The sequence below is a fragment of the Xiphophorus hellerii genome, chromosome 5 (genome assembly GCF_003331165.1).
Source record: "Xiphophorus hellerii strain 12219 chromosome 5, Xiphophorus_hellerii-4.1, whole genome shotgun sequence".
Taxonomy (NCBI): domain Eukaryota; kingdom Metazoa; phylum Chordata; class Actinopteri; order Cyprinodontiformes; family Poeciliidae; genus Xiphophorus; species Xiphophorus hellerii.
Window position 1 is genome coordinate 16464041 of NC_045676.1, and position 122605 is coordinate 16586645.

A 122605-nucleotide genomic window follows, 5' to 3' on the forward strand; every position below is an offset into this window, starting at 1 on the left:
CCAAAAAATGCAATGAATTTGTTTTGAGTGAAATGTCAAAGCACATTTTTTATCTCTAGTGCAAAGAATCTTTAGAGCCCAGTGTTAATTTTCCCAGTCAACATGCTTAACATGCCATTTATTTGCATGAAATTAATTAGTTGCAAAACATATGCCAGTAGTTCACACATGCACAGCATGGTGGTGGCTGGATTGTGTTGCGGGATGCTTTCTTTCAGCATGGAAGGAAATTGATCAGAGTAATATGGATGGAGATAAAAACAGGACAATCCTGGAAGAAACCCTATTAGTGGCTGCAACAGAATGGAGACTGAGATGAAGGTTCATCTTAAATCAGCACAACAGAAAAAAAAAAGATAATAATCATAATCCCACACCACTTGATTTACCATCATCCCCCCTAGATTTATCACCAGGATTTGACACTCATTTAAAAATCTCAAAACATGGCCACGCAACCACTCTGTATTATGTACTGTATATACAAATATTTTTTCTATTTGTACTTTTGATATATACTGTACATGCATATTTACTGGAATTTAAATAGACAAATACAATTGGAATGACTTAATGGAAATGAATACTTCCCAGTGGGAAAGGGTGGGCAATATTTTTTCAAAAGGCAACAGGAGGTTTCGGTGATGGCCAGTCCATTGGCTGAATGCAATTTATTAAATAATGTTATTTAAAATTAATTGCAAATTCAGACTTATCTCGATTTATTCAGTGAACTTTTGCACATCATAAAACAATAGAATGTTTTTCATTATTTGCTAAACCTTAAAACACACCTGATGTAGTAACTGTTTTTGAAGTAACAGACTTACAGAATAGAGCAAATCTTTATTGTTGTCGTTGTCTTACCAGAAGTTGGTCACATAATCAATCTTGCATCAACACTGCAAGATTGACTGTCAGAAATAAGTTGGATAATAAAAAACAGTATCTAAAAAAATTGTCATAATTTTAGATTGGTTGTAGATCACTTTTAAAAAGCTGTTCTGAGGCTAAGAACTATATATAAAGCAAACATAAATATAAATATAACAAAACATCACCCAAAAAACAGTTTAGTCTTTATTTAGAGATTAATAGTTCACAAAAAATAAAACATTTTGATATTCTCCCCATGAAGGTATTTCTCTATCGGCTTTGCAGATTTTTGTATATTTAGAAACATTTACCTTTGATAGATTTGTAAATTTTGATTTTTGTCCATTGTTCTTTACAAAATGTATTTTTAAACTTCGCCACAGATTCTCAGTTGCATTTAGCATTTGGTCTTTGACAGGGACTTTCTAACAGATAAATGCTTTGAACTAAACCATTTGATTCTATTTGTTTAAAGGTTTTACTCAGTTGGGGGTGTACGTCCTCTCCAGTCTTAGATATTTCGCAGTCTCTTAGAGGTTTTCTTCCAGGATCATCACCTTTTTAATTCTGTCCATTATCATATTAACTTTTACTTTCTTCACTCTCCCTGCTGAAGAAAAGCACCCCCCAACATCATCCTACCATCATTATGTTTTGTAGTGTTCTGGTTTTTAGGGTGATGGATAGTGTTAGGCTTATGCCACACGCAGTTTGCATGAAGACCAAAATGTCAAATTGTGCTTTCATTTGACCACAGCTCCTTCTTTAACATGCTTTCTATAACCTTATTTCATATTACACTTCTTATGGCTTTCTGTCAACAATGAACTTTTCCTTGCCGCGCCACCATAAAGGTCAGAATTGTGGAATAGTTATCATGGCAACAGCTTCTCCTGCCTAAGCTGTCGGTCTCTGCAGGTACTTCGTAGTAGTCATGGCCCTCTTCAGTGCTTCTCCTAGAACAGCTTTGGAGTTTAGGAGGATACCCATGTCTGTGTAGATTTGTAGTCTCCGTTTTCACAAAATGGCTTGAACAGAGCTCTATCATATGTTTAAACCTTATGATGCTGTTTTATAATCTAACCACTCTTTAAACATCTCCACAACTTAATCCCTGACCTGTCTACCGTGTTCCTTAGTCTTGATGAGGCTGTTTATTCACTAATTTTGAACTTGGTTGCACTGGATTTTATTTAGGGATATCAGAGTAAAGGGGGATGAACACAAATGCATGCCACAAGTTTTGTATTTGAATTTTAAAAAGAGGTTTGAAAACCATGTATCCTTTTCCTTCCACTTAATAGTTTTACACTAACTTGGTCTGTCTTGTAAAATCTCAATTAAATATTTTAAAGTTTGTGGTTGTAATGTGACAAAATGTGAAAAACTTAAAGGGCTTCCCACATGTGTTTTTGGAACATTTACAACATTGAACTTACCTTCACATTCCTGTTGTAAACTCTAAAATTGCTAATCTAAGAAATCTTGGAAGAATTTACAGTACCTATGTATTAATTTAGGAAAAACAGCTTAAATATGGTTGAGGATGATAATTAAATGTGCTGTTAATTTACAGAACTATTGTGAGGTCTGGGGTCTTGTTATGTAGTATTGCCACCACGCCAAGTCACTTGCATCCTTCTACCCTCTGAATCGCTACCTCTCCACCCTGTCAAACCAAGAAACTGAACATTACCTCTGGGGCCCGAGGACTTACAGAATCCCAGTTTCAGAGCGAGGAGTGGGAGGTGAGGGAAGGATTAGAGAGGAGCTGTCTCTGATGTTATTTAATCTCAGAGGCCGGGGAGCGAGCCAGCCGGAGCACTCCTGATGCACATCATCAGCCTCTGATGACCAGCCAGGAAGATTGGGTGCCTCAGATGCTACATCGCAGCCAAACGCCCCCACTGCAGAGCACCGTCTTCCTGTCCGGCTCTAACCAGTCGGCAGCTCAATTTGGCTGATGGCAAGCGTGCTCAGTCAGGGGAGAAGTCGGTCCCGGATGATTTCCTCCTTCTCTGCTCGCCTCTCCTCGAGGCTGACACCCCTCCCCACCTCAGCCATCGTCCAAATGTGCTTCTGTCCTCCCTTTCCCTCCCACTGCTGCCCCCCACCTCCTCCCTCAGCATTATTACACCCCCTCCTTTCCCCTGATACTCAAACACCCTGCCATCACTCAGTTGCTCACGTTATCTCAGGAGCCTGTCTTGCTTCACCCTCCCACCTTACCAGCCACCCTCCTCTCTTTTGCTTCCTGGCATCCCTCCATCCCACCCATCCTCATCCCCCCCCAAGAGCATTCCAGCGTGACAAACCACACGGGATTTCACAAGTCCTTTAAAGTCTGCTGCCTCTGGGAACCGCTCGTCTTCATGCAACATTTTAGTATTCGAGGGAATACGTGACTGGGGAGGTAACCAAAGCTGTTACATTTCTACTGTCTCCTTCAGATTGTTATTGTTGGGGATACGTTCCAGCCGCATAGAAAGCCGCCATCGGAGGATCTTTGATGATTGTTCTTCTCATCTATTAAATTTGTCTTTATTTCCATCTTGTGTATCAAATATTTTCCGTCCAAATAAATATTTTTTCTTTACTGAAGCTCATTTTTTTTTATTTTAACACATAAAAGCATCACAACAACAATATACAAATTCTTAGTAATCTTTAAAACCAAAAACACATTTACACATGCAACAATAGGGTTTCAGACAATGAGTAACTTATTGAATAACTTTGTTTTTTGGAATGTTTTAATGCCGCTTTGCAGTAGACTGGACTGCTGTTTTACTCCACTGAAGAAAAGTCCAGACTATACTTTAGCTTCAGAGCAAAATCTGTCTACCATTCCGCATTTAATTCCAGATTTTCCACCGTAGTTTACAGTACTTCATTGGGATTTCTTCCAGCTTTCATATTAACCTTCAGTGACCCCAAACAAAACGGTACCAAAAAGATATAACAACTGGTGTAGTTTTGTGAGAAATAAAAGGTTGAATTATCTAGGGGAATATGACCTTCTGTCAGCATTTAAGTATCAGGTGCTGATACTAACAATTAGAAGTGCAGCTCACTAATGCAGAACAATGTGCCCTGTTCTGGAGTGTGTCCACACAAGTCAGTCCCCATGCCTGCTGCCGCCTTCACACTGGTATAAGTGGTTTTAACATTACACACACAAAAAAACTGCTGGGTTATTTCTTAACTCAATTGTTGAAACAAAAGTTGAATGGTTTTAGAAAATCAGAAATCAGGACCCAAGTTTCATAGGCTGGCAAAGAGATTAGATATGAGCATATAAGGAGTGTATCAAAAAAAAAATTAAATAATTGTCTTAAAACCTTCAGGTGTATCATTTCTAGAACATTATAATTTGCCAAAGAAAGTGCCAGAGTGATCAGACCTTTTGGCACTGATTGTATAGTAACGCAGTGCTGTTGCTCCCCCGAATGCTGCTGGGCACTCCTGGTCAGAAGGCTACTACGCTTTTGATTTGCTTACAAGTAAGACAAATTTGGTTGTTTGGAAAGATTTCAGTTAATGAAAAATTAAACTGAACTGGAAATTAAAAGGTCATCACTCATCAGTATTGTTGTAGTGACATGGATCCTAACAATGTCTTTCTTTTCATTTTTATTTTGTGTAAATACATGTAAACAGCGAGGCAATATTATTGTTAAACTAAGGTTTACATACCATGACAACCTGATAGCTGTGATTATACTGTTGATGTCAATGCTTTGTGTTAATGATTAACACTGGAGATAAAACTTGATAACTAAATGCAATGCTAGCCCTTTAGCTGCTAAGACTGCACTTTGGCCAATCAGTTGGTCAAAAAGTAAAATTAAATAGGTAAACTACTTTTATTATTTATCTTGATTTAACATATTTATTTCATATATGATACTCTACCGTTCAGTTTTATTTTTGAGTTTTAAGCAATTATGTACTGAGGAAAAAAGTGTCCCATATAGATTTGGTTTTTTACTTGGCACACATTTAGCCTGTTCGTTGCTAAGTAGTTAGCTCAAGCTAATGCTAGCTATGTTCAACACACCCACTTTGACCAAAGACCTTGTCATAAAATCGAATGGAGAGGTCCTTTTTATACTGTTTATATAAAGTTATCCAACAGTAGTTGCACCCCTGGTGGATTAAGCAAGTCTTAAAATAACACAAAAAGTTTTTTTTTTCTTTTGCTTTTCTGAATATATTTCTTCTGGCTGGAAGCAAAACTAACATTTTGAAATGGCCCAGCCAATCCCCTGATTCGAATCTCATCAAAAACCTGTGGAGGGAGCTAAAGATTAGGGTTATCGTAAGGAGACCTTTTCAAACACTTGGCGCTCGTCACCAATGATATCACTGGAAATGTGCAAAAAGCTGGTCAGCAATTACAAGAGTGAGCTGATTGCTGTAATGCTGATATTTTTTCCCAATAGTTATTGGTATGAAAAAATGTTGACATTCCTTTAAATGTAAATAACAATTGCCAAATATTTTTTTCCACAAGATTGATACTCCTCATCTGATCATTTTTAATGAAGGATGTACTGTATATCCAGGTTAAAATTGATCATTTCAACCCTCTCTTTGTTATCGTTGAAACATTTGTCATTTTAACCAATCTTTTCAGTTAAAAACCTACTCCAGAGTCAAGACACTGGAGACACCCTATTTTGTTAAATCAACCAAAGTTTAGATCACTCTGTGTTTAACCCAAGACTGTTAGCAAAATAACCTGAATTTAGTGTTGTTTTTTAACCCAGCAGTTTTTAGAGTGTAAACAGAGTTAAAAGACAATCCTAGAATATGACTCAGTTTGGGGAATAAATGTTACTGAAATGCGAATATGAGGAATGATCAATAGGCTCAGTTATTGCTCCAGAGTGACAGGTGTTTGTTTGATAATTGATTCTTGTGGCCTCTTCGTTTTGTCAGATTCAGTGTGTTTGTATGATTGTCTGTTTGAGTTCTTTACACAGGGCTGGCTGTAAAACCTACAGCCACGACACTGAAAACACATTCATAGACACCAAAAATATACATAATGATACTGTCAAAAGGTACAATAATTACACAGGAAAAAAGGAAATTACAGAGTTAAAACAACACCATTATGTTTTTGTTTATCTTTGTGTCTGTCCACTTTTTCTCCTTGCGTCCTCTTCAAAAATGTTTGGGCCGCGCTACGTGCTGTGTGTCCATGAAATTCTCCTGGCAGACAGTCAAGAGTCCTGCCTGTCTTCCTGCTGCTGGATGGAGGTCCACTTCTCATTTTTCTAAAAGAACCACCGAAAAGCTTCCCCGTTGTTTACCGGCGTCCTCTGTGAGAGACAAAATGTGAAAAAGGAGGTTTTAATTTGTGGGCTCTGAGGTCAAGTGAAGGTCAAAAGCAGGAAGCCTTCAGAAATTTCAAACGCAATTGAAAGCAGAGGGGTTTTTTTTTGTTTTTTTTTATTAATTCAACAATTAGAAACAGTCTGAGTAAAGTAAAAACCCTAAAGGCACTTGAAGCCCGACCACCAAGTGTTCCATCAGAGAGCCAGCCAAGGTGATTACATGCACGTCCCACCCACACCCAAATAATCATTACGCTGGATGAAACATTCGATACAAATTCCCATGGAGCAACAATGAGGCATTTAATTACTGTGAGCTGGAGCCGCAGTGAGGGGGAACAGAGCATCATTTCAATTTGAGCCCGCACCAGCAGTTGCCCCACCTCCTTCTCTCTAAAAACCTCCATGCCGCGTGTCCTGAAACTCATTTAGAAGTCAGAGACGTGAAATACCAGAGTCTCCTACCAATCCCCGTGACCAATTAGCATATTTTTTTGTATGTGTGAGAGTGTGTGAGGGAAGAGGGTTAACAGAGGGGAAATGGTGCATAATCACAACTAAAATCATTTTAGCTTTAGGAAGGGGCAATTTGACATTTTAATACCAAGTGTCATTGGTGGCTCCTTAAAGGCTGATGACGGCTGTAGCATTATCCTTGAGTTCACAGGCTGTTGACCAAGCATACTTGCTAACCTCGTTTGTTTTCTGCTTGGTATTTAGGGTTTGATGAGACTGCTCTTTAGTGTAATCAATGCAGTTTGAGCTGTACTGCATGTGTGACTGCAAATTAAAAGGTATTCAAAGTTCTTAAATTACTATTACACAAAAAAAATTAAAAGTTGTGATGTTGGAAAATTTGGTTTACGTGAATCTTATATGTTTTATTTCTGATTATCAAAGGTCAGCTTCTAAAATACACCTCTGAGATAATGTTTGTTAAAATGGATCAAAGAAAGTGTTTTATTTGTGACCTAAACTTATAAGTTTGCATAGAGCAAACTTGCGAGTTTTAGATTAATTTTAGATTAATTTTGAGCGGTGCCAGTCATTGTACAAAACAACTAAATTAGACACAACTTTATTAATTAATATTCAGTCATTTTCCCCACTAAAATAAATGTACCCAAATTACAATCTGCATTTTTCTTAAATCTTATGGAGTGAGAGGCTACTGCAACAGAAGGTTACTTATTTCTGTGATTGGCACTGCAACCATGCAACTAAATCCTAAAATTAATTAACCTGAGCAACAGCAAAAATAATGTCTGCACACATCTTCTCTGATCATGATACCTCAGACAAATCATCCTGGGTAACACATCCCACTACTTGTGAAAGAGTTAAGACTGGATCACTGCGGCTGTGTCAGTTGCTTTAAAAAGCAGTTCTTCCAAGACACAACTTACAACTGTCTGTTCAAATGGACAACAAAAGCTCATCACATATTTCGGGTGCATACATTCTGTAAAAACCATTTACCGTATATTCACAACATATTAACCAATTATTATTATCCTTCCAAGTGAGTAACAGAGGAGCCCAGAGCAGCAGGGGCCCATCGTCACCAATTTAAATCCATGAGGGAAATGAAACACCATCTTATTTGAAGCAGTCAAGATGTTCTCACACATCTAATGTCGACCTTTTTTACTAACCTAATAGCAATGAGCTGATTATTGCTGCATGTCACTGTGACTCTATTCATTTACATCTGTCACTTTCTATGCAGTTTAATAAATTACTATGTGAATTTTGCTTGTTTTTTACAGAGGCAGAATAACAGAAAGGATGTCTCAGTGACATGAATAAAAGGAACTGTCTAGACATTTTTTGAAATCTTCTAAAGTATGAAGAAAGAAAAAATATTTTATGGATAGATTTTCTTCCGTAGAGAGATGTGGCTGCATTGTTACTCTAGTTTAATATATGCTGTAGTGGCTTTAACAGTTTAGTAAGGAGGCAACAAGATCTTGTGACACAAGATGTCGAGATATTGAAACAATATTTCTCGGCAAAAAAAGTTCCGTCTCCAGAACCGCTCTGAATTTGCTGGCAATGAGTGATTTTATGTATTTAAGGGAGTTCAAGCTATTATTAAGATGCTACTGTATTGTATGTCTGTTAGGTTATATAAAAACAAGTTATTTGAGCTCGACTGTGTACTGACTCTTGTACTGAAGAAGGAAAGGAAGTAGTTGAGTTCTTGCTCTGTAGTGTTGAAGGACCAATCTAAGACTGCTCTTTTGACAACACCGGCTAGCTAACAACAGTCAGTTACACTGAAGAAACTTTGATCACTTTTTAAGCATTTGAGGGGCAGCATTTTCAGTAGTCTGTTGAAAAAATGTGGTTTCCCAAGGAAACATTGCTATGTCTTCATTATTTATCTTTTTCATCTATATTTCACCGCATGTTGCATAACGTTATAATGTAGGATTACTGTTATATTTCAGATCAGCCTTCAACACCACCAACCTAAACATCCTCCACCCGAAGCTAATCCAGTTCACAGTGACTGTCAGTAGATCATCAGCTTCCTAACTGACCAGCAGCAACAGGTGAAAAGCATCTTATCCCAAACAAGAGCCAATAACACTGGCACACCCCAGCAGTTTTCTCTAGCTTTTCCTGTTCTCTATTTACATAAATTACTCAGGATGTAACTCTTAAAATTTGCAGATGACACCACTGCTACTGGTCCTCTCCAGGACAGTGATGGTTCACTGGTGCTGTCAGAACCACCCAGAGCTAAACCCACTAAAGACCATAAAGATGACAGTGGACTTCCTCCCCTCACCATTCTCAACACTACTACTATTGATCATTTCCACTTCATAGCAACCACCCTTTCTTGGGACTTGAGCCCTCAAACTTAGACTCTCTATGCTATGTGTGTAGACAACTCAAGATGTACAACCTTCCCCAAGAGCCAATGGTCATCATCTACACTACCATTGTTCAGTCTGTCCTGTGTTTACCTTCACTGTGTGGCTCATCCACAAAACAGGACAAATCCAAACTACAACAAACATTAGGTCTGTGGAGATGATCATAAGGGCTCACATTCCCTCCATCCAGGACTAAGGGTCTAGGGACAGGAAAAGGGCAGCTAACATCTTTGCAGACCCCACACATCCTGGACACGAAGTAATATTTTACTTCAGGTTTATGTTACAGTGCACTATTTGCTAAAACACCAGCCACCACAGAGACTGTTTCTGTAAACAGTAAAAACATTACAAATATTAAAACTTAAATATCTTAGAATATGAAAGATATTTAGTGCAAAACAGAAAAATAAACTAAAATAAACACTGACATATTGAGAAAGTTCTGAACAATTTGTTCCAGACAATCATAACAGTGAACATACAATGAGTGGTAAGCTGTTAACAACGCTGAAGTTAGCTTCACTTTAGAGTTAAATTTTGGATTGATAACAATGTCTTTACATTTTATGTAGAATGGTAGACAATACAAATAATTTGGAAGTTTTAAAAGTACTGTGTCTGGCTAACTGTTAGCTGTACGGTGGCCCTGAGGTGCAAATCACTTCAGCAAATTGAAAGCACAATTACAAATTACGAAAGCACTACAACATTAACGAAAGCACTACAACATTAACAAAACGGAAAGGGTATGTCCCAGTTGGAGACCTGAGAGATCGCTGATTGGACGACAGTGCTTTTGAACCGGAAGTTATCGCTTGTGCGGGTCGGCCCGTTGTTGCGATACGTTATAGCGTCCGCCATATTGAAAGTGGTTTATCTACCAGCAAGTTAATACAAGTAAATGGACCGAACTTCATAAAGTGCCATTCTGCAAAGTATTTCAAGTTAATGAATGCCACGGACACAATCTCTCACACATTATTATATATAGGAATGAAAACAAAAAACAAAAACAAAGGACGTTTCAAACTTTTTGATGTGATTTAATTGTTTTGGGGCACAATAATTACATTTGATACAGCTGATTCTGATAAATCGTTTTTATTGATGAACACACACATACCTTTACAGTGATGTATTCATGAACATATTAATACAGTTCCATAATTCAATGTGCATTTGCTATTTCAAGATATGAATTAAAAAACCTTATGTAAAGGCAGTGGGTCCACTTTGTACAGTAAAACCGTTAAAACTAGTCCACGCAGTACGTTTTCTCCACTGCCACTGTCAAGATGGCGGTGATGTGATAGGACTCTGCGAATACGTATTCATGCCTATTGTTCAATCAGTGATTTCTTAGGTCTCCAAATGGGACATACCCTTTCCGTTTCGTTAATGTTGAAGTTCTTTTGTAATTTGTAATTGTGCTTTCAATTTGCTGAAATTGTTTGCACCTCTGGGCCACCGAATATAGCTGCTAGCAATGCTAAAGTTACCGGTTTAGATTCCTATTGGATATAAAGTAAAGGGCTATTTCTCAGTTTTTTATAGTGCCTCAAGAGTACATTTATCATCTTTAGTTATAAGACCAAAGAAAAAATCTAAACTATATAATTCTACACTCATGGGTTCAGTAAAATAGAACTTGTAGACCTAATTAGTAAAATTAATGAGAAAAGGGGGATTTTTTTTTTTTTCAAAAAATATTGTTAAAATCTTGTTTTATCCTCATGGACCCTATATTGTGTATTATATTATATCATGAGCTGGATGTATTGTTATACCCGTAGGACTAAATGTTATTTTCTTGTAATTAACTTATGCAAACTTGAGTTTAAGTAATTTGTTTTCTGTTTAATAACTGCAAAATGATCACATCTGAATCAAAAACTAACTTACATTTTTAGCCGATTTCATATACTATAAAGAACAGAACATAACACAGTCTTTTGTATGGTAAAAAATAACTAAGACAAGTTTAGCCTGTTGAGTATCTTAACAACTTTCCATGACCTCTTTAGACTTTAATAAATCAGTACGGCTCTACCAGAACACCAGACAGCCAATATGCAAGCTGAATGGTCTGTCTCCCTGCCTGCCTGGACATATAGGATATTTTATCTTGCACTGGTAAAACAATGAGAAATGTGTAAATAGGAAATTATTAGGTTAATATAAAAACTTCTCAGCTGACACATTTCTCAAAATTAAAACTAGATAGGCTCTGTAATTTGTAAAATTTTTAGTCCATCTGTATTGTAATTTTTCCTATCAAGGTTACTCTGAAGAGAGCAAACCTGACTAATGTGGAGGATGCACATCTGCACCTTCCATGGTGGATCTGCAGGGGCACTTTAAAGGCTTAAACCCATTTCTGTCAGCATTGTAATGCCTGGGGAGCTGAAGCAAAGCAGAGAGTGAGGCGAGCCGAGAATGTTTATCTTGATCCATATTCTCACATTGATCAATCCCTGGTGGAAGTGCGGCTCACCAGAGACAATAATGACCCTGATCCGGGCACTCGGCATGTCTCTGTTTTGTTAAGTTCCCCGCGTTATCGATCCAGTGGGGCTCTTGAGTGCTGCTTGGATTCACTCCCAGGCCATCTCTCCTCAGCACACGGCAGTGACCAGGCACAAAGAAGGCTCAATTAGCACCGGCTCTGCGTTGTCTGCTCCCCCACCTTCAAAATCACTCCATCAGCTGGTAGAAAGGGAGGACGGAAGAGGGGAGGGGGTGGAAAGACGGGATAGGAAAGCTAGAGAAAAAGAGAGAAATTGAACGCTTGAGGAGAAGGGAAGCGCTGACCGTGTTACCTGGGACACGGGAGCAATGCCAAGGTTTTACCTCAAATCAAGACTCTGAAGCAGCGGCTGCGCCTTATGTTAATGACGGTGCCTCTGCAGGAAAGCATACAAAACAACCCGGCTGCAACGACACACAAAGGAACATAAGAGACAATTTCCTGCACAGGCTGTAAATGCACACAAGAAAAAGTGGCAAACTGACTCCAGGAGACGGAAGAATTTCACTAGACCTCGAATTAACCCCACCACATCACCACAGTAGGCAGGGTATCCTAAAGTGTCTGCCGGTGGCTCTGGGTGATAACAGCACAGTAAAACTGACATGTGGTGGAATAATTCTCCGCTGATTCTGGTGAGGCAGTGTGAGGTCTCTGGGCTGCCAAGACGCCCTGTGATCCTAACCGAACCTGGCAGGTGCCGTTAATGTTGCAGACATGTTGTCAGCTGATTTGGGCAAGGTGGTGGAGAGACATTATTGGCTCGTACGGGAGAATGAATCATAAGCAAAGTCAAAAACCACTAAAATGGTGCTCATATCTGCTGGGGACTTAAGCCTTCAAACGCAATCTTAAGGATCCAACCTGTGAGTCAGGTCCAAACTGTTTTCTATCCACACAAACAATAAAAATGCATGAAATGTCCTCAACCTCCCAGCCCACCAAAGCCCCGCTCCTCTTATCCCCTGCAGCCTTGGCGTCACTCTGCGCCGGGGCCAGAGATAAACCACTCAAGACGATGAGGATGATAATGGCAGACGCCGCAGCGCCTCAAAATTCAATCAGCGCCTGGACGTCAATGCGGATGAGTGTAAAAGTGAAATATGTTCGCCAGCGTGTGTTAAAAGATGCCACACAGGGCTCAGAGAAACAACAGCGAGAGATGTGGAGGGCCATGAGGGAAAAAGAAAAGAAAAGGAGAGAGCGAAAGAGAGGGGGAGCGAGAGAAAAATGAATATAATGTGTTTCAACTGCTCTGCTTCCCAGCACAATCCCACTGGCATTTTGAGCAGCGCTACTTTAACCACAGACTGTGAATAAATTACCCTTTTGAACTCAGGGTGATTGCAAATGTGCCCCGGTTTCTCTTGAGACATGTCTGGCACTAACCCTCAGCCAGCCTTGTCACAAAGGCCCCTTCACTGCCTCTCCTCCCGCCTTCCCTCCCTCCCTTCTACAGTACTTACAGGGCATACACACAGGCAGGCATAACATCATGAAACTTTTAATTTCCTGTAATTGCTGATGAATTTTCTATTTCTTTCCCAGCTATAAAAGGTGCATTTCCACAGCGAGAAGCTTTTCCAGGATTCAGGGTAAAATTCTGGGACCATTTTACCCTTTTGTTTTGAGAGCAGGGACCAGAGCCAAATCAGACTGCCAGGGTACAAATAGGGACAGGTAGAGAGGTAGCACATTTTTCTTAAAAGAAATTTTCACTGCACCTCGTAGTTGTACCTAACACCCTGAAATTGCCCTGTGTGTCTTTAAGAAGCTCCTGCTCTTCCCAACAATCCTCTCTCAGAACAATGCTTCTCCATGTTGTAGATTGATGTTTACAACCGTTCACAGGAATGTTGTAGTTTGAATAATAAACTCAACACTTCCTCCTGAGGTTTGCTCATTTCTGCAGCCACTAGTCTGGTGGAGCTATGTGGGGGAGGGGTGATATGTGAGGTAGGTGCTTGGCTCAGGACTGAATCTCCAAGGAGGAGCATTGTGGAAATAGGCTGCGCTTTTCTTTGTCTGTAAAAAAAACAAACAAATCCAAACATCATTTTCTTGATACTTGATGTTGCATATTAGCCACCAAAAAACTTTTTTATTTGTATTAATTAGAATGGTAGCCATGGGAGACTCAAGGGTTTGTCAATCAAATCACTGGTTAAAGCAATGATTTGTGTCTGATGGGAAATGACATTATAACATACTATAAAGCTCAAAAAAGTCAATTTTGCATAATTTATTTTCTCTCCCCAACACCCAGTGGGTACACATTTCAACAACATTTGGAGAGGCAGCATTTAGCTTTTTAGCCATAACTATTATGAAAAAAAAAAAATAATAAAAATAATAATAATAATAAATGAATTGGTCTGATTTTAATTGAAAGTAGAAGTCATTTATGTGGTTGGCCGACAGTTGGATCATAAAGTGGAAATGCCCATAACTGATGAACAGGGTAAAATAAAAGGTTACAAGAAGTTCCAATATAATTCTCTTTTTTCCATTTAGCTTTTTGTTTCAAGGTGCTATGCTATATAAAGGAGTTATAAAGTTATAGTTTCAAACGGTTATCATTTCTCTCATTACCTGTCCTATGGTTTAAAGACATTTTAGGAATTTTATGCTTATATTCAAAGCCAGGATAAATCCAGACCCCTGGAACTGAGCCCCTTACCTCCCCTAAATGTTCTCCCAGGCACTGTAATGGACTAAATATAATTGTGCAGGGCCTTGGCAACATGATTTAGGTCATTTACATGCTTCAAGATTACAAAGGGAGGAAAAAGATGGAAACATACAGAAAAAGGAGTACATACAAAGAGACAATGGGAACAATCAATAAAGAATCAACATTCTCAAAATTATACCAACAAACAAACTGTTGTTGTTGCCAGCTGACTGCTTACGTCCAGTCAGAGGGCAGAAAAAAAGACACTTACAAATATTTGTAATACTGAGTGCAGAAAGTACAGGAGCTAGATTAAGCTAGAAGTGGCTCATGTGTGAAGCGGTTGCCTGCAGGCTGGTTACTGGAACAGGTAGTCTAACGAAATTACCATCCAACAGCAGTTTGTTACTCTGGTGTGACTCTAGAAACATTTAGAAAGGCAAGAATCTAGAGAATTCTGCGCAATAAATTCATTGGTATAGTTGTAGTAATCAATATATCATTTAAGCAGCAGCAGAAGTAAGTTTAATTTTTTTTTTTTGAAATTGAAGCAGTTTTTGTGAAAAATGTTTGCATAAATACCAAGACAGTACAATATTTTTACTCTCAAGATTTCTTGCAAATGTTTACACTGTAATAATTTGTCAACACTCTAAATAAAAGTGGAAGATAATATAGAGATTTGGGAGCTGCAGAAGGGAGGAAAGGAATTTCAGTGAGTAACATTAAGCAGGTTGAATAGGAGCCAGCGGGAGTGAGCCAATGTGTTCCCAAATGCTCATTATAACTCATGGCCCATACATTACTGTGACAATGTCCATTATTTATTAGACTCCACACTGGGAAAGAGCCCAGTTTTTATGACCACAGTCGCCTGACAGGCTGCAACCAAAATAAAAATAATCACCACTGTCACACACACGCAGATTGTTCGACACTTCTTAGTCATTGGCACTGAAAGTTCAGTCTGCAATCATTCCAGAGTGGTCAAATGACACCATGCTTTTATTGATTTCAACTTGTTTTTACAGCAGAAAACTGGGAAGAGACAAGAATTAATTTGTTTCATCAGTCAGTCGGGGAGGACTATGATAGCAAGCCAATCATTCACGACCGACCTCCAGCGCTGATCGAGCGGTAGTGGTGCTGCTGGGAGGGGTTCTGGGGTGCAGTCACCCTTAACTGATGTGTTTTACATATCCTGTCACTTTATTCTGCAAAAATATTGGGGCGTTGCCGAGCTCAAATGTGGACGGTATCGCAATCCATCACCTGGAGAGCTCACCGGTGCTGGTGGGAGGGGGTTGAAATCTCATCTGGAGCCTTGTCACTGGTATCCCAGCCACCCGAGGGCCATTTATGAGAGGCTCTTCTCCAAGGCCGCCATCGCGGTGGGACTCATCTAGGCGTTCACGTGACGGTGGCCAAAATGCAGCATCACACCAAAGCACTGACAGACTCTGCTTTGGTAGTAAATTCAGGCCTTTGACAAACAGTTCAAAGGAAGCTACTCAGTAAGGGAAGCAGTTTCAATTATCCAAAAAGTTGCTAAAAATCACTGAATGACCTCCACAAAAACAATTGTACATTTGTAAGTTGATTGTATTAACATGGAAATATTTTTTTCAGTTTGTTACCTGCAAAAGTGATTCAAAGAGACAATTTTTTTTATCAGTTAAATAATGTTTACTTGTTTTTCATTAATAAAACTTGAAGATTTTTTAACAGAGCATTTTCAATTTGTTTTTGCTGTACAATCTACGTTAGCAACAACCTGACAAGTTTTTAGGGTGTAATAGCTTAGCTTGGAAGTCACCTAATCTACAACAATTCTAAATGACAGTGCACTATCAAAAATCTAAACTAAAAACTGTATTGTATTAGATAAGCATGGGATGATAAGACAATTTTTATGATACACCTTGAGAAAAAATAACACACCTTCATGACATTTAGTAAGAATCTGACAGAGCATCCAACTTGATAAATGGCATGATAGACAATATTTGTCTGACAATAATATAGTGGAGGTGGATACAATTAAGCTTTTAAGGTTGCCCTAGTGCCAGAAAAATATTGAATTTGGTTCCTTTATGTGTTCATAAATAGAAAATGATTTCATTTATATGATATAATATTTAAGGAATCTGTTTGAGTGTAGAATTACCACATGTCTGTTTTCTTGCTAAAGCCCCCTTTCTGTCTGTCTGTTTTTTTTCTTCCAACAAGAGGTCAAATCTATCTTGTTTTACAGTGACTAAACAGTCACAAAACCAAATTCAAGTTTGTTATTTAAAGCTATGCTTTTTATTATCTCTCAGCATGTTAGGGTTTAAACGAGAGAGGATCAAATGCAGCTCAAGCACAACAAATTCTGTGAAATGGCCTTTTAGTGTAGAATCAATACGGACATATGTGAAGCAAATGCTAAGTGTAGCATCATCGTTGGACAGCAGTGCTTTAGTAACAAGCACTGTGAGCAAACTGTCAACACTAAAGAGTAAAGCGTTAACTACTATGATTTGTAGCTGCAAGTTTTAAAGATATACACCCCTACATATCTGAGGCTCCAGCTAATCATTCACACTTATTTATTGCATAACATTGTGTAATTTCTTCTGTTCCAGATGAAAAAAATCTATTATTACTGGTATAGTAATGTTTTTATTTCATTCGTCATTTATTTGTTATTCTGATTCTCAAACACAGACCAAAACAGAAATGTATAATCGACACTCACCAAAGTTAGTAGTAGTTTTCAAGTGCTAGGTATGCTCCTCTCATTGTAGAGCAAAACAAGGTGAACAGCCCACTATGAGGTCTAAATTAGTCAGGGTATCATCTCTGGTTACCAGCCTGCAGCCCCATGCTCAGGCATGCTTCTCTTAGGCTACGAGCAACAGCTGCAGGAGCGGCAACACCACACTACTCTGTCCTCTACATTGCAGTCCTACTTGGATGAAATACAGTGAAAAATGTTTAAACCTCCCATTATTTCAGCATGTTTTGGTTCCAAGGAGCCAGACTATCTTGTAATCTTCTAAGGTGGTCATAATACAAAACTTTCAAAGCTTTCTTATCTTTGATTGCTTATGAAAAATCAACCAAAGTCCAAATAAAAACAATCTATTTGGACTTTGGTTGATTTTTCACAATTGCTTTTCTCCAATCTGACCATCACAGCATCTTTGCAATTAGTACTTGAAGAGAAAGTGGCCAAGTGCAAAGTGGGCTGTAATAATCTAACTACCATAGATTAAAAGTATCTGAAAGTCAGGACCTTAAAAATATTCATGCAGAAACCAGCAATATTAACTATTTACAGTTTGCCATGTTTTCATCTAAGAGCTTTTCAGGATACTTTTTGTTGGAACTAAGATGCTATTTTATGTCTGCCGTCTGTGGTCTTCTGAGTTTTTCATAGATTAAATGCAGAGAGGGAAGAAATTATACCTCTGTGACAAGTAATGTTTATAATAAGGAACTGCCTAAAGATAGGTTCTTTGCTAAGTCGTCTGTTGCGCAGACACAACACAGGTTTGTTCCATTTTCCTCTTTGGTCCGTCAGCATTAGGTGGCTCAATTCCACTGAAAAAGCTCCAGAACTGCTGAGAAACATTTCAAAGCAGCCCGACTCCTTGGAAACAAACATTGTCTTTATTCACATCCCATTCACATCTGTGCATCCCAAGTGAACACAGTCAATGTGTAGATGTCCGCTGATAAGAGATCCATAAGTGTCCTTATTACGCCTCGGTACCATGATGTGGCTACAATGCAACACCTAGCCTTGAACAAGCCATCCTTTCAAGCAAATCTAGCTAAGTGTACTGCGGATGTTTGTGAGTAATGAGGAATTTGGGTGATTTTTGCTGACTAGGCATTTATGGATGGTGGGAGGAATGGCTTATGATGGTGTGCTTAAGAGCTATGGCTGGGGGAGGAGGGGTGGTCACAGGGGGGAGATTAGGCTGAGGGGCAATGAAGGAAAACCCAAATCCATCTCCATCTCAGAACCATCCTAAAGCAGATTACTTACTTCAGCGGCAGAGGAAGAGAGAGAGAGGGGGCAGCAGATAAACGAGGAGGCAGTGAACGAGAGAGCAATTAGCCTAGATGCAATTTCGGCACAGTCCCCTGACTTGATATTTGACCTTTAGTAAGAGTCTCGCCAAATATCGCCCGCGAAGCGCCGACAGACCATATGGCAAAGTGCTGCTGGAGGCTGAGATCAGTGTGACTCGCAGCCTCTGTACGGTAATGGGAGGGAATGTAATTACAGCGCACTATTCCTGTAGGACGTATATTTCGCTAGCCCGCAATAGGAGTGGCTTTGCATTAAGTGGGCAATGAAATGGAATGGACCCGGTATTTCTGAGCCTGAACTGAAAAATGACTCTTTACGAGCCAGATAGAGAGAGAATACTTTGTTAAAAAAAATCCTGAAATCCAAGCTAAGAAAGAAAGCAGCTGAACCACAATAAGTAATGTCACAGCAGAAATGTGTCAGTTGCTGGCAATGGCAGAACCCCCGCTGAGTCAGATACACCACAGTTAGGAGAACAGGTTTAAAGCCAGAGATAAGAGAGGACAAAATGCATGCAGACACCAACCAGCATAACTCAAAAAAGCCCTAAAACTTAGACATCAACAGGATAATTAACAAATGAGGATGTAAATAGATCCTTTACAAAAGATATACATGACCTTTAAGAGTTTTGTTAGAGTTTTGTATTGGTGAAGATTGGTGAAAATAATATGGCATACATGTGTTCTTATTACTACATTCAAATTGTATGCAGTTTCTGTTATAATTATCTATGAATATGAATATTAATATGCAGTTGTAGAGAATATGCTCTGCAATTCCATTATTTACCTTAAAAATAAATAGATAATTTGGTTATATCTGGTGTTTGGCTATTACATTTATTGTGTAGCTTAACATAACATTATTGATGAACTTTCCTCAGTTGAATATCACACTCCCCTCAAAATCTTTTGACATCCCCAGGAAAAAGGTATAAAAAGCCCCAAAAATGAAATTATCTTCTACTTCACTAGAATAATCCCACACAAAAAAATTAAACAGTCAATTTCGCTACATTTATTCAGCGAGGACAACAATCTATTGAGAGGATTTTTACTAAATCAGCAGTTCAGTAGTTAACATTTATTCGTTGATTGACAAATGTAACTGGAGGATTTTTGTCATTTACACTTCACAGAACTTTTTAATTAGAAATCCATGACTTTCTGTTTTTCTGGTGTCTGTATATTATAGGCCCATTTTTCATAGTACTTTTCAAAGTGGAAAAGATAAGAGAACATGATATTCAAGTCACATCTATGTACATTTACCTGTATAAATTGTGATATTGCTACGAAAAAAAATTACCACTTAGCTAAACAAGCCCACGATAATAATAATAAAAAACGATTATTTCCACAAGAACTGTGATTTAAACTGGGAAACTGAACTGGAAAAAAGGATAAAAAACACATTTTCAGACATTTTTAGACATCTTTTTCATAATTAGCAACAACTGTTGAGAGTCTTGTATTAATCATTTAGTACTAGTGCAAAATAGGTAAAGAATACATGCATTTCAAATATTACAATTTTTAATATTTTTCTATTCATCTGACATATTTCAGTTGTTTTTTTATTCCTTAAGAGTCAGTCAGTAACAAAAGAACAGATGGGATGTGTGTGCCTTTCAGTTTTCAAACCAAGATCCCCATCTCTCTCTGGTGACAACAAAGTAGAAAAAGCAACTCAACTACTCTGCTAACTTTCTTCTTATGCTAAACCTTCTGTGCAAATATAAAACACATATGAGAGGCAGTGTATGTAAACACCAAACTTCACACACACACGCCCACGCACGCCCATTTACACAATATTTGCCCAGTAACAAAGCCTGAGTCCTTTCTGCTCTACTTATATTCACAAAGAAGTCCCATATAACACTGCAAAATGCTTAGTAACTGTGGTATATTATTATGTGTGAATGTAACTTTTAAACTGTACTGGAAAACGTTACCTTACCTTAAACAGTATTTTTAAAGGCCTTTAATAATTCTCAACCATCAGAAGTTGTTTAGTAATACTATGTTTCTTATGATGCACAAACAAAAATATTTTACAAATGGTTTATTGAAATACCAAATTAGAATGAGGTTTTTAGAATATTTAAAAATGGGATTTTGTTTTCTTCCTGATCTTAATTTTTACCAGAAAAAATTTGCATCCATCAATCTGGGCTGCACAAGCAGCTGCTCCCTGCTACCAAGTGACCATCATTTCTGTTGAAACTGTTGTTGTGCTGAAGATTTTTTTTCCGCCAGCCAAGCTTGAAGATAGAATCACAAGTCTAGAGACCAATGCAGGTTCCTTGAGAAGTGATACAATAAGCTCCAAACCCTCCTAAGGTACTGAACATAATCTGTTAAGGTGTTTTTTTGATACTCTGAAACATCTACTGAAAACATTTTGTTCTCCCCTCCTTTCTTTCTCTCCCAAACTATCCCCTATAAACTATTGTTAGATCTTAAAACAATTGCTCTAACTTGTGAGAGAGCACTATATATACAGTACAGACCAAAGGTTTGGACACACCTTCTAATTCAATGGGTTTTCTTTATTTTCATGACTATTTATAAGGCAAGAAATCCCACTTATTAACCTGACAGGGCGCACCTATGAAGTGAAAACTATTTCAGGTGACTACCTCTTGAAGCTCATCAAGAAAATGCAGAGTGTGTGCAAAGCAGTAATCACAGCAAAAGGTTGCTACTTTGAAGAATCTAGAATATAAGGGATATTTTCAGTTGTTTTACACTTTTTTGTTTAGTGCATATTTCCACATGTGTTATTCATAGTTTTGATGCCTTCAGTGTGAATCTACAATGTCAATAGTCATGAAAATAAAGGAAACTCATTGAATTAAAAGGTGTGTCCAAACTTTTGGTCTGTATATATATATATATATATATATATATATATATATATATATATATATATATATATATATATATATATAATGAAATTACATATTTAACCACTGGTTGGCAGCAGAGCAAATGTAGGGGTCAGAGTGTCTCTTTTTTCCCTTTTGCATCATTGCATATAAATATAATGTACGACAAAATAGACTGGATAAGCCACACATACATACCCAACACACTTTACAATAAATAAAATGCATCTTAAGTTTTTCAACATAAAAGTGAGTTTTTCTACTATGCAAAAAATCTGCAGAGAAGCGTAAAAATGGATAAAAATATGTAGATCTGATTAAGGCTGCAGCTGGTTAAAAGACTTTCACTTTGAGAAGGAAAGGAGAAAAAAAATGTGTTTGATTTTTGTAGGTTTTCTACAGGAACATTTACAGGTGAAAGGTCGCTCTGTGGCAGTTTTTGGGGGGGAAAGATTTGGGGATTTGGAGTCAATTTCCAACATTACGTAGAAATATCCTTCATGTAGGTAACATCCAACCTCGGTTGTTTAAAAGATATTTGTGCTACAAATATTAAAAAAAAAATTGTAGCATTATTCCAGATAATTTAATTAGTTACCTAAAATTCAGACCCATATGAATGTAGGCTGGAAGAAATCAAAGCATCACCTGTAAATTAAAGTATTTTTGTAAATAAAATAGAGTGTGGAGGTCTTTCCAGGACAGAAGATTAGGGCAGCGTGAGCAGGAAGGAAGAAAGGTGTTTTAGGACAGGCGTAAGGGAGGAGCAGTTTGGCTACCTGAGGGATCCGGTCTGGAAATCCCCAATCTCCCAGCCAAGTCGCAGCTCTTTGAACAGCGAAAGTCGTCAGCCAGCACAACGACAAACCATGTGGGTGTAACGAAGCGAGGGCTAAGCGAGGCAACATGCTGCCAGTTCTCTGAAATGTTAAATTGAAATGCAAAGTAGGAGCGGGTCGTCTTGTTTAGAGCAGATTTCTTAGCATCTGTGTGGGAGTCCTAAAACTTGGAGGGTCCACACGCAAATCTCTGCATATTTAGAGTAAATCAACATAATATTTAGGTTAGGATTGGAAGATACACACAGCTGAAGCAGAGTTTAATTTTGCTCAGGTAAATGAGAGTTAAAGCAATCTGTTCTTGAAATACGGTGAATAACAAAAGCTCCATTTCAGGAAATTAAATTTTAAAACACACAAAATATTAGCTTTCACTAAGTATCACTCTTCTCAGTAAGGCTTCTGCAGCACAATAGTTATAGCAGAATTATTACCATCATTATTATTATACATTATTATCTTGTCATTATTATTGACAAGAAGTCACTGTTAATAAAAAATGTGTGTCTAACTAACAAGAAGTAATCAAAGTTTAAGAATTAGTTGGTATTAAGTTAAAGGACCAATATCAACATGATTGGTTTTACATCATTCTTATGTCTTTTCGTGTTGCCTTTCGCTTAGTTTTACGTAGTGCTGCTTATCCTAAATGCCCTTGACTTAGGTTTTGTTTGACTAGTGGTTTATTATGAAAGCTTACATTTATAATACCAAGGTTGGGGTAAAAAAATTCGACTGTATTGGTTTTTATGCAGCTTTACCTTCATATGAAATATTTCTTCTGGCACTAGTGCCCTTTATTGACAGTCACCAGACAGGAAATGGGCAAAGAAAGAAGGGCTGAAAACATGCAGCCAGTGTCAGGACTCAAACCCAACTTTAGCCGCTGCTTTTCCAGTACACCTCTATCAAACCGTAAATCTGACTGGAAATTCATCACAGTTTATAAGGAACACAACGACTTGTCACAGCTTGCGTTTTAACTCCATACACACCCTGTTCCCTGACCTAATGGATTATTTTATGATTCTATTTTTTATTTTTTTGAGTCTTTGTCATTTTAAAGCAATATGTTGATCAACATCCTTTTCTGGCAGACAGCTTTAGACAAACCTTCAGGACCAGCCCACTGGGTTCACCTGATAGCATTTCCTCTGTGCGGGTTACTCTTTCCCTGGTGAAAACTTCCTGGTATGCCTCAGTAAAAACACATGCAGCGCCCATGTAAAGTGTCCTGGGAAAAACCACGCACACATAATGACCTGCAATTTTTTTCTTGTCAGAACCACAAACGTCAATGTGCTTCATTGGGATTTCATGGAGCACACCAAGACAAAGTAGTGTTGTTACGTGGAAGTGAAATTGTACAGTTTTCATTTTTTAAAAATAAAAATCCCTAAAATTTGTATGGATTTTTTGATCCTTGGCTAGTTTAACATTTAATCTTAAAAAGTTAAACACACTGATGGATTTCCCCTTACAGCACACACAAATCAACAGACTTAAAACTTTAGGGAAGTGCTTGGAAGCCAGGACCAACTCTATTTTTCAATATCAAAGTTTTTAATTTTCTGCTTTACTCAGTTTTGGGTTTTCAGTGAAAGGAGGTTTTGCTGATGTATGCTAAGTTTGAACTGTTTTGTCAGTTTTAAACCTTGGTTTACATTGAATTACAAAGTGGTGATAATGTTGAATAAATAAGTAATTGTAGAATCCTAAAATAGTTACTTATTGAGAAATAAGTAAGAAAGCCAGCTGATATAAACTGTAAAGCATAATATTTTAACTCAAACAGTTTCTGATGAAGCTAAAACACAAAGCAAAACCTGGATCAACAATTTAATACAGAGCTAGTCCAAGGCGACTCCAACACTGCCAAGTCATTGCTACTCAACAATAATCAGACAGGGAAACTGGTCACAGTTTGAAAAGACACAGGCTGCCCTCTGAACTGATTGAAATTACTTCTCTTTCCTTTACAGAACACCTCAGACAGTGCATTTAAGGAATGTCAACAAACTGCGGACGGCACAGTGGTCGAACAGCTGAACGAGGGGAGAATCTCCCACCGCTGTAGTCAAGAGGGAAAAAAATTAATCCACCTGATTGTGGCATTATAAATCCTATCCGTTGCCTGCGGACCACAGGGTGACTTCACACCTCTATGACACACTTGAACCTCAGGGCATCTTAGAGAAAAAAAAAAGAAGGAATATCTTTCTGGGCATGGTGTCAGATGCTCATCATGAAATATTCATAACCTGAGACCAGAGCCACAAAAGACGAGGTGGCAGCCTGCGAGGATTTGACTTGCAGAAATGGAGGTGCTTAAACCGCATTGACCAGCTTCTCTCATCACAACTTGTCAGTCACAAATTCACCTCATCCACGTCACTATTTCCAGACTGAATACCACGGAGCCACCTGTCATTTGCTCTCTTTTAATTTAAACACACAAACCTTTCACTTTGCTTCACACTAAGGCAGCTGATTAAAACAAACTAGAAAAGAAAGAATAATACAGTTTGATTTTATATGAGAGCTCCAGTTTAACTACGAAAATTCAATAATGTGTTAAAAAAAAATCATCCCTATTTTTTGAACACATGTATTGTATACAGGGAGGGTACAGAGGTACTAAGAGTATGCTGACCAGAATAAATGTTACAGACAGAAAAAGAATATTTAGAAGAAACATATAGCGCAATTAAACACAACCCGGAAGAACGTGGTTCTGGACTAGTGCTTCATTGTGTATTTGTGTCTGTTCTATCTCCTTAAAACCCAACCGAGGGATTAATACAAAGTCAACACTTTGATAGAGTAGGCTTGGTCTCTTTAGAAACTGTTTAATCAATTGCCATAATAAGCTAAACTTGACTGCATTGTTTCATAGCTAGAATTGAATTTGAATATGTATTTTTGACTTATGTCTATATGAATGGATAAAAGAGACTGCATATTTCTAAAATAAAATGAGACTCTGTTTTGTAAAGTGCCTTGAGACAACATTTATTGTGAATTGGTGCTATATAAATACACTGAGTGACATTTAATGGCAGTTTTTAGTACACTGCGATTCTCCTATGCACCAGCACACACAGTAAATAGTGGTTGTTGCAGTCTATTTTGAATAGGTCACATTAGTAAACAAACTTTTTTCCCCTTCCCTGGTCATTTTAAGCTTTTGGATATTTCCTCCTTCTAACTGGAGAAAACGTGAGTCTGTTTTTAACCAAAATAGCTTCCGGAGAAAAGGTGCAGCACACGACTATGAGATTGTGAACAATAGTCAGCAGACTTCTATCAATGACAGCTTTAAGACAATGTTAAATTTTGTAGCAATACAAAGCTTGCATTTTACACGAAATATTAAAAGTCAGAAGCCTAATGTCTTTATTGATTTTGTTATTTGCAGCATGTTAATAAAAGTCCCCAATAAACATAAAAAGGAATAAAGCAGGAATATTATTGTCTAATAAAACACATTTTTTGACCTTTGTTGGAAGTAAAGGAATATTTTTCATTGTGGCATAAATGCAACCCGAAGTGTTTTGCTCTACACGGTCATCATCTCCTGATTTCCTACATGTGATATAATTACATACAATTACAAACATAAAGATTGCAGTTTTGCAGCAAGGTTGCTGATAAATCAAATATCTAAATGAATGTAGTCTGTGCAGGCAACGATCTGTAGCTCTAATTTGATGACTGTATGTTTAAGACATCAGAAAGAAATAATATGAATAATATATTTGCACTCTGGTCTTTATCTACACAAACAATGTACACCTTTTGTGCCCTCAAAATTGTCTAAAACCTACGAGTTTAATTCTCATGAATTAAACAGATTTGATTCACAAGGTTTGAGTCTGAAACAGAAGTGCCAGGTATGTAGCATTATCTCTTCTCTGATACCGTTTGCAAACATTTATGGAAAACAGCAATTGTTTTGTGAGTATTTATGTTGCGTTATAGCTATCACCACAAGCGTCCAACTCTCAAAGACCAGAGCTCTTTGCGTAAAGTGCTAGTGGTTTTGCAATAAGTTGGCAGCTGTCTCACATAAGCCATAACTATGTCTTCCCGTGACTGTCCCTGATGTTGTTGCAAAAGATCTCTGCAACCTGCAAATAACAGATCAAAAGTCTGTAAAATGCTGTTGATGTCATTCTATATAGTTTAAATGATGATTTAAATGTTTTGATTGTAGTTACCATTTCTAATAATAAGAATTATAATCCCACCATGTTATGCTAAATATCAAGAGATTCATTAAGAAAAGCTAATAAATGAATTCTGAGAGCCATTCTGTTTGTGACCCTTTAAGGCGCACCATGGAAATTAATTATTTTGACTTCATGATGTTGTAGTATATATCATCGTCTGGCTACACCTACCTGATCATCCCCTGTCTACCCTAAAACTCTTTAGGATCTTGCAGTCATAGATGCTGACAAACAGAACATCTGAAAAGCCTATACTATAGATAGCGTCTAGTTAGTCCCTTTTAGATCACTGTAGAAACACAATGAAAGGCAGAATAGGGATGCAGAGCAAGTACAAAAATACACTGTCCATTTCAGCATCACACAAGCAAGGCGTATTATTTACACAGATTCATATAAAAAATATGCATTCTTTTATGCTTCCTTCCTTCCTTCAACAAAATATTGCAACCTAGAATAAATTTTCAAAACCCTGTACCGTTCTCACTAGGTGTCTTGGAATGAATGGGAATCCTGCCGGAAGCTTTTGGTTATCTCTGCTTTGTGGCCAGTGCGATACGGATCCACTTCCAATGGTACGACGGACAAAAGTTAAATGAGCAGTAAATACAAACTCGATAAGATTCAATTCACCACAACAATAATTAAGTCTGATTCAGTGAGTTTTGATTTAATAGAATATAATAGGATGTGATACAATCAGTTCGGATAAAGCAAGAGAATAGTGCTTTGTGACTTACAGAGCATAATTAGTAGAAACAGAACATTTTCTCAAGAAAACCTTGTACTATAATACCTTTACATAAATCACGTTGCTCTCATTAATCGGACACTTTGCTGTCTCAAAAACAGAAACTGAGGGAACAAAATACACTGGTCAGCATTGTTTTTATACCAGCTGCTGTAAAATTGTTTCTTCGGGAACATTTGTGAAATGCTCTGCACTAGACTGATGAGGTTCAAATGTACTAAGTGAACTTTGAATTCAAGATGAAGAAACATGTCAAAGAAAACACGTTGCACTGCTTTGGGAAAGCATTTAGCCTTTTTGATTTCTATGAAGGTAATGTTAAATAAAATATATATGACGATGATTTAAGCAAATTTGTCCTACAAAAAGAATACACACCACCATATTTGTTACAAAGAACAACAAAGTCAATGTTTGGAAGGAGCCATCATAAACTCTAATCTCAGAACAGTAGAAAATCTGTGGGCAGAGGTGAAAAAGGTGCGCAAGCAAGGGAGACTACTAAACTAACTCACCTACAGCAGTTGGGAGGAATGAACTAAAAGACCAAACTATTGTAAGAAGCGTGTGGAAGAATCCATCCATCCATCCATCCATCCATCCATCCATCCATCCATCCATCCATCCATCCATCCATAAATCCATCCATCCATCCATCCATCTATCCATCCATCCATTCATCCATCTAAATCCAAGGATGATTTAGAGAGAGACCAATGAACCTTACAGTCATGTATTTATACTATAGAAGAAATCCAAAATAGAAAAGCAAACATGAGAAGTTAAAGAAAAATTATAAAACAAAAAAAGATCGAACAGATACCATTCTCATTATTCTGGCATTTAGTAAGTATAAACAAATTTGATAAATCTAACTGACCCAAATAGCAAAGTTTTGTCTGATTTCCTGTGAGACTGAGAAAAAATATTTTCTGTCTCTGTCTTTTAAAAAAGTGGATACATTTTAAAAACGTATTCACGTTTTTAAAACGTGGATACAAATTTCTGTTTTTTACTACATATGTACCTAGCTACAATGTCCAAAATATGTGAATGAATGCATGACTCGGATTTAAAGGTATTTACTAGTAAGATTGATACATAGAATTTTGCATCATTTCATCTCCTGATTTTCAATGGATATTGAATAAAGTTGATGTTTATTCAGTAAACTGATGTTAGCTTCACACTCACACTTCCCAGTTACAGTATATCCATAGCTTACTGTAGTCAAAACATTAAACAACTGCAGAAATAAAATACAAAAATAATTCAGAGCCACACTGGCCCAATATCGTGGTGAAATAGTCTGTGCATCTTTACTGAAGACTTTCCTCTCAGACTTTCTTTTTTTTTTTTTACAGTCTCTCAATAATGACGAGATACATTTTAACTTCGCAGCCCGAGTTAACATCAATAATTTATTCTTCTCCATTTAAAATTTAAAGCGCAGCACATTAACGTCTTGCCACACCTGCTCCTTCACGCTGTCCACCCTCCACTGGGCTTTTTTTCACCGCTGTTCCCGTCTCTCTCTTAGCTTCTCCTTACGCTATAATGAAGACAATGACAAGTCCTCCTTCTCTCCACTGAACCACGGATGTTAAATGAAACGATGGCAGAGAAGGCGACAGACCACATAATGTAAGGCCATCGTCCAGACGCCTCCAATTACGCTTTGGCCTTAATTGGTGGCCGTGGCAAGGATGAGGAATTCTTCATTGGTGTGCATTTGCGCCTTTCAAAGCACAGCATTGGCCCAGAGAGGACAGCGAGTCAGTACAAATGAAAGCTGACAGAAAATCCACATGGTACAATCGGTCTAGGAGAAAAAGGGCATGACAGTGACTAAAGGGGACCTGGGCTCTGAAATAACTGGGGGTAGTTTGCAGGGCAAGATCTGTATAATTAAGCGGTCTGCGTTGTTGTTCAGATGGCAAATTCCCTTTGTCTTGACAGGAGTGGACCGTTGCCCTTTAGACTGCGATGCTTGGCAGTGTTCACTTTATTTTTTTTTCCACACTCCTCCAGACCTCTGTGACCAAGTTAATTTTCAAATTTTAAGCTTGAATAAATCCAGTAAGTTAGAGATCCATGGATCTTAAGGCCACATGTCCTTCAGAGTTTTTCCTTCACATTTTTTTTATTTATTCTTCACCCCCTCTCTTTAGCCCACAGAGATTGACTTGGAGCAGCCGGTGTTATCTCCAGAGAGGCAAAGGTTGGTGGGGGGAGTGGGGGTGAAGGCCACAGATTTGTCCTTATCTATTCTGAGCACACCTAAAACAAATTAGACCTGGCGGCCGCTGCTTATTTGGCTCCCCCACTCTCATTAAGGGGCTGAAATCCAGGCTATTTTCCTCGAGGTCCTGCCTCTCTACCATTTTGGGGTCTTGTCTTTTATCGCTACAGCAAAGGTTTCCAGACAGACATGCCGCCTTTTCATCTCAACCATTTCATGTAGTCAAACCAACCCTGCACAAATACCGAGACTGGGAGAGTGAGCATCCCTCCCTATGCTGAGATACTGTTTTCCTACACATCACTTGATGCTGACCTTTGACATTTGTTAATTGAAAGAGCAATCTGTTCAGTCTCATCCTGGTCTCCCTTCAGCCTTATGCTGCAAGCAAATCGAAGCCTCTTTAGATGTAGCTGCATGTTTTTTACTCTGTCTTTGGAACAAGAGCAAATGTCTTCAAATTCATTATTATATCGTATTGCATAGTACCATATTGTATTTAGGTGTGGGCGATATGACAGGACTGAACTCTAAAAATGTTGAAACATTGATTATCTGCAAAATCAGAAAAATTTTGAAGGCCCAGGTAATGCAGACAATGTTGCGTAATTTGATAAATTAGGAATATCATGTTCTTTTTTACATATTTTGTGAAATTTATTGTTTTCTTAGTTGGTCTTTTCTTTGAAGGTAATCTTAGCGATGCCATGTCTGCAAATGTTGTTAAACATTTTTCTTTGTAAAATAAAGTTTAACAAATTAATAAGTAAATACATATAATTACTAATAATTTTTGTTTTTAACCTAATGAATCAACAATCATTTCCATCTCTACTTTTTTTTTTTACTGGAAGGTGGAACAAAAGAAAGACTGTATTAGCCAGTGCAGATGCATGTCATACTCAAACCATACATCACCAGTCAATAAGAGCTACAACCGAGTGCTTAGTTCACACAATTAACTGCAATTGAAAGAATATGTGCGTCAAGGCAAATTATTAGGAAGTCATATAGAAATAGAGAATGGATGCTAATGTTAGCTTATAGTTTTTATACTCCTGAGCATTTTATTCTTTATTCCTTAGCTTCAAATAAATACCTTAGAAAAGTATTTAATACCTTACCTTAGATTAAAGGCATTAAATACCCTTAATGTTGGAAGCATTCTCTTTGTCTGACTGATGTTGGTTACATTAAAATATTAATCTATTTTCAGATAAATAAAAATACAATTAAAAAATAATCCATGAATGTCCTTTGGCTCAAATATCCAGATATATGCTTTTCTTTAAAAGAACTTCAGATTTGGAACATCTTGTCCCCAGAAGGGTTCAGATGTCTGTTGCTCAGGGGCTTTATGACAGCAAATGTAACACCAAAAAAAGTCTCCAAAATATTATTGATCATGCTGAGTATATAATAACTGATAAAAAAATGAACCAAGGGACATGTTTTACTCTACTACTGGTTTGTCACGGAAAATCATCCATTAATATTATGAAGTATAGAACTTACTGTTATGTTATGAATGACAAAATAGTTTGCTTTTTAAGATGATGTTGTAGTTAATGTTACCTGGCGTTGAAAAGCTTTGGTCACTCAGAATTAAATACTGTATATCATAATGTTAATAAAAAATGGCACTCAGAACCATAATTCTGTATCATTGGAAGCATTTTTCAACCATCATCATCATCATCATCATCATCATCATCAGTGCTATAGTAACTGTGACAGTGGTTCTGGTTTTCTGACATATTAACCTGTTTATACCTGCTACACAGATGATGCTGAGGAAGGCACACAAACAGATATTTACTAAGACAAACATATCCCACTACCTTTACCTTCCTCATCCATATGCAAACAATACAAAGATTTACAAAATAAGATTTTAAGAAGTAATGATCCATCCAACTTTGCACATGCCGACCAATTATAAACAAAAACAAATGAGTCATTTTTAAAGTTTTTTTTTTTTCCAAAATGTTTGCGATGAGTTATCTTGACTGTGTCAAAAAAGGAGAACGGTTAAGGTCATATTTTTAATTAAGGTATAATGTAACATTAATTGAATTCATAAATGAATAAAGGTGAAATGTTTATGCTTTCTCTAAAACATTGTACATTTTCTGACAGCTCTGTGTGAGCCGGTTATGGATTATGTTAGCACATGGCCGTATTCTGCAATGATCAGAAAATCCTGGGTTACAAAACCTACAAAATGCTGGTTTAGAAAAAGATAATCGGACTCACAGAATGTTAGTGTGGTTTGTATTTTCCTTCCATTACACTTTCCAAAATGCAAAGACCTATTTTTACTCTACCAAGTTATAGCTATTTGTTAGCTTCTTAGACAAATTAAAAGTTAGTTTGTCGTAAATAGTTTAAGCAGCAAACAAAGAGAAAGTCTCCTCCTGCTCTCACATGAGTATAGCATTTGAATGTTAATGCGGGACCTTTGAGCCATCTGAGCTCGAGCTATGCAAAGGTAACTGCTCGGGAAATGTTAGGTTAGATGAGATTCATCTGCCAGACTAATCCATCCTGGAGCCTGAGAGCAGCAGCAGAAGCGGGAGTAGCAGCAGCGAGACAGAGCAGGATCTGCTGCAGAACGGCATGGCGGTGACACGGGGCAATTCTCCAGGGCCTTGCATTAGCGCGCTAAATTAAAGGGGGTATTAGATTAAATTGGCTCTCCGATTTCAGGGGTGTGAGTAAAATTCTGATTTGCATTTTCCACCGCTGCTTAAGATATAATTAGTTCAGGGTGATTCCCATGTGGAAAACATTGACAGGCAAATCTAACTGGTTGCCGGTAGCTTATCGTCTCTTGCGAGGCAAAAAGGTACGCTCAGCTCATGCTTGTGTGTTACTCTGTGCTTGTGTACCTCTTTGCCTGTGTAAGTGGATAGTGCTCATAGAGTGAGCACTATCTATGCTCACTCTATGTCAGTGAGCATACATAGTGTTTTTCTTTTTTTGTTTTTACAAATAAAACTGAAAAGTGATGCACATATTTGTATTTGCATTACTTGATCTAAATCATGGAACTGTAGCTGTGGCTGTGTTCTTAGGGTTGTTGTCCTGCTGGAAGGTGAACCACCGCCCTAGTTTCGATTTGCATAAAGGGTTTTCATTCAGATTTGCCCTGTGCTGAGTGTCTTCTCTCTTACCATCGACTCGTCCCGATCCCTTTTACAGAAAAGCATCCACACAGCATCATGCTGCCACCACTACAGGGTTTGTCGCCTAGTTGGTTTGGTGTGTTCAGGGTGATGTGAAGTGTTAGTTTTCAAGGTAGTGAGCCATGTTGTGGTAATTTTGCAGTTGTATCATACTATTTATTTTTCAGACCACTGATTGAACAGAGCTTTGAGAGATATTTGAAGCTTGGGAAATTGTTTTATAATCTAAATCTGCTTCAAACTTCTCCCCCAACCTGTCCGATGTACTCATTTGTCTTCATTATGGTGTTTGTTCCCTAATATTCCTTAACAAACCTCCAAGGTATTTACAGCCAAATTTATACTGAGAAACAATATAATTCCACACAAGTAGACTGTCTTTACTAGCTAAGCAACTTCTGATGGCAATTATTTATAGTGGGTTTTGTTTAGGAGTAGCAGAGTACAGAGGGCTCAGTACAAATGTATGTCACACATATTCTATTGGTCTGTGTTGGTCCATCACATACAACCCAGTAAAAGACTGAACACTTTTGCATGGCATTGTATTTGCATTAATGTAAGGTTCATGTAAAAAAAAAATAAAACATATCTCTCAAAACTAACTCAGGAGCTTCCCTCCTCCTTCACAACTTTTGACTCAAAAGCATTTCCGTAGCCAAAGCCTCACCTGTAATTACAAACGCAGAGCCAAAAATAACAATTACTGCCGGAAAAGTCCATCCTATGAATTACTGAAGAAGGTGAAGAAGCTTTTAAAAGCAAGTGCAGGTTTGCTTAGAGGCTGCACACCCTTGCTAATTCCACCCTTCTTTGCAAATAGATGTTTTCCAGAAGCGAGTCTCCCCTCGGATAATAAACATGAATTCAGCTTCCTGCGCACCTGTTTGGGGGCACCTGTTCGAACATGAAACTGACACATTTGGAGCATCAGCATCCAGTCCACACTAAACCAAGGGCAGCATTGTTTTTCCACACTGTCCAAAAGCTACATCAATTAAACTCAGTTTACCTCATAGTGTATTAGAGGCATTCAAAACCTGGACACTTGTGAGTTCATGCAAAAGATGCAAGGTTCTTTTAGGTTTTCACCTTTAGACTTATTTGAAAAAGGGAGACCCTGCTTATTGTCCTAACAATGTCTCTTGCATTAAAAGTCATTAAATTTAATTCAAACATACATATTTCTAAAAATTAGTTTCAAAAGTCAACTTCTTCCCAAATAACCGCTAGCTGTACTAACAAACTGTGACACTTTTGTTTTCAGTGAGAAATATTTTTGGCCAAAATGAGAGCAACGACATCAGTAGCCAGAAAACATGATATAAGCTGAAAGGCATATATGGTGTGTTTAGAATACTTAATATCAAAAAATCAAGAGCAATATATTCAGATTAACTAAAAATAAAATATGTGAACCATCTGGAATCAATGTACAATAGTTTGGTCTCTGTTTGACCAGTCCAGCAATTCAAATTATTTTTTTTTTCTTGCCTAAATCATTTTTGGCAAAAACAAATACTTACACCATTATTTTAGGAAGAAGATAATATTGTGCTTTTCACCTTTTTCTCTAAGATGTTCCTAAAGCCAATACAGCATCAAAAATACTCTCGTTTTTGTTTTTTCATGAATCCAATTGGGTTTTTCCAAATCTCAAACTGTATTTTAAATAATCTCTGTTCAGAGTAAAATAATCTAGACAAGGTTGAACTAGTATAAACTTATAATGTTGACCATGAGATGGTCAAAAGCTGTACAGACTTCTTGAAAACTCTAATATATCCCTTTGTTTGTGAATTAGATATCAACTTTACACCACCGTGGACACCCAGTACTCCTGATTGGAAATCAAATTAAGTTCTGGAATACCTATTTGACATATGCTGGACAGAAAGTCATCAAACCCATATCAAAGACTGTCAGTAACTGAGGTTTTGTTTTTAAATTGATTAACATCTATTTTAGTAACTGGCCAATTTGTTGTCAGTGAGGAGGTGAATAATCTGCCTTGTTTCAATATTTTTTTGTTTTAGCCCAGCCCCTAAACATAAGAAACAACTACAACTTGTTTGTTCAATTTGAAAAATATAGTAGTTTTGTTATTCAACAGAAGACAGATAGTTAGATTCTAAAAAGGAAAAAAGTTTTTTTTTTAGCATCATCCTGTCAAAATGAGTCATGATTGGCCATTTGGTAAATTATATGTTCCACAGTCAGTAGCCATGCATAAAAATAAAGTTGAATCTCTGAGTATCAAGTCCTCTAGTCTGTTTTTTTTCTTTTGTATTTTATTTTTTATCAAACCAATTCCAGTGCTAAACTGGTGCTGGGGCTCACTCACTTAGCGCCAGTTCTTTCTGCTTCCGCCTCTGCAAGTTCTGGCTGACACCAATAAAATGGAGGTTTCACAGCACAGACTCTTATCTGGATCAGAGGAAAGAACAGGAGTTTGATGTAGGCTTAATGAAACCAACAACCAACCAACATTTTGTTCTTTGGCTCATTGTAAACAAATAACTGTAAAAACACAGAGTTTCAACATTATAATATGAGCTCACTGTCTTACATTTCCTTTGTTCTAACATTAAAGTTACATTTCACATAGTTACAGCCACTGTTTTCTGCTAAATTCTTTCACACAACTTTTAAGTCAGTTTAGAAGAAAAAAAATAGTAATCTTTTAATATCGTCAGATCAGGTTGCAAACACCTCCTGTACTCTAATGTGGTTTCCAGCACGCCTGGTGCCGATCAGAGATCACATGGGTGGGATTCTGAGATAATATGATTTGTACAGGAAAACTGTCAGAATACACATTATAAGCTGAAGAATGAAACATTTGCTGGATGAGATCTTTATAGTGATGTACTAATATAACACCAAACTGGTTAATAGCAACAGAAAACCAAACTTTTTCCCCTGTTTGTAGAACCTGTTATTCACTAATGTTTGTAACACTGATCTAATGGAAGTGAATATGATCAGAATCTCAATTTGGCTGCAATTTTAACTAATTTTCATTTGATCACTGGAAAGGAGTCAAAGCAGTAATTTGATATTACATTAGTCTATATTATCTTACAAAACCACGGTAAAGAGGTGGTGGCGAAAGTGAGCAAAGATTTTGACAAACTGATGTCTTAAGTTCAGTTTTAACAAATGAATCCATAAACGCCATTTTTCCAAAAGTAGATTAGGTAACACTTTATGATTAACCCAGTTTTCCTCTCTGTGTAATCACTTAATTAATGAGCAAATTATCCGAGCCTCAGGTTGCATCTGTTAGAAACACATTCATCCAGGCCCCTGTAGGCATACGTGTGAGTCTGAGGGCAAAGAGAAGCATATTTACAGCTGAAGATTCATATTTGGCCTTTGCACTTGATGCCCAAATGTCAACTAGAAAATAAATCAGCTTGAATGAACCTGTTTGCCTTCATAGCTCTCTTGATATGCATCTGTCCCAGACTGATCCACACACACAGTCTGCATACTGTGTACCCACACTTCAATCAGTTCATTCATAATGTGTGGAAGGGGATCAGTTTATGGGATTAACCCCCCCCCCCCCCCCCCCCCCCCTCCCACCTCCCACACACACACACACACACACACACACACACACATACAACACTTTGGGGCCAGGGAAGGGGGGTGTTTTGAAAAACGCCATCAGCAGCTCCACCATCACTCTCACCATCTCTTGGTGGTCAGTGGCTGAGGCTTTGTGGGATATTGATTCTCCCCATCCAGAGACGGCTTCCATAATTGGTTAAAATGACCGGGTGCGGAGAGAGATGGCTCTCTGCTGAAAACCATTTCCCAGCCCTGCTTGGAGCAGAGCCAAACTCGGGGTTGTTCGGATGCGTTCCAGCCCCAGCCTGACTGGCAGCAATTAGGGGTGTCTGAGCCAAGCTCAGCTTGCGCTCCACACAAACACCCCTAATTACTGCCAATTAGGCTAGGCGGGTAGGCAGATTTGAGAAAGCAGGGGGATGTTCAGGCATGGGTGGGCATGGAAACAATTTTCAAGGGCTTAGAACGTGACTGGATGAAAAGGTTAATGCTTTGGAGTGCGAGGGGGATAATAACAAAAGAAGGGGAAGCAGAGCCTCCGTTCTCACCTCCAGCGACGAGCCAGGCTTCTTCTTCAACTCCTCGCATTTCCTAAATTTGCAGATCTGGTGGCCTGTTTTGCGGTTCCGACAACTGCTGCAAACACCACAGTTGATTAGCCGCCTGCAGGGTGCACACACCCCACACCTTTTCCTTTTCTTCTTCGCTGGGTTTCCACTGGATGCTGAGGAATTATTCTGTGGGCAGTCTGCCAGATTGGCAATTTGAAACGCACTGTCTGTAACGGCTGCTGAGGCTGCGGGGGAGTGAAGGGCTGTCATGACGATGACCCCGGGAGGTAATGAGATGCCCCCTAAAGCCGGAATAGCGGAAAAAGTTCCAACGCGTTCTGGGAGATTCATTATCTCTGCTTCAGCAGCGCCGCATTTCAGCTTGTTCATGCATTCTCCTGCTAAAGGTCTGCAGTGTTCGGGGGATAAGGTAGAGAGGAAATTATTATTTGCCATTTGCAGCGTCTCTGGCGGCACGCCAGGCTTCCCCGGCCTCTGGGAGTCATTTCTATGCATGCTGGTCCTATTAGGGTTTATTGCCGCTGATTTCCTTCCCCAGAGCATGGCGTTATCACAGTTCCAAGGGGACATACCAATTCTGGCGCTGGGAAAAATGGGCGTCGTGATTCGGGCAATTTTTGCAGTCTGCGGAAACGCACCGTTCGTTTTGTAAAAGTTCGCAAAAGACCTGTACCTTTCCATTTCTGCGTTATAATCCAAGAGCTGACTTAATCCACCATCCTGGAGATTATCCTTCTGCAGGAGCGACACGTCTGCATTTTGTCCGTTTTCAATGCAAAGCGCATTGTTTATGTTAGACATGGCTGGGGAGTGCTTGTCAGTGTTCAGGGGGAGAGTGTGAAGGTGGACGGGCCTTTGTCGAGCTGAAGCTGGTTAGGAACAATGAGTAACCATCCTGGTGTGTCTTCTTCAGCACTGGAAAGCAGAAAACGGAGAAGAAATAACAGTTACATGTACAGAAAAATGGTAAATAGTTTTATGCAAATTCAGCTTTCACTTTTCAACTTCAAGTTTCTCTAAAGGTAGCAACTGAACATGTGAAGCATTCTGTGACATGTTTTCAGGCTCTGAGGCTATTAAAAAGCAGTCCAAATGGACCTGCATCTGGTGACAGTGACATGATGAATGTGACAGGCCAGCCTAGAATTATTGTAATGCTGAAAAATATTTGCACATTTCAGAAAAAAAGGAACACTTTCAACACTTTTAGAACTTGAGAACAAATGAATTAAACATTAGGACATTAATATCAATACGCCAATATAGTTTTGTATGTGATACTGCATTTTGAAACATCAGAAGGGACCCTCATTCATACTATAAAACAACAACAGCCACAATCTTAAAATGATTACTTGGATTTCTCTAACACATCAAATTATTTTCTACAGGACTCAAGGTACAGCTAAAGTGCAGTGAATATATCGATTGTATCTGCAGCAACGGCAATAGGAGAGGCGGCCCTGTCCGTGTAAACAAGACCCTCACTGGTGTCTCTTAAGAGCACCTGGCATTCATTCATGGCCACTATTACAGTGACAGCCCTCAGTGATAGCCAGCGGTGGATTTACAACCAGATCATGGACCAGACCAACCACAGTGTCAGCTGCCTGAGGATAGGCCTCCTGAATGTGTGTGGAGGGTGGGAGTGGGGGGGAGGGCATTTCCTTTCTCTGCTTTTCCAACCAATCTGTCTGGATTTGGTTTCCACAGATAAAAGCCCATTAGACACATCTCTCCCTACTTCCATTACCGTTTTCTGGGCTTTCTCTTTTAATTGCAGGTCCGTCACTAGAACCGTCAAGCATTTCATATCCTATCCGTAGTTTTCACAAAGAGCAAAGTATAAATGTGTACACACAAAGCTGAGATCGATTCTCACTGGAGTCGCCCCAAGAAATCGTCTGGTGACCGTAATCGGATGATTTTATACTTGAGATCATAACAATGATACTCTTCAGAGCAGTGTTGTTACTGAGGTAAGAAGTTTTAGCTATTTTCAGTCTCAAAACAGTGTTTAAAATGAAGTTTTATCCTTTAGAACAGAACAGTTCTAAAACATTGGCAGCCTTTTTGAAGATCTCCCAGTCTGCACTTTACACAGCAGAAAATACACGTTTACTGTAAGTGTGAGTTCTGCTAATAACACTACGATAAGACACGAGGGGAAGTTTAAAGATTTGGCCCTATTGTCATTTTGTCTTTGCTTTGAAATAATTATGAAATCAGGTTTCACCACAGAGCTGTGCGACATGATCATTGCCCTCTCTCACATACACAGTGTGACATCACCTCTTATTCCAATAAATACGTTTTTCATGGCAGAAAAAATCATTAAGACTTCTTTATACATATTTGGACAATTTAATAAACCTTCTGACAGTGCATAACTAAGTTCTATAAAGCTCTCCTCTGACTTTTTATTTTGGTCCACATTTACTTTTCAGCACATTATGAGCACGTTTAAAACCATTATCATCACTGTGAGGTACATGACATTCTGTTTTACGCAGCTTCCAAGTCTCATGATGTTTTTAAGCTGCATGTCTGACATAAGGGCTTGGACTACTGATAAATTTGATGGCTAGCAATGTCTCCAACATAATTAAGATAACACTGTACCTAGGGTAATGAAAATTCTTGGTTCTTTTGCTTATTTTGCTAAATCTTCAATCAGGAATCTTGGGGTTTACTTTGATGAAAGTTCACATTAAACTTTCAGGAATCTCTGGTTCATCCATATTTTTGCTGTGGAAAAGTTTAATTTTACTCTGTCATGGTCTATAGTGGAAACTGTTATTCATTTGGCATTTTCCTTTGACAAAAACTTAATATTCATCCTTGGACCATCAATAGATTTTTCAAAGCACCACTGCCAAATTTCTAACCAAGTCACATTAGTTTTAACATGTCACTCCATTTCTAACCAGGCACACTGTCTCTCCATTCTCTTTAGAGTATATCAGGAGATCTTGGCTATCACTTTTGGACCTCTAAATAGATAAGCATTGACATACAGTACAGACCAAAAGTTTGTACACACTTTCTCATTGAATTCAATGAGAATTGTACACACTTTCTCATTGAATTCAATGAGAAAGTGTGTCCAAACTTTTGGTCTGTACTGTATATCTCAGACATTTTAAATCCAAACGTTCCAAGCATTACTCTGAACTCTTATAACCAGGACTTGCTGGTTCTGCTGGAACAAGGATGAAAACTAAAGGCAACAGACATTTTTAAAATTGCTTTTCTTCAATCAGTAGTACTGATTGATACCATTCTTTTTTCTAGCATAGTGTGATGTTTGCCTCATAATGCACTATGTCAATGAGATTTACTTTTACATTAAAGCACATGTTCTTTAAAACTTCTTTCATTACATTCAAACCATGCACAACACTAAATGATGATGGTTGATAAACTATGAGGACTAAAAATTGTGGGACTTCTCAGTTTTTAATAAATTACTATGGGGAAATTTAAATTTTCATCGTTTGATCTACTAATCAACAATCAGAGCCAATGAAGGAAAAATTCAGAACTTAGCATTTTTGGAGAAATAATTATTTCTTTTTTTTTTTTCAAACTTTTATTGTACAATGTTTAACCAATCTGGACAGTAAAAAACACTTATGCTCTGGGTGTGGTTGTTTATAGTTCTTATTGTATTAACAGGTCAGAACTTTAAAGTCATTGATGGAAACTGGCCAAAACATATCTGATAGGTGCAGCTCTAACACTCATTAGAACTGCATTATTAAAATGCATCTTCCCCAAATCTGTTCAAAGAGAGCAAATATCTTCACTGTTAGCTAAAAAAATTACAGCCCCATAGACATCACGTTGCCACAACAGCAACAATTTCTTTCCTAAGAAATGTTGAAGTTACTGCACACAAAATGTGACACCAGGGTGCTGTGAACAATCTCTTCCAGATTTTCAAGTTCAGTGTCGACCAGCAGCCACCCGTAAACAAAACCTTGCTGGCTTAATGATCAGCACCTCCTCAGGGTCATTATTACTTAATCAATTCACCCCTGGAGCGAAATACGCAGCCCAGAGGCAATCAAGTCACGGACATTGATTTTTTCCGCCTGTAAACAAAGTTTCCAGAGACAGAAGTGTTCAATACTTGGAGCTGGAGGGAGACAGGCAAAAAGAAGGAGAGGGAAAAAAGGGGGAGGAGAAGGAAGAGAGACAGGAAAGAGTGGAGAAAATCAGACAGGATGCAGATAGGTAGATATTCAGATCAAAGGTCAAATCCTCCAAAAAGATAAAAAAATAAAGGTGAGTGGTGCAACAGTGTAAAAAGGTGAAAAATCCATAGAGATGAGTGCAACAGGAGCAGAAACAGGGTAATAAAATGCGTCTAGGTGCCAAAAGCCAAAGGAAACAGAGAAAAAGATAAACACACACACACACAGAGAGAGAGAGAGAAAGAGAGAGAGAGCATCACCTACCGGGTTCCCGTTGAGACAAGGCTCCCAAGATGCTACCAGCCCGCCACCGTGTTACCGCACATCACTGCGAGGCGATATGTGGAGGGAGGCAGGGGGGATTTAATGCAAAGATGCGAGAAAAGACGCACAGACAAGCCGCCCGAGGGGAGCAGAGCCACCGCGTCTCTCTGTGTCTCTGTCAGTGTGTGCGTTCAGATCGCTCAAAACAAAAGAAGCATTTTTTTCGCTTGTCCTGCCAAACTAGGAAGAGAGGTTGAAAAGTGCATCTATAAGCCAAAACGAGAGTGGGTAAAAAAAAGAAATCTAGATCGCAGCGCTGGATATACATATAGGTGCTTCCTCTCCTCTTGTATTGTGCGTCTGCCTGCTCTCTGCTCGGTCCGTGTCTCCTGTCGCTGTGTGTGGCTGATTGGTGCTGAGGTGAGGAAGCAGGGATGTGGACACCTACTGATCATTGGCTGGAAATTACTATAGAAACACTGGGGAGGAGGGAGGACTGGAGAGGGAGGGATGTGGCTCGGAGGGGCGCACCGAGAGAGAGGAGTATCCGCGCCGCGCTTTGACACAAACATTTCTAACATATTTGTTTCATGGCGGGACCCTTAACGAGGAGGAGGAAGCGGGGTGTCATTTTTGCCAAACGCGCCCTTTAATAAGGTTTGGTGTGTGTGTGGGGAGGGGAAACTTGTCAAATTAATTTAAATGGCGCTGAGCTGTGATTAAGATAAAATGCCTCCGTCGGGTTGTTGCCCCCTCCCTCCTTCCTATCTCAGTCCAGCGACAGCTATAATTACTGGGTCCTCCGGGATCCGGCGCGTTATAAATCCCGCCTGCCGGCCACCCATGCCTTCAGATCAGCTCCAGTTGACAACCCGGGCTCCTCCTGAAACATTAATTCCTAGAATCCCCCCCGTTTAAGAGTTTGCGCTTTCCTTCATTTTGATGCTTATTAGCTTTGCTTTAAATCAAGACTCCTATCAAACCTCCACGATGGATTTTTCTCACTCAGCACTTATTCTGAGTTTTCGTGGATAATTTAGCAATAAGAGAGAAGCTGACACTGATGTCAGTTGTAGGATTTGCTTGTTTGGGCTGTTAAATATTCACACACTGAAAATGATCTTGTCCTAATTGTCGGTATGAATTTTAGACTGTTTTAACCTGTCCGCATTTGAGCACAACTGTAAAGCAACTTATGCTTATCCATGCTCAGAGCCTGCTGTATCATGTGCTATATTCTCATAGTCTTATTGCTACAACACAATGGCTTGCACAATACTCATATCCATCCAAGTCATTACCAGCTGCGTATCCAGACACTGTAAAATTTGCTCATTCTTCTTTGCAAAATAGGTTAAGCTCAGTCTGAGTGGAGGAAAAGCATTTGAAAAAGGTCAAATAAGAAGGATGCATTCTTAACACCATCAGAGTGAAATAAGAACATGAATGAACAGTCTCCAATTATTATGGCAGTCTCATTTTAAAGCTAGGAGGCAAAATAAAATATGGGACTGTGAAAAGGTTTGCAGCCTAATAATTTGTGTCATTCTGTTGCATAATTTCTGAGCAGATATTTCATAGCAAAACTACTAATTTTTTATATTTTTTTATATTCAAAATTACAGCTCAGTCATGCATCACTTTTGGCCAAAGTTACAATGAGAGGGGATGGAAGAAAGAGACATATATAGCTCTTTAACTGCAGGTTGCAGACCCTATAGCTTTGGCATATTCAGCACTTCTCCTCCACCAAATATGGCCAGTGAAGTTGATACTGTGAAGTGAAGTGAAGTATGGCCAAGCTCAGTTTGTGTCTCAACTGACCACAGCACTTCATCTCTCTCTTAAAACCTCTAAATCATTTACTTGTTCACTTAAAAAACACAAGATGAGTTTATATGTGTCAGTTCTATTGAAAAAGTTTGAACATTTAAATCTTTGACAATATGGGCTATTGTTTTATCAGTGATGCACTTAATAAATGTGAACCCAACCACCTTCAGACTGTTGTCACCTTCATCTTAATGATCTTACCCCACATTGCTCAGACTGAGGGTGAAAAATCATCATCAGCTCTCACTTTCTCACAAAGCTTCATGCTGATGTTCCAGCCTGTTCCGAGCTTGCTCAAGGACAGTTCTTTAGAAAATATGTTGTGTTTTGTATATAAGTTACCCAAAAGCAATGAGAGATTTAAAGGTCTTATTATACACAAAGTAATAGAGAGAGAAGGAATAATGTCACTTTGATGTTCCACAGGTTGAGGCTAGGATGTCTGATCTGGAAGAAAGTAAAACAGAAGACCTCAGTAGGGACTTGAAGTAGAATAGCAGGGGGAGTTTTGCCAGGATCTTGGTTCTCTGCCTTCCCAAGTTCAGACTGAGCAGTGGAAAATAGTGATGCTGATGATATAAAGGTAGAAGCAAGTTTGTAGGTAGCAGCTTTGTTTGTCACACGATGAGAATGGCACAGATCCAGCTAAGCATATCCAATAATTAGAAGAGCATCTGCTTTCATATAGGTGAACAGATTCAGTGAGTTTAGAAATTTGAGAGGGAACCAGAAATTGAGCAGATTGCTGAGCCGTTATCAGCGAAAACTCCAAATGGAGATCAGAGTTATTTGATTAGTCAGAAAATGCTGGAAATTAGTTACAAATTTTGACGTACATGTATATACTCATATATACAGTATGTGTGGTGCCTGCTCATGCACCATATATTTTCATGTTGGATAAAGTTAGCTGAAGGTCTGTCTTGATTTAGAGATCACTGACCCTGCAGCAGATCCTTCCTTTATTTATCCATCAAGCTCATGAGCAAAGATTTCTTTGTGACATCTTCAAACCACTTCCTTGATCAGAGTCCAGCAAATCCTTTGTGCTTTGTGTAAACAGCAACATGATTAAATATGTGAAATTTCTATTAGGAAAGCTGAATACTCACTCAATTGATAATTCTAGCTTTCCATTAGAAGTCACTTAAAGTGACAGCACGTCACAAAGGAATAAACAGTCCCTGCACTGCGTCTTCTCTGAGACGGGCTTTGTGTGGGTAAACAAACTGACAGCTATACCGACACATTTCTAAGTCGTAGAGCCCTTCTAGGTACGCTGTGTGACACAGGCCTATAGGCTGCTAACGGCTACACTTTGATGAATGTATTTAGAGCCGGCGATAGATAGAAAAGTGAGGAAACAAAGACCTCAACTATAAATTGTGGTTGAATCATAAGAAGGAATCATAAGGGCGGGGTGCAAGTTTGGTTGGGATTGCATACCACTGGGACAATTTTTCATTAATCTGAAATACAAAATCGAGAACTGAGTATAGCGTTTAGTTATTTTTAATTTTTTTAGGTCATTTTATATGAATAAATAAGAGACATTAAAAGTACCACTGGTGAGAATTTAAAAGTGCGCAGTAAAATGTTTGAAAGAGTCTGCCGTATTGTAAGACAGTATTGCTGCAGATTTTGATGAATTGTATTTTTTTTTACTGATCAGGCAGGCTAGTGGTAGTAGATTTAGAACTGTTATAAAACGAGTAGTATACCTTTTCTTTGTTACTATAACTAAGAATTAAATAATACAAGACTTAATACTATTCTTCATATCATGCTTTAAACAAAGCAGAAATTGTTGATATTATTAGTGTGATGATAAGTTCTCCCTCAAAGGTTTAATATTCTTTAGCTATCAAACCTAAACAACATGTTCTCTTTACTTATCTTCAGTGCTTCACAAAAGTATTCATATCCCTCAAACTTTTTCACATTTTGTTACATTACAGCCACAAACTTCATTGCATTGTATTTGGATGTTTTGTGATAAATCATGCTAAGGTTGTTGTCCTGCAGGAATTTCCAACTGAGCCCAATGTTTCAAACTCTGTAACATATTTTTCATTCAAACCTACCGTGTATTGACCTTAATATATCTTCTCATCAACTCTAACTAGCTTCCACACTCCTGCTGAAAAATGTTCACCTATGTTTTATTAACTTATCACATCAAACCAAGTAAAAAGAAACAAAAGTTTGTAGTTGTAATATGTCAAAATTAAAAAAAAGATCAACATGTATGAGTACTTTTGAACAACACAAATCTGAAGCATTTAATTTAGCCTCCAACAATCTCTTAGGGTGAAAAAAATACATTTTAGCAGTAAGACTATGATGGACAGCTACATTTAAAAAACCAGCAACCCTTGAAAGGTGAGTTTCTCCAATGTTCTCAGTATCAGACATTCCATATCCGTGTAAAAAAAATCCCTCTTTGCGAAAATTATTTTATCCTCTATACGATAATAGCCCCACAGGAAAACCTGCCAAGGTGCTCCTCACCTCTACCTGCAAAGCTGGTGTGGGTCACCCTTAGTGGGAGCCGTGAAGCTTTGCGGCTGGTCTTTGTTCATATCCACCTTTCCCTGCATCACCGCCTGTGCGCCTATTTCCTCCCATGTCTCCTTAGGCTTAAAAGTGAGCTCTGAGGAGTAATTAATAACCATGATTCACTAGATGTAGCCTGCATTTTCTCAATGAGAGCTGAAATCACAGGGGAGGAATGTCATGACGCATGCATGTCTAATGACTAATGGTGTAAATCCATCGCTTCAGCTGTCTCAAATTGATATGAGCAGTGTGTTCAACATCTGTGTGTGCAGCAACATGGAATATCCACCATCCAAATGTCAAGTATTGGTGGAAATCCAGATGAAGAATTTTTATATCATCAAGCCTGTTGAAATGTTAAGGGACTGTCCAAAGACTAATAGTCAGAAAGAGAAGATGCAGAGAAAAATGAGGCTAAAGAAAAGGAGAGACAGCTTAAGAAAATAAGTGCTGTGTGATTTTTTGGGGGGGCGGGGAAGTTTGGCAGTGATGCACCACTTTTCAAGGCAGCCTCTGAAGCATTTCTTTAAGAAACGGCCTCATTTCCTCTCGCTGCCTGTAATCTATGACGCCCTCACCTTGCGTGCATTAGCCTTTTGCTGTGATTTGATTTGTATCAGCCCGTATAACGCCGGTTGCTTTGGATGTGCTGAGTGATCCCTCCCTCCGCCTCCCCATCCTTCTGCGTTGCCTGCTAATTGGAGTGTAGAGAGTACCCTTAATTATCCTGTTAGTAGCTCTGCTAAAAGAGAGCCAACTCCTGGCACAGTCTGTTGCAGATGACAGCATCTACATGCAGCCGCTTTCCACGGAAATCCATCACTAACCTGTAAGGCGGGAAATTATTGATGCCGGCAACATGAGGGAAAGTTGGCAGTCAAGAGTGTAGGAGTTTTAAAATATTCTTTCCATATCTGGCACAGTATGTTACTTTGACATTTCTAGATTTTCTTTCAGTTTGCAGCTGTAAGGATTTTGCTCCCTCCTTCTATTAATGCATTTCTCTACAGATATATCATAAATAAATATTTTGGCATTTTCATGTCCATATTAAGAACTGCTATGCAATGCTGTAGAAAAATAATCATAGCTCCTGAAAATGTTTCCATCTTACAACTACAAACGTCTTTGTTTTGGGGTTTTATGTGATAAACCAACAAAAAGTAGTAATCGGAGGTGCGGCCAGAAGACATTCACAGCTTAGGTAGGGGAGTCACTTGACGGGACAAATATCAGTCCTGCATTCCGACAATCCTGGCCTTTATTTAATAAGAGAGGCAAAAAGAAATCTAGCTTAATATTTACCCCGTGATGTTATGGGACATAGCAAGCATGGAAGAAGATGCTATGCGTAGATGAGACCATGATTGAATTTATGCATCACCATAAACAGATCGTAAGTATCTTGAAACATGGTGTTGCCAGCATCATGAGGTGGGGAGTCCTAACTTTTCTTTTTTTGATTCAGCTGTGATTGTTTATAGTTGTATATAAGTATATATATATATAAAAAAATTCCCTTCTCACCCACAGCGGGTGGTTCTTATCCTCTGAGCTCGGGTCCTCTACCAGAGGCCTGGGAGCTTGAGGGTTCTGCGCAGTATCTTGGCTGTGCCAAGGACTGCACATTTCTGGACTGAGATGTCTGATGTTGTTCCTGGGATCTGTTGTAGCCATTGGTCCAGTTTGGGGGTGACTGCCCCGAGGGCCCCGATGACCACAGGCACCACTGTGGTCTTCACCTTCCAGGCCCTCTCCAGTTCCTCCCTGAGGCCCTGGTATTTCTCTAGTTTCTCGTGCTCCTTTTTCCTGATGTTGCAGTCGCTTGGTATTGCTACATCTACCACAACGGCTTTCCTCTGTTGTTTATCCACTACGACAATGTCTGGTTGGTTCGCCATTACCATTTTGTCTGTCTGGATCTGGAAGTCCCACAGGATCTTAGCTCTGGCGTTCTCCGCCACCTTTGGGGGTGTTTCCCACTTTGATCTCGGGGTTTCCAGTCCATATTCTGCACAGATGTTTCTGTACACTATGCCTGCAACTTGGTTATGTCGTTCCATGTACGCTTTCCCTGCCAGTATCTTGCACCCTGCTGTTATGTGCTGGACTGTCTCAGGGGCCTCCTTGCACAACCTACACCTTGGGTCTTGTCTGGTGTGGTAGATCTGGGCCTCTATTGCTCTGGTGTTTAGGGCCTGTTCCTGGGCGGCCAGGATGAGGGCCTCTGTGCTGTCCTTGAGTCCAGCTTTTTCCAGCCATTGGTAGGATTTACTGATATCAGCCACTTGGGTTATTTGCTGGTGGTACATCCCATGTAGGGGCTTGTCCTGCCATGATGGCATCTCTGGCACCTCAACCTCCGTTCCCTGTTGTCTGAGATATTCACTGAGCACATTGTCTGTTGAGGCTTTGTCCCTGATGTATTTATGGATCTTAGTTGTTTCGTCCTGGACTGTGGTTCTCACACTCACTAGTCCTCTGCCTCCTTCCTTGCGGCTCGTGTATAGTCTCAGGGTGCTGGATTTGGGATGGAATCCTCCATGCATTGTTAGTAGTTTTCTAGTCTTAATATCAGTGGATATATATACATATATATATATATGTATATATATACATATACATATATATATATGTATATATATATATATATATATATATATATACATATATATATATATATATATATATATATATATATATATATATATATATATATATATATATGTATATATATATATATATATACATATATATACATATATATATATATACATATATATACAGTATATGTATATATATATACTGTATATATACTATAGTAAGTATATATAACTATATAAGTATAGATCAGAGCTAAATCCACAGCAATGCCTGAAAAAAACCCCTAATTATTAGATTTTTGATTTAAACCAAATATTTAGCCCTATAGATGTGCAAAGCTCTTGTTCTACTAAGCATTGAGTGAATTTGAATCAATATGCTATATCACCTCTTTCTTTTTTCAAATTTGATATTTGGATAGAAAAAAGTTTTTAAGGATTTCCTTCATCTTTACAATTATTTACTAAAGTTGGTGTAATACATAAACTCTTATTGAAATGCATTTTAGTTAGTTATGAAAATGTGATAAGCTACTAGGGTTATGGATACTTTAGCAAAATAATACCTGTGCTATTCACGGTTCACTTAAATTACACTGCCACCATTTATTTAAATCATTGACACTTCTGAAGACAATTACATGGTTTTGGATGAGCCATGGATTTGAGACGATGTTAAACCTCCTCCCAGGATGATATTCAGAAACTCTTTTTGCAACAAATTCATTTCACAAAACACAAAATTATTTGGTCTTTCATCAGTGTTTCAAAACTATTAATTTCCTATCCTATCTATCTAAAAAAAAACTATCATTCATCCATTCATTTTCTAACACCCTTGTCCCTAGTGAGATCGGGAGGGGTGCTGGTGTCTATCTCCAGCTAATGTTCCGGGCGAAAGGCGGGGTACACCCTGGACAGGTCGCCAGTCTGTCGCAGGGCAACTATCATCTTATTATCCTAAATTCTAGAAATTCAAACAAGCATTTATCCAGTGAGTCTTAGACCCCCAGTGAGTCTTAGACCCCACACATCCTGGACGCAAACTGTTTAAACTTTTACCTTTAGGTTGGTGTTACAGAGCATTATTTGCAAAAAACCAGCTGCCACAGTGACAGGTTTAAAAACCCCAGCTGTCTCTCTGATGAACACAACAAACACCTTGCAGACAGAGTAGTCAGCCATGCTATTGTGAAACAAAATAATATTTGCATTGTTGCCTTATTTTTCTTTCTTTATATATAGAGAAATTAATTTGGTTGCAAATACATGTACACACTGTTCCTATTATCCTTTATTTTATTTCCTTTAAAGTTTGTATATTTATTCTTTGTGTATGTATGCTTTCAGCGCTCAATACCAAAGTCAAATTTCTTTCTTGTGCACACATTTTTGGCTCATAAATTCTGATTCTGATTTCATTCTGGATAATTTCCCCACAATTGATGGGCGTTATTTCCCACAAAAGTCTGCAGGAGAATATTCAACCATCAGTTTATGACCTTAGACTCAGATACAATCAGGTAAAGCAGTATAGTATAGTATAGTGACTTAAATAGCCTAAAAATGGTTCTTGAGTGGCCTAGACAAAGTCCAGCTTTAAATTTGTATGATGTCTGGATCTAAATGTATTATTCTGGCTTTAAAAGCCAACAGTGTAGCTGAAATTAAACAAAATTGCAAAGAATATGGGCTAAAGTTTCCTCAGAGTGATGTTTAAATCTTACTGCCACATACTGCAAACACTTTATGGCAGTTGTTGCCACGACGGGGTGGCAACCAATTATTTGGTTTACGGGACAATTACTTTTGAAGTCGGGGCCAAATAGGGTTTGATATACATTTTTTCCCGTTAATAACTAAAATTGCCATTGGAAAAAAGCTTTTTGTATTTTCTCAGGTGATCGTTTTCAGATTTTGAAATTTATTTCAAGGTAGTAAGCACTTAGGTGTGACAAAAATAAATAAATAAATAAACAAAAACATAAGTAATCAGTAAGAGTACATCTTTGCGCCAGTTTAAATATCAGAAGTTGGACTAAAAATGTGCACATATTTTGATCTAGGATGCTAGTAAATGTTCTGAGGTGCAGTCGGTCTGTTTTCTCCCAAACAATATGCAGGCTGCCCCACTCTGTGAATCAGACCATGGTATAGTGAAACTGTGACATATCCCAGTGGTCAAATTCCGAGTTGAAAACCAGGTCAGACTCTGCTCCACTTGGCTGTAAAATCTCAGCCGTTCTCGGTGTCACCAGTCATTGAAAATGTCACTGCCTGTTTCTGGCTTTATTGCAATGTGACACAGTATTGGACACATCTATGAAACGCAAGATCCTGATAGCAATCCGACGAACTATGAATAACCTGTAGAAAAACCAGATCTCAACGTTATGCATGCGTGAGGTGAATTTATGTTTCCCGAAAACCCTGATGGATATAAAAAATAAATAAATAAAACACCAGACCAGGCGCGCTTTTACACCCTGTGTCAGTCACTCTGCGAGGCAGGAAGCATAGAAGGAAGCATCCATAATACAAATACATCAGCAGCGGTTGCAATGCAGAAGTGGCAGGATGGGAACTGCTGCCAGACACATTACAAGGGGCTCTAATGAGGGAGCTCACACTCTCACCCCCTCCTCCTCCTCCTCTTCCTCCCCTTCCCGCCACCGAGGAGGAACGCGAGGCGGGAATTAATTGTGAGGGCGATGGTGGCGAGCGAGCTGAGGAGCAGGTCATTACTGCACGCCTCCTCCTAGAGCGCCGCGGGCAGAGCATGGAGCGCCACGCTGCTCGCACAATTCCCATGATCCCACAGGAGGAGGAGGAGGAGGAGGCAGATATCGTGGGGGGACGCAGAGAAAGGGGGACAGGGATGAGGGGGAAGGAAAAACATCCTGGATGGATGGGGAGGGAGGCAGCTTCTTCTTTGTTGGAAACCAAACCAGCATTTTAAAAATGATTTACCTTTAAACGTCATCAGCTGGTGAAAATTTTAACTATTGCTTTGCATCTGGTTCTAATTATTATTTTGTTCAGATTTTATTTATTTATTTATTTTTTATTCATGCAACAACTCATAATAAAAATGACACATACACAAGAAATAATACGAATAATAAAAGTTGTAAATTAATTTTGTATGCTCATTGGTTCCGATTTAGGGAAGATGTGGGAAAAATTACAGTTTTGTGAGTCTTGTCTTTGCCAGCAAGGTAATCATCAGATTTAGAGGTACGGGAAGCACATGTTGTAATGACTGACTCTTTGTGGGGATTGTCGCCAAAGCCGTGGCATTAAATTGAACACATTGGGCACATTGCCCTCTAGTGGATGTTTTGATGTCTGTGGCACAGCATCAGATACAAGTTTTCCTTCCTATTAACCTAAGTCTGAGTTGTAATTCTGACTGCGAATATTTAAGAGGTGAGATTAATGGATTTATTGTATCCCTAAATTGTATGATGGTGTACCTGTTTTATGTTTGCAGATATGGGCTTTTGGAGAAAGAGAGCTTGAAAGCCAATTGGTGCAAAAGTAGTTCAAGGATTTCGAAATGTTTTTAAATTAAAATCTGGAAAGTGTCATAGGCATTTGTAGTCAGCCTCTTTTCTTCTGGTACCCAGAATCCATTCAACAATTGTCTATTCCCTCTTGTAAAGTCAAGGGAGGACTGATGCCTATCTCAAGCAGTCAATGAGCGACAGGTGTAGTGCATTCTGGACAAGTCACCAGTCGATCGTAGGGCAATACAGAGACAACAGTGCACACCCACACACACGCACACACACAGACACACACCTGGGCTATTTAGAGAGACCCATTAACCTAACAGTCATATTTTTAGTCTGTGAGAAGAAGCCGGAGTACCCTGGGAGAACCCATTCAAGAGAAGAACATGCAAACTCCCTAACGAACGACCCCATTATGGGATATGTGCCACTGTTCATCATAAATTAAATCCAGTACAACTTTGTCTCCAAAAATCAGCTAACAATTACCTTCTGTATAAATACAGATGTATCCATCAGAGGTCTCTTGGAATACCCAGATAGGTCATAGATAATCTTCTGGTCATAGTTAAAAGCAAGATTAGGTTACACGGTGCATCTCATGGAGAACTCATCAGCCCAATATCCATAAATGGAAAGAGGCAGTTATTCAGTAGTGACCCGGCAGGTTGTGAGTAGGATCCTGTAGGATCCAAGGCCAGTAGGATTCTGGCTTCCAAGTGAATATGTAGTTGGGAAACCTAGATGTATGAACACTGTGAGTGCTGGGTGAATGAGACTCATAGAATAAAAACCCTTTGACTGGTCAGTATGAATAAAAAAGTCACACACGACGTGTTACGATGAACCTACCGTGGCTGTCTGCCTGAACTGACAAGTACAGTAAGAAAAACAGCAATCAGAGAAGCAGAAGCAGGTTAATGGCATCTCTGGAGCAGTTGCAGGAACTCACAGCTCATGTGGGAGTCTAAACCTTGGAAAGCACTGCATATAATGCTAAAAAGCAAATGTAATTCTAATTTTCATGCTTTAATCACTCCTCAGTTATTGGGAGAAATGTTGATTGGTGAGATGACTTCAGTCCAGATTTAATAATTACTGCAGGTTTTCAAGGATTTTGTTCTGGAGCTAAGTAGCAAGGAAACTGAATGATGCCTCCTCTTTTTTGGTTCTGACACTGGGATATTTTGGGTCTACATGCAAAATGGATAAATGTTGAGAAAACTAACATTGTACATCACTTTGAACAAACCATTTACAAATTGAAACATGGTGTGGAGAGGGGGTCTTTCCTTTAGCTCAGATAAGAAAGTGTTGACTTGTGCATTTAAATGCACACCACACTTTAGAGATTTGTATTTGTAAAACTAATTTTAAAACAAACTTACATGTTTTAACATGTTTAATAATTATAACCATTTTGATAATTATTCATATTTTGTGAGTCTAACACAGCAGAACATGAAAAAGGGTCAAGAGGTGTGAATAGTTTTGCTGGGCACCACAAGCACAAAAATGTAAAACTATTTTTCATAGATCAGACAGAAATAAAGGGTAACAGATGAATTAAAACAGGATAGATCTATAGCATATTTAGTAGTATTTGAAACTGTTATTACTAGGAAGATAGAGCACATAACACCAGTTTTAAAGTCCCTACACTGGCTCCCTGTAGCTCAAAGAATAGACTTTAAAATACTGTTGTTAGTTTATAAATCACTGAACGGCTTAGCACCACAATACATTAAAGATCTGCTTTTATTGTATCAACCTTCCAGACCTCTTAGGTCTTCCGGTTCTGGTCTGCTCTGCATCCTCAGAACCAGAACCAAACGAGGAGAAGCAGCTTTCAGCATCTATGCACCACAAATTTGGAACAAACTTCCAGAAAACTGTAAAACAGCTGAAACACTGACTTCTTTTAAATCTCAACTGAAAACCCACCTGTTTAGAATTGTATTTGAAATGTAATCAATTACAAATTTATTGATGGAACTTGACTTAATGATTGATTCTATATTGCATTGTGATTCTGTGTTTGTAATGATGTAAAGCACTTTGAAATGCCTTGCTGCTGAAATGTGCTATACAAATAAAATTTGATTGATTGATTGATACTATTATTTATTATAGATGAAAAACGCAGAACCCAAGAAACATCAGTAAATAAAGAATAAAACCAATGAAAACATAAAATTAATAAAAGATTATTCAACCTTTTTAAAGATTAGTTTTTTATGTATGTGACTTGTAAGCCTCATATAGAGTGAAAGTTTTTTATGTTATTTTGTTTGTACACCTTATGGGCATAACATTTTTGTCTTTTTTTCTTGAAAAAAAGAAGAAAACATCCTCACCAAAATCTCCACTTAATCTCCACTCCACTCATCAAAATACAGCAATCATGAGTATTTGTAAGTCTAATATTGGTGATGCCAGCAAGTTATGCCAAATTCAGTTTAAAAAGTAACAAGTAGATGGCACTATACATGCTCAAAAATGTACATGAAGACATTAAGCACTATCCAGCGACTCAGTGGATATGAAGCATTAACATACAACCCTAAGTCTGCTTTGAACATGTTGTATAGGAAGAATCCGTTACAGTCAAACCAAATATATAAAAGATATTCAACTTATCTTCTGAACTCTGGAACTGGATGTAATTAAGAGCAAGAACAAAATTGTTCAAAATTAATGTAAGGAGCCAAATTAGGAGAAAGCACAGTTCATTCTCTGCTAATGTATTATCTATCTTAATTATATATATATAAATTCAATGTTTACCCTTTTAAGAGTACAAATGTCTAGGATTTGTACATCAGACCTACCTGAAACTAATGTTTAGCCATCTCATGTTTAAAACTGCAGATATAGAGCAGAAAGACAGTTTCTACTTGAGAGACCAGTATTTTGTCATAGTACTTCCTTCTTTATTGTTTATTGTTGTCTGTATTATTTGTGTTTCTTTTTGTGCTTAAATTGCAGAGTTGTGATGGTGAAAGTAACCATAAGGTAGTTCTTACACCCCCCACAACAACCGCCGGCAAGTTAGAAGATGATTTCATGTTTGTGCTATCAGTCCATCTCAGCTGCCAGCACTCAGATAAAGCTAAAGGAAAGGGAGGTGTTGTTGCTATCAGACAGTTGGCCAACAAGATAATTTCTTCACAAACAGACATGTTTTGCAAAAGATTTAAGCAAATGCTTTTTTGTCTTACAATCACAAGTTTCAATATATGTTAGTGGGTTTTTATGAGATTGATCAAGACAAAGTTGTGCTTATTGTGAAGAGAAATAAAAATAAGACATGGTCTTCATTTGTCTTTTCAAATAAAATAGTGTGGTATCCATTAGACTTAATCCCTCTTATGTACAATATCATTTTGCTGCAAACCAATCGGGGGTATTTCACTACTGGCTTTGCATATTTAAAGAATAAAACTGGTATTTCACTATTGGCTTTGCATATTTAAAGAATAAAACTGGTATTTCACTATTGGCTTTGCATATTTAAAGAATAAAACTCCAGCACATTTCCTATTTACAAAATGAACATGCAATAATCTAAACCAGGGTGTCCACGCTGCTGCATAGCCAAGAACCATCTGTTGCCCTTTGACTAATTCTATGTGGCTTTCCATGCAATCCAAAGATGATACATATTTGGCCTGCCAGATGAATGATGCAGAAAAAAAAATGTTTAGTTTCAATTAGGGCAAAATTATTACCGACAAATTTTAATCTTCTTGCAATCTTTATTAGGTAGAAAACGTAATTCTCTTTTAAAACTATGTTGGTGGTAAATGGGACCACATCTACTTGACTTTTACTTGAAAGCATGTGTAGATTTTTGTTGTCACAAAAGACAATTTAATAAGTTGAAGGCTTTTTCTCAAAAGCCTTGAACTCATTATTCATCAAGTTCATCTTGGAATAAATCAGCGTTGTTTTAGTTGGAATATGTAACAGCATGTCTTACGCACTTTCCTCAAACACCCGTCTTCTCTTGGTGTTGAATAGCTGGAAATTTGACTTGAAAAGTCAATTTTCCTTAACTGTTCTTAAACGCAACATTGAAATTTAATCCCCCCCCTTGCAGCTGCGCTACTGCAAATTAAAAGAAACATGTTCGTAGTGTATATATGTTCTCCCTATACATTGTACAACTTTTTGAAAAGACGCCAACAGCAAGTTGTTTTCAGAGTAAAATGACACCCTGTGACAAAGAACGGGCGCCATTACAGATGGACGGCTAAGCAGCAGGTATCGTGGTTTAGTCATAGACTGATTTCGTACAATATTTTCTCTTGAACTGTGTGGACATTTAAATATTTACGCCAATATGAGCTTCACTGCTGTTAAATTAAACTGATAAGTGAGCTCAAGCTCAAAGTAATTCTTCAATAACAGCATGCTAGGTGAGCATTTTCAATGGGACATACTATGACCAAGTCTGCAAATGCATTTGCAAACTATGCTGTACCAGACTTACTGCAATACGTTATTGCTACTGCTACCTAATAAATAGCTAGAGCAAGATTAGCTATTAAAGATTTTTTCTGGTGTCAGTAATCTCAGACAAATAAATTAATATGTGGAGTAATAAAAAAAAGAAACATATACAGCATAGGTGTCAAACTCTGGCCCGCGGGCCAAATTTGGCCCGCAGTGTAATTATATTTGGCCCGCGAGGCAATTTCAAATTAATATTAGAGCCGGCCCGCCGGTATTATACAGTGGCAACGCTGTGAGGCCGCATTCACCGCGTATACTACAAATCCCATAATGCTCTGCTGTTTTTTGGCGTGTCAATCAGGACAGAGGCAGATACGCCTCCTCCTCTGTGTCAGTAGCACTTATGGTAGCGGACATGGATGTATTAGGAAGGTGGTGATCCGTCTTCTTGCGCACTTTTTGGGTTGAAAGCCCTGGCGCACCCCGCATCCCCGTGCCTCTCCCCCAAACCACACTGCGACCTCAAACTACAGCTGTCACTGTGTTACCCTACCAAAAAATGGCGAAAAGAAAGACAGAAAATAGAACTTTTCTGGACAGGTGGGAGACAGAATATCTGTTTACATATGTATGTGAGCAACTTTTCTCCTTAATGAAGATGACGAAAACGTCTCACAGGAGACGTCTGACTGACGAACACCTTTGTTCGATAATGAAGGTTTCCTCAGCTCAAACCCTGAGCCCCGACATTGATGAACTGGCATCCAAGAAAAGATGCCAGGTATCTGGCTTGGCTGCATCAGAGTAGATCAGTGTGTCGCAAAATGAGCAATAAATAAGTTTTCTAAGCACCTTTTCTTGTTACTCCAAGGCCTGAATGGTTTATTCATAGTTAATTTAATGATTTATTCATAGTTGTTATGTTATTTTATTTTCAAATTTATTAGCCTGTGTACGAAGCTAATTTTGGCATTTACCTCAGAAAGGAGGCATTAAATTTTTATTTAAATTTTATTTAATATGCCATTTATATGTTTTATTATTTTTAGCCACTCAATTTTGCACGCCTGCACTTTTAAGTTATATAAGCCTTGCTTGTTCAATATTTATTTATAAAATGTTCAACCTTGGCCCGCGGCTTTGTTCAATTTAAAATTTTGGCCCACTGTGTATTTGAGTTTGACACCCCTGATATACAGCTTGTTACAGGTCTAATATAAGATAAAAATATCTTTAAAATGTATTGTTTCTACTGACACATGTTTTGAAGTAAAACTGTTATTTGACTTATATTCTGAACATGCTAATAAGCTTTATATTTAAGCTTTCTTAACTCCTGAGAGTAAGAGAAAACTTTCAAGAGTCTTTGAAGCTGCTGTCTCAGTAGTTGTGTCACATTGAAAGATACAGTAGTCTGGTGTATCCTAGCTGCTGCTGCAACAGTACTGCAATACTGGGACAGTTGGTAGGCAGATGGAGTGGAAGGGTGGGGGTCCAGAAGCCACCTGTGTGATAATGGTGAATCGGGATGTTGTTTCAACCAGCCAAGGCTTCTGTTGTATTGTTTAAGATTAACAGTCACAAATGTTGCATACCAGATGTCTGCCCATGGAGGAACTTTATCTCATGTTTGTTCATTCACAGAGACACACGTCACATCTGTGGTGGCAGAGCTGTTTGCTGCAGCCGTCGCCACGGCTGCAAAATGATACACCAACAATGATTTCCAGACTCAACAAGTAAGTCTCGAAGCTATCTGTGTCAAAGTGAATAACGTCAAAGTGTTGGTTATTAAAACAACAAAAAAATCATTTAAAATATCCTTTATTCAATACAAAAAGAACAATACACAACAGTGTGTTTCAGCGGTGGACTCACAAAGCCAGAATACATATTAATAAAGTAATGCAAACAAAGGAAGAGCAAATACTATCAACTCTCTGAGGTCATACAAGAAAAAAAACTATGCAAAACCAAATCAATATGTGGTAGGGTGCAAAAATATTCACAATCCTTAAATTTTTCACATTTTGTTACATTTTTACTGTGAAATGTTGTGGTATTTTAATTACCGTAGTTTTTTTATGTGATAGAATAAATAGAACATAATTGTGAAGTGAAATAAAACTGATACATGGTTTTCTAAATCTTTCACACATGAAATTCTGAAAAGTGTCACTTATGTTTGTGTTCAGTCCCATTTATCCTTGAATAAAATCGAGGGCAATGAATACTGAGAAACTCTCAGGAGTTTTGTAGAGAACATTAGTGAGCTAACAGTATCATGAAGACCCAGACACAGAGCAGACAGGTCAGAGATAAAGTTGTGGACAAGCTGAAAGCAGGGTTATGTTAAAAAACTAATTTTGGACATCTCAGGGAAAGTCCATCATCTGAAAATTTTAATAGTATGTCACAACTTCAAGCCTACTAAAACATGGCTACAGCTATAGTGACAGGTCAGATACGGTGATTCATCAGAGAAACAACTAATAAAATAAAAAATAATTCCTCCAGAGACCTGAGACTGAGGCAGAGGTTCACCTTCAACAGGACAATGACCCTAAACATACAGCCAGAGCTATAATAGAATGAAAATTGCATCAAGTTTGTTTTTAAAAACTGAGTTTCCTTCAGAAAGAGATTGATTTTGTTTCTTAGCCAGCAGGGGGTGTTTTTTCCTCCAGCTCTCAATTTATGACTGTGTATGTTGTAGTGAATGTCAATGTTAGCAGAAATGAAATTGTGACTTACTTTGAAATTTTTTATTCTACTAATTTAGTGTTGATCGTTACAAGACTGTGATCTATACAGATGTATAGCATTTCCAGGTGTCATATGTTTAATCTTTTTCATCTACATAGTGAAACTTTGAAATAATCTTAGAGTAATCCTTTGTATGTACCCACTCTTAATATAAAGTATGTGTAAGAGTTGAATGATGATAGTTAGATTTCAGCTTGGAGCTTTGCAGGAGGAGGACAGCACAGCTCCAAGCGTCTTATGAGGCATCTTCACATCTTATTGAGGATCACCGGTTGGACGTGATCAGTTCCCAACCCTGCTGTGCGAAAGGGAGTTAATTACTGAAATTGCTCTCAGACGTCCTCACAAAAAGAGATTGTAAAACGGCACAAAGACTGAACAAAAAACAATGACATAGAGGGCAGGATAACACCTATAATTTCAAATTATTAGGCTTTTACCAAAGGAATGCTGGACATTAATTGATTTGTATTCACTCTGCCTGTGTGTGTATTGCATCTCCCCCCATCTACCCTGTAACCAGAACCCCCGCTGAGGTCTAAACAACTGGGCTATGTGAGTCCCACACTAACAACTCTCCCTTGTCTTTGTAGATAACTACAGGAGGAGGAGCAGCATCTAGTTGGTGAGGTAGGGGGTGGGCTTGGGGCCACTAATTTTGTGTATTGGCTCAAGCAGATTATGCCTAGTTATTACCCCCACATAAACCGCTGTATGTGTAGATTGCCCCAGGAGAGATGCGTGCTGAGCCATGAGTGATTGTGAGAGGTGACACTTTTCTCGGCTTCATGATGAGCTCCGCTAGCTATCAGTCAGACCTCAAAAAGTCCTCCTACTCAGAGGTCGAGGTGGAGGCAGTTGTAAATCAATGGATTCATCACAAATCTGTCGTTAGTGAAAGTCCCCACCTCATTAGGGCCAAATAATTAGCATCAAATAAGGAACAACTACATAGTGGGATCTCACATCCAGGTCATAAAGGTACAGTTTGAAACTTTTCCTGTACTTTTCATAATACAAAATTTTTAGTTTATATTTGGAAAATTATTTGTCTTGCTTAGATACTACTATGTACCATGTGTACATTGTACTAAAAAGTAAATGTAGTATAATACAAATAAATTTTTGTCAATTGTCTAGCAGATCTATTGTTATGGGAAAAGAAAAGAAGGATATTCAGTAGTTACGGAATACTATTACAATTAAAAAACATTTTTTAATATACAGATTCCTAATCAAAATCTCAAATCATAACTTGGCCCACTGTCAAAGAAAGTGAGAACAGCTGACACTTTTTGAGCATTTTAGGTGAGAAAACAGTCAAGTGACAAGTGTGCCTAAATTTTGATTGCCCTGGGTCAGACTGAGGTCAGGGCTCAGTGTTTACACATGAGGTGACGGCACACGCTGCATTCCTTTGAAATGTGACAGGCGGAGAGCAATGACAAGATTTACAAATTACAGTAGCTGTTGGAGGAAGAAGACTAACAAGAAGCCCAGCTAGAAGCTTTTCTGTCTGAATGCTTCTGCTAGCGCAAAAAGTGATGAAGAGAAAACTGCAGTTTCTAGTGTTATACCTTCATTCAGTGACCTGCAGGATTTTCTTTTCTTTTGTAAAAGAGAAAAGAGACGAAAATTCAAGATTAAAGATTAAAATTTCTTTAATTACTTACTTTAAAGTTGAACATTTACACACACTGAGACCCCTCATAGATCGTTTTTTCTTTCCATGAGTATACTTATTCTAAATATACAGTACAGACCAAAAGTTTGGACACACCTTTTTATTCAATGAGTTTCCTTTATTTTCATGACTATTGACATTGTAGATTCACACTGAAGGCATCAAAACTATGAATAACACATGTGGAAATATGCACTAAACAAAAAAGTGTAAAACAACTGAAAATACCCCTTATATTCTAGTTTCTTCAAAGTAGCAACCTTTTGCTGTGATTACTGCTTTGCACACACTCTGCATTTTCTTGATGAGCTTCAAGAGGTAGTCACCTGAAATGGTTTTCACTTCATAGGTGTGCCCTGTCAGGTTAATGAGTGGGATTTCTTGCCTTATAAATAGTCATGAAAATAAAGAAAACCCATTGAATTAGAAGGTGTGTCCAAACTTTTGGTCTGTACTGTATCTCACAATTAAGCGACAGGTCGAGACATGGACCAGTGGATTGAAGTGAATCCACCAAGGTTACACCTCTGATCTACCTTTTGAGATACTGGCCATATACTGCAATGAGTTATAAGGGGTAGTAGCAAGGGATTGTAGAACAAGTGCAATGTAGCACAAATCAAAGAAGAAGGCTGTAGCGGCACAAGTCTACTGGTGAACACAGAGTGGAGAGATTCTCCACTGTCTGTCCTACATCAGAAATATCTTGATTAGCAGAAGCTAATGCAGAAAATATTATCTGGAGGGTGACATGCAGCAACTTTTCTATATATGAGGATTGAGTCACAGATAAAGCCCTGGTGTGTTAAACAGCTGAGTGTTATGAGTTGTAGGCCAGACCCCTTTGGTTCTGCAACCCCCGCTGCATGAAGTGAAAGCGTACAACTTGGCAGATCAAGTTGTTTGATGTGAAACGACAAAGTAATCTATAAAAGGGGCTCTATGGGAACAAAAACCTGAAAAGGAGTTGAGTTTACCATCCCATTTAGCAATATGGGAAAGCCCAGATAATGGTCTCAGTTCTTTGTAAGGTACTGATTCGTTAATTTAAAGCATTTCTGAAAATGAAGGCATGCTATTTGATGTATTTGTAAGGGAACACCACAACAGGGTTTTGGTGTATCACATATTAACACGTTTTGGTGTGAAAGAGAGTGTCTCTCTCCCACTATCAATCCCACTAATGCCAACACTATTGGCGTTATGGCTGAAAGAATAGGACGTTTGGGAAGTGATTTAAGAACAGTATTTCCCCAGATTGTCCAGAGGAAATTCCAGCAAAACCTTTGTGAGAAGCTTGTAACCAAGACATTTGAGCCAAGTCATACAGTTAAAAAGGTCATTTTACATAGGAGTGGAAAAAATGTTAACATTTGGATTTGATGCTGAAAGTATTGAAAAAAACTAACGAAGTAAAATATATATATATCTGTTTTCTGGTACTTAGCTTATCAAAATATTGTTTAACTTTTTGAAAGCAGAAAAAGCTTAGTCTAATAGTGAGAAATGCATGCAATGAGAAAATAAGGTTTTGTGTATTTCTACACAGCAGATGAAAATTTCAATATTTATATTTATAGTTTAAACTATACAAAAAAAATCTTAAAAAGTAATGTGCATTTGTTCATTTTCGGTATGAAGTGCATGCTGACAAAATGGGCATGCAAACTGGCCAAGAGATGAAATAACCCAGAGCCATTGCAGTCTAACTAGTATTCCAATCTGCATTAATTTTAGCTAAGATATATAATATAAATATTAAGAAGCTTTGTCTCTTTTTTCCCAGTCCACAATCATTTTGGAATCAAGATTAAAACAGAGTTATCTAATTCATTTTGGGCAAAGGAGAGCAGCAAGGTTGAGGTCAGAGAGTAAATTTTACTTAGCTAAAATTATGGGATCCATTATCTGCTGTGGTCCAGTCTAATCAGCTTTCTAGCATTAATTCTCTCCACCATCGTTAATAACAACAGGTCTGTGTGTGTGCTGTGGGCGGAGCATGCAAAGAGACTGTACAGTCTGTACACAACAGCAGTGTGTTTGGAGCAGATGTCACAGCAGCTGCGTCACTAAACAGGAGAGATGTGTTTTGCTTCTTATAATTTTTAAGCATCTGAAGCTCTGAACCAGCTCTCCTTTTCCACCACCTGTGCTGCTGCTCACATACAGGTAGCTTCATGAAATGCTCATGCCAGTGTGTTTAAAACAAACTGTGTGTAGCTCCTCTGTCTGGCTCTGTGTCATCTCATTCATTCACGGAGAAACAACTGTGTAGCAATGAACCTGCCTGGCATGCAACCAGCTGAGACTATTTATGTTCTGTACAGAATACAAGAAAACTTAAGTGAAACATGACCACACACACTGATTTTCTGTCATAAAAACTCAGCTATTAACGCCAAAACTTGGCAGAAAGACAATTTTCAATCATTTATTTCTGATAGCTGATGTGCCTTGAAAGCTTTTGCTACCTACAGTACTGCTAACTAACTAAAGACTGTGCTAATTGGTCTAGCTGTAGCTGATAAACCAGAGGCCATGCTGTGGCAACACTACAGCTCTATGCTGCCCAAAGAAGTTAGTGCTTAAACATTTCCATAGTGTGCAAAATCAAGTGAGATTGCTGGTACTTAACTCAGCTGGCCAATAAAACTGGTAATAAGAGTAGAGATTAATTGCCTGTGAAATAGAGCTGCTTAAACTATTTTATCTCAGTTTACCTTTTTGATTATTGACAAAAACAACTTTTTCTTGCACAACTTACTGTCAAAAGAAGCCCTTAGGCCGCAGTCTGAAGGGTCCTGTGTGGTTTGATGGATTTTTATGCAAGTCACTGATTATCTTTTACATTTTTTAAAGAGGAATTGGGTCTAAAATTTGAGTGTATAAGATAACAGTAAATGTGAGGCATGCAGCTGATGAGCTAATACAAAAGACAAAGTTTTTGTGTTTTTTTTTCTTAAACTGCTAAATGCTCTCTATCAAGTCAGGCTCAGACACATAGACTATCACATTTTCCTCTGAATAGATGTGAGAAAACTTTTAGTGAATAATCTTAATGCATTATCCCATCAGAAGTTGCCTATGTGCTTGCCCTAATGTGCAGACTTCATGCAATTGGAGATAATTTTCTTTCTGTCTATTCAATAATATTAAACTTCAGAAAATTTACATCTCAGTGAATTAATCTTTAAGCTAGACAAACTGACTTGTAGTTTAAGGAATGAGCAAAAATTCATTAATGTGGAAAAAATGTCCCCCTGTGATAATAGCAATAAACAATGATGATGTTGGATAACTTCAAAAACTAACAATGGTTTGTTTCTCTTAGTGCTCAAATAATTTTTCTGCTGTTGCTTTGGATCAATGAAAGCATCAATAAATGCTCCATTTATGATTCCAAACTGCCTGCACTTTATTTGTTTAGCAGTGTTTGTTCAATACCAAAAACATTGTGATGATTTTTAAATAGTTTTATCAAAATCACAATATTTACCACAAAAAGACAGAATTAAATTTTAAGTACCTTCCACTTGTAATTTTGATACATTGCAGTTAATAGATGCAATTTATATACATGTATATTACATATGTATATTATATGTATATAATATACATGTATATATACATGTATATTACATAATAAATGTAACACTAAGCCACATAAAACTTTAATAGAAACTATTTGATTTTTTAAATTTTTTGCCGTTGTGCTTACGACTGAAGTGAGGAATTTGATATCCACAGTACACTGAACATTAAGTGTATTGTTTTAAATACATAAATCAAAAACACTTAAATTAATTAATTCATTTGCTGGCATTTTTGTAGCCACATTTGGCTGGTTAATAAGAAAGACTTATTTGGTTTATGAAAAAAAAATTGTTGACACATTAATTGGCAAAAAAAAGTGACATCCTTGATTGCAAGATGCGTAAAACTACTCTTTTTGATTTTAATATGGATTACTATTCTTCAAATATGCTGACTGAACTGACTGTTTTTTCAGCGGGAACCTGCGGAAAACGAGATGGAAGGAAATTTACCCGTCCAAACAACCACTGAACGAGCTGCAGCACTAATTAGAGGTACACTCACATAGCAGGGGAAGGACTGCTCTTCATTTATTTGCTCTTAACATATTTGCAAGTAATCTTAAATTTGGTGTCAGTAGTCTTATCTAATAGAAGTCGTAGGTCTTACAAGAACATCTCAAAGTCCAAGACACATTTATTATACAGTTGAAACCAGATGTTTACATATCCTGTCTGAAAAGACAGAACCTTTTCTCTTTCTGTCTGATACTAAATCCAATGAAACTTTCTCCTGTTTCTCTGCCTACAAAATGTCTGTATGACTAAGATCAGAGCTTTTTAATAGCCACTCCAAAAATTTAATTTCTTATCCCTATATCACTTTCCAATTAATTTGGCTTTATGCTTTGAGTCATTGTTTAAAAGCATAACTCTTAAACAGTAAACTTAATGTTGCTTAACTTAGTACAAAGTGCTATTTTAACCATATTCTGATAAGCTTTCTCTACCTTGCCAACTTATATCAAGCAGGGATACCTAAAACTTTTTTCTAACTCCAAACAATTAATTTTATTTAAAAATAAAACAAAAAACTCTATCTTGCTGTCTAATCCAAATGTTACTTTATGGAAATCATGATTATTTTGTGCAAATGCATCACAGTTATCAGTTTATAGATGGTGGTAGTAGTAGTTTGAATATATTCTCTCATTTCACCACACTTGCCATCACACACAAAGATTTTACTACTCCTAATGTACACAAAAAAGGAAATGTGTATGATTTAATCTCAGACGGTGAGAAAAAAAGGTTATGTCTTGAAATTCTTGTAAATGTTTAGTTTCAGCTGCACCTCCAGTTTCCTTGGCATTTACTTTCTGGTTAGACATTTCTGTCCTGTTTTAAAGTTGTGATTGTTTAGTAAACTATTCTCACTATAGCATAAAGCAGATATCGGATCATCTGCACAACCACATTGCCCTTTAGAAGTAATAAGTAGCACTCCAAAGAGGAAGGGTTTATTCCATCTGTGCAGGATCTGTGCTGGAGTCCAGATTTGACTCCTCCTTCCTCTCTGCCTCTCCCCCTCCCCCATTCTGTGTAAAAACAAATCTACTTTTCTGCTCTGAAAGTATTGAGTCAACAAATGTCACTACAGCCTGGCCGGGGCTTCTGGGAAGGAGGTGGGGTCTCCTTTTTAAGCCTGAAGCTCAGCAAAAAGCAGATTATTTTCAGAGAAGGAACACCTGTTAGTTGAAAAGGAATTTAATGGTAAAATGAAAGTGTTATCCAACTCTTTTTGGGTGTCTGATCTACTACATGAAACCCTTGAGCTCTGTGTGAAACATGACACATCTATATATATATATATATATATATAAAAGTATAGTTAAAGTTCATGAATGCTTGAAGGAGATAGAGATCTCTCTTAAGCCCACGTGGCCAGTGTCAACAGGGGGAGGAAGATCTTTGGCAGAGGTATGAGGCAAACTGTGCTTCCTGTGCACAAGCTGCAGAGTTCGTCTAAATATGAGCCAGCAGTGTTCCAAAATAAGACGCAGCCGCCTGAAATAACTCCAAACCGGCTGTTTTTGATGGTAACTGTGAAGCCATTCTTTTATACAAAATGGAAAGTCCTTTAACCTCCAACTGAAAAAAAAGAAAGAAAAAAAACCTCAAGATAGGCAATGAGAAAGGGAGGGAAAAAACCCTGAGTCACTTGGCTTCCTGTATGAGAAAAGGAAGGGGTGGAGGCAACTTCTGCTCTGCCACAGTCAGACAGTTGGGACACATGCATATTGAACAAAAAGTGCACTGGTTGTGGGGGTGGAGTCTTGTAATCCAGAAATCCACTCCAGTGCTTCAGGGCAGCCATCAAAGTGTTCACTATTGTGTACGGCTGAGGAAGGAAGAAAAAAAAGAGGGAGCTGAGGGGGGGAAAGAAAACCTGTATCTTTGTGTGAGAAGGACTCAGCAGGAAAGTGTTTTTGTGAATTAATTTTTTTCTCTTTTCAGAGGTTGTTACCACAGAGGGGCTCTTCTCCCCGAGCTACAGCAAGATTTTATCCGCTTTTATACTTACCATAGCTGCCTTACATTCGACTGACACACAAGTGTGCTCCTCCAGCCGGCAAAACAGCGACACCCGGGCTTCTCCTGATGATGAGAGCCAACGTCAGACTGGTTTCCATGAATATTGATGTGGAGCATAGACTGTTTCATAGAACAGAAGGAGGCAAGATGGCTGCCCTTTAGGATTTGTTAAAGAGGCGATCCAGACAATTTGCTGGAATTTCTACAAAGTGGAGGGACATAAACAGAAGGTAAGAATGTGCTCAGTTTGTTACTCCTCTTTTGACCCGTCCGTGTCTGTAACCTTGAGAGTATTTTTCTTTCATTTTGTGGTCAGGTGAGACAGAGCAGATGTCCCTCACCGTAAAAAGCAAGAGCCAACATAATAAGGAGGGGATATTAGATAAAGCTGCTTCAACATGGCTGACAATTTTCTTTTGGTTTTGCCAGCTGAATGTGAAGGCTGCTATCTTGTTTCCTTGCTGTGCTTATTTTAAATGGATCACAGAAAAAGCTCTACAGTTTGTTCAGGAGTTTTTCTTCAGGCATAATTTAAATACCACTGTGCCTCTTCCTTTTCCTCATAAAAACACTCTCTGGTCCAACTCGTTTAAAATAGATGCATGTTCTCATATATGAGTTTTTAGGATAGATCTACTATTCAATGAGTATGTTTTGAAAAAAAAAAGATATTTATGTGTAATTAATGGCTATTACAGATAAACAATATTTTATTATTTAGTCTATCTAAAATCTTTTTGTGTCAAATCTGCTGCTTTGTATGTCCTGTGTTATAAATGGTAGAGTAAAAGTCCAACCTGGACTCGTCCAGCACAGGGGGGATAGCGCCTGCACAGCAGCAGAGCAGAAATAGCTTCTGGCTTTGTGTGTATCTCTGTGAATCAGCTTTCGTTGCTTTCACCACTGAATGATACACACACACGCACACCCACAGACACAAAGGCAAATCCCAAGGAGAGGCAAAAACAGGAGAACTATGGTGGTGGAAGGCAGTAAGAGAAGGTCAGACAGCGCTGAATCAAATGAAACCCAATCTTACAACACCATTAACTGAAGGACACAAATGTTAATTTTGAAGCAGAGGTTTACTTAAAAAGACTTGTCTCAGGAGAACAATAAGCAGTAAAAACACTAGAAATAACATTTTCTGACTGCTTATGAAAGCATATTCTTATGCATTAAAAGCAGGTAAATGGGCTACTGTTTTCAGGATATTTTCCCCTATGGGCCGTTAAAAGAGGAACTGCTTTCATTGTATAAGAATATGTTTCAAATAGGAATCAGTATACATGGATAAACAGATAAACTATGCATAACTATGCAATGGTGTCACTAGACTGTACGAGATGGTTTAAAACTATGGAAATGTTTTAAACATTGTCAGTAAATATCTAATTATTTGTTAGTTTTTCCTCGAATTCACTAACAGCTTCTTGAAGATTAACATCTAAATGGTACATTTGAATAAAACTGATCTCCTACAGGGTTTGTATATTGGGGTTGTGTATTCTACTGCTTGCAGTTGTAATACAGCTGCAGTTCAGCCTTAGGTCACAGCAACATAAAAAATTGTCTGTAAGGTGGTTGACCTTTATTGTAACCCAACAGTGTAGGCTGCCAACTCGAGTAGCAATGTGCTTGACATCTGTACCATAGAAGATCTTTGTGACACACTTGGAGGTGGATGGATACAGAGGGCACTGAAGAAGAAAGAAGGGCTTTGAGTTCAAAACAAAGTCAGCTGCTTGTTGTTTCCAAGCTTTTATGAGAGTAGTTGATGACGGTTTATTACCACTATCCCCCTACTGTTCCCTCATCCTCATAAATCTTTTTCCCCCTGTGGTTATCAAAACAAACAATGTGTCTTTTACCACAAAAATCATTTTGTGAGCAAGTACCTGTCTCGAATAACTACAAAGATGTAGAGCAACAAATTTCCTTGTGGTGAACTCACCGAATCCACTTAGCAAATACGGTCACTGAGCAAGCAGTGTCAACACATGTGCCTAAGCTTGTTATATATGGTAGTATTTAAGTGTGTTGTGACTGCATAACTTCAGGTGATGGATCTGTGCATGTACATACTTGTATAAATAACAATACTCCCCTTCCCCTTTTAATAATATTGGCAATGACGTCCATTAAAAGTGTCCAACAATGGATTTTATAAGTCACATTGTTGGAATTAAACTGCTCTCAAACATTAGCAAGTGTAATTTTCTAGTCTTCATTGGCACTGAATGAACAGCTTGCAAATGCCAATTATGACCTAAAAACATTACAACAGGGATTTTTACAAGAGGAATTTTCATTTTTCTCTGCATGCCTGCTTTGACATAAATAGCTGAAAGGGCAGCAGCATTAATAGGGTTACAGGGGGCTGAGTGGGGGATGGGCCACATAGATCAATCACATGTGCAGAGCTCATCTCATCTATCTACACCTACAGATAAAGCCGCGCAGTTGGATAGTTTCTTCGTCATGGCAGTAAGCCCCTTTAAGTTACTCCTAGGGCAAAGACAATATCACCTTTGGGAAGAATGTCCAGTTGCCATAGTGCAGTACAACAATGCTGTTTGGCTACAATACCCAAGCCGTTGCCCATGCCCTCACCTTTGACCCTGTTCCGTCCAGCCCAAGTATCATTTTTCCAACCTAGGGGGTGTCTGCAGCAGAAGCGACATAGAAGCATGCTCAGTGTTGTTGGGTTAGACATTTTAGAATGCACTGCTTATGATGGCAAGACAAAATGGCGAGTACAAAGAGTTGTATTGATTGCTGCAATATTGATTTCTGTTGTCTGCCAATGGAGGGTTTGTTTTCCATGGACTTTAAGAGAATAAAAGGAAAACCCAATCTCGTGCAAATGCAAAAGAATCACTCGCAAAAATATTATTTAGACATTTGCACATAATTTAATATAAACATTACACAGAACTTAAACTTTCCAAGCTTCTGCTAAGGAAAAGAAAAGGCTATTTCATTCTTAAAACTGACCACCTTATGCATCAGACATGGCTGAAGAGTTCATGTAAAGATTTGCCTTAGTTTTACCAACTTACCTAATCTACTAGAGGTTACTTTAAGATGCACATCTGTTGTTTTTTTATTAACTTACTGTAGGCTCAAGAATGTTTCAAGATAAACCTTGTGATCCTAGCCTGTGGCAGGCTTGTTAGTCAGTCTTTCAGAAGAGATACAAAAGTGTGGCCGGTAATTGCTACATCACATGCGATCGTAAATGTGCACCATGGTCTTCCTCTACCATGATGTCCTGTGCCGCTATCTGAGCCAAAGCGTAATTATGGGTCGAGCATGATAAGGTCTTATTTGGGGAGTTCTTGGGCTGCAGGGAGTGTTGCTGGCTCTGTGAACATGTATTGATGTCAGGGTTTACCTCAAGGGTGAGACAGCATGGGCAGCGACTCAAAACCTTCTGCCACGTGAGGATACGCACATGGCTTTTCTGTTTACAAACAGTATCCTTGGCATTCCATTGAGAGGAAAGCAAGCGAGGTGTTACGTAATCGCCATAAAGCAAATAGCATCCCTTCCTGCTTCGCGCCAAGCCGATCCTCCTACGCTTGGACAATCAGCTTCGGTTGTTGCTTTCGCCAGTTTAAGCCGCGAGAAGCTAAGACTCACAGTAAAAGCCCAGTTATGTTACAAGACTGTAAGCAGGTCTTTTCTCACGTTCCTTATTGGTGCTGTCCAAGGCCTAATTAACAGCAGCAGGTTAAAAGCTTAACAAGCCATTTCCCCATGTTGCTCTAAATTTGAAGGATTGTGTTTTCGTTAAAAGGAACAAGGAATTGTAATACTGGCAGATTTTTTTTTCAGATTAAGAACAAAGCTAGTATTAACTCTCCACCAACAAGACCAAAAAACAAACAAAACAAAAATCACCCCAGTAGTTTTTCTTTCAAGATTCCCTTTGATACATAAAGTCTTAGTTTATATAGAAAACTTGCGTACATCTTTTTTTTTTGACATTTGAGAATTTTACAAGAAAAAAAAGCTGCAGGAGTGACAGAAAAAATCTTAATTTCCTTACACTTCCATCCAATTAATAATGTAAACTATATTACATTATCCTATATTTTGTAACACTTAATTGTCTGAGATATCTAACCTTTTGTCAGGGATGGAAAATTAAAACCTGTATCTGCCACTCAAATGCTCAAGTCTTAGAAGCCACTGTTTTTTTCAGATGCAATTATATGCAAAATTTGAATATAATATATACATAAACATATATATAAAACTGGCAACCTGTCCAGGGTGTACCCCGCCTCTCTGAGTATCTCCAGAAATGCTGGAGATACTCACCAGCACCCCTCATGACCCCACTAGGCATAAATGTGTAAGCTAAAAGATATATATACTGTATATACAGTATATACTGTATACAACTTACCTAATCTACGTGTATATATATACGTACGCCCTTTCAGCTATTTATATATATATATATATATATATATATATGTATATATATATATAAACATAGATATTATTATTATATATCTGCAAAAAAAGTGTGCTCTAAAAAAAGTCAACGATAGTTGTTCTTTTGCCACTTCATACCCCCATTTCTTTTTTATGCATTGCCATTTTTTCTCTTTTCACTTCCATTTTGTGCTCATGGATTTAAATGTAACAATTTTGTTTTCTATTTTGACTGATTGGATTCTGATCGCCATTTTTACCATCCAATAAAGTTCCTTATATAAACAATACATTACTATCCCGTCACATAGTTCAATATTTTACAGTTCCCATTAAAAATTAGAGGTGTACCTTTAAGTTCATGCTTGAGGAGGTTTGTGTTTTCTAGCACCCAATTTACAGGAACATTACGTTCTCTTTTAGTTGAACTGAATTTGCAGCAGTTTAGACACAATGCTGCCCCCAACAGATAAGTTGTAGAAACTGAACACTTCTGAACTGTTCATTTGTCAAGTTAATTCCTGTGATTGGTTGGTTGATGAGATTTACCCATTACTTCTTAAATTTACCTGCATTGTTTAAGTACCGGGGGCTAATTTTCACACCTGGTCAAACATTCATTAGACAAAAACTGTTCTTTCATCATACTAAACCTTACTAAAATTTGCCAAGATAAAATGTCAGTTTAATAATGGACATACTCCTTTTCAAAGTTAATGCACAGTGCAGTCATGAAAGCCTGGTTTCTACTTTTTTTTAAATGAATGGTCCTGATTGGTGTACTTTATATTAAAATGGCTCTCCAATATGAATTGTTTTGTTGGTAAACAGTCTAGGTTAGGGCCCCTTTAAACCCTTGCTGTCTACTCGGGGAGTCCAGACAGCTGATCCGGATTTTCCTTTAAAAGTATAACTTACCAGATGCCTTGCATGACATCACTAACCACCTCTCTGGACTTGGGCTCAATATAAGGTTTCATTGACAGAATGTACAAGTGTGGCAGCTGGTGCCTTTATTTACACTTGCAGGTGGAACCGATCCAGTGGATGCTGTATCAGTTTTCTCAGTATTACATGATTGCCAGTGCCCTTTTATTTTATTTAATTATGTTTTATGTAGGGTTGAAATAGTTGTTTTCTGACAGCCCTTACACTTACATCCTGAATCACAATAACACCCGTCACTCAGAGGATTTGTGATTTCTGTTCATTGAGAGTCACGTGCCTCTCGCTCAGTGGAGGGAAAGAGGGAGCTTAGCAACAGCAGCTTAGGTCAGGCTGTTTGGAAACCAATGAGAGAAACACTCCAATGTTCAATTACTTATAAACACTTGATTAAGCACTTTTTTATGGTAATTCCTGTTAATTTTACAACTCCACACTCTTTTGGTACAATTTTAAATGTGAGAGGATTAGTGCAAAATTAGCTTTATGGGTTTGCAGCACTTTTGGTAGGATCAGAAAGCACATGTGCACACAACCTATTCCTGCTTTTAACCTTTCTGGGGTAATGGTTGGTCCAGGTAAATGCTCATAAGGCTGCTGCAGCCACTGTGCATTCAGAAAGAAAGTTTCTTTGCTCAGTGCACAACTCATCACGTCGGTCAGATATATTGACTTTTGCATAGACAAAGGCAGTTTCAGGAGGAGGGGGAAGGCAGTTTGGAGGGAAAGCACTGCGAGTGACTGGGGTCAGGTCAGTGGGTTTGTACGCTCAGGAGCTCATTTCTTAAGTCTCCATGTGATGCAGTTTGAAAGCACAAAAAAGGTTTAGTCTCTGTGTGAGACCGGACAGGTTGTGTTTTCAGGTTGTGGTAACTACACAGGACAAAAATCAAAGTCTAGAAGGTTTAAGTTAGAGGTAAGCTAATGTTCAACCAAGAGTTAAACATTTTAAATTTTCTTGGAGCAAAATTGAATGAATAAAAAACTGTTCTACTCAGGCTCATTATGGTGAATCCATACGGCTAAAATAAACACACGGAAGAAAAATCTTAACTCTGTTAAGGTAACTACAGAACTTCAGTAATAAATGTATGTGTGTGTGTGTGTAATCTGGATTTAAATACTTTGTAATGCTGAGCAGATCAGAGAGGTTTTAGCAGACAAAAGCAGCACATACCGCCGTGACATTTACACACAAGCCGTTGTAGTTTTCTTGGAAAACTGGTTAAACACGTTTTGTCAGAAATGTACAGAGGTGGGGTTTATCCCCAGCAAAGGCAAAAGAATAGTTGACTTACTCATGGCCCAGAAAAAGGGATTCAAGTTTTGTCTTCTGTAAGCGTTAACTTTGACATGTTGCTCAAGAGTCTGTGAGTCATCAGCCAAAACACTGACATTTAACCCAATTCTTAAAAATGTATATGTCACATTTGTGTCATCAAAAAGTTGACATTAATACTGTTATACTTTGCAATATGTGTAGAAATCTGACACAGTTCTCAAGAGGTGATATTCATTTTAATTAGGTACCAAGAGAAAGAAACTCATTAGTCATTTCCACCTTGCACATCAAAAAGTAGAAAAATTGTTCAAAGCTAGCCGCATATCCCTCCTTTATCTAGTAGATTTCTGTGGTTTTTATGAGTAAATCTCAAATGGTGCGTATTGTATTTTCTATTTTTTTTTACCACGGCTCTTTGAACGTTACACAAAAAGGTACTCTGAGCATTTGCACTGAAATATAGTACTATATACCATTTAAATACTGCTTTTAATATCAGGATTTAAAGTGAGAAAGTGTTTTACTCACTTTCTCCATTTACATTTTTTTAAAGGTTTTATTGGCTCTGGTGGCCTTTATTTGATAGTGAATTGACAGGAAAGTGGGTAATGAGAGAAGGGGGAAGACATGCAGCAAAGGTCACCAGGCCAGGAATCGAACTTGCGACATCCGCACCGAGGACTAAGGCCTCCATATGTGCATTATGCTTAACCCCTGCGCCACCACAGTACGCCTCTCCACTTAAATTTTACCTTAAAAGGCATTCCAACCACTGACCAACAAACTAACCCTTCTAACTATTGATTCGAACCCAGTGCTCTGTCCCATGTTTGTTTCTATGCTGTGCCACATGTATTGGAGTTTGTTGTTGTAATGGATTCTTTTGATGGCAGCGAGTGTAATCTATAAACTCAAATTCTTTAGATTCCTCCTTGAGCTCCAGCAGTCACATGTTGATTGAAGTGATGGTCAAATGTCTTTCTCTCCCTTTTACCAACCATCTTCTTTTAAAATTGACCCTTTAAGGCAGTGAGCAGACTAGTCTGCTTGTGGTACATGTTGTAAAACAACAAGGTTCAACATTTAATGATCTTCATCTTAGACCTTTAAATGTTCAAATAGTCAGATTTTTTTTAAAGCTAGATCTTTGTTCTGCTTGTGAAACAGCAGTTTACAAACTAGGAGCAGTATGTCTATTAAACAGCAGAATATCTGAGCTGATACCCTAACTGAATAACTAGGTAATACCAGCTTATTATTAGGGATGCATTACTGTTATTTTACTGTTTATTGTTGTTGGGGGGGGCAGTTATTAGTATAAGAGGTATTTTAATGTGTACTTAAGAAGTGGTAATGGGTATGTTTTTATGTTGGAGCAGTATTTATGTGCGTACACATATGTGTTGCCAAATAGACTGTGGCACATTTTAAACAGGTTTTTTATCATTATTGGAAGAAAAGCCCCAAAATATCCTTATAAAGTTTTCAGACCTATTGGCAGTCCTAAAGTGTAATATTTATTTGCTCTAAATTGCAGAGCTGTGTTGAGGTGTAATATTCTGTGCAAGAAGTAAAGCACTAAAATGTGTAGCTATTCTGTTTTTTGTTTATACGTCAAAATCAAAACAATGACTTAATTTTACAGATAACCTTTTAGATGTAACAATCACAAGGTTGTATATTATATTGTATTTTAGCAGCAATAGGAATTAATTGTTAATCTCCAGTGTAATAAAAGCCTTTAGAAAATGTTATGCCTTTTGTATGTATAACATAGTGACACCTCGAATTTTACTTGTATTGGATGGGCTGTACTGACGTGACATTTTGTTGTGCTTCTGTACAAGAAAGGCATTCTTCTTATCATTCTGAATTTCAGTTTTACTTAAGGTTAGCTTACTAGTTGAACTTGATGTTTATTTGTAATCTACTGGTATTCAACTATTTCTTTTAGTATTTGGTGGTTGGATAGTCTTTGTCTAGAAGGTTTATTGTTTAAAATGTGACCAAACTACAACTACAGAAGCTTATGGGACAAAAAACTGTGCGAGTTTAAAGACTGAAGAGGGAACCTCCACATTTTAGCCACATCTGTCTTGCATTACACATAAAGAACAATGTCAATTGTACAGAAACCTTTCCTCATATGGAGGGGGAGGAGGCTCTCCAGGGAAGGAATTACAAACAGAAGTTTATGTCCTCTTTGTCTCTGACTGAGTCTGTTATCATTGTCGTCTGACTCAAAGGAAAATACAAAGTTACACTTAACATTTATAAAACTGTTCTTTAGTCTGATCAGGGGTAGCATGACAAGTGCAGTCTTTTTAGGGCTTTTCGTTTCATTTTAAAAATGTGCTATTGGCCCACCAGAGGTTAGTTTCTAGGGAAGTTAAATCTAACTGCAGAGTTGCCCTAGTTTTGGTCAGCGAATTAGTTGGGGGAGGACAGAACAGGAAGGACAAACAGGTTCGTTGCTTCTGGCTGCCAAGTGATGCAACTATCATTACGTCACAAGCCAAAGTTTACGCCAGAGCAGATAGCTGAGGTGCGCTAAAGAGAACTGCCATGTTGTTGTGCAATCCAAAGACAATCCCCTCCCCCACACAGAAGGCTGTGCAGCAACTTCTGTTGTTATTAATGGAAGTCACGTGTATAACTGAACATCCAGCTTCATATGTTCAGGTAATAACCTTCATATGCATCTGCTTCTGAGTGGAAACAAATATAAAAGAGCTGTCTTCCACTGTAAAAAAATGTTTATAGTTGAATGCAAAAAGAAAAGCATGCACCAAAAACCTTTCAGCAATCAAACTTTTCATATAAATAGTCTATAAGGTACAGCACCTAATGATAATTTTTTATTTTACTAAACATTAGAGGCACATTTTAGTAACAAAATATACAGTAAATGAATTCCAAGGGATACATCAAGGTGGTTTAGAGATTTCACAGTTAGCAAATGTTAATCACATTGTGTTGATTTGTGCAATATTTAAAGTAATAAACAATATGTAGGGTTTAGAAAGGTTTGTTCTGAAATGTTTCTGTCTTGTGAAATACCAAAGAAAACAATGTTTAACTTTGATCCTGATCACCTTGCAAAGGAGTTCATGCCCTTTCAGATGTTTTCACATTAAATATTCAGGTCCTGTTGGGATTTTATGTGATAGACCAACACCAAGCAGTGTGTATTTGTGTGTAATGCAATACATGGTCTTTAACATTTTTTTAAAAATGCTCTTATTTGCATTTTTTATTTATTTTTGTCCTCGTAGCATTGCATATTGGATAATTAGTTTGGTTTCATCTGACCAGAGCACTTTCTTCCTCATGTTTGCTGTGTACCCTATATGAATTGTGGTGTACTGTTATTGGGGACTTCTGTAGCTGATTGATGCTTTCTTTGCCTGGCCTCTCAGTTAGGGTGAACTGGCACATTTTTATACATCTGCAGATACTCTTTACATTTACATATTTTGGATTAACCATTCATATGAGTTTAGGGATTTTGATTTACAATCCAAACCTACTTTAAACTTCTGAACAGATTTCTTTCTGGCCTGTCTGCTATGTTCTTTGGTGTTCATGAGGTTGTTTATTGTCTAATCTTCTCCAACAAACCTCTGATGCTTTCATGGAACAGCTGCATTTATACAAAGATAAATACGGTACACATGGGTCAACTCTTCTCTAAATAGCTAAGTCCTTAAGACAGTTGGTTGCAGTGAGTTTGATTTAGGAGTACCAGATATAACGCAAATGCATGGCACACTTCTTAGATTTTCATTTGTAAAATTGCTGTATGGCTTTTATTCCTCTTCGTTATTTTATTGTGAGTCAATTACATAAAATCCCACTAAAACACATTGTCAGAATGCAACTGAACACAGGTCAGAACAAACTGTTCCATTTAGTTGTTGTTGTTTTTTTTGTCCTAGATTCATTCAGTTTTATGCAGTACAACTTTACCCAGACCTAGCAAAAATTTACTTTGCCTTTAATTTGGTTTTACTTGAAGCAACATCCAAGGAGAAAGGAGATATGCAGACAGAGGAATCTTTTGTGTCTTCATCAGGGTCATATGTTGAGAGGAATAGAGAAGAAAATAGAGATAGCAGATGTAAAACCAAGCATGTGAGAGACACAGCGTGAGTGTGCCATGTGACAAAAATCACAAGCATAAGTTGCCTGATCAAAAGACCCTGTACTATGCAAACCATAAATGGGCATGAGTACAGTTGAGCCTGTTCAGCATTTGAGCTAACACTAACAAAACACTTAGCTAGCATATTGGTTCTGAATTATGTTATGAATTCTGAATTTATTTTTACTGTATCAGCTATTTCTAATTACTCTTTCCAGTGCAGTCAGTCCCTCTCTCTGCACAAGCAAGCTATACATCATGAACTGTCATCATGCAATCTGCCTACAATGCAATAATCAAGCGGTGCATTAAAACAAGCAGTGAAAGAGTTGTTCTCTCTTTGGCAAAACTTCAAATCTTTGTAAAAGATCTTTGCAAAAACAGAACTTATTATCTTGATCTTTAAAAGACAAATAATCATCGGAAATTAATCATGTCTTTTTTTTATCATTTGTTTTCATACAGTCAACTAGCTTGTAGGGTGGTGACGATTCTGCCAGAGGTCATTAGGTTTGTGGAGCAGCAGCTCGAGCTGATTGTTTACCATGGGGACACTAAAACAGTGCTATCCAAGTCATCTGACCTAATTACGCAAGCAAAGGACTGCTAAGGATAAGATATCACTGTTAGCTCTTCTCCATGCTGTCAGAATAAACAAGGTACACTGACATTTGGTGTAATATGCTAATTAGCAAGCCTCATATTGAAAATGTACTCAATCCATTTTCTTGTTTTTTGTTTGTTATTGTGTTATGGTAAAATTATTATTTATTATTATTATTTATTTTCAACAGAGGGAAAATTATAGGATTGTGTCAGTTAAATACAGTATGTTGATGAACTGATAATAGTGGCATAAAAGTTATAAAAGTGTTAAAAAAAGCACATTTATACAGTACAGACCAAAAGTTTGGACACACCTTTTAATTCAGTGAGTTTCCTTTATTTTCATGACTATTGACATTGTAGATTCACACTGAAGGCATCAAAACTATGAATAACACATGTGGAAATATGCACTAAACAAAAAAGTGTAAAACAACTGAAAATACCCCTTATATTCTAGTTTCTTCAAAGTAGCAACCTTTTGCTGTGATTACTGCTTTGCACACACTCTGCATTTTCTTGATGAGCTTCAAGAGGTAGTCACCTGAAATGGTTTTCACTTCATAGGTGTGCCCTGTCAGGTTAATAAGTGGGATTTCTTGCCTTATAGTCATGAAAATAAAGAAAACCCATTGAATTAGACAGGTGTGTCCAAACGTTTGGTCTGTACTGTATAAGTAATTTGGCTTCTCATTGCGCTGAACCCTTCAAAAATTTATAGTCTTTAGACTTTGTACATGTTTCATTTTCTTATCTTTTAAACAGGAAAATACAACCAGACCCTCTCACCAAAGGAAATTTGTACTTGACATTATGGCCTATTCTTAAAACTACTGAACAAAACACTAGTGTGACTTGGCAAGTGCATGTGTATTTGATTTACAAGTCTGCCCAAGATCTACCTTTCTTTTAGCTTTGGCAGCAGATTTTATTTATCTTTTAACATAGAGGTGAACTTTTAATATATACATGTGAGTATAATGTCATTAAAATCAATTTTATTTTGTTTTACTTCACAATATCGGTGAGTAGATGATAAGTTGGCAGGACAAAGCTTGAAAATTCAGGGGACAAAAATCCACTTTTAAACACAATCATTGGTTTGTGCCTGACATTACAACCTAAATAGCTACAGGCTCCTAAACATACATTTAAAAATTGTTTTTAAAATGTTCAATATTTCTATGCATTTTCTATATATTTTTTCTATTTTTCTAAACTGAATGTGACTGAAGAAACTTTTTTTTTCTTTTTTGCCTTAAGATTTTTTAAGCATACAATAGATGCCTTAAGGTCTGAACTTGAAAGTGCAGGGACCTGAGCCTCCAAGCAGCTGTTGGAATGATGAATGTCACATAGGGCTGCCAAGTAACAGCAAACAGACTACAAACGCTGTGACAGGCCTCAAATCTCACAAGCACTTTCTTTGGGAGGACAAAACAGTTTGAATATGAGTTCAGTCCAAGGCAAATCACACAGCAGAAAGGGAACAGATGTTCAATTTTAAATATTTATTGCAGACATTGTGTCATGTAATAATAAAAACAAGGTAAACAATGATTTTAAAATGTTACTTATGTTTTTCATCATAGCATTCTTATTGATCACAGCTTATTTCAGTGAGATGCCAAAGAAAGTGCTCAAGTGACAGAGGTTTTCTATGGCTGCACCATTATAAAATAATGCAGTGTTGCCCCACCCCACCTGGTGCTGCACACTGGCATTTGGCTGGATGAAAGAAAACTACAAGAAAGACAAATTCATCTGTTTGCAAACATTTGAATAAAAGGAATTAGATAGTAATATACAATTTATTTGTATAAATACCGTGATTTAAAAAAATGTTTACTTAAGCTTTTAGTGTGAGTCCATGCCTAGCTTAGGGTGTATACTAGCAACATCATATTTTAACCTGAGCCTTTGAATGGAGCAAACAATATGCTTCTAACCAAAAATATGGATGCCTGTCTTCAGTGCATTGGTATATAAACAGACTATTAAGTTGTCAGCACAAAAAGTCATTTAAGTGTTAAAGCTATTTCTTACTAGTTTAACATACAACTTTTCTAGTTTCAAGAAGTGTTCACCATGTAGTTTGCATGTAATGATTTGCCATCATATTGGCAGAGAAAGACAATCTCGATAAACATCTATCATCTCACTATGAATTGTTTCAATTCTAAATTTCTGACAGCTGACTAACATGACACAGCTGTTACGACAGACATAGCATAATCACATCAAAAGACGAAACATTTCACTCCATCTGACTGCAGAGTATTTCTACTGAATATTCAAGATTCTTTACTGACCATTTCAAATTTATATTACTAAAAATGTTGATGCAAATAAAAGTTGTGGACAACCTAAAGTGTGTTGCTGTTCACACTTTAGGTTAGCAGGTGTCACTTTTAAGCATCACAATTTGTTGCTTAAAATGTTTCGGTATATTTTATTTTATTATTGGATGCACAATCTGTAAAACTGTGGCACAGCTTTACAAAGGCAGGTTACTGATGTCAGTCTTCATTTTAAATTTTTCTCTAAATAACCCTTCTGATTTTGTTTTTTTCTTTAACTTTATTAATAAGCTCATTTTCTACTCTGGACTTTGTACAATGCAATGTGACTGACTAGTTCTAGGTAAAAAATACTATGTGCAAAACTGTGTAGAAAGGTTGATGATTGTCTAGGTTAGATATTAGACTTAACAGGAAGAAAAAGATAAATGGCAACATAAGTAGAGAAGAATCTGACATGTAATTATAGGGTAGAGGTGAAGGCGGACAGAGAGGGAGAGAAACAATAGCACACAAACAAAGAAACTGACTTCTGGTGCTGGAACAAAATCTTACTGGAGAGTTCAGTTTGTGAATAGTAATTCAAACTGCAGTTCAGTGTTTATTACTATTAGAAAGCCAAAATAGATTAAAGCACATATGACCTATAGGAAACATCCAATGTTGCCATTTCATCAGTATATCTTTGGCTTAGTTTACTGTGTTACTTGTAGAGCAAAAATACATCACACTGTCAATTATGTAAGTATTAAGCACTGCTGTAAATTTGGGTTTAAATCACAGCATGGTAGCTGTGTGTGTTTGTATATCTGTATAAAGCCCAGATAGACGCACACACAGCTGGGATTTCTTGGCTTTGTTCTGGGTTTGCAAAGATTTTTTCTTCTTGGTCTACATGGGCGTCTCTAATAGTGACGAGCTGCTTGGATTCTTTGGTGCTTTGTAAAACACGGAGCGTGCCATAGGAACGGAGCTGCCCTGAAAGCAGCTTGACACTGGTGTTCATGTCCTGACAGAGTTGCTGATTAACATACAAAACAAAGGGAGATTTACATGGGGTAGGGAAGTAGAATTTACTCACTTTGCTGTGTTGCTGCAACAATATTTTCCTAAATTCCAGCATTTATTTGTAGAAATTTATCCATAGTATAAATAACAGAAATGCAGTGTTTCATACCTTAAAAAAATCTAATTCATTTTTTAATAAGATAAACTTTGTTGTCCCAAAGGAAATTTGTCTTGGGTCCAGACACTGGCTGCTGCATAGCCCAAAATCCATAACCATCACATTATATTCAACCTAAACACATTAATAATGTTTTAAATTGGGTAGAGTTCATAAATTAATGTTAGGATAATAAACCTTTACTTTCATTCCCAGATTTCATGCATTTTCTGTTGGATTCAGGTGATTATCTGATCAGTTCCCCATGATGTATGGACTGGCTATCATATTTTCAGATACATTTTCCAGTGGTTTATTGATATTTTCAGGACATATACAAGCCAAGCAGCATAATATGTTAAATTGCAGTCATTATCACATATCAATATGTGAAACATCACAAATGCGCAGAGCTGTTGGATGGAATATTTCATAAAGTTTTGTATTTCAAGTGTCATACACTCTGTGTGCCAATAGTATGTTTTGCCAGTGTTACTAATATTGTACAGCCCTAATATATAAGCTGAAATCTTTGAGACTATGTCAACATAGACTATGTCAATGCCAAAAGACATATTCTCTCTAGCGTGTCTTGGGCGGTCCCCTGGAACCTCCTTCCAAAAAGACGTGCCCAAAAACACTGGAAATGAGGCCCAAGCCAACTCAGCTGACTCGAAGTTCTACTCCTACACTCTCCTCTGTAGGGTGAGAAGCTGACTGGTCGAGCTTCTCGCCCTATCTCTAAATACCTGAAAATGATGTGTAAATTATGTGTTTAACATTGACTGAAAATGATGAATGCGCAACCTTTCATGTCTTCAAGAACACTATAAACCTTTGGCAATATATGTTATTTATTCTAACACAAGAAGTGCTGATATGTGGTGTCAGCCTGTGGTTTGAAATGATGTGAAACAAATCATAAAACTAAAACTAGGCACAGAAAATTCTAATATAAACGCCCCACGTTTGGAGGCCTTAGTCCTCAACGCGGACGTCGCGGGTTCGACTTCCGGTCCCGACGACCTTTACCGCATGTCTTCCCCCCTCTCCTCACCCTCCTTCCTGTCTGCCTACTGTACAAAAAAATACGAGCCACTAGCGCCGCAAAAACTCTTCGGAGAAAAAAAATGGAAAAAAAAAAAATATTTGCACACTATGAACTTAAGCAGTTTATTCTTCTGGTTGAAACAAGTAATATCATTAGAAAGGCTGTAGTCTGCATTGAAGATTGTTTCTATGTTTTCATCTGAAAAATATTCAAAGTAACCTTTTCATGCTGTCTTTCTACTCTGCAGGTGGGACAAAGGGCAGCCTGATGTATGGGCTCTGAGCAGGACAGATGGAAACAGAAGAGGCCAAACATGAGGCGGAAGAAAGTTTAATGTTGGGACAGTTCGGAACATCTCACCATCATTCTCACAAATTCCAGAATGGAGCTCGGTGTTCACAGGAGGATACTGTGCAGATCAGTGACAGTGAAAGCTGGATTACTGGTGCGGTACATTATGAACCCAGCAAAGCTGCTGGCTCCATGAAGAGATACAGAGAGAACTGCAACATTCCTGCTTCCGAACAAGCATTGTTCCAATCGGGATTCTTCAAGATGAACGGAGACTTAATGAATGGAGAGTTGAAGCATGGATTCGCAGAGCAGTCCTTAGCGGTCCACCAAACTAAGAAAATAAAAGTAGATGGTGACATGAAAGAAAACGGTGACTCAAGCCGTAATTTTGTGAAAAACTTCTCTGAGTTGACAAAGAAAACTGAAATGGAACAGACTTCTGCTCAGACTGATATTAATTTTGATATAAGAAACTGTCACATACCTAACAGGGATATTTTCAGCCGAAATAAGTCTGTTCCAAATGGTGCTGTATCATCTTCCTCAACCATAGAAAGTACTCCCGGTGATCTGTTGGAAAAAACCTTGTCTCAGTATTATCCTGAGCAAGTTTCTATTGCAACACAAGCATCTGGATCACAGCTGGATACTGTCAATGACTCACTCGCCACACGCTCGGTTGGTGAAGGTGCTCAACCTCCTGCTGTAACCTCAGGGCTGTCAGAGTCGCAGCAGCAGCCACCTGCAACATCCGCAGAAGGTGTTAACAGCTACAACTCTGGCAACTATTTAGTAAATGGATATTCTAGTAACTTTGGAGTAAATCAACAGCAACAGCTTTCATCTTGCTCTGGTCAAGAGATAGTTCTGGGGGCACAACAGCATCCCAGTGGGGCACAATGTTTTCCAGATAACACAAACCCTCAAGGTAAATATACAAAAACCCAGCAGGAATACAACCCAAGGTCATTTCTGAACCACAATAACCCCTCGCAGGCTGCAGAGGCAGGTGGATATGGATCTCTTCTTATTTCTGGTGCAAATGAGAACAGCCAAAATGACAATGGAGCTGGTCTGTATCATGACACCAGCATGGGACTCCAGTATGGGACTCAAGGTCAGAATTTTCAGGATAACTCTGGGCGACAGCATCAACCTGATGGTCAAATGGGAAACAGCCTCCAGCAGAGCAGTAACTCTGTGTCAGTAAACGGTGTGGAGGATACACATCAACAAAGAGTCAACATTTCATGTTCCACTCCCAGCCAAACTAATTGGATAGAAAGGAATCTTTCACATTCCCAGCAGCAGCCAACGCAGTGCACAGCATCCCAGGCAAAAGAGCAAGAGCTGTGGAGAGCTAAGCCTCAGTCAGAACAGCAGACCACCAGCCCCCCAGTTCAAAACCAGATACTGGAGCCAAACCAAGCGCAAAGGTACAGCGAAACGCAGACACAAGGGCTTTTTACAGACACCAGCCGAGGGTCTAACAGCTCGCTTCAAAAACAGCCAGACTGCCTACCTGCTCACATGCAATGTGCTTCAGTTCAGCACAACACTGCCCCTGAGTGGCAGCAGTCCAACTCTAAAGCACCTCAGATGCAGCAACATTTACTCCAGAAAATGCCTGAGACAAAAAACTTCCCTCAGAATCAGCAATCTAACTGCTACCTCTCCCCAATGGAATCAGAGCACTTTCACGAGGACAAAGACTTGCAGGAGATATTGTCAGTAGAGTTTTTAACAACACAACAGCAGCACTGTCATCTTCAACGCCCGCTGTCCCACCCACCACAGTTTGAAGCCCAGCAGCTCAAATCTCCTACCTACCGACCTCGCAGCCAGCCTCCACCAGGCCAACACCAGCTTCAACCAGATCAGCCTTTCAGTAACGACCATCAACATACTGACCAATCAGCATTCGCCTACAATAACACAGAGATGCAACAACCACAACATCAAAGACAGTGTCTTGAAAACTCAGGCAGCCAAAACCTCAAACAGTTTCAACCACAGCAGCCTAACAACCACTGCCATGAGCCCAACCAGGTGGACTTAGCCCAGACTTCTTCACAGTCACAACCTCACCTACCACAGGGTCTGTTCAGCCAACAGTCAGGAACACGGATGTATCCCAAAGCTGAGGAGCAGACGAGGGCTTCTTGCACTCAGTTCCAAACTGGACCTCGACTACCTCTGGGACCAGCAGGTCCCCATGTTGACTTTCAGAGGCATGCGGCTCTTCGCATGCGTCTATTACAAAGGCAGGAACGCCATGGCCCTTCTCAACTCCCTCGAAGCCCAGTTGACTCCAAACAAAACCTTGGAGCTGTAAAACTGGAAAACAGCCCCAGATTCGAGCTGCCCACCTCACGGCAGCAGGAACAGCCGTTTATGGCCCGTGATTCAGGGATGGGTGGGGTCAAGATCAAGACTGAAAGTCAACAATCACTATGTGTTCAAGACAAGAAACCAGGGAACATTCTTGCCTCTATGGAACAAAGCTTGAGGCAGTACAAGCTCTCAAATCTATTCGAGAAGAAACCTCTTGTTGTTAATTCATCAAATAAAGTCAAAGTGGAATCCTCAGGGGCTGTCACCATACTATCAACAAACATGGATATGAGTGGGACAGACTCAACGGCCACAACAGCTTCTGTTCTGAAAAATACCCTGTTCTCCACTCCCAAGAAGGAACAACTCCTTAAAAATTTCATAGATTCCCCCATGAAGTTGTTAGATACCCCCGTAAAGAATCTTCTGGATACCCCCATGAAAACTCAATATGAGATCGCATCATGCCACTGTGTTGGTAAGTCTCATCCTGTGGGTGATGAAATGTGATCAATGGTTTAGGTTGTAAATCTTAACATTTTATGCCTTATTTAATTTAGATCAAATCATTGAGAAGGATGAAGGTCCATATTACACTCATTTGGGCTCAGCACCTACTGTTGCTGGCATTCGAGAGCTGATGGAGAAAAGGTAATCCACAAATTAAAAGAGCATTAGAGGAAAGCTGACAATATTTTACAACTTCTGTTAGGTTTTTCTTAACGTTTTATTATGTTTTGAAGGTCTGGCATCACTGGACGAGCCATCAGGATTGAGAAAGTAATTTACACCGGCAAGGAGGGGAAAAGTACACAAGGATGCCCCATAGCCAAATGGGTCTGAAGATTAGTTTTTTTTTTGTATTTTATTTGTAATCTGATAAATTGGCTGCAATTAAATATTTCTGTGATACCTGTGTGTGCTCTGTTTCAGGTGATTCGGCGAGCAAGTGTAGAGGAAAAGCTACTGGTTTTGGTGCGTGAGCGTACTGGTCACAGATGTGACACTGCCTGCATCATAATTGTAATTCTGGTCTGGGAAGGCATCCAGCCCAGCTTGGCTGACCGCCTCTACCTCGAGCTGAGTGAAACTCTAACAAAACATGGAGCTCATACGCAGAGACGCTGTGCTTTCAATGAGGAGTAAGTTACAGCATTGCAGTACTCAGAAGTGTCTTATAATTAAATCCATGTCATACTGCATTGATGCAATAATTGATGCAAAATGAACCTCAATGTTTTGAGCACATATACAGTACAGTACATGAACATACTGTACTGCTGATCCTTTTGTTTATATTATATTAAAATTTTCTGACAAACTAAATCTTGGGTTTTCATTGGCTGCAAGTCATCTAAATTAAAGAAATAAATGCTTGAATACATCACTGTTTAATGAGTTCATATATATATATTTTCTAACCTGATTATTTAAATAAAATAACTTCTTGATATTTAGTTGTTTTGAATACTTAAATATTAGAAATGCATTATGTTCAAGTTATACGCCCACAGTGTAAATCTATTCTGTTATTCAAAGTACTTTAGCTAAGTTTGTTTTGTCAACTCTCTCTAAGTTGGTTTAACACAGAGATATGTTACCTGTACACTTTCAGGAGGACCTGTGCATGCCAGGGCTTTAATCCTGAAGCCAGCGGTGCGTCTTTCTCTTTTGGCTGCTCTTGGAGCATGTACTATAATGGCTGCAAGTTTGCCCGAAGCAAAATCCCAAGGAAGTTTAAGCTACTAGGAGATGATGTCAGAGAGGTACTTAATACAAATTATGTTGAGGATCATGGCTGTAGCCAAATTAAAAACACTTATATTTAACTTGATGTTAAACATTCTGTTTTTTAGGAAGAGAATATTGAGAAAAGTTTTCAGAATTTGGCAACATTACTGGCTCCTTTGTATAAAATTATGGCCCCTGAAGCCTATGGAAACCAGGTGAGTATATCTTGGTATTATAAAACCTCAATACATCAAATAATTTCCTATTTATCTACTAAAATAATATACACATTAATAAAAGACATAGTTGATGCTGAGATCAAATAAGCAAAAGCTAGGAGGCTTTTAAATTATTATTAGACCATCATTTCAAAGTAATGTTGTGAAATTTGTACTTTCTGACTTTAATGAGGGCACTTAGTAAAATAAGGAGTTGCAAAAACATCTTAATATGACCATAAAAAAAGTGCACTATAGTTGATTTGTCTGTGGGAAAGGCTGTAAGTGAACATTTATCATTTACAAGATTTTTTTTCTCTATGTGTCTTAAAAAGGATCATATTTGATAATAGCGTGACAGAATCTACACATCTGAAGGATTGTGTGTGAAAATGATCTGCACAAAGAAAACACCATTAGACATAGATTAGACAGATTAGACAGTTCTTACATTTCTGACAGGGTTTTTGTAAGGTTTTGAGTTTTTGTATTTCCTCTTGGTATTGTCCATAGGTAGAACATGAACACAGGGCCCCAGATTGTCGCTTGGGGATCAAGGAGGGACGACCTTTCTCCGGAGTGACTGCATGTTTGGATTTTTGTGCCCATGCTCATAGAGACCTCCACAACATGCAGGGAGGAAGCACTGTGGTAAGCGTGGAAACCTAGGAAACATGTTTTTACACTCCCTTGTCAAAGTATTCATGCTCCCATAGTATTGTCATATCTTCTCTTGTTGCAACTATAAATCTAAATATTTTTATTGGGATTTTTGTTAATAGGTCAACACATAGTTGGGGATAATTGTAAAATAGAACATTCTTCTCAATTTCCAACTTTTTTTCAAATGAAATTCTGAGATACCAAATAACCCTGAATAATATCCATAGTATAAATAAAAGAAATGTAATCTATATAATATGTAAAGTGCACCTGTATGTAATCCATATGTAACTTATTACATTTATGTAACTTATTCTGGCATGTACCTTTTTTCCCAGGTGTGCACATTAACGAGGGAGGATAATCGAGAAATCGGAAAGATACCAGAAGATGAGCAGCTCCACGTCTTACCTCTTTACAAAGCTTCTAGCACTGACGAGTTTGGCAGTGAGGAGGGCCAGCAGGAAAAAATAAAATCAGGGGCCATTCAAGTCCTCAGTGCCTTCCGTCGTCAGGTGCGCATGCTTGCAGAGCCTGCCAAATCTTGCCGGCAGAAGAAACTGGATGCGAGAAAAGCGTCTGCCAACAAGAATGCCATGCTGGAAAGCTCAAATGATAAGGCAGAAAAGGCCCTTTTGGCCAAGTCAAAGGCTGGCACTTATGAGAACACTGTCCAGAGCACTCCATTTACAGGTAGAGAAACATTTTATAAAGACTTTTTTGGGAAACTCCCATTTTAAAATATGGCTCAGTGATATGACCTAAAATTCATTTTTGATTTATGTGAGCTTTACTGCGATATGCAATTGATATTGTGATATTAAAATTGTGTTCCTAACCACTGTATTCATGCCCCACCCTGTGTTGTAGTGGTGTACCCAGACTCACCCTCATCTTTAAAGTCAACAGGATAAAAACAAACCTTACACCTGTACCTGCATATAATCATTTAGTAGAAGCAACTTTCAATCATTCCAACTCCAAACCAAGAGTTTGGCTCAAAGTGAAAACAGTAGATTAGACTGGCAAATGAACTTAACAAAAACAACCAATAACCACTATTTTACGCTCTTTAAGGGGTCAAATACTTTTTCACAGCACTATCTACTTAATGAAAAAACGGATTGGTAAAACGTGACATGAAATCAGTTTGTTTTCATAAGTTTTTTCTTCTTTGGTCTTTTGTTTTCTAGGTGCTGTGGGAGCCCCCCTTCAGTCAGGTCACCCATCATATCCCCTCGGGGTCATGCCGCAGCAAATTCAGCAGCCACAGGCCATGTGCCCCCCTTACCCTTCCTCACCAAACACTGCTCTCCCAAGGTTCTCTAACAGTCCTGGCTCTTTTCCAGGCTCTCCAAAGCCAGGAAGCATGTACCTCGCTCAGCCATCAACACCTGCCAGCCATTTCCTCTCTTCACTTCCAAACTCATACATGAATGGGCCAAATCGTCCACAACCAGGTCACCAATGTAACGGAGGAATGCCTGTTGAAAGTTACCATCAGTTCTATGCACCAAACCAAAATCAGCTGGACGCTTATCGCCAACAGCGGCCAGCGTTTTTCCCTGAGCAGCAGTATGGTGTCCAACAACGCTTTGAGCTCAATTATCCATCTAGGTACAGTCAACCAGGCTTCCAAGTCAATGGTTACAGTGCCATGCGTCCACCTCAGCCCATGAGACACTATGGTCCTTTTGGCAACAACAGAACCTCAGATGCCCGGTTCATTGACACCCTAACAGGAGCACCCTCTGTTCATGGTGGCATGGATTATACACTTACTGTAAGTAAAGGCAATCAGTTTGGAGAATACCCAAGTTCATACTTGCCTCAGAGTCCACACATCCCAGGCCGTGATTCCTTCCCTATGCAACTTAATACAGACATGGCCATTCCTAATCCACAGATGCTCCCAGCTCAAATCAGCAGTGGCTGTTTAAACCCTGAAACACAGTCACGGTTGGGTCTTCTCAATGGTGGACATATAGCCTCCAATATTAAGTCGGAGCCTGGAACGCCTCAGACACCCACAATCCCCCAAAAACCAGAAATGTGGTCAGACAACGAGCACAACTTCTTGGATCCTGAGATTGGTGGTGTGGCTGTAGCTCCAAGTCATGGCTCTGTACTCATTGAGTGTGCAAAACGAGAGCTACATGCCACAACACCCCTCAAAAACCCAGACCGCAACCACCCAACACGCATTTCCCTTGTCTTCTACCAGCACAAGAATCTGAATGAGGCAAAGCATGGGCTGGCCATGTGGGAAGCTAAGATGGCAGAAAAGGCTCGCGAGAAGGAGGAAGATGCAGAGAGGAATGGCGGGGAAGGGACTCCGAGCAAGAGCAGCAAGAAAGGGGGTAAGCGGGAGCATTCAGAGTCTTCAGAGACTACAGGAGAACCTCCATACAAGCGTTTCATAAAGGCACTAATGGAAGGATCATCATCATCATTCACAACTAATACTCATGTCATCACAACTCCATATGCATTCACCAAGGTCACAGGGCCTTACAGTCAGTTTGTGTAGAAAACAACCTCTAAGGAACTTGAAGGTGCTGCAACCCAAACCACATGCATCAAATCCTACTATCGGCAACCATGTGATGGAAAAACAAATGGGCTACGTTTCTCAACTCTCACACAACCGAGCTTTACTAGTTGATCCTACTGAGGTAACTATTGCAATACCAGAAAAACAGTGGTGCTTTCAGTCTAACACACAAGGAACTTTTTCAGCTGGAAACAAAGTTTCTCTTAATGGTGGCTTTATTTTTCTTACAAAATTTCTAATATTTGCATAAAACACTGACTTTCAAAAGTCTAAGACTCACGGTGCTGAAAAGTATGCTTATCACCACTTTCAAATGCCTTCACACTAAAACCAGAATACACTCTACAAGAGACTCACAGTTCATCTACCGGTAACTGTCTAAAATCACCCGACATCATCCATCATTTTTAAGAAGTCAGTGTTTCTAAGAGCACTTTTTAAAAAATTTTTGAGTTTAATGTTTCAGACATTAAATTAAAAATTACAATCTGATCATGCTGTATAGCAAATATATACAGGTGCATCTCAGTAAATTAGAATACCTTCAAAGATGTAATTTATTTTAGCAATTCAGAGCAAAGCAGTTACACCCATTTAATAGGTCCATTACAGAGTGGTGTATCTGAAGTGTTTATTTCTGTTGCTTTCAGTGATTATGGCTTACTGCAAATGAAAACTAATTTATTAGCTTCTTAGCTTTTCTTCATAAAAACAATCAAAAAGTTTTTTCATATTGAAATGTGGGTCTATGTTAAAGTATGTCTTTGTTGAGGCTTTTTGCATAAATTTCTGCATCAGTACAGTGTTGCATTATGCTGATTAGACCATGGCTCTACTGAGGTGCTTACTTAAATAACAGCTTCCAGCTTTTCTTCTTGTTTGGTGCTTCTGTTGATAATACTCCGCTGGTTGTCTAAGAGTTTTAGATCTGTGAGCATCTCCTTAAAGCTTGTCAGCAAAGGAAAGCAGGAAGGGACTCGTGACTGTACTGACTTTGGACTTTATAAAACACAGTTGATCAAAACCAACAGATGACTTGGGTCCTCAAATCATCACTGAATGGAAAATTTACATTGAATCTCAAGAGTTTACTCAACGTTTTCCTTCCTCTCAACTTTACATCAATTAATATTGGAGCAGTTACATAAGGAACTGTAAAAAGTCTCAAAAGATCTAATGATCATTTTAAGGTCTTAGTATTGATTGTAGCAAACCTTAAAATCTAACAGTGTGTTTGAGATTGTTAATTTGCTCTTTCCCTTATTTTTGGTTTCATGATACTCATTTTGAATAAATGTATTTATTGTGTTGTGCTTTTCGGTAATACAGCTGCACTACTTAATGTATCCATGTAATGAAGTGGTGTGTAAAAGTTTTATCTTGAGAGAAATATTTGTGCTTGTGAGGCTTTTCTTATAAACTCTTATAGCCATATAGTCTTTTAAAACATGTTTCATACTTTTTGAGAACATCAGCAATATGTTTTATTATTATTTTTATTGTTATTGGAGTAGTTACAACAAAGTAGAGAAAAAAGAAATCAGGCCAAATAACTCATTGCTATCTGATACCAAGTCAGCAGTACACACCATCATTGTGTAAGCCATTTTATATCCATATCTGTTTTAAAAACCTTTTTTATTGGTCTTATGTAGAAGAAGATGAATTTTATTTTATTTTTTATTTGCTGGCAGCCATAGCAATCTGAAGTAACAGAAAACTGTGCTATATGTCAGACTGTCAAAATAAATTTATGAGTCTGTTTTGAATTGATATAATTCAAGTTCCCAATAATATTGTAATTTATGGAGATGCATCTGTTGTACTTAGTTCAAGTACCTGGAAAGAAAATTAACTTGTCATCTTATTGGTGCTTTTATCACTATCTGGTGTAATTTATACTGTAAACTTGAGCCATTCATGTGGTGCATTCTAAACATTTTGGGGACAAATATATATATATATATATATATATATATATATATATATATATATATATATATATATATATATTCTCTTTAGTTTTTAGCAGGTTTACTTTGCTGTTTTCTGTGACTGTTTTTATAGCTCCTTACTGTAGATTCTCCAAATATCCTGGCTTGTGAATATTGCATGTAGTTTTATGTCTGTGGTGCTCAGTAAATGTGCTTTTATACACTGAGGAACACAAAACAGGGTAAGCTCAGTGTCAGAGGGCAGCTGACTTGCTGTTGTGATTGAATTAAGATGGACAGGTGAGATTTGTACAGTAAGTTAATTACCCATATTGGACTTTTGGGATTTATGTTGTAAATTATGCCGGGTGTCATTGTGTTTCTTTAGGTTTCAACTGATTAATTTTAACAAGGTGCTATTCAACCTAGTAGAAATGTACAATGTGAAACGTTTGACGAAATGAAAAGGCTTATAAATAATGTACAGCATAAACCTGTCATATACCTCAAAACTAGCTCGGCAATAGGATTATTACATATCGGTCATTTTCTTTAGGTGCTACTTTCACAATATTAGGCCACCAAAAGGCAAAAGGAAGCTCTTGTTTTTACTTTCAGTGTGCTTTGAAAGTATTAGTTGAACTTTAACATTACTGTAAAATCAGGGACATTTTTAACTAATTATGTGTGCATCTTTTGAAAATCTGTGTTCATCAAACCTTTTTTTTTTTTTTTTTTTTTACAGTTAGGGACTCGTTCTGAATCCTGATTGTGTTCTTGTTTAATAGATTTCACATAAGTTCAAATGAAAAACAGATGCTATTCTGCAAAATTTCTATTTTAGCTAGTGAGAGGGTATTTTCTTCAAAATTAATCAACATATATGCACTCAGTAGACAAAAGGGAAAAATATTGACTAAGTTAAAGCAATCTGTTTGCCTTTGCTACGCAAGACTACAGCAGTAATTAATGTGACTGCACGTTTTGCGCCTGCATATTAGTAAATTTAATTTATAACCACTGAGCAACTTAATTATTTCTTACACTTAATTATGGCAATTTAGCTGAAAATCAGTCGTACTTTAACAAAAGCTCTCCCCAATTCTTTCACATATTGATTTCTTTGAAAGCACTTCATTTATTTTTTAGTAAAAGAAGTATGTAGTAAAAAAATTTAAATGTTTTATTTAAACAAATTGTACATGTGTTTTAAAAAAAAGAGATAAATTATGTTACATTGTACATAGCAAGAATTTGTATTGCAGGAGTACAACTCACTGATATTCACATTAGGCTCTTTTTATTCTGTCAAATAGACCCTTGGCTCCACATATATGACCTTTAAAATAAATTTAAAAATTAATAACTGGAGCTTTTCAAGGTGAATGAAATGAAATGACAATGGATCACCCAGGAAGTTTTACTATTTGTTTGTAAATACTACACTCACTTTCACAGCAATGTTTACAGTTATAGAAGCTAGCTCAGTTCTTTAGAGGCTCTGGTTTATAATCGTTTTGTAAAACGAATCTTCATAATATTAAATAAAGAAGGTTGGATATCATTGTACAGGACCCAGCTACAGTAGCAGGTTGTCGATGAGAAAGCCGAGGCACCAGAAGCGGGTTTAAAGCATAGCCATACTTGAAGATGCTTCAGAGTGTTTCTGAGTGAGTCAACTTTACTTGAATGACTTTCCTGACTTAACCTGTACATTTTATGTGCTGAACTCAGCGAGGTTAAGCCAGCTGTTTGTACACACTTGGTCTTTTTGCAGTTAGACACTAAAAAAAGAAAAAAATGAAAAAAAGGTTAAAAAAAATTTAACAAAATTTTGCCCAAGTTCTCTCGAAGTTCGGTATGCTAAAACAATAAAATGAGGTTGGCTGTTAATACTGTAAGTATTCTAATGTACTGGATGCAGTTTATTTGAAAGCTGTTAATTGTATCATTCCTGATGTTGCCGACATGTGGGTGTTCCTTTTTTTTAATAAAACTTATATTTATTTAAAGCAACTAGCTTCATTTTTTTCCCACCCTATTAAGGTGAATAACGTTCTCTAACTGGACAATAAAAAAGCTGCACTGAAGCCAGGTTTAGAATGTTTTTTTTTATTATTTATCCAATATTAGAAACATATTCTTGCTGTATACAAAGCCTTGTATATAATGTGTGTAGCTGAAAAAACAATCCAATTTCTGGTCACTGTTCTCAGGTGAGTACGTACTTTACTCCAAGTATTACCAACAAATATACCCCAGAGCACAACCACCTTAGTTGTTCGTTTAAAAGGAAAACATCACCCAAAAATACAAGTGTTGCATGTCTTTGTTGGCCCATACAGTTTAAATATGACATGCCACTGCAAGTGCGTATAAAAAATAAATCTGCCTGCATACAAGAAAAAGCAGCAGGATACATAATAATTCAATTCAAGACGATCTGATGTTTCCAAGGGAACTTCAGAACTTCATACGAAATGCCATTTGTCCACTGCAGGAGACGAGAAGATATTTAGGATGAAATCTGAAATTTAAGCACTGAACATGAGTTTGACAGATAAAAATATTTTCTGCTTACCTTCTGCAGACACAGGATGTGCACTACCAAAAGCAGGGGCCTGAAAGTGAAATCATTGAGATGCGGATTACTAAATTAGATTCCAAGTCGGATTTACTGTCCGCCCCCTCCCAGATGTTCACATACTCTCAAGAGTATGGATGTCATTCATTTGGAGGATTAAGTATTTTCTTAATCATCTATTCCAGATTGCAAAGATTATTAAAAACATGACTTACATGTAAAAGTTTGAATTTGTTGTTGATTTTGTTTAATCCATTCCTAGTCAAAATTGCACATAAAGGCTTAAATGTCAACATATGTCACCACTAATGTCAAGTTAAAATTGTCTGCAGAGAAACTGCTTGCATTTTGCAGCCATCAACTACTTTCTCTCTGGATGTTTGGACATTTTGATAGAATCGGTTGGTTTGCTGTCACTAACCTGGTTTCTTGCAGGGTTCATAAAGATTAAGGAGTTCCAGAGACCTAAGGTTAATGTGTTCTTGCCATTCCAAAAACAGTATTGAAGTATGTTTGGGATTGTTGTCAAAACAAAACTAATCTAATCAAATCATCGGATCCAAATTGCCGTCCTCCATTAAAAAAAAAACACCACATACAGGAAACGGAAAGGCTGAAACCTTTCAAACTGAAGAACTGCTGTAACGCAAGTCATTCACCGCAGTGAAGTTTAAACATAAACACTGTAAAGATTTCTACTATGAGACACCTGCTGGCTGAAATGTGCATCACATGGAGAAGCTGAAAGCCTTCGGGTGAAATGTGCAGGGTCAGAGAAGCCCAGGATTGAGCTACTTAATCACTTTGAGAGCGAGTGTGGGGGAAGGAATCGAGGAGAGGCTTCTAAACAACAAAACTCTGCTCAACTATGAAGAATGACAGTGACAGCATTAAGCTGAGGGACAAAGGGATTAGAAAAGCACAGATTGGGTAAAGTGCCAGAGTTCATACATGTTCAAAATTCAATATTTTTCCAGACTCAAATTTCAAGGTTTTTTTAACGCAGTTTTTAGAATATTCAGAAGAATATGTTACAAAACATTAAACTTCAAATTGCTCCAATGTTAGTTTGCTTTTATTAGCTACAGGTTCTTTAAAATTTTAAATACAATATCCACATTGGTGCTGACTTTCAGAGAGTGGCATAGAGCCATTTCACAGATTTTTCGTAGCATCTAGCATTACCTAGATCTGCTGCTAGAACTCTTTAGCTTCTCATAAAGGACTCAGCATCATGGACTGAGTGATGTTTTCCTTGCAGAGTCACAGATTTGCTTACTTTACTTTGACTTTTCTCTGCAGCTTAGACCCAGTTTAAGATCAGAGGTCCAGTTCAATCTGAATTTACTGTTGTCCTGAAACCAAACAGGTTATAAAATGACTTATTTTTGAACAGGGTGTGTAGAATTTTGTACAAAGAGATTAATTTAATACAATTTGGAATAAGGGTTTAACATAACAGACTGTATATATTTGCACCTGTGTGTATAATTTTTACTCTATATGAATTAATTAAACTAGTGCACTTAATTATAGTCCATTAAGTATCTACTTTGAAAAAGAGTAGTTACTTTCTTTTGCTACAATTAATTTTGTAGCAAAAGTACAAAATTAATTTGACATGTATGGCAAAGATGATTTGATATTAATTTTATAACCAGATCTATCTACCACTGTTGCTGCCATAAACGTTTTTTGAAGCTCTCACCGACTGAACGACAGCTCTGGCCTCATCGGCGCTGAACTGGAAAGGACTGTTACAGCAGGACATGTTCTTGCTGAGGAAAAAAAAAATATCCAAGTTCAACTTTCCATTATCCATTTCACATGCACATACACATCTGCTTTGCTTTACCACTCAATCCCTCCAGCATTTGTTTGCTTCTGCACAAGTGCCCTCCAGTGCTCATGGGTGGACTTAATGATCTCAACTGCAAAATCCTGTCAGCAGAGAGAAATCCGTTTCAGCACATTTGGTCTGAGCTGCCGCGCCAGTCCACCAGCTGCTCTGCTCTGTTTATTCTCAAACCTGACCTTGTCTTTGAATTCCCCGTTGAATCCAAACTGGTTTTCTGGCTTTCCATCGGGTACCTTGTATTTCCTGAACCACTCAACAGTAGCCTCCAAATGACCTGGTCGGCTCTTCCGAACATCTTCTATACCTGAGGGGAGGAGGGAAAAACTGAGTCGGAGATTACGCAGGTTTCCATGAAACAGATAAAGTGAATTTTATCTGTTTACACATGAAATGTAGGTTTCTCAGGATTCTAAGAATTGGCCTTAGTGGAAAAAAACAAAGCCTTGACAACACACACAATAAAGAGCACTGAATATCAATAAATCCATGTTGACAATGAAACCTCAATGGTTAGAAACTGTTAAAGTACAGAGAGCTAATGTGGTGTTACTGTCTGTGCTGCTTGCTATATAATATATCTAATAAATATATTAGAATATGAACAAAAAGTTGATTCAATTCAGCTTTTCAATTCAAACCATAAAACATGTGTTAAATAGATTCAGAACTGTGAAATTAAATAAGTTAATTTAGATTATTATGGCTTTCTGCTATTAAATACCCCAAATTACGGTTACTACGATAAAGAAAGCATTACATTACAAAGGATAACTAATACACAATTATGCAGATGGTCACTGAGACCCTTCACAAGACACAAAAGGTTATTGTTAGAGAAGGTGACTGCTCAGAGTGCCGCATCCAAGCACAATAATGGAAATTTGGATGGAAAAATAAAATGTGGTAGAAAAATGTGCAGCTTTGAGAGGATTTGTGAAGCCTATTAAAGAGTTTGGGGGACATAGACAAGAAATGAACTGCGCAGGAGACAAAGCTTCAAGAGCCGCTACCACACAGTTGGGAGGCAATGTCAAAAGTATCTTATGTGGGATAAGGGGAAAAAGTACTGAACTGTTGCTCACTGGGCCAAGGTCCTCTTTGAGATAACCATGTTTAGTATTTAAGTTAAGGAGCTTTTCCACTAGACCTCCTCTAACCAGTACGGTTCATTCCGCCCCGGCCAGATTCATTTTCCATTAGAAAATCCAGTGCGACTCTGCCTGGCTGTTCTCAGATCTTCGTTCCTATTTCAGGGGTTCTCAACCTTTATCAACCCCACAGAAACCATGGCGTATCATCAAGAGGAAGAGGAGAGAACTAGAACCTAACAAAGCTACTGTTACAGTCTCTGACCTCTAGGGGCTCTCCTCATGACAGAGCTCTTTCTCCTGTGTTTCAGGTGTGCCTGACTGCCACAGCGGAGACGTGATGCAGCCACTGCATAAAGAATGCCATCTCAACATGTCACGCCCATTTTTCCCTTGGCCTTCATCTGCAGACATCTTGTCAGAGTTTGTTGTGGACTTGAGCAGCTTGGTGTGCTTTTCCTGTGTGTCTGCATCTAAAAGGCCAGAGTATTAGTCCATGGTGGAAGCCTAGAGGGCTTCTCTGCACTTTTTGTTCCAGCGCTTTTGCTCCTGTTAAGTTGTAAGACAGGGAGCTCAGTCATTCCAACTTTTTATTTTCTTCTAGATGGAGCCATCTTTTAGAAAGACGGCTCCATTTATTGTTCTTTTGGCTTTGGATATCATGAAGCTTTCTCGTTTCTGTTTATTTTTTGTTGACTAATTGCTTGGCATTGCCCTAATTATAAAATACTTGATTTTTTTCAACTGACTTTTACTACCTAGTGATTTAATAGTTTTATGTGTCAGACCATGTGCCAGACAACATGGTGTGTAGCTTATAAGGTTGTAGCAACAGCTAACAAAGCAGCCTGCACCATTACACCTCAGCAGAGTCACAGGCCACATAGATACAATAATTCATGCAAAAGGAGATCCAACCATGTATTTTTATGCATTTAAGTATAACTTAAAATTACTTTTTAGAATATCAACATCTCTGTATCAAAAATACTTTATCTTTTGTAGCTTTCAAATTTTAAAATTTTAACTATATTTTGGGGTTTAATTAAATGTAAGCCACAAATAAACGGAACAGCTGAAATATCAGTTTGTAAGTGACAAATTTACATATGAATTTAACATCTTAAACTGAATTATCTTAGCCTAAATCCTACCTGTTTCCCTTTGGTATAATAATAAACATTCATTCATTTATTATACAGAAGGTGAACTTCCACAATAGCCAATCTTCTCATACTCTCCAGATCAGCAAAGCACAGATTTAATCCAGAATCATCCTCATGTCTGTTGTGAACTTTTGCCTACGACACTCACAGTTGAGCTTTTCTGCATCTTGATCATTTGCATTGATGGCGATGACCTTCCAGTCCATCTCTCCCTCATCAATCATTGCCAGGATGCCCAGAACCTTCACTTGGATCACCTGACCTGGGGAGCAAACCTGAAGTTGAACAGTTTAACAGGTAAAGATCAGATACAGAATCCAAAAGCACACATTTCTTTTTATAGGCATGTAGATAAGTAGCAGCGTATATAGACATCTGCTTACCTGGGTGCCGATGTCACAAACATCAATGGGGTCATTGTCACCACAGCAGTTCGTTTCTTTGTCTTTGTGGTTGGGATCCTCCCAGGTCTTTATAGAGGTAGAGTCCATAAGCAAGTAAAGAACACGGAAAAAGTCTAAATCTTCTCACAAATATTCAATAGCTAACAAAATACACAATAAAATGTCTGGATTTAAAACTAGTACTTAAGAAAAGTATTCCCAAACTATCCCCCCACCCCACGCTTCACAGTTGAGATGGTGTTTTAAGGATTGCACTCTTCTTCTTTAAACAGAAGGAGGAGAGTGCATTTTATAACAAAAGGTTCCTCTCTGTTCTTCTAAAGTGGGAAAACTTGAAAATTTTGCAATGTACCAAATCCTTGCTGTAACAGATAGAAAAAAGTACTTGACCCTCAAAATAATAAAACCTAACAAAGTGAAGCATCTAAAAATCAGTGCACTTTAAAGCATCCATCTTGAAGAAACACTGCAGACTTCTCCTGACCTGTGGCAGTGCCCCATAGTTCCAAATGTATCCTTTATGAGGAAAAATGTTGGCCACATATCTGGGTTTTCCCTTCTTCACGTCTTGTTTGATGGGATTCAGTGGCTCCTTTGTTGCAATCTGGAAAAAGAAGTGATAACTACTGTTATCTATAAAACGTGCATTTACAACAGAGATGCACACTGACTGACAGGTGTGACTCAGACTGTGAGCCTAGGTCCAAATGAATTAATCGTGAAATGAAGATGAAAACGACAGTACACCTGCTTTATTATCAGACATCTTTGATTCATAAGGGCCACTGTGGAAAAGGACTAGCAACAAAAATGTCGAACAATTAGTTGCAATTTTCAACAACAATATTGTAATTCCTAATATCCTGCTGAGTATTTGTACAAATGAGACTCAATACCCTGCTAAGGAATACAGCTAAACAATTTAAAATGTAATATAAAATCAAAGAGTGAAAGCCTATAAGCTAGTTTATGCACAACTGTGTTGTATGTTTGAGAAAACTGTAATAGGGGACATCTAAAGATGTCCTCAAACTAGTCGTCATTTTAATTTTAGTCCATCTTTAAAAAACATGTAATGAAATGTATATAACCTGCATATATGAGGATACAGGGAAGCTTTTTGCTTACTTCCATTTTAGCATTTGACCACCGAGGGACCTCAACCACCATGTTGTACAGCACCTGGAAGTGAATAAGACAGCCAATGACTGCTCAACCTGGGGCATTAAAGGTCCACTTGCATAAAATAGTCCGATAATGAATTTAAACGGGATAATACCTTATTCTCACTCTTAGGTTTTTTTGCTGGCACATCGTCATTCTATAGGGAAAGAAAAATCAGCCCTTTCTTATTTACATGTCACATTTTCAAGAAAAACTACAACCTGAGCTGTTAGCTAGTTACCTGCTCTGACTCAGCTATAAGTGGAATATCATGGAATGGTGAAATGTATTTGTCATCAGAGGTTTCTAGGAGATAAACAGATTTGTTAATAAGCAACAAAAAAGGCAAATGAGGTAAAAAGCTGCATGCATAAAGAACACCCCATAATGAGTAAATTTAGCTAAAAAAAAGAATGAAAAATTGCTTTGCTAATTTACTTTGTTGTTGTAAGAATGCTTTTTGTCAATAAGTCAGTCTTGTCATGTTGAAGTCTTTATATTCCAAAGCAAACATCAAATCTTTTACCAATCCAATAACAGCTTATTCAGCTATTGACTCTTGTTTTGAGTCAAGAAACAAGACATGCTGACAATTTATTTATTCAACAAACAGTCGCCTCCGTAGCTTAAGGGATAATTGTTGACGGCCACAAAAGCCTGCCACTTTCTGCTCTTGTTGATCACCAGGTTGGCCAGACACTGTTCTGAGTACAAGTCATAATCAGAATTCAATTCCTCATCAAACATTTGTCCTAAAAATATTTGATGAACATTTTTAGGACTTGTGTTCAATGGGTTTGCAGTCTGCAGGCAGGTTATTCCTTCGTTTCCACTCCCACATGTTGGTGCTAGTTTCTGGTTAACCTCACTCTCTTGGGGCCCTGAGAGTAGACATGACGGCCTGACATTGACTGCATAATGTTATGGGGGAGCTGTCTCTCTATACCAAAGGCAGACTGGCTTTGGCAGAGATAATTTGGGGATTTTTTTTCCCCCCATGGGCAACACCGAAATGCATTTACCTCACAGATAAGTTAAAATCATAAGCAGAATGCTTTATTTGTTTCAGGATATGGTCTAATTATGTGAAAATAAATTTATTAGGCGTAGTATTTTGTATTAGTAATCCCCCGGTCAGAGTCCACTTTACTGCATCTCTCAAAACGGCCCTGCTTCAACAAAGATTTTTTAAATTGCATTAAATCCTCAACATGACACTGCAGAAGCCTACTGTCTCATTTATTTAAATCAGCCTCAGGGAAGCATAAAATGCATGTAGGATTATGAATAATGGCCTACATGTACACACTCACGCTACTTTATTTGTGTTTTTATTAGTAAATCATTTGAATCCGCATGTTCTTGTGGACATGTTTTCTAATTTTACACATTTGGCTTTAATGTTAAAGAAACGCAACATGACCACAAAGAACCGCGGCTGCAGCAGGAAGGTCATCAAACATTTAGCGCGAACGGAAGCCATGGCTACTTAAGAGACCCGGGCCAGTTTTCTTTACAGAAATCAAACCGTTACACATGGGGTCCATTCATCATGGCGGAGGTGAACTTACTAAAATAAATGCGGTAGTCTGGAGAATTCGGGTGTCCTCTCTGCTCCGTTTGATAGTGCATCGTTTTTCTGGAATAATACAAATGTGGCACAGCTGCTGCAGTTTGTCTGACTGTTTTATTAATACAGGAAGCGGGAAAAGGGCCGAAAGCAGTCAGCAAGCAGCCGAGCGAGGAGCGGAGCAGCTGCGATCTCATGGTAATATACACACTTCCCCCCGATCAGTCAGTTCCTGCTTCCCTTCCTGCCCGCATGCGTCCGAGAAGTGTAGTAGGGAAGCTTCCTGTTACATTTTCAAAGTAAAAGGGATCTTGTAAACTCAATCAATCAATCAATTAATCAATCAATCAGTAAAAAGCCTTTCTCCAAAACTATCAACTTTAGACTACAACGATGACAGAAAGCGACAAAGAGCTTGCAAAATTCAAATAAATTCACAAATCACTTTATACATTTCAATGGCTTGTTACAGCAACTCAGTGCATTTTAGTGGGAAGTGCTAGGATACAGGAACAGAACAGCCGCCAAGTAATCTATATGTGTTTGCTCAGTGTTAACAACAATATAATGCCGCTTTACATTACTGAAAAGCTTATTGACTCCATTGCATTTGTAAGTATTGCATTATCGGGCCTTCTGCCACAACTAGTGGCACCTTAAAAGTCCTACAAGGCTATTCTTGCCTTGTAGGATTTTACACCTGCAAAGATGTAGTTGTGGCAGAGAGAATGCTACATTGGCAACATCTATGCCAATGCGGCAACCCATTGGCACAGAGAATTTAAAAGCTAAGTTCAGTCTTCTCATTGAGTCAAACTCTTCCCTTGTAGGATTTTACACTTACAAGTGAGACATGTACAGTAGCTGTTTGTATAATAATCCACATCAAGATATTCAATAACTACCTGAGCTAAGATTTAAGATCCCATTAAAGAGCTTCAACTTTTGCCTTAATCTCCCCCCAACCTACCCTTTTGTTCTCTTTTTTTTTTTTGGAGGTTTAATGGCCACAGTACATTATGATCAAAGTCCACACGTGTATATATACCTTGGACAAACACCCCACCCACTCACCTTGATGTGCCTCCTTTATAGTTGGTCACTCTTCAAACAAATGAGGAACACAGCTTCCAACATAGCTGCCATAAAAGCTGGTTTATCAAAATCTTTCAAATGTATTTCATTCAAGGAGCTTTGAGAAAAGTCTGTAGAGGTAGATTCCAACCTAAAACTTGGTTTTAATTACATTGAACTATAAGCTTAATTTTGCGATACTTTTTGGGCCTTGGGGATTTAATGGGCCTTTTAAATCTAAGTGTCTTTGTCCGCCTAGTTTAACTGGGTTTAGAAGAGTACGTCTCTGTCTTTCAGCAGGTGTAGCAAACTGCACTATATATTAAACAAGATGCTCATGTAACTCCGTCAGCACAGAACAATTATTCTATACAAACAGATTATGCTGTTTTCTCTCTTGTATGTTTCTTCACAGTGTTTGATTCTGTATGGCTTACCTATACAAGTACTCCCTGGTGACTCAGTACTATGATTTGCTAGTGCATGCAATTTATATGTGCTTTCTAGAGGTGGAAAGCAGGAAAATAATGCCTAACAGCTTTGCCTAACATCAACAGACAACGTGGACTCACAGTATTGACCGTTTCCAAGAATGACCTTAGAATCTGGCAGTCTTTCATAAACCTGTGACACTACTGCATGTGTGCTTTATGTTTTAGCATCGCATGAAGAAAGGCTGCCTGAGGTAATTACGTCTCCAGCTTCCTTCCCGCATGTCTTGTATTGTTGCATAAGTAATATGATCTCCAGCTAAGCCAAATTCTATATAAGACAGCATATATAGCACTCTAATATGTAATAATGTTTCTAGGGAACAATGCTGTTTGGAGAGTAATAACATAGCACTGTCAAGGAGCGTCAAGGAGAAATCCTTGCCTTCTCTTGAATCATTAATGAGTTATATCTCGAAGGGAAAGCCCAGTCAGTTTCAAGATGGGCTTAACTTGGATGTGGATGACTTCCTGTCAGGCACTGTCCTGCCAACCCTGAAGAGTTGGAACAAGAAGATGCTAAATAAATGGCTAACATCCAGTTGCTTAATTAAATCTGCTGCTAAAATGCTAATTTAGGATCAGTTACATTACACCTTTATTCACAGAAGGCATCTAAAGGTAGAAGGCTTCAAGTGTTACCAGAAATGTCATACCCGGCCTAAGGAAAAACTTGAGTGTTGATCAGTGATGTAAAATCTCTTTTTCGGACGAAAGCAATTTGTGCATGTAATTTGAAAATCAAAGTTCCAGAGCTGGAAGGTAGAAGGGAGACAGAAGTCAAGTTGCTTGACATTCAATGATTCCCCTGTCAGATATGATTTGGGGTGCCTTGTCACCTGCTGGTTGTTCGTCAACTGTCCAACTTCAGCAAAACTGTCTACCAGAAAATCTTAGCGTACTCCACGGTCTCTTCTGGTGACTTTATGAAGTTTGTCATTTCTAGCAGTACTTGATACCTGCCCACTCTGCCAAACATAGTAGTATCTGATTTGATCACTATGGCATAGACTGATCACCTGCATGTTACGCTGCTTTGGTGCAGCAAGAGGAGGCCCAGCTACTGTAAGTACTGAAAGTGATATGCTGGTCAGCACGTGGTCATACTTTGGAGGAGAGCAATATTTCTGTATGAAAAAGGATATCTTGTTGGGGTTTCTTTTTTGTTATATTCTAATTTCCTGGGGAACTGAATTTTGGGTTTTAATTTAGCTACAAGTCTTATTAAACAAAATTAATAGGAATAAACACTCATATGTAACTCTCTTTGTACTGAGTTTATGAAACATAAATTTCACTGTTTGGATTTAATCAGTGTAAATTAATTTTTAAATAAAATTTTAAAATGGAAAGATGCACCTGTAAACATGTTTATGGGTAAATGCATAGGATTTCTAAAAATGATCTCATTCTGTATTGTGTAAATATGAAGCTGAATTTCCCAGTGTGTTTTACAGCCAGGCCATTTGCATGACTACCTTATTTAACTTCCTCATCAGCAGTTGGCACCTAGTCAGTAAGTGAGAGGCAGTTTTTCTTTCCATTTTGTTAAAGTGTATGAGCAAGGAGATGACCTCAATAGTATTTTCTTCCTTTAAACCCTCTAAATAAAGGTAAGGTACAAAATGTCCTTTTGGTGGGTAGATGTGATGGTCTAAAGAGAGGAAAGCCTAGGCACTAAGTGCAGAGGTGTGGCCCTCGTGACAGGTACATGGGGAGGAGCTGAGCTACCTGTGCTCTGCAGGCAGTCAGGACACATTGAACAGTACACCTGTTGAACTTCCCAGGCAGTCTCTCTCTTTCAACCCTCCTGTTCTCTTTCACTGACCTGAGGAAAGGGGGACCTGACAGGCTCACCATGGATCCCAGGGAGGCCGGTGGGGGTGAGAAGGACAAGGAAAGACAGATAAAAAGAAAAAACCGGCCTGTGTTCCTGCGGTACCTGGAGAGGAGAAAGACGGACACTATAGTGGTCGATGACATGGCCAAAGGTGACATCAACCTGGGGACGCTGGTGAGGAGGAGTCAGTCTGACAAGACGGAGTACAGCGCTAAAATTAAAGGTACAGCAGCTAAAGATGTTCCCAAGTGACAAAACTATAGCAACTAAAGTGTCTCAGTGCAAAATTATACCTGGAAATGTATTAGATGCACAATAGACAGGCTGTAAAAACAGCATCCATGGCTTAAGGGGGTGGGGGAATTTTAACACTGCACCAGCCAGTAACTGTGGTCTGATCTTTATTGGGCACCTGTTGTGTTACTATGTGCTGAGAAAGATACTCCCTCAGGGATGAAGCCACATATGCAAACTGTGCCCCATACCCGGGCACTGAGGAGTGGCCTTTCAGGTATTCCGGACTTGCACATAAACAAGACATTAGCCGGGAAGACTGGAAAAACTAACATAATGTTATTTTTATAAATTCAAGACGTTGGAACAATGAGTCCAAAGAGGTGTTTTCATTTTATGCAAATGAAAAAGATTCAACTTAAGAATGAATTGAAGTTTAAAAAGTGTGGATAGACATGAATTACAAACGTAATAATAGCAATAATGGGATTACAACTACAGATGAGGGTGATTAATTTTAACACATATCCACTCTTCAGAAAAAAAATAAAACTGGCTCTACCTGTCCTAGTGTGCAGTCAGCCACTGGGAATGCTGTACTTCAGGCAAAATGACATCAGCTGTCAGTAGGGGGGTTACAATCACTGAGTCAGCTGAAGTATGTTGGCTTTCCTGCACCACTTGTTCCTCAGTTTCCTCTTTTGTGAACAATGTAAATCATATGACACACTGACCTCTGATTCTTTATAAAACAAATAAAAAGCAAAATCATCTCAATGCCTGCTTCATAGGTAACTTTCACACAAATATACACACACGCACACACTTATTTATGCTTGCCTTATCAGCAGCAGCGTTGTTTACCTGAAATAGAACCACTCTATTGCCTCTTTGTACTATTTTCTAGCCCAGACTGTATCATGGTGGGCAGAGATGTCAAAAACACACACAAAGGTGTTTTCAGTAAACCATTAACCCACCCTGTTTTAGATTCAGCTGATGAGCAGTATTACATATTTACAGGGGTATTACCAATGCAAATATTGACAGAACGATGACTTCACTGAAAGAGGAAACATGTGAGCTGCTGCTCTTCAAGTCTGCTCTCATCTGCCTGTCAGGCAGGTTTGTCCAAAGCAGCCATGGAGACATGACATCAGGCTGTCTAATCAGCTGCAGTCTTTGACATGTGTGATATGGCTCACCACCCAGGGCGACAACCGTCTGGGACTGGCATAAGCATCCAAAAAAGAAAGGAGAAAAGATGATCTGTCCAATTTTGGTCAAACACAATGTTTTCTAGTATTTCTGGCGTTCACACATTTAATCAAGAAAATATGGTTTTATACTGGTTTAGGGTCACATATGCTGGTTAGTACAACTTAAAGTAGCATTTGATTAATAATTCCTGTGCTAAGTTAGAGACAAATTTTAAAAACTGGTTGCTTTTAAAATTTGGACCTTGTTTGAACATCTGTTGTCCAAATTCTAAAATACTAAGAATGGGTGGTCATATAACAACCATCAGGATATCTTACATTCCCAATAGCTAGGGACCCCTTCATATCCAATGGCATCCAAATAAAGTAGAAAGTTCTACAATGCCTACAGACATTTGTCAATTTTAAGCATTTTCAAATATGTGCTCATTCACTTGTTTTTGGAAACTTTCAATATGATTTTCTGGTTCCCTCTGGTGCAAATATGAAATGTTAAAGAAGGTTCCCTTCAAGATGGGAATAAAAAGTGAACGTACCATTCAATTGAGGCAGATATGTGTTGATCTTCAAACATGAAGAAATATATTCAAGAAAAAACAATTTGCTCATATATACTTTCAGAGTATGGATTAAATGGTTTAAAACCAATGAAACTGTTAGCAACAAGGCTGGATGAGGAACAGACCTTTTAGGTTCAAAACAAATCTCCAAATCCTCCTCTCCTGGTAGAGAACTACAGCTAACATTTCTTTATGAGATTATTGTCTTGTAAAAACAACACAAAAACAAAAGAGAATTGATTTTGTAAACTTTTTAACACAAATTTCCTCAGGGTGCCAGTAAATGTGCAGGCAGTTTAATATTTTAAGGTTTACATAAGGATTCATCAGCTTACATTCTTTCCTTCAGGCCTTTGCAACAATTGGCATTTATTGGTATTTTATGGTAACATTACCTTTGTATGACTTAATAAAATAAAGAAAACTTAACGATGAAAAAAGTTTTTGCTGCTACCATGTTGCCATTTAATGAGAATAAGAACCATAACCCACCTATTGTAACCAGCTTTTCTCCAATTTCTGCATGCTTCAAATTACAGTTATTTGGAATGATAACTTTCTCTTTGGTGTGTGGCACAGTCCAAAGTATTATTTTTCCAAAAAGTGCAACACAATCCGTCAGGTTTTCTGTGCTCTTTCCGGACTAGCATATTGGATCCCTTTCACTGGGCTGAACAGAGAACACCCTTGTCTCTGCTTTCATGGGAAATCCCGCACCAGAAACCAAACCAAACGAGATTCTGTCAAACTTAAAATGTCCCACCAATTTTTCAGTTTTTCAGTTCGGTAGCAAATAGAAGTGAAGCTTTCATGACACATGCTTTTTGTATCAATTTTAAAATTCAGCAGTGACATTTCAGCTGGTTAGAAATGACCAAACTCAAACTCTCCTTGGGCCTATTTTCTCACAGGTTCAGGTTTTCAGGTATGGGATCTTTCTTACAGACTGACAACTAATGCTGACACATGACACTTCTAATTACTGTTGAAGAACTAGTTACACATTGCGTGTTTGGGACTTATTAGATAGTATAATGTATTGTGTATTGTGTAAAACAAAGACATTTGTAACAACTACAAAAGTCAGTAAGGTTTAATTACAAATTGTGTACCTGTAAAATGGAAGAAAACAATCATTTAAAGAAAAAATCAAGAGAGTGTGCTGTATATTTTTTTTTATTTATCTGACCCTGTCTGAAGTCTGATAAGCTTTTAGCTGGTTTTCTTTGAGGGTGACTCTATAGCTGTTTAGCTTCATTCCTCTTCCCATCAAGTCTGACCAGTTTCTTTGTCACTGCTGAAATAAAGCATCTCATTGTACCATCACCATCATGTTTCATAGTGCTGTGCTTAGTTTTTACCAAACATGGTATTAATATCAAAAAATTACATTTCGGTCTCAGCCGAGCTGAGCTCCCTCATCTACATTTGATGTGTCATCTACCTGGCTATATTCAAAAAGATGAAATAAAAAATAAAAAAATAGTAAAAAATCTCACAATGCCTAATAAGATATTCTGTAGGTGTTATGACCATGTCTTTGGTGATTGTTGCGCAGAGCTAACACTAGCTTGTACAAACTATAGAGCAGGTAAATGCATAACTGTATCTAAAGTGAATACAATTCTTCTCTGGCTTGAACTAAAGCTATTGACACAACCCACTGATATTAACAGTATTATACAGCATATTCCAGCAACTGTGTGTCACAGTTTTGATTCAATAATTTATTAAACCTACCCAATTTCTGCCCCAGGCAAATAAATCCAGCATTTATGTAAACTGAAAATGATCATTGTATGTGACTTGTTTGGCTGTAAAAAAAAAAAATCAAATCTCTGCTGTAACACTGTTCAGTTCCACTGTTCAGTAAGAACGTTCTTCAGAAATCAGTAACTGATGTCAACAAATACACACCACAACCATAATGGTGTATTTACAATCAAATTAAAAACAGCAGCGATTTAAAAAAAAAAAAATGTGACTGCGGTGAGCAAAGGTGTGTTTGTAGAACATCTCTCCAGCTGATAAGGATGTGGGAGGATTGTTTACATTGTTAAACTTGTGTCATGGGAAACATTTCACTTGTAGTGGTAGGATTAAAAGCTTTATAATATTTGAATACCTTGAAAGGAAATAATTTATATAAGAGCCAAAGATTACAAGAGGATCGGCTTCTACAAGAGGATCCTGAAATAAACCTCAAAATCAACATAGGACTTCCTCAACAGGTACAAGTTCAAAGTTTAGCTCTGCTCCTGACCACCGATCTTTAAAATAATCATAGCATGCAGAAAACCTTAAAACAAATGTTTCTCAGAAATTATTAATTGAAGAAAGCACATTCATTAGATCATTATCAGTGGAATATTAACAATGATATTAGATAAATTGAGAAACAGCTACATGCTAAAATATTAGCACGATTTCTATCCTGGGCTCCTACCATTTATTTACTTTTCTTTTTTTAACTTTTCTTCAAACAATAAGAAATTTGCCTTTTTTTTTTAACCAAATTATTTTCTCTTTAAATTTTGAAATAAATTGAAAATTAAAAATGAAGAAATCTTATTCTGTAACTATAACATGACAAGAGCAGCAATCAAAAAAATGTGAAATATTATCATTTGATTATACATATTACTAGAATATGACTGCTGTGAGTTGGCACAGCAACACGTAGTGTTGTCGGTAGAGTGAGATCAGAGTTTTGTTTCTGCCATGTTACTATTTTCCCTGTGCTTGAATTCATCATAAGGCACTGCTGGGCAAGGTCACATGATCCGTCCTACCGGGCTTCACCCAACAGATCAAATATTATGTCACTTTTATCAAGTTACTTTCTCCTACTTCTTTGGTTTCTGTTGTCTCTTAAATAGCAAAATATGGGGCAAGTATTGCACGTGCAACACATCTGCACACTTTTTTGTAGAGTATGTACTAGTTTTACGCAATAATTGAGAAGACCTTTGTAAATAATATAAATTCAAATTGGACTCTCTGAACAATTATTGCCAGATAGTTCTAGAATAATTTTCCAAATGGTACTTTTGGCTCTGCCTGAACAAGATGTAAAGCAGTCCTTGGTAAAAACTTAAACCCTTATGCTACAATGTGTTGCTTGAAGCAGATAGTACTGTCATGTGCAGTCATGACGATTTGTGTGCACCTACTCAGTCATTCAGTGTCACTTCATTAGTGGGTTTCATTATTCCGTTTTGACTGAGTTTGTTGTGCCCCACAAACACTTTGAAAGATCTGAGCAGATGGGATTCCTGAGATCCGCACAGCAGGATTGCATCAGCATCCTGATTAGCTTAGTAACTTGACATTATGCTTGCAGCCTTCTGTTTCCCCCCACCTTATTGCTCTCTGCATCCAGAGGAGGAAGCAGCGCTTGGCATCGATTAGGCAGCGAGGAAGCATCGCTCTTCCTTAAACAGACGTCCCAGCCTGCCACAGAACAGCCTCAAACTGTGTAGGCAGCAGAGCGTTTAAAAAAAAGTGAAAGTGATGCGAGTGAACCTGACTGGCATGCTGAAGTGAGGCTCTCTGACTTTCATTTGAAGATGATGAGATCACAGTGACATAGGTTCACTGAGGTGTCAAGCTGGTGGTAGAACACTCACAGAAAAACACAAATGAGTTTTTAATTTAAAAAAAAAAATCAATTTTTAAAATTAAAATTGCAACATTGCTATTTAAATAGCAATGTTGTGCTTTTTAAAATTTACAAAGCACAACATTGCTTTTTAATGCAATTCAATAATCTTTTGAGCTGTGTTTTTTGTTTAGCCCATTGCCAGTTTTTCATTCTGTGATGATATCAAGTAAAATGTACATTAAATCAATTAACTTGGACTCATTTTTAAATGATCCTTGTCCCCATAGACAAATTGATGCCACTTGACCTGTCAGCTCTTCCCTCTCCGGTGCTGGACGTGGAAGAGATTTGGTCCAGGAAGATGAGCCGCAGGGCGAAAGTGATAAAAGAACTTGTGCAAACTGAAAAGGACTACCTCACTGACTTGGAACTGTGCATCAGAGAAGTCGTCCAGCCTCTACGAGTGTTACAGGTACATGAGTCTTAGCTTCAATGTGTCTACAATTTAACAGTTAACTGATTTAACCTGGACATTCACCTCCAGTAAATCAAAGTTTAAATCCCAGTGTTACTGAAAATAGATATTTGCTTAGTTGAAAAAGAAAGTGTTTTTTGTTCATATAAATCATTTAAAAATACTTAATTAGGTCATCTTTAATTTATTACAAATATAGTCACATATCTTATTTGCATTGTCAAAACTTGAATTATTACGGTTTTTAACATTTCTAAATTGTCAAAGGTATTCTTGAAGAAAGCTCTTTTAAAATTACAAATTCATTACATCAAGAAAATTAATTTACATGGTTTGAATTACAGATGGGCAAGCTGTGCACATGCAAATAGACTGACTGTCATACATAATGCTGCAGTTCTTTATCAGCACAATGTCTTCCCATATTGTTTGTCAGGTTGTTGACGTAGACCGACTTTTCACCAACATGGAGACGGTGTGTGAGGTGTCTGCCGCTCTTCTTAACAGAATGCACATGGCCATGTCTGACCCAGATCCAGAAGCAGTCGTCATAGGTACGTCTTTCATAGTTCCTGACTCTTTTTTTCTTCCATTTATTGTTGACTGCTAGCGGCTAAAACAAATGTCTTTTTTTTCTTGTTTGTTTTAGGGGAAGTGTTTATTCAGGCAAAGGCAGCTTTAGAAGATGTATATAAGATTTATTGTTACCACCATGACGATGCCAACATGTCTTTGAAAGCCTATGAGAAGGAGGAACAGATAAAGCAGCATTTTACTATATGTATCTTAGCATTGAAGTAAGTTTTACTAGATTCGCTAAATAATTGTATTTATTATGATTTACAACCTTAAGATTAAACTTCAATCTGTAACTGTTTTTTTTTTCTGTTGCAGAAAAATCTATGACCAAGAGTAAGTAGAGTTTGTTGGTTTTTTTTACAAAGATTTTCTCACCATTTGCTTTTTTCTCTGATCCTTCACTGAGTCAAATTTGTGTTTCCACAGAGGAAAACCCAATTTGTTGGACATGGGCTCCCTGCTGATCAAACCAGTCCAGAGGATCATGAAGTACCCATTGCTTCTGGGGGAACTTTGGCAGGCTACCCCTGAAGACCACATTGACTATCTGCCCCTGCAGGAGGCGCTCACCGCTGCCAAGATCATAAATGTTAACATCAATGAGTTCAGGAGACGGAAAGACATAGGTATGAATTTATTAACATCCAAAAAATTGTTCATTTAATCAGTCTATTTAATAAATGTGTAAACTTGCTTTTTATTCCTTGCCTGCATTTTTTATTTTCACAAACATTAGTTATGAAGTACAAGAGGTTAGAAAACGATGAAGGCACGCTGAGGGGCAAGCTAAACAAGATTAACATCCACTCTCTCCGGAAGAAAGGAGACAGGTTTGCAGGATATCTGAAGATTCTCACTGGAGTAGAACCACAGGTAACAACACGCCTTTCCTCCTTCACTCTCTGCAGACGTAGAAACAGATCAGTGATTGGGCTTAACAGCCAACATACCAGAGCATTTACTTATCTATGATTGTGTCTGCAGGTGAGAGATGAAGTGTTTGATAAGGAAGAGAAACTGTTCAGGAGTTTGGAAAAAGCTGTGAGGCAACTGGCCAAGAATGTTAACTGTTATGTGCAATACACTCAGGTGAGAACTGAGCTGTTGTAGATTCAGCCATGCTTACTGTATTGGCACCCTCAGTGAAGATGTCTAAAAAGCTTTAAGCTACTAAACGACTCTTTTACTGCAGCTGCAGCAATATAATCTGAAAAATACACCCTTTAATTCGAGTCCCTTTATGCTATGGGAAAGTAATCCAATGTTAGGAATGTATTGTTGTTACAAAATCCTTTGTTTCACATCCTCGATCATCTCTAAACATACATTTGAAATAAACATAAAGTTTAATAATGTCTCATTTGTAATCAATACATTTTGTGTTTATGTGGTCTTCAGGGTTAAAAAGACACCTGTTTCTTTTTCTCACTAGGGTCATACATGACTGTGCTATTGGTAATTTTGTTAAAACTTAATTCTTAATGGGTATTTTCTCCAAACTTAAAAAAATACTGTAATTAAAGTTTGGATTTTCACTGTGGGATGTTACAGTTATGTTAAAAGCCAAAAAATCTATCTTTGTATAAGATCTTACCAGAGGTGCCATTATTTGTCACTGGCACATACAATACAGACCAAAAGTTTGGACACACTTTCTCATTGAATTCAATGAGAAAGTGTGTCCAAACTTTTGGTCTGTACTGTATATGACCACTTGTACAGTTCTCATAACAAACCTAAAAAATGGGATAAATTTGAAGAGAAAGAAATAATTTTCAATATCCTGTCAAATTTCCTGAAAGCCTCCACAATTCTCTGCAGGAGATGGTGCCTGTTGCTGTTCAGAACGTGAAGGACATGGAAAACATTATTACGGATCCAAGCAAAGCAGACACAAATGGCTCGTCACACAAGAATGGCAAAGATCCTTATAAGTACTTTGTAAGTACAACTTTTGCTGCATTTTTGCAATTTGCGAATATGTACTCCTTGCTTAGCTACACTTTTTCTTCCACAGTTCCCTTTTTCCATCTAATTATGGCTCAACGTTCATTTTTCGCACAGTTCCGTGTCCACTTTGCAACACTGTTTCTTCTCTGCTGCCACAACCTGCTTGTACTTCTCATTCTGAATATCACAGGGTCCCCAAAAACTGAAATCACTTCTTCATTAGACAGTTGTTCAAACAGCCAACAGCAGATGAAGGCTGACATTTTCTCCAAGCAGAAAACCAGCAGACTTTCATTTTCACCAACTGTTGTAAAAAGACAACAACCATGTCTTAGACATTATTTTCATGTTTCTTTTTTTAAAATCTGCTTGAAAATTAGATTATTTCAGCACTTTATGTGCAAAGTTCATAAAGTGCTTTGCACTTCTATCTGATATCTGATATAATTGTTGTACTTAGCAAACACCTCTAAAAGCAACATATCAAGTGACATTTTTGTCATTAATGCATAATAGAAAAAGTCCTAAAACTCCCAACTGAGGGCAAATAAAGGTTCATACTGTTTGTACAGTTGATGCCATTAATTTACTGTACATATATTCATCGTGGGCATGAAAGTCACATCAATGTTGAGCCTTTAATGATTTATTTGAATCGTTCTTTTTTCCATGGTGGAATACGTAGTTAGACAATGGAAACCTTGTAGGACTTTTAAGGGATAAAACATTGAAATTTGTTGTGGATTTTATTTAAGCCACACAGGGTAAAAATAATCCAACCCCACTTACATTGCAACTAAGCTGAAAAAATTCTGGATGGATATTTGAACCAGTGTTCTTAAAAGAATTTGTCATGCTCACTTAAAGTTGTTTGGTTCCTGCCTTATTTATTCCAGCCAAAACCATGTTTGATTTTACTTTGTTGACATCATTGTCGTGTTTGAACATCACTAGTCCAACCATCCATCTGATGAACTGAGGAAAACCATTTGGCTCATCTGTGTGGGCAGCTGTAGTTTTCAGTTGAGAGTGAATGTGTTGATTTTGAAGCAGGGGTTTTTCTCATTCAACGTTGATCTTAATCTTGCTTCAGAAAATGAAAAAAAAAAAGTGCTTCACTGTGGACAGTGACTCTGGTCTTCCATCACTTTCGATGTCTAAGCTTTGTTGTTTCTTGTGTTGTTCTTGAACATCATAACCAGCTTTCTTCCATGTTAGGTGACAGTTTGAGGCTTTTTTTCAGACCTTAGCTAAGTTGGAACACATTTAAATAACTTAAATATCTGCTTACTGGTGGCCTGTCCTGCTGACTGCTGGAGATAGGCACCAGTACCCCCATGCAATCCCGCAAAGATTGCGGAAGGATGGAAATATCTGCTTAGTATCAAGCTGTATACAAACTGCACCAAGTGAGTTTTCAAGCTTGTGTAAATCTACAATTCTCCCTTCCCTCCTCTTTCAGAAAGAGCGAATGGAGGAGTTGGTTCTGCTGCCCCTCACCTCTCTGCAGGGCATGTTCACAGCTCCGCAGAAGCTCATCCAGAAGCGTTATGACAAGCTGCTCGACTACTGCTGCCGCTTGGAGCGCTCCTCCTCTTTTGCATCCTCATCCTCCACCTCCACCGTGTCCTCCACCGCCTCACCAGCGTCAGATGCGCCTCCTGGTCCTGCCAAGAGAGACTATGAAGCCATCAATGCTTTGCTAGTGGATGAGTTGCAGAGGTTCAACATGGCGGCTTATACTATCCTGACAAACTGCGTGCTGTGTCTGGTGGCCCTGCTCAGAGGACTGATGGTTTGCGCTTTGGTTGGAGCTCCGGCTGTTCACCAGCTGCCTGTAAGAATCACACACACACACCCGCAGCTTGTTATTAGATGTAGTTTTGTTTATTTGACATTGATCTAACCTTTGTTTTTCTGTACTTTAAAGCCTCCATTGTCAAACATGGTTGAAGTGCAGAACAGCATCATGGATGAGCTGAACAATCTGACATTTGTGAAGGACAATGCTCAGAAGTTAATGGAGAGAAAAGTCAGCTTTGAGAGGCAACGAGACAAAAAAACTGTGGTAAGACCATAGAAATAATCATAGCGTTTAGGTTTTTATACTTGAAGGGTTGCTCAATGTTGCTCACACCTGATTGGCTACTTGAGACAAATAAAGGTTTGCCCATGAAGGGTTTTTTCTACTTTCAAGCCGAAATCTCAAAACTTTACCTTTTTTTTTTTTTTGTCTGTCATCACACCAGAAAATTTACAAAAATACACATATATAAAATGTCCTAGTCTGAGTTGCTTATGCAGTTTTATTTGTGCTTAGTCATGTGAAGGCATAATCTAAAACTCCTTCCTCCAGATGAATTGTCCCTCATGTACTGATTACTGACAACTCTGTTACGTAGCGCCACGCAGCAAATACCCACAGCAAATATTTACACCAACACTTCTCTGTACTGCTCTGTCTTCCAGGTGCAGGAGGTGCAGCATCAAACAGAGGAACAGCGAGCCTGGCTGCTGGCGGAGTACCCACCGAACCGCCTCTACCAGCTGAAGAGGAAGTGTAATGGCTGTCAGGAGCAGGACCTCAGCCTGCTGGAGGGAGAGCTGGTGGCCTTGTTGGAGGATACAGACCCTTTAGGCAGCAGCAGCCGTTGGCTGGTGCACAACGGAGGCAAGTGTGTGTGTGGGCGTGTGTGTGTGTGTGTGTATGAGAGAGAAAGCAAAGACTTTATTTAAAAAAAAAAAAAAACAGTATGTGGTTGGCATAGGTCCATGCATTTTTTTAGATGACTGAGACTCCTTACTTTACTTTCTGACAAGTCAGCACACAAGAATTAGTCCCAGGAGCTGGCGTGGTGTCATGGTTGCTGGGGCCTCTAGAGCTGGTTGCCTCACAACAGATCCAACTCCATAGCTTGTCTCCCAGAATCAGCTGAGATACCAGCAACCAGTTGGAACAAACTGAACACCTCTGTACTTGTAGTACAAAGTGTTTTCCTCTGGGGATCTGGGGGTCACATGAGGTTACAGGGACTTTTTTCTTATGCTGCTCCCTGTTTTCTGCATATTTGTGTTTCTTAGAGGTAGCTACATTCTTTACAGGCCTGGGATTTTCCTTAGAGAAAAGCAGCATTCGTGGGAAGCTGTTATTATTCTTTCTGTTAATAGCAGCTCTGATGTATATTTACACAAAGCGTAGCTGAGTTTAGGATTGTGCAAACAACGCTTCTGCAGCCTCTGAGGTGCTGACGACCTTAATGTCATATGTACAACGTAGGGCTGAAACGATTAATCAGATTAATCGTTTATTGAAATAATCGTTGACTCATTTAATAATTCACTAATTGTTTATTGGAATATCGTTACCTGGCCTTTTTTTTTTTTAGCTTGCTCACATTGTTCACTGTTGTTAATGAATTGATATTAAGTTTATTATTATCAGTTGTTGGTAACATCTAGAAAACAAAATGTGCTGTATTACTCCTATTTAAGGGTCATAAAGGGGCACCGTTTATTTAATTGGAACAAAATAGAATAGAAATGTCATTTATTGTGCAGCAGTGTGAAAATTCAGGTGCAACAGCTACAAGTTAGATGGTAGCATGTACACTGCTCAAAAAAATAAAGGGAACACTTAAACAACACAATATAACTCCAAGTAAATCAAACTGTCCACTTAGGAAGCAACACTGATTGACAATCAATTTCACCTGCTGTTGTGCAAATGGAATAGACAACAGGTGGACATTATTGGCAATTAGCAAGACACACTCAATAAAGGAGTGGTTCTGCAGTTGGGACCACAGACCACTTCTCAGTACCTATGCTGTCTGGCTGATGTTTTGGTCAGTTTTGAATGACTGACAGTTTTGAATGCAGGACACTCGTGGTAGCATGAGACGGACTCCACGACCCACACAAGTGGCTCAGGTAGTGCAGCTCATCCAGGATGGCACATCAATGCGAGCTGTGGCAAGAAGGTTTGCTGTGTCTGTCAGCGTAGTGTCCAGAGGCTGGAGGCGCTACCAGGAGACAGGCCAGTACACCAGGAGACGTGGAGGAGGCCGTAGGAGGGTAACAACCCAGCAGCAGGACCGCTACCTCCGCCTTTGTGCAAGAAGGAACAGGAGGAGCACTGCCAGAGCCCTGCAAAATGACCTCCAGCAGGCCACAAATGTGCATGTGTCTGCACAAACAGTTAGAAACCGACTCCATGAGGATGGTATGAGGGCCCGACGTCCACAGATGGGGGTTGTGCTCACAGCCCAACACCGTGCAGGACGCTTGGCATTTGCCAGAGAACACCAGGATTGGCAAATTCGCCACTGGCGCCTTGTGCTCTTCACAGATGAAAGCAGGTTCACACTGAGCACATGTGACAGACGTGACAGAGTCTGGAGACGCCGTGGAGAGCGGTCTGCTGCCTGCAACATCCTTCAGCATGACCGGTTTGGCAGTGGGTCAGTAATGGTGTGGGGTGGCATTTCTTTGGAGGGCTGCACAGCCCTCCATGTGCTCACCAGAGGTAGCCTGACTGCCATTAGGTACCGAGATGAGATCCTCAGACCCCTTGTGAGGCCATATGCTGGTGCGGTTGGCCCTGGGTTCCTCCTAATGCAGGACAATGCTAGACCTCATGTGGCTGGAGTGTGTCAGCAGTTCCTGCAAGATGAAGGCATTGAAGCTATGGACTGGCCAGCCCGTTCCCCAGACCTGAATCCGATTGAGCACATCTGGGACATCATGTCTCGCTCCATCCACCAACGTCACGTTGCACCACAGACTGTCCAGGAGTTGGCGGATGCTTTAGTCCAGGTCTGGAAGGAGATCCCTCAGGAGACCATCCGCCACCTCATCAGGAGCATGCCCAGGCGTTGTAGGGAGGTCATACAGGCACGTGGAGGCCACACACAATACTGAGCCTCATTTTGACTTGTTTTAAGGACATTACATTAAAGTTGGATCAGCGTGTAGTGTTATTTCACTTTAATTTTGTGTGTGGCTCCAAATCCAGGCCTCCATTGGTTAATAAATTTGATTTCCATTGATGATTCTTGTGTGATTTTGTTGTCAGCACATTCAACTTTGTACAGAACAAAGTATTCAATGAGAATATTTCTTTCATTCAGATCTAGGATGTGTTATTTAAGTGTTCCCTTTATTTTTTTGAGCAGTGTATATTCACAGAGAAATAAATATATGTAAAAATAAGCATGATACTGTACCGCTATAGCATGCTTAGGTTAAAATAACCTATATTTTAGGTGCACCTGATTATTTAAAGAATAATAACAGATTATTAAGAAGTGAAAAAACTGCAAACATCAAGGATGTGCAAGTATCAGCAGTAGTATTATTTGAAAGGGAAGATCTATGCAAATAACAGCAGGGACATAAACACCTATTCAGTTAGTTTGGAGCAGTGATTGTTTTAAAGTCTTAAAGCTGACGGGAGGATAAAAAAAATCATACCAGTGTGTCAAAACCAAATCACAAAAAACATGGATTATGACAAGTCATGTTACTCTGCCTCCATTAGGTGACAAAGGCTATGTCTACTCCACTTTCCTGAAGCAGTACAACCCTCTGAGGGACTCCCAGCGGGCAAACCAGAAGGCCAAAGAGCAGCAGCAGCCTCCTGTCATCACATATGAGGACTTTGACGATCTCAGCCTGTTTGTGTCACCCAGCAGCAGCAGCATGCGTAGCCTCAGCCTGAACACCACAGACAGCAGCTCAACCCTCTCAGGTCTGCAGGGAGAGCTGGAGAACGCTGAAGAACTGGACGAGTCGGTGGATGGTGACACCCAACAGGTGAGTGGTGCTGCCCAGGTGTTTCTGTTTTATTGGTTTAATCATTACAGTAACGTTAGAATATTTTATTCTTTAAAAATAAATAAATAAATAAATTAAAGTAAAGATAATAGTTAGCTTAGACTCACCAGTGGAAATCATTCTTTGTCGACGTAGAAAACTAAAAAGCAGTGCCCCCTATTGGTTTAAAATAAAAATACACCATATGTATTGGAAGTGAGAAAGTAAACTGTGTCCACACAAACAAAGATATTTGTTGCATTCAGTAACATCTGGACTATGTTTGTCTCCACAGTATTATGCCGTTTATGCATTTCACGCACGCTGTGAACAGGAGCTGTCCCTGCAGGAGTACCAGCACGTCCGCATACTCCAGTTCTGTGACCTGGGCGGAAACAAGCAGTGGTGGTTGGCTGAGGCCAATGGACAGAAGGGATACGTCCCTGCTAACTACCTTGGCAGAATGTCATATGCATGAATCTAGAATGTAAAAATGACAAAAAGAAAGCAATATGAATAGTTATGATGTCATACCCAACCTTTTTTTAAGTAATATCTTACATTTTGGAAATTTGGGATTCAAATATTCTGTAACTGTTCAAGGTTACATATTTCTCCATTTTGAGTTTAATACCAAAGTCATGAGAAAATTAACTGCAAGAGCGTGTTTATTTCTGTGTCGCATCAGCTTCTAGTATATTGTTTTAAATTTATTCAACAAATGGCCCATTTAAATGGAGCATAAGCATGGTTTATCTTATTTGTTTAAGCTATGTTGTGGATTAAAGCCCTCCCATGGCATTAACATTAGAAGCTGATGTTTAAATCGCCATCTGTGATTAGTTATTTGTCACCATCCTTTAATCAGAACAATATACTTTCACAAAGAATTTCATATTTTAAATTGGAGAGGTGACACAAGATCAGGTCATATTTTAATATGCATCAAATTATACAACTTAATTTTTTATTTTTGAAATAACATTTCTCCACATTGTCTTCAAGAAGAGCTAATTTGACTTGTTTGTAAGAAAACTTTCTATTTAGTTTTTTTTTTTTTACATTTAAAGCCTTACACAATTATTGGCAATAAATTATTATTATTACTTATTATTACTATTATTATTACAATTATTACTGATAAAAATGTCATTAAAAGTGCTAAAACGAATGCCTATTATGGGGTCTTGATTACCCCAAGATACCACAGGTTTCTCCAGTACTCTAATGAGCAAGCTTTGGAGTTTATTTTTGCTCCATCATCCTCTTCACGCCGGATGATGGAAAGATAAACGTTGTTCCTTGTCTATCATTTTGTGGTCAGACTTCCATTTGTTTTAAGATCTCTTTGATTTACAGCCAAGTTTAGGCAGCTAGCTATATTGTTATAATTTTCAGATTGGCAAAGACCAACACATATACAGCTTATGGCATGTTCTCTTGATATCCATTTGGAAGAATAGATCAAATATATTTGGTATCACATCAGTCCAAGAAACAGAAAGCCAGGGGTTACCAATTAAAATTTTAAGCACCCTGATTACCTAAAAAAAAAAGAACTACAATTTACCAAAATGCTTTAGCTACACATGCTTTATAGGATTTGTTAAGGGTGCCAATGAGTATAGTGCCAATAACGCTCTAAAAGTATAAAACTTATTCACCACAGAATAAATGTACTAAAAGGAAAAGTTGGTTCACTGATTTTAACTTTCAGATGGATATTACTGCAAAAAAACAATTTTTATTTTTTTTTACATAGACTGCTTGTGGTCCCAATACATGTAGAAAGCTCTGTATGTGGTAACATTTAAGATCAGAACTAGTCAACAATCAGAACATTCTTTTTTAGACGATAAAGCAAGAACAAGGTTTTTGTCTTTTTTGCAACTCTCCCCCAGATCTGTTAACATGTTGAATTTCTGCATTGTGAATACTGAAACTGCACTTTCTAGATGTAAATGTTTTGCAGCCACCATGTAAAACTGCTTTGTCTTTATATGAATGTAGCGGGAGAGCTCACCGTTGGTATTTAACCTGTCATTTGGTTTGAATGAAAGTTCAGATGAAACTGCAGTGCACTTTGCTGAGCACTTTTTGTACCTCAGTGTTGTTAATATTGAAGTGATACGATCATGAAGTAATATGTGTCTTGATTTAGAGATCATTTATATAAATGAAGAAAATTATGAAGAATATATTTTATGATTTGTTCAAAATGTTTTGATTTGCAGAATTCATTTTTTTTTAAATTTTGAAACATTTAATAAATACAACTAATTTCTACATTTTTCTGGACTCATACTTCCACACGTTTTATATCTATGAGCCAGTGTATGAGATGGATGGATTGATGATTGATGGAGGAATGAATGAAGAAGGAAGGAAATGGAACAATGACTGAGGTAAGGAAGGTCAATGGGGAGAAAGAATACAAGGAAAGGATTCGATAATGAAGGAAAGAAAGGTGTACAAATGAAGGACACAAGGAAGGACAGAGAGAAAATGAGAATGGAAGAGGGGCGTGGACAGATGAATCAATGAAGGAAAGA

At 38.2% G+C, this 122605-nt stretch overlaps 4 protein-coding genes across 5 annotated transcripts; 2 read left to right on the top strand and 2 right to left on the bottom strand.

Annotated features, from left to right (window-relative positions):
• Nucleotides 1-3473: 3473 nt before the first annotated feature.
• On the bottom strand, nt 3474-41607 carry cxxc4 (CXXC finger 4). The gene is made up of 3 exons (XM_032564204.1): nt 41163-41607; nt 36676-37614; nt 3474-6206 (listed from the first exon to the last, which is right to left on the bottom strand). Exons 2-3 carry the CDS (start codon nt 37498-37500, stop codon nt 6162-6164), a joined length of 870 nt encoding a protein of 289 aa, XP_032420095.1. The 5' UTR covers nt 37501-37614; nt 41163-41607; the 3' UTR covers nt 3474-6161.
• A 24853-nt stretch (nt 41608-66460) lies between these two features.
• Nucleotides 66461-92391, top strand: tet2 (tet methylcytosine dioxygenase 2). The gene is made up of 10 exons (XM_032564031.1): nt 66461-66938; nt 82898-85756; nt 85839-85929; nt 86022-86115; nt 86212-86420; nt 86894-87044; nt 87135-87224; nt 87741-87878; nt 88229-88583; nt 89084-92391. Exons 2-10 carry the CDS (start codon nt 82942-82944, stop codon nt 90418-90420), a joined length of 5280 nt encoding a protein of 1759 aa, XP_032419922.1. The 5' UTR covers nt 66461-66938; nt 82898-82941; the 3' UTR covers nt 90421-92391.
• Nucleotides 92392-94469: 2078 nt separating this feature from the next.
• ppa2 (inorganic pyrophosphatase 2) lies at nt 94470-102457 on the bottom strand. Its single transcript, XM_032564038.1, has 12 exons — nt 102214-102457; nt 100884-100948; nt 100758-100799; nt 100607-100660; nt 99963-100082; nt 99458-99544; nt 99223-99349; nt 96997-97124; nt 96818-96903; nt 96671-96740; nt 94960-94999; nt 94470-94872 (listed from the first exon to the last, which is right to left on the bottom strand). The coding sequence occupies exons 1-12, from the start codon at nt 102407-102409 to the stop codon at nt 94850-94852; spliced, it is 1038 nt and encodes a 345-aa protein (XP_032419929.1). The 5' UTR covers nt 102410-102457; the 3' UTR covers nt 94470-94849.
• Nucleotides 102458-105310: 2853 nt separating this feature from the next.
• Nucleotides 105311-121138, top strand: arhgef38 (Rho guanine nucleotide exchange factor (GEF) 38). Of its 2 annotated transcripts, none has more exons than XM_032564032.1 (14): nt 105311-105840; nt 111523-111707; nt 112147-112264; nt 112360-112507; nt 112605-112622; nt 112716-112915; nt 113026-113162; nt 113274-113378; nt 114111-114230; nt 115702-116076; nt 116170-116307; nt 116709-116910; nt 119779-120053; nt 120349-121138. In XM_032564032.1, exons 1-14 carry the CDS (start codon nt 105636-105638, stop codon nt 120529-120531), a joined length of 2409 nt encoding a protein of 802 aa, XP_032419923.1. In that variant the 5' UTR covers nt 105311-105635; the 3' UTR covers nt 120532-121138. The 2 variants fall into 2 exon arrangements, with proteins under 2 accessions (XP_032419923.1, XP_032419924.1); XM_032564033.1 differs by lacking the exon at nt 105311-105840 and adding an exon at nt 109626-109862.
• The last annotated feature ends 1467 nt before the right edge of the window (nt 121139-122605 follow it).

Coding starts and splice junctions, on each gene's coding strand:
- tet2 (XM_032564031.1), top strand. CDS start 82,942: ATGGAAACAGAAGAGGCCAAACATGAGGCGGAAGAAAGTTTAATGTTG. Junction 87,045..87,134: donor TAGGAGATGATGTCAGAGAG/GTACTTAATACA, acceptor TCTGTTTTTTAG/GAAGAGAATATTGAGAAAAG. Junction 88,584..89,083: donor CCAGAGCACTCCATTTACAG/GTAGAGAAACAT, acceptor TTTGTTTTCTAG/GTGCTGTGGGAGCCCCCCTT.
- cxxc4 (XM_032564204.1), bottom strand. CDS start 37,500: ATGTCTAACATAAACAATGCGCTTTGCATTGAAAACGGACAAAATGCA. Junction 6,207..36,675: donor AGCCTGGCTCGTCGCTGGAG/GTGAGAACGGAG, acceptor TGTCTCTCACAG/AGGACGCCGGTAAACAACGG.
- ppa2 (XM_032564038.1), bottom strand. CDS start 102,409: ATGAGATCGCAGCTGCTCCGCTCCTCGCTCGGCTGCTTGCTGACTGCT. Junction 100,949..102,213: donor AGACTACCGCATTTATTTTA/GTAAGTTCACCT, acceptor TTTATCTCCTAG/AAACCTCTGATGACAAATAC. Junction 97,125..99,222: donor AGATGCAGAAAAGCTCAACT/GTGAGTGTCGTA, acceptor TCCTCCCCTCAG/GTATAGAAGATGTTCGGAAG.
- arhgef38 (XM_032564032.1), top strand. CDS start 105,636: ATGGATCCCAGGGAGGCCGGTGGGGGTGAGAAGGACAAGGAAAGACAG. Junction 111,708..112,146: donor AGCCTCTACGAGTGTTACAG/GTACATGAGTCT, acceptor ATTGTTTGTCAG/GTTGTTGACGTAGACCGACT. Junction 116,911..119,778: donor TTGGCTGGTGCACAACGGAG/GCAAGTGTGTGT, acceptor TGCCTCCATTAG/GTGACAAAGGCTATGTCTAC.